Genomic DNA, 140,326 nt, shown 5'->3' with positions numbered 1-140,326 from the left:
AGGTTGGAAAAGACCTCCAAGATCATCTGGTCCAACCATCCCCCTACCACCAATGTCACCCACTAACCCGTGGCCCCAAGCAGCATGTGCAACATCTCCTTAAACACCCCCAAGGATGGTGACTCCACCACTTCCCTGGGCAACCCATCCCAACACCTGACTGCTCTTTCTGAGAAATGTCTCCTCACTTCCAACCTGAACCTCCCCTGGCACAGCTTGAGGCCATTCCCTCTGGTCCTATCACTGGTTACCTGTGAGAAGAGGCCGACCCCCAGCTCCCCACCCCTTCCCTTCAGGCAGTTGCAGAGAGCAATGAGGTCTCCCTTGAGCCTCCTCTTCTCCAGACCAAACACCCCCAGTTCCCTCAGTCGCTCCTCACAGGACTTACAGGACTTCTCTGGGCACATTTCAGGGCCTCGATGCCCTTCTTGTAGTAAGGGCCCCAAAGCTGAACACAGCACTTGAGGTGCCACATCACCAGAGCAGAGCACGGGGGGACGATCACCTCCCTGCTCCTGCTGGCTGCACTGCTCCTGACACAACCAGGAGGTTTTTGGCCTTCTCGGCCACCCGGGCACACTGCTGGCTCATGTTCAGGCGAGCATCAATACTCCCAGTACTCCTAGTCAATATTAAAAAACAAGAAAAAATGATTAAATGATGACAGAAATGTCTGTTTTCAAGACCTCTTGTTACTGAAGTAATTTTCAAAATGCAAAAAAAAAGTATCAGGCCTGAAAACTGGGAATGGCAGAGTAGAATTCTTCTACTTGTTGATCAGCTCCTGTGACCTTGCAGTTTGTGCTGACAGTGTGCCTCAGGGAGATGCTGCCTCCTGTGTCTGCCAGGCTGGTAAGTCCCATTTAATGCATTCCCTTTCTTACATTGACTCCCTGCAGCCAAGTAGGGGGCCATAAAGAAGGCAGAGAGGTGTTCTGAAACCAAATGGGGCTGAAATGAAGTACACAGCTCTGCGAAGATAGCTGAGCTACTCTGCAGAGGCAATGTGGCCTTGGTGGATTGCAGTTCTGTTTCATTTTTCATGAAAGCTGCTATAATATTGAATGTATAGAAGCGTTTGGATCCCAGGGGTTCAGCGATGCTGCTGCTCAACCTGATATCATCTGCGGCTTCCTCTGCCTGGTTCTCAGGCCGGAGGGGGAAGTGCAGCACAGGAGGTCCCCGCCACGTGAAGTACACGCATGGGGGGCAAAGCTCCTCTGCTGCTGCGGGCAGAACGCTCCCAGCGGGAGCTGGTCTCGGTTTTTGCACTGCTCTGGTGGTTGCTGTAGGTAGACTGTGCGTTTGTGATTCATTCCACACCAGGGAGAGTCACCAGGCCCATCCTTCCACGGTCCCCATCTCCCCTGCGTGGGCGCGTGAGCCCGTGGTGGCTGGCGTCCTGATGCGTGGGGTCCATTCGGTGTGCACCATCTGGTGGGATGGATGCCAGCCTTGGTCAGATTAGTTCCTGTTAATAACATGATTGGAAAATTTAAAAATTCCAGGGCCCCAAGGAGGTGCTGTTGTGTATCTTGGAGGCCACGTTCCTCAGTTTTACTACACTCACGTAAACAGAAAGATAGGACTTCCCCCAGGTTTTGTCAGCTCTTCGTCTTAGTCATTTAGGGACGAGCGAACGTGCTATCGCATTTCCCCTAAATATGCAAAGTCTTTTTTTTCTGCACTGGATATAGATTGGTCTCATTTCTATACAAAACCTTTTTTGTGTTTTTGAAGCTTACAGTCTCACTGTATCTTAATGCCCATCCACTCAGCGAGCCTCTTCCTTCTACTGCAACACTGAAAACCGAGGGTTTAAGAAGTAGGCCAAGTGACTAATAACTAAAATAGACAAACCACCATTAAATAACTGTCACATACAGAAATAAAAGCAGGAAGCAGTGTCTGACGCCATAAAACTGACCTTTCTTTGGCAATTTAAGCAACAACTGAAGTGAAACTGCTGCTTGGAGCAGTGCAGGGCTGGCTGTGGGAGCAGGGTGAGCACACCCTGCAGGGCTTCTGCACCGGGAGCCCCGAGCACCTTGTGCTCCTGTGCCAGGGCCTGAGCAGCCCCAGTCAGTCCTTGTGACCATGGTCGTGCTTTTGTGGTGTTCCAGCTCCTGTCACAGCTGCAACAACTCTGCGTGGCTGGGAGACAACGAAATCTTGTTCTGCCTCAGCGGGAAGTAGTGGGAAAGTCTGATACCTTGTACAGCATCCCCGTCAGCTGCAGGGCCTGCAAGCAGGACACAGCCCTGGGAATATGGACATCACCGTGCTACCCACGCACGTTCACCTGTCCCCAGTGACACTGTCCCCAAATTATGGGATTTCTAAAAAGCAGGTAGTGCACTCTGCGTGGTCTGCTCCAACACCCACCCATGTGTTACTTGAGCTGGTTATTATTTAAAAAAAAAAGGCATATAAAGGAGGGAAAAAAAGGAATGGAGCATGTGTAGAAGATATATTGATTTGAGTACTTAAATTTGCAGGGTGGGAGGAAAACTTTAAACACCAGTAAAGAACAAAAAGTGATGGGAAATAAAATGATACGTGCCAAGCCATCAAGAGAAGCACTATGGAATAAAATGAAATAGTTGCAGCTGAAAATTAACAGATTGTACTACTGGGGATAGTGAGAGCCTGTGTCTCGTGGCTCTGCTGCTTTGCTCCGGGTGTCTGTCTGGGGGTCTTGCCCCCTGCCCTGCAGCCTCCCAGCTGCCCTCCCCTCCTGAGGGCTGCCAGAGCCTGCAGCATGTTTCATCTGGGGTGTTTGGTGGTCCCCCACCGAAGACAAAGGAAATATGCAGAAGTTGAAATGTGGAAGTAATCTACTTGCCACATTTTTCCTTTCCCTGTAATAAATTGTGTCATTGGTCAAATGCATATCTAAAGACAAATGCCTTTTATGGAACTCGCCCTGCCTTGCACCACTCTTCCCCCATCCATTTCCTCTTTAAAAAAAAAAAAAAAAAAGGCAAACCCAGAGCACCAATTAACATGAATTTCTGTTTAAATGTTTATGGCTACACTCGGACACCGGAGTTCCCCAAACTCTCTTTTGGCACAGCACGGACTGCGTTTTGCTCTTTGGGTGAGCGGGAGCAGAGCAGCGGGGTTGTGCCCGCGCCCGGCGGGGTTCGGCTGCGCGCGTCCCCGCGGAGCCCCCGACCAGCAGATGCAGCGCAGATGGAGGGAGGGCAGGGCGTTTGCTGGCCCAAACTCAGCTATTTGTTGAAAGATTTATGAAATGACATCTACAGTAGCAGACAAAGAGACTTTGAAGTGTTTTTGGGAGCCCTTGTTTGTGCTACGCCATTGTGTTGCTCTCTCGCTGCAAAGGCTTCTGTGCGGCACGCGGGTGTTTATGCAGCCCGGTGAGGCATGTGTTGCAGACAGGAGCTTCAGCTATTTCACATTAGCCTGCTGGAGATTCATCACAATCTACCAAAAGCCGCCTGTTCAAGCCAGGACTGAGCAGAGAGCCATAAAAGGAAAGGAATATAATTTCCTTGTTGGCTCATAGTGCTGAAATTCTAAAACGGGAGTGAAACAGAATTTGTTTTTGCCGGAGCTGACAGAAGGGGTGTGAAACAAAATAGCAGTATACAAAAATGTGTAAGGCACTGTGACGAGGCACTTAGCTGGAACCAGCTCGTTACTGTCACCAGAGTTTTGAAACCTCTTCCTAAAAATTTTAAAAAACATCGCTCTCTTTACTTGGCTAAAAACAAGTAGGACACAAATTCATGTATGTTATGCTCATTATAATGTAATTATTTAAGTGCATGTGTAGGCTAATCTTCAGTAAATTTCCATGTTCACATCAAAGTACAATCTGACTTTCAAACATTATTTTTTTTCTCTCCCTCACTGGCAGGAGAGGAGCCGTGTGTCCCATCTCATCCTTCCTATCATATAGGATCGTGCAAGTACTCATAGCCGGACTGCACAAAATGCTGCGTATTGTTCTGTAGGCATTCTGCTACTCACAGTGTAAAAGTGATCCAAAAATATTAATAGGTATCTGTACTTGGGCAGTAAAAATCAGCTGACAGTGCTGCAGCGAGGTACTGTTTGTTGATCGGTTGATGCTTCTGTAACAAATGTTAGGAAAAAATGATGGCTAGCCCTTGGATTCGGAGCTGTGATTCTTTAAAAAACATCTCGGCTCCTGGAACTTCCTTTGTGAAGGAATAGTTGCTATGTACTTCCACTTGTGCAACTTGACAACTTTGCAACAAAATACTTTTAAAATGTGATTGCTTTGTATCACAGATGTATCCATAACCCTCTTGTGAAGCAAAGGAAATAATTTGATAAAATGCCAAAATGCCAGAGCTTTCAAACAGATTAGCACTTACTGCTTCTGTTAGCACAGCAGCATACGTACTTCTAGTTAAATATTAAAAGCAACTAGTAAGCAGTTGGCTACGGCATCTTTCCATGAAGTATTTGTTAGTTTCTAAACGTGGCTGTTCAAGTATTTAATGCCTCTGCTCTAGACGCAGTTCAAAATACCATTTACTTGCTGTGGCATACGGCAGTGTCTTGTTTATTTCGTAAACAGTGATGAGAGTTAGCAAAGGAAGTCAGAAAGTTATCCCTCAGAGGATTCTTGCTTTGCTCCTGGCAGCTGGTGCCAGGCTCTGGGCTGGGTGCAGGCAGGAGGGCAGCACGCAGCCCTCCCTGCGTGGCACGGCGCTGATCGCCCACTGCTGCCTCGCAGAACTCTCCGTGGCCAGGAGCTGAATTTCTGCAAGGTCTCTGCTTAATTCAGCCTCTTTCATTTCAAGCAAACAAGCTGGAGTAATTTAAAATGTAATACTTAAGACATGAGAAATGGAAGCTGTTTCATTATTATAATATTTTGGCATAAATGGTATTTTTCCTGGGGGGCGGGGGGAAGACAGGAAAATAACTGTTGCAGCAGGGGCAGCAAAGCACCTTCACCCTGTTCCAGCGGGATCCCCTGAGCAAAGAGAAGTTAGCAGAGCGTGAAGACAACCCCAGATTGTCCCGTCTGACTGTTGCGTTCATGAGGGGGTCTGGTGCAGGCTCTGGAGCGCAGTTAGTGCTGCGTGAGGAAGGCAAATCCCACTTCACCATGCCTGCTCTGCCACTTACTGATGGGAGAGCTTTGTTACCGGTACTAGTTCCTGATTTTATTTATTTATTTATTCGTTTATTTTAAATAAAGTGACTATAGGGCATGCTTTGTTGTTACAGTAAGTGCTGTTCCTAATATACGGACTGGGCACTTGTTGTCTTTGGAGGGAGAGAAAGAATGCTGGAAGGAATATTTCTGTGATAAAATACCATGGTTTTAGTTTAGGTTTAGGTGTGAAAGGCCTAACTTGGGCAAATCACGTAGGCCTTCAAGTGCAAAACAGCACGCGTGTTTAATACTTTGCATTTAGTTAAAGATGAAAAAGAGCACCAGGATTTGGCTGACAAGGGCCAATTTACATTGTCAGTGATATCTGGCACAAAGTAACAAAGGCTGGCTCGGGGCAAATAGACATTTGTGGTAGTTTGCTGGGCTTTTTCCTTTTTTAGCAGATGCGCAAAAGCTGCGCAGTGGCTGTAGAACATGTTTATATTAAGACTTGGGAACCTACATCTTGTCCGACCAAAAAATTGTTATAAAATATAAAGAGTTAGATTAATGGGCATCCCTATTAAAAAAATTGAGAATAAGACTTCTTTCTTTTTGAAGACATTTTTTTCTAAGATAGAGGTATCAGAGTAGTCTTTAGTTCTGGTTAGCTTCCGATATCAGATATTCCTAACTCCAGTCATCATTTAAAACCTTATGTATTTGAACTGCATGGTCTGTAAGGTCCCCTCCAACCCAAACCATTCTATGATCCTGTGGTTTTGGCATACTCTGATGTTGTGATTCTGTGAGTGCCTCTCATAAACACTGTAACTAGGGAGCTAAGACTTGTAGTAGTAGATCTAGTGTCTGAAGTTATGGTTATTCAAGCTCTGATCCATGAAGCGGCCTGTTGAGCACATTTAAGGGTCTGGCATTCCTCGGTAGAAAAGCTGCATCAGTGCTGACGTGGGGGCCATCACCCCAGAGCTCCCCAGGCCCCGCTCCCTTTGGAGTGGTTTCAGCAGGATGCAGAGGTCCAACGCACCTGAGCAGCACGGCAGCTCCTCGCTGCCACAGCTTCGACTGCTGCGACATGCTGCGGGGAGAGCTGCTAAAATCCCGGTCACTGTATCTACGGCACGGTAGGGCGGTTAGCGGAGAGAGGGCTCTCCGCTTGCTTCAGTCACAGGGTAGGGACTGCTGTGAGGTGCTGCTGGTGTCAGGCTGATGTAGCAGGCGTTGGCAAACAGGTCTGTAAGGAATTAAGAGAATAAGGAAAGCTCTTATACACAGAGCACATTGCTCACCCTCTGCTTTGGTCTTGTATGTAGTTGGAAAATCCATCCAGCGCACACAGACCTCCCAAAATAAGCTACCAGTACTGGACAAGCACGAGGGCATGATGCCTGTGAAACAAACATGCCGGAAAGGCTGGATGATGTGTATCTCAGTTTGTTAAGGATTAGTGACATTTGTAAATGCTATAGCAGTATTTTTGGTTGTTTTCAAAAGCCTCACTGAGGAATTTGTATACTTTTGCCTTGGATTAGGAAAAATATCTCCCTTTATAGTAAATTCAGTTCTAGTTCTCCTGCTAAAATAATGGAACAAATAATAGGAGAAATAAAAAATGAACCTTTTGATAGAAGTTATAACCAGTGAGGGTCTAAGATGAATTTAGTTTTATACACTGATACAGCACTTGATAGGGTGCCTTACAAACTGAATCGAAGACACAATTGCGTGTGGGTTTTTAGGAAGGGTGAAGGATTGTTAAAGGAGGTCAGTAATAGATATCTCATCATTATGATATCCAAGTAGTGAAGTCAAGTTAAATCTATTTTAGTGTAATTAAGGATGTGGAAAGGAAAGATAATTGCATTGTCAGATGACACCAGCTGGGCAGGGATCACAAAACACAATGCCATCCTTGTGTGTCGGGGAAGAACTGATAGGTGCAGGCCAGGAAGCAAGCGAAAAATCTGCTTAAAAAATCATTTGTGCCCATTCGCAATTAACTGTTAACGCAAGCAGTCCATGGAAAAGAGAAACCTGGAAAAAGTAATGTAAGGGTAAACAGCAGGTTAGATATTAATTTGTAATGCCACACAGCAGCCAAGGCAGCTAAGGTATCCTTGGCTGCGTACACGCATGTACACAGCTCACACATCCGGGGGCAAGAGCCTTCCTCTGCAAAGCTACTGGGTGGCACCGGGAACATGTCAGCATCATAAACACCATGATACTGGCAAATTGCAGAGCTTCGGAAGAGCCTTGTCCAAAAGATAAATGGGAGAGAGAAATGAGGAACACTTCCAGGAGTTAATATTTAATTTGGCTGGGTTGGCACAGGCAGGAATGTGATATTGCTCTAGAAGAATATGGAGGCTGTGAAAAGCAAGGAAGGCAAGGAGTTCTGTAGGCTGTTTGCCAGACAGTGGGACTGATAACAGGTAGAATTGGGAAAAAAATAAAAATAAAACAGCACAAAAGTACTAGACTTTAAAATCTGCAGAAAGCTTCCTTGCAGTGTACTGTGCTGCAGAAGGATTGCCTGGAGAGATGATAATGAAACCATCGTCAGAGGCATGCTAATGTACGGCTAAACGAAGCTCTAGAAAATGTACCAGAAAGCTATAGCTTCCCTTTAGCAAACAGAGAGGAACTTTTTTTTTTTCATTTCTAAAAGACTGCAGCTCTGTGCTGTATTAGGCATCTGCATTTCTGTGCCATGTGAGTGAGGCTTAAATTGCTAAATTGTCAAGAAGCCTGTCCTTCAAAAGTTCAGCAATAACAGAATTGTTGCAACAACAAAACCATGCTCTTCAGGGAATAACAAACTCTTACGTCTGGTGATGCACTTGAGTAAAGTCCTTGGGATTCAGGAGAAATGAAATCAGCTGTGAATCTTTGGAAGAAGTTGGCATTTTAAAGGGTATATTCAGACTCGAGATCTTCATTATTCCAGTGGCATGGAATGAAAAGGTGAAAGTAATGTCGAAGAGCATCATAGTGCCAATTGTCGCAGGTCTTGTACCAGAAAAGGGTTTTCAGGAAGCAGAAGGTCAGGGTGGGGGGATGAGCAGGTACCTCAGTGTTAATGGAGCACCTTATAACTGCTCCTGATAAAACTGAAAATATTTCTGGTTTCAGATTCACAAATCAAGTCAGCCAGAAGGTGACATAAAGGTGTTCTCCTGTGTTACTGAGCGAAATGCACAGGAGCCTGGCTGGCCTGCCTGTTTAAGTGCCATGCTTACACGGTCAGCTGTTCAAGGACTGAAGTGAAAGTGAACCAGTTCTGAGTATGAACGGGCTGGAATGATTAGCTGCTTGCAGGACTTTTCAGCCTGCTCTCCAAAACACTCCCCAGCTCAAAATTCATGTGCTCAAAAGATATTCTAGCCACCTCTGTGAAGTATTATGGTATGACTGCGTGCATTGATTAAGGGGAAAAAAATCCACCCTGAAGTGTTTTAATAGCTATCAGCATGGTTTAAGATTTAACTTGTGAAAGGCACAATGGGAAAATGCAGAAGCCAAGTAAGGATTAGTCATTTTTCCTCGTGTATTTTTCATCTGTATAGCTCCCATCTTACATATTCAGGAATTAGATATTTTACTTGTTCAAGCAAACCTCCTCCTTCAGCACATGGGGTTCACGTATATTCCCTTACTGCAGTTGTTGCCAGCCTATACCAAAACATCGGCAGCGTGTCCATAGCAAAACTCACAGCAAGCATGGGTATACACGTATGAAGATGTGCATTTAAGCTACACAATTTCTAATGAAATTAGAAATTTCTAATGAAATTGTGTAGCTTAACAGAAAAAAAAAAAAAAAAAAAAAAAAAAACAGAAAATTTTCCTAAACAACAAAAGGAGGTACAAAAGTCTTTTGCAGCCTACGTTTATTATTGTAAATCACTTTTTAAAATATAAATGTTTCTTTTTAATATAAATGTTTTATATTTTTTTAATATAAATATGTTTTATACTAGTTCCCGTATCAGGAAAGAGAACTTTGCTTCCAAGTCTGGATCTGTTAGGCATGATATACAGCAGGAAGACAAAGCTGTTATCTCCAAACACTGAGATGAAAATGAACAGAGAGGATACTTTATCTCCTAACTAGGGAGAAAAGAGATTGTCCATATGTTTCCCACATTTCCTTCGATTCAGATAACCATTTCCAAATTAATCAGTGTTCTTATTATTTTCAAACAAAACAAAATGCTCCTTGCCCCTGAAAACTTTTATAATCTCTATTTTTTTCTGAATAGAACCAAAGACCTAAATAAAACTTAGAAAAATAATGAAAAAGAATAAATGTCAGCTTTAATAAGAAAATATTAAAGCTATCAATATAGTCAGAACACAAAACATTCAACCCGGAAAGAGAAAATCGCATGGTAGAATCAGTTTTGCTCTGATGGAAGTGGGTTGGGTTTCTGCTTTTTTACTGGGAAAAAAGTCAAATTCAGGAAGTTCCAACTGTTTTCTTGGTTTTATATTTTACTAGATCAGCATATGAACTTGTAGCATCAGCTTAACATATTAACTTCCTTTCTCTCTCCCCCCCCCCTTTCCTCCGCCCCCCGTTGTCATTCATCATCATTCTTATCCCACAGACACAAAAATCAGATTGAGTTGTGAGGCTTTTGCCTGCAGCAGCGGGCCACGTACCCTCTTCTCCTTGTGCCCTGCCAGTCTATGTGCTTTCCAGATGGCTGCTTATCTAATCAGATGCAGCACTGGTGTCTCTTTGATCCGCAGTGGGGCTAGCAATTTGTTTTCCTTACTTGAAGCAAGTCTTTCACCAGCATCTGCGGGCCAAGGTGTTGGCTGGCCACGTGTGGTGCCCACCACAGCCCCTTGTGCCCTGTGTGGGGCTGCCCCAGGTGCCAGGGCTGCGGGCAGGGGGCTGCACCCCTCCAGCACCGCGCAGCCCTCTGGGGCTTGGGCACGGGAGAAAGGAAAATGTAAATTGCTCTGCTGCAGTAATGGTATAAACTGGGAAAGAGGCCTGCCTTCAAAGGTCACTAGCAAGAATATGGTTAGTATCGGGCGGTTAGGATCATGTACTGTATAAGCATTTTTGTACTGTGCTGTCATAATTCTTGTAACTATGGATGATAACGGTGATGGGAATACCATTTGGTAAGCTGCATGCTGGTGGAGCTGTGTACTGGAATTTAGTTCAGAGAGCTCTGTATTTTTTGTTTCTAATCAGACCCATACGTGCCATTGTTGAAGTAGCAGTGCAGTTTGTGCCTAGCTTGTTTATCAAAAAGCAACGCAGTTTTTGTAAAACTGGCCAACATCTTCAAAATTCCAGTGTAAGACAGCATTGATATTTTTAGGGGGGCTATATATAGCATAAAGGTCTGCATTCCTTTCTAGCTCTTTTTAGCCAAGCAGCTTTCAGATCTTATACTGAATTTGGAAGTTTTATAAATGAGCTTTGTGACAGAAGTGGCTAGTGCTACTTTGTGAGATCGTAGGAATGAACTGGGCACAGAGAAATACCATCGGATAAGGAGCCTATCCAGGTTTGCTGTGTATATGCAGCTTTCCACTTTTGGCACTTCTAATTATTTTTGATGCATTTTAGAAAGAAGTTTGCTATTTCAGTTGGCCTTCTGTGCAAACACACTTGGCATTCCAGTGAACTGGCTGAATCCCTATTGACTTTAGTGCACAGTTTCCTTAGATAATTATTTAGTTTAAGCTCTTCTACTTCTTGGATATTCCATTCTATTTCTGGTCCTGTTCTGTTGAATATTGAACATCCTAATTGGGAAATAAATATATTTTTTCCTGGTTTACAGAAGCATATATGCAAGTGATAGCCAGTTACAGTGTTTGTAACCTAGATGCACAGAATGGTTTGCATTCAAAGGGACCTTAAAGATCATCTAGTTATGAGATCATCACCCCCTTGTCATGAGCAGGGACACCTTCCACTGGACCATGTATGCTATGAAGTAAATAGATGTACGTTCTAGCATTTCTGTTACTTGCTCAAATGTCTTTTAAGAGCAAAAAGGTATTCGTGAGAGTTTTTTCCCCCCAAAAGCAGAAATTCCATCTAAAAAAATACTGACAGAAAACATGAAATCTTTCAGGTTTGTGGAAGATACTTGGTTTCAGGAGAACTCTTTGCTTCGTGAGTTTTTTATCTGTCCTGAAGCTACTATAAATGGCATAATAATGTAATTTTATTGATTCAAAAAATTAAGTACTGTAGGACTGTATATAAACTATGTGCAATTGTATACCTTGCTTTTGTATACCTTGCTAATCAAATATATTCTCAGTATTCAAAATGTAAATCTTCAAGTCATAGTTCTCTAATTCTCAAACACCCTGATTCATTTATGAAGTGGCATCCCAAGCAGAATAATTAAAGGTACAATGCTGATCTATGACAGTAAACAGTACCGGACCCCCTCTACGTGACACGTGTTCAGCCCTGTATTAGCAACGTCGAGTTTATTGATCTCCACAGCCCTCCGGAGCAAAGCAGTCCCCACCACAGAAGTACTCCCACCGGGCTGTCAGAGCTGCAGCTCGTGCATTCGCTGGCCGAGCAAAACCAAAACCTGCCTCACCACGTGCTCCTCTAACTCTGAGGCTTTCAAATGGCTGTTGTGCCATCCCAGTTGCTCTTTAAGGCTTTGTCGAATGAATTATGAATCGAACGTCTCAACATGTTTACATTTTCAAACTGGAAAAACCAAGTCACAGCAAATTCCTTGCCTGTGTGGCACCGGCGGCCGTGCCCGCGGCACAGAGCTCGCTGTGCGCCTGCAGCACGGCGCTGGCCACGTGTGCGCAGAGCCTGCCTGCTGCACAGCTGTGGCCACGGCCACAGGCACGGCCCTCCGCACGCGGCACTAGGAAGAGAAAGTCACGGTTCTCTCTGAAGATCTTCTCTCCACAGCGTTATTAATTCTTAATGACATTTTTGGAAAAAAAAAAAAAAAAAAAAAAAAAGGCATTTTGTTCAGCTTCTGCTTTTGCATATTGTTTTGCTCTCTGGAATCATATTGCTGTGTTGTGGTAGTTATCTCCACAGCAACAAGTCACAAACAGAGGACTATGACTTCAGCTGAGGAACATGTAGAAAGCATTGATGAGCTGCCAAGCAACAAAGATTTGGTTTCAGTGTGGATGCAAAAGCCAGATAGTGACATTTTTGCTTGGTTTTAGTCTGTCCTCCTTCCGGTGAATTCCCTCTGAAGATAATTTAGGCTTAAGAGAGAAGAAAGCCCTTCTACAGGAACTCGTTATTTTATTAACAGCTGAATAAGGCCTAAGGAGGTCTTCAGGCTTTGGACAACTCTTTGGAAGTAATAATAATAGAAAAGGAAAGAAGCTAGACAGAAAGTATTGTTGCCTGACCTATTACCATAAATCTCTTTAAGCAGTGTGGTGCTGGTGACACTTCATTTTGATACAAAAGCAACACAGCAAAGCAAACAACAATCTGAGTAAAAATGTGCCAACAAGTTCATCTTGAATTAGCAGTTAATGAATTGTTTCGCTCGTTCATCAGAGCATGAACACTTCCACAGCTGTGTATCTGGCACTGCAGGAGAAGCACACTGGCCCTATTCTCAATATTTTATAAACCCATATAATAATATCACACTAAAGTAAATTATCTGAAGAGATAAGAATGGGCGATATTTACTAGCATGTTATGCCAAGCTGTGCAAGGACTGTGTGATCAATGAGAAACACCTGTCATTTTTGTCTTGATTTTCTTTCTGACTAGAACATGTCTGCTTTCCTGGGGTGCCTTCATTCTGATCGAGGTCTCAAGGAAGTGCTGGGCCTCCTGCTGGCACACGTTAAACTGTGAATGTGGTGTACCCCTGTGTTGGAAATTTCTGGGTATCTTGCACCCTCATCAGAGGCTGTGCTCTGTCCAGGCTGGTGAACACCTGCAGAACCTATGCAGATGGGCAGAGTGCCTGCGTGGTATCTGAGAAAAGCTTTTCAATGGGAAAATGGAGATCTGTCACACACGGTATCCACATCTTTGCCAAAATGCCCCAGATTCCACATTCAGAATAGGTATTTCTTAGAAGACTGTTTCAAAAATCTTAGTGTTATTTTGCAATATTCAAACTTCTCCATTAAAATTATTCTCTTCCACTCTCCATGCTGCTAGATTAAGAAAGGCACGTTCTCTGAAGTGCTATTTGCATGTTCATCTTCAGCCACCAGTCCTTTGGCTAGTGAATGCAAGACCACAATTGCTTTTCTAGAGCTGTGTCTTATTGCTGCCTTACAGTAAGCCTTTACCATTTAAATGCTGTTTCTCAACGTTTAAAATCTGGTGTCCTTGTGGTTCTTCCGTCTCCCCATGGCCCTTTGAGCTCCCAGGTCCTCCTGGGCTGGGAGATCTAAGAGAGTCAGTCAGTGGCTGCAGGTATTTCCACTTACTCCTCCAGTCTTGAGGAATGACCCTTCAACAGCTTTGGGGGCTGCTTGAGTGTTTCCAGTAAAAGGCTTCCTGGTCCCGTTTGTACCCTGACCTGGCTGGGTGCTCCCCCATGGCCATGAAAGTTATCAGCTTGGGTGCTGAGCACTGGTCGTACCGTAGCTCTGGCTTCGTTATGTGGCTACCCATGGTAATAATTTTTCCCAGATCTCTTGCAAAAAAGAATAATGCTTTCATTGGAGCATCCTTAGCCAGTGTATCTGCCTCGTGAGGGATGGTTTTGCAGTCTTTTAAAATCACTCATGAAATAATTGAATTAAGCTTTCATGAAATAGGTCTTAATTTTATATTACAGATCTCACAGAACTGAAATTCTAAGATACTGATGAACTTTTACGTGGATGCATTTGCTTAGAAATTGGATTATAGTGAAGCTTTTCAATGCTTGTAGTGTAATCCTGCAGCGGTGTGGTTTTTGAATTAGAACCAACTGAAAGAGAAAATAAAAAGGGAAGGTAAAATGAAATTAACTCTGTCATAAACCCAAATAATAGCCAATCAAATCACCTTAATACTTAAATTCTGTGATTTGTACTGATTTTATTACTTATTAGCAATCGAATTTGAGACACAAGACTTGGAATGTTTGCAATGCTCTTTGCATTTGAACTCCCCATTTAGGAAGGATTGCTTAGTACCAAAGGAAGAGTAATACTTTTTGCTGGAGAAGGTAACTACGTTTTTCCTGATACTTTTCCTATGCTAATGACATAAGCAGTTTAAAAATAATAATGCAAACACTGGAACCGGAAGATTTTACTTTTAAAAAATGACAAAAATAAATTTACTGTATACCTCATAGAACATCTAATAACAAAGAATATACCTTTATTACATGAATCTGGTAGATTTGGGGTAACTGCAATACTTCCAAAAAGAGAAGAGATGCAAGATTTTTGATGGGATAGTTCTTTTTATTAAAAAGCCTCATGTTGGTGAAAAAATGCATAAAATTGTTCAGGCACACCAGGCCATTTTCAAATTTATAGTTTGTTTAACTAGTCCGGTGGCTCAAGCGAAGTTACTTAGTAATATTTGTCAGACTTTTATCTTGTGAGGACGACTTTTCTGCTAAAGGCATGTGCGGAGATGGCACACGCTGCTGTCTTGTGCTAGCATCAAGCATCATGGCATTCGTGGGTGTGTGCCCCAAGTGTGTCCGTACCCAGGCACACAGCATGTCCCCCTCCTCGTGCACACTTGCATGAAGGCGGGGAGAGAGGTGTGCTCTGCACAGCACCGTGAGTACCAGGTCGGGAGGTGTTCCATGAATTAAAAGCCCTTGCACTGTGGAGTGGTAATGTGAAGTAGGTAACAGTGTCTTGCTAAAAGCGGCGTGACAGCTGGCAGCACTCTGAAGGGCAAGAGACCAAGAGACGGGAACACTCCAAGTCACATCCTTTTAACACTGATTAGATGAGATTAGTGGGTCAGAATACAAGAGCTATTTACCTCCTGGGGCTGCAGGTTGTGGGCCAGACAGCATTTCTCTCACCTGCCTCCTCTAGTGGTGCCTCTTCCCCTCAGCACTGTTCCTGCAGTTGTGTTTAACGGCTTGCATTTTTACACCCATAATTTTTAAAGATAAGTTATAACCTATGCAGTGTACATTTCCATAACATTTTCAATCTGAAAACCTAGAAACGTGAAATTTGTGGGCCTGGCCTATGTCCTCCCAAACAAGTGAGCTGTATGAATACATCATCTAACAATTCGCAGCTTATTTTGCGCAATGTTGGGTATTAAGAGAAATTTCTTTACTGAAAGGGTTGTGCGGCATTGTGTAGGCTGCCCAGGAAAGAGGTTGAGTCACCACCCTTGGCGGTCTTCAGGAAAGGTGTGGATGGAGAGCTCAGCACCACGGTGTAGTGGTGGACGTGTCTGTACTAGTTTGAAGGTTGGGCTAGATCTTAGAGGTCTTCTCCAAACCTGTGATTGCATGATCCTATGATTCTATGTCTGTGGTAGGGATTTTCTTAAATAGTGGAAGTATTTTAATTTAATATATTAAAGAGCAATTAACACTTAAAGATTAAATTAAATTAAACTACACAGCAGTTGCTGCAGACTAAGAACATTTCCATGAACAGTTAGTGAACTGCTGCAGCTAACGGCATCTGCATCCCATTCGGTTCTGTACCTCAGCTTAAGTAATCTTAGCACAATTTAATAGCATCCACGCAAAGGTTTTGGCAACTTCATTAAATCACTTTCTAACAGAAGCAGAGCTTGTTGGCCGAGGGGAGTGCCTGATAACACTCGGTGTAGCACAAGAGGGTATGTTTCCTGAAACGTGCCATTAAACTACAGCTGCCCCACAAAATGCCTCCTTGCAAATCACTAAGAAAACATTTCCTAAGGTTGTCCACATGAAGGTATATTTAATTGACAGGTTTTGCTTGTGTTTCTAATGTGGAAATTAAATGTTTTTAAATGTAACGAAATGACGGTATTTTGTAAATCATCCCCGGATTTCCAGGTATGAAGGTGGAACATGTTTGTTATATACAGTGCTGAAGTACTGAACTTGGAACATCCTGCTCCCTAAAAAATGTTTTGGTTTTGTTTATTTTGTGCTTCATCGTGTAGGAATCGTGGTTAGGTCCCTCCACCTGTGAAATGGCTGCAACCACGGTCTGGTAAATGTATTGTGCTAAGCAGACTATTTATATCTGCTCTGAAAGCTGCACCTTACGTCCCGACAATGGGTGCCTGCGGGATGCCGGCCGTGATGCTCTCTTTGGCAGAGCCTTCCCCGCTGCCCCCAGCCATGCGGGCCGGAGCACGGCCATGGCGGGGCCGCAGCCGCCAGGGCAGGCAGCGTGGCGGGGCCAGGCGCTGCTCGCCATTCCCCACAAGCACGCAGCCCTCTTGGCCTGCATGCAGAAAATGGCTTAAAAAAGCAGAGCGGAAGCCACACAGCGTTTCCGCCACAGCCGTGCCCGCGCTGCTTCTCCTCAGACGCTGCCCCTGGCACCCCAGGCCCTGTCCCGGTGCCACCACGGTGCAGGCGGCCATTCCTAGCCCCGCGGCCCTGCCCGGCGCTGTGACAGGGGCAGGCACAGCTGCAGTCACGGGTAGCGTCTGCCTCGGGGCTGAGCAACGAGCGGGTGCTTCCAGCACGTTCTGTGGCCCTCGGCACGTTCTCCTTCCTCACCGGCTGCCGGCACAGCAGCCCGGGGCTGGGGCGCCCACCCCAAAAACAACCGGGGGTTCTCCAGCTGTGCTGCAGCAGAGCGGGCCGGTGCTGGTGGCGGCGTGGCTGCCGTTATCTGCGGCTCGCAGGGCCCGGCACAGGAAGGGAGCGCGGCTGCTGTGGCAGGGCCTCCGCCCGCAGCCCTCGCCCACCCCCGGGCTTCTGCCTTGTCGGTCGGCCAGTGCCTGTCCCCAGCACCAGGTGCCAGCGCCCGATTAGCTGGCCGGGCTGCGCCGCTTCCATTGGGGGTTTTGAAACACGCGGCCGTGCCCAGCAGCCAAGAGCCTTGCCCGTGGCGCGAGCCACACGCGCTGCAGCGGCCTCTGTCATCAGGGACGTGCCTGCAATGCAAAAGCACTTCCCCTAACATTCTTTTTTTATATTAGCTGACAGTAATTTTTGCTTCTTTAAGAAAATATATATGCAAACTGCAGCCCGTCACCATGGTTACTGCTGAATGCTACCGAGAATAGCTCATTTCACATTCTCAGACCCATAGGGTTCGGGAGCCGCAATTATTTTGGCCTTTCACCATTTCCCCTCCAGCTAGGCCACCGTCCCGCCGTTGCAAAGAGAGCATGTTGTAATTAGCCCAGCGCCGCCGGGCCCGGCGCGGAGGAGGCGGTGGCTGCGCCGTCGCAGCGCTGGAGCCGTGCTCAGACGAAAGCCGCGCAGGAGGCGAGGCAGGTAAGAGCTACGCTTTTTGTCCCGCTCTGTAGCCCTTGCAAACTCACGGTAGAATGATACACGGTGCTTTAGGAGGTTATGGTAAGTCATTTAGAAAGGTAAAGAGTTTTATTATGCCTACATCTTATTGCACATACTTTAAGAGTTAAGTTGGGGAAGATTTAGATAGTGTGCTAAAAAAACCACTAAACTTAAATTTTGCTCTGCAAAGTTTACGTAAAAAACTCTGCAGTACCTAGGATCCCTGAAGCAGCGGCAGTGCCTTAGGGTCAGACTCCCAAGCTGTTTGCCAAGCAGACCCTTCCTTGTGGGCTCTGCACGAGGTGGGACGTGTGGCGGGGATGCGAGCGGCACGCCTGGCCCCATGCACCCAGCCATGGTGCCGTGGGAGCCTCTCCGTCTTTTCTCACGTTCTGTTTGTTGATGTTTCATCAGTTTGTCTTGTCCAAGGTTTGTTTCTCTGGAAAAGCTGAGAGAAAGATTTTGGTGTGCTGTAGGGAGCCAGGTCAGTTTCTTCACAGCGGCTCATTCCGTACGGTTAGCAGAGCCGGGATGCGGTCAGGGGCTTGTGCCGGTAACACTGCTGCCTCAGCCATGTAGCATCAGCACCCGGCTGCTCCATGCAGGCCAGATGCTGGCCCCCGGCAGCCCCATCCTCCCTGGGCGGCCAGAACCAGGGACCTGCAGCTGCCGTGGCCTTGTTCGCAGCGGGTGGCTTGTGGAACCCGATCTAACTAACATGGCGCTAACCCCCCTCGTGGTACGACATGCGTTGCCGCCGGCGCGGGTCCCGCCAGTTCTCCCTGATAAAACGTTGTTGGATCCAGGCCAGAGCCCACCTGGGCCAAGGGCCTGCGCTTCTCATCTCAGAGGTCGCAGTAAGTGGGAGGGGGCCCCTGCCACTGGTTAAAAGGCGTTGAAGAAATTGTCTTCGTAGAGAACGCGGAGGGCAGAGCATATATCATAATTATTTGCTGTGAAATTAGCAGGGAGGAGTTTGCTCATTTATACACTTTCAGGCTTGTAGAGGTTTGTCTAAATATTTTATTACTTTTAATAAAATATGTTATTACTTTTAGTAAAATATTATCACTTAGTATTTGCACAAAGCTTGAAAATCAAAAGGACCGTGCAGTGGAAGTGCCAAGTGTGAAATCTGTACATTGTCTTTATGAAAATGTACAGGCAGTTAATACCCGTAAAACAGAACAAAAACCCTTCTCAGTACTGTAGTGTGAGATCGATTGCCTCCATGTTGCTGTACAGCAGAAGCGGAAGTTCTTTACCAAAGAATTTGCGCTCTGATAAAAGAGATGTAAGAATTACTTTCTTTACTGGCAACACTGAAATTTAATGTCAGACTCTTCTGGAGAATGTAAGTTTTATGAGTGCTGAACAAACAACATCAGGAACTGAATAGCTTCTTGAGAGCCACAATCGTTTCAATCTACATTTGAAGTAACTTGTGTATCTACCTCTTATAATGGCCAGCAAAAAAATGGAAAATTAGAGCCCGATGTTTATTTTGTAACTATTGTACTCAACCATTTGGTGCGATAAACTGAAACCACAAGGCATATTTCAAGCTTGATTGATTGGCACTGCAATTTTTGTTTCTGTAACAGAGAAGTGAGAGCACGCTGCAGTCCCACAGGTGCGAGCCTGGCAGTAGCTGAGCCGTGAGCAGCAACCTGGTGCTGCCTGGGTACTGCCTGGATCCTGAGGGAGGCTCCTAAGGGCGCTCGGGGTGTTTTAATTTATTTGTCCTTTCAGTGATACACTGTGATAAATACTAAGGAGAAAAGCCTCGCATTCAGCTGGACAGCAGGAAGTGTCTGTAAAGCTGAACAAAACTTTGTGCTCATGGCTCATCTATTGCTGGTGCTGGCCTTGGTAAATGGATGAGGAGACGAACGTGCCATTGCACATCTGCCTGAAATCCTGGGAGCTGTTCAGCTAGTTCTGAATCAAATCGTGCTCTTTTCTGCTGTTTTCTTTTTTTGTAACTTCTTTAGCAAGATTCCTGTTGCTTCCCAGTCCCTCTCCAACAGGAGTTAGGCTCGGCACTGTGTGCTGTGAGCCTGCTGGCCAGCTCCAGCACTCGGTGGCCGTGAGCTGCAGCTGGAGCGGGCCCGGACCCAGCTCTGGGCACCCCGGGGCCCTGCAGGGAGCCGCGGGCTAAAATGGCTGCGCTGGTGGTGCAGGGACCGAGGAGCTGCTGCCGCGCGGGTGCTTCAACAGGCGCGCTTCATGCATCGCTGGCGGCGTCTTCCTGCCCGTACAGGATGTCTTGAGAAACTGCTCTCTGCGGGGTGGCTAGAGATGGGCTGTAAGGCTTCCCTCATCTGAGTCACCATGTTCTACAGGTTTAAATAATCTCTCAGAGTAAGAAACTTGCAATTACAAAGAGAAAGTTTAAAGATATTTTCATCCTATGTCCCTAGTGACATGGCTGTTACAAGACAAACCATCGCTCAAAAGTTTTCCCTTGAAACTTTTCCCTTTGGGTCATTCTGAAATAGGTTCTGGAAGTGGGAAGTGCTTATGTTCTGCTGTAGGCATAGCTGCGAAGACGCCAATAACCATCCTCAGTTATAACACCCAGGAAATGTGGGTGTTGCAATGCTGGACTTGTAGAGCTTCTGCCGCTCTGAACTCAGTCCTGAGCACTGCAGCCTTTCTTGCTTGGACAGCAGCAGCGCGGTTTCCAGAGGGAAGGGCAGCAGCTGTTTCACAACGTTCAGAGGCCAGAATCTTACTTCAGTGCTGAGAGGCCTGTGTCAGCTCAGCCAGCGAGGGGTTCCTCTTTTTTGCTCCAGTTGTAGTAACACATAGTGACTCTACAGCATAAAATGTCTTCCAGAATATTTTCTGTGTACACAATATACTTCTTTTTTCCCTCATCTCCTAATTTATAGTTTTTTCTTTGAATGATATATGAAGCTGGAGCATACAATGAAATATTTCTTCATCTCTGCTGGGAAGATAATTAGTCCATTGTTCTGTGTGGTATCCCAGATGATAATCTGGGAGACCGCTGAATTGGAGATTTCCTTACGATTTCCTCTCCACCATGCCCTGCCTGGACAGCTGCTTACTGCAGAGCTGCACTTGATATCTCAAAGTAGTACTCTGCAGTTTAATCTGCTGGAACCTATGAAACCTGTATAAAATAGAATACCCGAGTTGTAGGATATAGCAAGAAACCACATCACATATGAATTAGGCACCAAACCAATGACGAAGCAAACTCGACCTGTATCTTGTTGAAGGAGCAGTGTTCCGAGGCCCAGCATGGGGATGCGTCCAGCAGTGGCAGGTCCCCAGCGGGGCAGGACTGGCTCGGGCGGCTGCAGGTCAGTGCGTGCTTACAGGAAAATGGGAAAATGACAGGAAAATGAAGTTAAGTAGATCTGAAGTGCCACTGCAACCGAGTAACAGCTTTGGAGCAAGGACCTTTAAAGCTGTGGGGAGGAGGGGGCATGGGGTAGGGAAAGTGGGGGCTGTGCAGCAGCCGTGCCAGCTGCCGGGGCTGCGAGCATCTCGGTGACCACACACTCGCTTTGCTGCTGGTCCTGTGCGAGGAGGCACGTCTTAGTCACTGGGTAAGTTTTAAAGCTAGCTCTGTGCATGAAAAAGATCATTTGTACAGATGCTGCTCTACTGCGGTTATTTGGGGGACAGCTGGGCAACAAAGAGTTTGTGCAGAAAACTTTGTGACCGGAACAACGGCTTTGTAAATGCCCAGTGTACTGATGTAAGCGTATGGAGAGGAAACAGACTCACGTATTCCTTTGTGGTAGAACAGAAACAGGAAGGGCAACAAATGATCCATTACAATATTCATTCCCAGACACTACCAAGGCGTGTGCAGCCGATGCCGCAGTTATCTGAGTGGTGCATCTGTGCCCTTGCTTTATGTATCGACAGGCAAAGTGATCCAAGTCAGGCAAATGTGAAAATAAGATGGGACACCAATTGTCACAACATTTTTACTGCTCTAGATTAAGCTTCTTTGAAACACACACGTGAGTTCATGGCACACTTTCCTAAAAGGAAAATGATATTTCTTTACATCCTTTCAGTTTTCAGTTTTTATAAGAAAAAGTAAAAGAAGGTAAATAACAGAAATACCAAGAAACTCTCCCTTCCGACAAAGGGCCTCTGCTTCCCTGTGCACTCAGTACTCCGGGATGCTTCCCCAGAGCTGCTCTGTCTGGGAGCTTCGAAGGAGGGACGTTCGAGTCATTTTTCACAGAGGGTTTAGCAGTGCTGCGTGGGCTGTTGTGGGGTGTGATTAGAGCACACAGAATGAAAAGTTAATTAATTAATACCAGAGTATACAACAGAACAAAAAGCTTTAAGAAGGAAACAACTGAGTTCAGATCTCTTGAGAAGTTACCGTCTCTCTCCCAAAGTGCAGGAATTATTCCCTGCAGCTGAAAAGCACACTACCAGCTCATTTCACAAAACATAACTTTGCTTGGTTCAGCCCTGAGTACCGATGGGGGAAAAGGCAGATTCAAGTTCCTGTCGTCCCCAAGCCTGATAAATTTCCAAGCAAATAGCCAAGTGATTTGGTTTATTCTGTTTAAGATTAAAGGATGGGAAAGATGTAATTCTGAGCAATCACTTGAAATTTCAGAAGCCAACAGAAACTCAGTATCAATAAATGACCAGAAGTAGCATTCAATTGCAATAGATGTTACTTTAGGTTTGTTTTTTTTTTTTTTTCCACATTCGTAAGGTAAAATTAAACATACTGGGACTACTGAGTATGGATAGCAAGTGACGCTCGGAATTACAAACGCAAAGTGCACAATTCAGGGGGAAAAGGACAAGGATGAGGGGCAGAACACAGAAACACAAAGCTCTAGCACACCTACAGACCCTGGTGTGTTTGGTAGGGAAAAAAAAAGTTGAACCAAGGTGTCTGTTGATGGAGATATTGGACAGGAGAAACCTCCATGCCCGATACCTGAGATAAACCCTTTGTCCTTTTCACTGTTTTCTCAGATGCTGATTTCCCTTGTAGTTTCCGTGTGGTTCGCTATTCATTTTGGCTGTGAACGAACACCAGTCTCAGAGCTTGTAAGAAAATAAGTTGGTTGGGAATCCCAGTCTGGGGAAACAAGAGCAGGCTGCAATTCAACCAGGTCTGAAACTGGGAGACTGTCTGGGGGGGGAGCGAGCACTTGGGCTTATTTTTTAGCAGCAGGCACCGCTGCAGCGTCGCGACTTGTGGCAGCACCCAGCCGCAGCGTGTTGCTCTGGCAACCGTTTGCTTCAAGGCAAAAGCATCCGGCATGGTGTAGTAACATTTAGTAGTAGAAGGGCTCAGGATTCAGGATAAAGTCACCTAGGAGCACCTGGCGTTCCCTGAAGCCGTTTTTTCCACGCCAAAAGAAGGCAGGCAGGAAGAGGTGTGCGAACACTTCAATCCCAGCCCGCATGTGCAGGGCGGTGTCAGCACAGCCCCGCCGGGAGGTGCCTGCCCCGCGATGGAGCAGTGACCTGAGGCGGTGGGGAGCCAGGAGCAGTTCCAGGCCAAACACAAAAACTTCGTGACATGAGGGCCTTGTGTAGCTTTTGTCTTTTGGGTCCTGTAGCACGTGGAACTGAGCTCCTCGTGTGGCCTGTGAACGTGGCCAACTCCATCGCTGAGCGTCTGCGGCGCCGCACGCCCCGTGAGCAAGGGACTGGTGTGCAGCAGGCGGGGAGGTAGGAAAGGTGTGTGCCTCCTCCTGGGCAGCGCCGTGCCTCTTGGCGTGGTGTGAGTCATGCTGGCGGCAGAACGGGACTCTTACCACAAATATCCATGCTCTGATCAATTACTTTTCAAAAGAGAAAGCTCCCTGGAAGCAGAGCAGTGACTGTTTGCAACGCTTCCTAAATCTAAAGGCAGCCCCCGCGGAAACCTCCTGCTGTAACTGGGGCTGTGCTCGCAGCAGCTACAGCACCAGGGGCTGTGAGGTACAGAAGCTGCTGCAGCACTCGCCATGAGGTGACACGGTCTGAATTCTTCCCCGTGGAGGAAACCAGAAACTGAAAGTTTGAGGGACGAAAGAATAACTGAAAGTGAGGTTTTTGAGAATGCATGCTTGGATCCATTCAAATACACTCGCTCTTATCAATGTTCCAGTGTTTCACAGAGCACAATATTTTAAAACACAAAGCTAAGCAAAGCGTCTGCAGGAATCAGTGCAAACATTCATAGGGTTTTGGCTTAAATTCGGCTCAGACATGATTGGTGCTTTGATATCAAAAGACAAAGAGAATTCTGCCATTGATTTTATTAATATAGCAAAATACAAAGTAGAGAACTTAAAAAAAAAAAAAAAAGTTTTTAAAAGACATGAGAATATTTAATGGAAACTTTTTCTTAAAAAAAAGAAAAAAGTGAATTAAGAACATAAAAGGTCAACTGTGATCCTTGGGGATGGAGCAGAGAAGGGGGGATCCAGATCTCAGTGAGGTTACAGGCAGAAAGGGCTGGGAGAGGGATCACCAATGGGCACTTAATCCACTCCCTTGCCCCAAGGCAGGAGGCAGGTACCTAAATCACTCATCCAGACGAGTGTCTAGCCTTGATTCAGTATCCTTGGCAGTCGTCTTTTTTATCCAGGTTCAGCCTGAATCTCTCTCACTGCAGTTTAAGCCCATCTTCTTGTCCTCCCCGCCGTAAATGCAGAGACAAGATCATTCCCTGCTCTTTATACTCTCTCTAAATCTTGGAAGATTGTTGCTGTGTTTCCCTTCAGTCCTGGCTTTGCCAGACCATTCCAGCTCTCCCTGCCCTCCTGCTCTCTGGGGCCGACCCCACGTGTCCCCTCAGCTCGGTGTGCCCGGCTGTCGCGGAGCTCCCTTCTGCACGGCCATCAGCGCCCTGGGACAGGTCACATTTAAGCTACATCTGACTAAATCCATCTTATTGCAGCTCACCTGTCTGTTAGATAGTGCTGCCAGGCCCCTGCTGCAGAAACACGAGGAACCTTTAGCGATGAGGCACAGCTGCTGTGTCCTCCATCAGGGCTCTGGCTGGGGGTGAGGCCGGTGGCCTGCAGGCCCTGGTGTGTCCGGCCGGGCTTGGTATCCGCACAGCGCTGCTGCAGCGGCTCCTGTCAGAGCTCAGCCCCGCTGCTGGCAGCGTCCCCCTGTCCCCCTGTCCCCATGTCCCCGGGCAGGACGGGCTCCTGCAGGGAAGGGGCTGCTGGGTGGGGGGGCTCAGCGCAGGATCAGGGCCCTGCGGGTGCCGGCCGCCTGCTCTCCGAGCAGCACCAGCCGGGCCGCCAGCTCCACGGCTGGGTGCCGGGGTTCCTCTAGTGAACGCTCTGCGCAATTTCAGGCAGTGCTTTAATTACTGCTGTAAATGAGCCCAGGGGGTCGCCTGCCCCTCGCTGGGCTGCAGCCCCTTGGGGGGGGGTGCTGGGTATAGGGCGCTGGGTATGGGGTGCTGGGTATAGGGTGCTGGGTATAGGGTGCTGGATATAGGGGTGCTGGTTGTAGGGTGTTGGATATAGGGTGTCAGCTGTAGGGTGCTGGATGTGGGGTGCTAGATATAGGGTGCAGGCTGTGGGGCGCGGAGGGGGCCGAGGGGAGGCGGCCCCGGGGGTGAATCCGGGGGGAGCCCCGCGAGGCCGCGCGGTGCCGGAGGAGCCCGGAGCAGCCCCGTGAGCAGCGGGCGGGCCCGAGGAGGCCTCGCGGCGGGGCCGTTTCCCGGCTCCCCCCCCCCCCCCCTCCCCGCTTCCTCCCCTCCCTCCCTGCCGAGCCCGGGGGCGGCGGCGCACGTGTGCTCGGCGGCTCCGCACCGTGACTCATGAGCCGCCGGGGCTGAGGGGGGGCTGAGGGAGGCCGCTCCCCGCGCACCGGGGGCCCAAAACGCCGCCACCGCCGCTCCCCGAGCCCGCGCCGCCGCCTCGCCCGCTCCCGGGGACCGCGGGCGGCTGAGGTGAGGGCACGGGGGGGGCACCGGGAGCTGGGGGGGGGGGGGGCGCCGGGACCCCGCGGGGCCAGGGCCGGGGCCGCGCTTCCGGGCGGGGGGGGGGCGGCGGCGGAAGCCGGGAGCTGGGGCCGGGGCCGGGGCGGCGCGGGGAGAGCGGGGCCGGGGCCGCCGCCACCAGCACCGGCACCACCGGCACCGGCACCGGGCTGCCGGCATGACAGAGGTGAGCGGGGACGGGACGGGGACGGGGACGGGAAGGGGACGGGGACGGGGACGGGAGCGGCGCGGCCGGGCCTGCCAGGGGCGGTGGCGGCGGCCCGGGGGGGAGCCGGGGCTGGGCCCGGGGGCAGCGGCCGCCCTTCCCCGCCGGCCGCCTTATTGGGATTGTCGTTATCGTTTTGGGGCGGAAAGCTCAGGAATCGGGACCTTCACCCGGCGCCCGGCCCGCTGCGGGGGGAGCAGGTGCCGGGAGGGCGGCGCTGCGGGGGGGGGGGGGGGGGCCGGGGGGAGCCCCAGCGGCACCGCTGCCCGCAGGCGGCCCCGGGGAGCGGGGGGCAGGGAGCGGGGCGCTGCCTCCACGGCTCCTGTGGGGTCAGGGCCAGGCGCCGTGAAACCGAGCGGGGCTCCCCGGGGGCTGGAGGAGCCGCAGCACGGCCTGGTTGGGCTGGGCGTGAGTAAAAGGTGTTAAATACAAAGCACAATGGGGAGTTCAAGCCTTATAGCCAGGTAGTCTCTAGGCTCAACGCGCTACCCAGCTGTGTTGTGTGTGTGCATTTATGGGAGTTGTGGAGTCCACCCGGTGAACCTGACAGCCGAGAGCACAGCTCTGTGCGGTTGTTATTTACGTGGGTACTGAGAGAAGATGCACAGGCAACAGATACAGAGCCTGATAGGAGAGAGAGAAAGGCTCAGGGCTAGTTTGTTGTCACACTCGCTTTGTTTTGATTGGCAGGAGAGGATCTGAGCCCAGGGATGCTTGGTTGTACTATGAGGCAGATGAATGAATGGGCAAAACTGAGGAGTTTGTCATTCACTCGAGTCACAAAGCAGTGCAGGAGCCGTCCTGCAAAAGCAGCCACCGAGGGTATCGTGCCCGTACACCCACCGCACAGTGTTCCCTGCGGTGGGAACAGCGGTGCTTTTAATTTCATTTATCCAGCAAATCCTCCTGTAAGTTCGCTTTCTTAGAAGTGTCGTGAAGCACAGCTGAGCCACGTGCTGGGTAGGCACAAGCTTTGTGTGTTTTGTTTTATTTCTGGTCTGAAATCTCTCTTGCAAACATGAGAAAAGGGGAGCTCAGGTGTGCCTGATGGCTCTGCACAGCCTGCTGGGCACACTGAGCACCCCGCCTCACGCTCGTGGCAGAAAGTGACTGATGGATCAGTCTGGCAAATCAGCAGAGGTAATAACAGAGAGCATCTCCCCTAAGGAGCATCAGCAGATCCCTTCGGTTGGTGGAAGCAGGGAATTTCACCTTGAAATTTCCCTGGCTGCAGAGCAGGCTGCGTGCCCCGCTCCTCCTACGGGCACACGTGGCCAAGGGCTGCCCTGCTCCTGAGTGATGGTGTGCGCTGCTGGGATGGGGGCCTGCCGGTCAGACGCAGATCACCAAACCCTCCTTCTGGGCACGGTGCTCGGATGGGAAGGCAGCAGGGTGCTGTGGCCGGGTGGTGGTGCCAGGGCACCTCTCCGGGCTGGCCCCGGGGCGAGGAGCAGCGCCGGGTCCCGCTGCCTCTCTGGGGCTGTGTGGGGGTGGCGTGGCCGTGCCTGCAGGTCTGGGATTCCACGGAAAAATCTCCGGGGGATTTGCTGACTTTCCTTAAACTGGAGCTGACGTTGATTCATCCTGCTTTGGAGAGTTTACAGGAGGTAGTCAAGATTAAGCAAGTGTGAAAGGAGCTGCTCCAACCTGAGCTGTAGGCTTTCGTTTTCAGTTCTGGAGGCAGGTCGGCTTCCCCTGCCTGGTTCCACCCCTCGGATTCTGGTCCTCGGTCGCTGCATGAAGCCAGAGATGCTGTTTATCATTTACTAGTAATGCCTGGTAATAACTACCGAGTTTAACTTCATTCTGCTTCCTGTGGTGAGCCAAGGACTGAATAAGCCGACGTTTTTTGGCCCCTCTGTGACAAATGTCCCACGTTGATGCACGTTTGAGAGCAGCCCGTACCCTCGGCGCTTTCTTTCACCAAGCTGCCCATGTTACCTCGCTGCACCCTCTCGATTTTTATTTCCTTCGAGGACTTGTTTTATTCTGCTTCCTCGGAGTGAGCGCAGGGGTGGCAGCAGCACAGGGATGCCTGTGATTAGGAGGATGAGCCTCAGCGCCTCCTGATGCCCAGAACAGCGGATGATCGCTGCTTGGGAACTGTGTGGATGAACTGGGGCCCTCGGTTCTCTGCCAGAGCCAACACCAAGGAAGTGGCACACGTTGGGTTATAACAGACACCATCAAGTAACAATTCATCACCTTCAAAGGCATAATAGGTGTTTTCCTTTGCATTATGCACATTCTAAATGCAAACGCCATGCAAAGGTAATTTTGCTGTTAACCAAGATCAGCTCATTAAGATAGAGCTGCATAAAGTTGTTCCCTTTTGCTGTCAGTTCTATTTTTTTACAGTATTGGCCCATGCTGAGGATGACTCCTGTAATTATGAGCATTTATCAACACAATCTTGCCACTGCTGTCAAGAAGAACTTTTACAGTGCTGTATTTTGTATGTTTTCGTGAGGGTTTTCCAGTGTGAGTGGAGGGACGCCCGTGTCGGCGGGCAGCTGGTGGCGGTGGTGTGGGTCTGGAGCACCCCATGGCACAGCAGCACCGCACGAGGGCCCAGATCCCTGCCCTGTGCGGGTCCAGGCTTCGATGAATGGATTTGTAGGGCCAGCAGCTGCAGGGGAGAGGGCTGGCAGGGATGCCTGCCCCAGGTTCGGTGGCTCCTCGCTGCACAGCGTCCCCCTGTCAGCTCCGTGGCTGCTCCCTGCCGGTGGACACAGCAGCCCCCCCTGCTTGTGCTTCTGGGGGCTTAGAGCAGTTGCCCCAGATTTTTTTATTAACAATTACATATTGTAAACTCAGTTTCCCAAGTAATGCAGCAAAGTAAGCAGCATTTCCTTCCTGTGAGCCCGTAATTATTTACCAGAAGGATAAACATGTGAGTGCTTTTTTGGTGCTGTCCTTGGTGACGTTTGGAGCCTGCCCTGCCGTGAGGGTGTGCGATTGCAGTTCCCATCGTGGCAGTGAAAGTTTGGAGCAGCTTACAGGGAAAGAGAAAAGGACCCTTAAAACTGCACCACGGTTGTGTGGAACTTGAGTGCATCCCAGGACAGCGAAATACACGTTCAGGGCAAAAAGTTGGAAGGTGAGGGGGGTGTGGTTCATGATGGGGCTTAGCTCCTGGCCTGGCATTGAAGTGAGCGGTGTTGCCCCATCCCATCCCATCCCATCCCATCCCATCCCATCCCATCCCATCCCATCCCCTCCTGTCCCATCCCACCTGTGCTGGCCTCTGTCCTGGCTCCCTCTGGAGAGCGCAGCCAGCGGCAGCTCCTGTTGCAGAGGAGTAACTGCTGGTACACGGTGCCGTGCCCCGCTCGGGGGCAGCAGCAACTCCTCTGCCTCGGGGGCTGGCCTGAAATCCTCCCTCAGCCTCCAGTGGCCACCCGAGCCGGTACAGGTCAGGGTGTGTGAGGTTGTCCGTGCCTGTTGGGCTGTTGGATGGCTTCACGGGGCTTGGTGTGTGCTGACCCCGGAGTGACGTCCAGCTCTGGATCAGGAGAATCGCTTTTCCTCTGCTATCAATTATTTTTGAAAATGTCTGCGTGCTGTCAGCGCTGCCCAGCGAGATAGCCCATGTTTCCAATGAGGGGTGGATGTTAGAAAAGTCTGTTATCTGCCAAAATACCTTTTTTGAGGTATCTGGGAGAGCTCCCTTCTCAGTGTACTCTAAAGGGAAAGCCTGCAGTAGATCTCATCCCTTAGCTCCTGCTAAGGCCTAAGCGTGTGCTCACTGAAGGCAGCTCAGTTTTCAATGGGCTAATTGCTGCTTGCTGTTAATTAGAGGCAGCAGCTTATAAGCTAAAGACACGCTTATGTCACTAGGATGCTGAGGAGTGCACTCAGAGGTAATTTGCGTTTGAATCTACAGATTGTGCAGAAAAACTGAGGAAGCCAGGACAGAGCAAACCAAGGCCATGTGAGCTCTCCTTTCGGCGAGCCTGGCGGACAGGGGCGCGAGGCACGGCACGGCGCCACGGCACAGACACCAAACGGAGGCGTTTTGGGGTGTGAATGTGCACGCTGTGCGCGTTGGTGGCTGCATCAGGGTGAGCTCCAGCACAGCAGAAGTGCCGGGCGGCTCACGGCCCGAGCGGCGTGCTGCTTGCCGTTTGGAGAAGCGAGGTGTCCCGCAGCCCGCCCAGCCGGGCTCGCCGCACGATATCGGTTCTTTGTCTGGGTCTGCAGGTGGCAGCTGAAACTTCAGAATACAGCCCGGGTGCTTCTGCTGGAAGCACACCTTGCTGCCTGCCTCCCAGAGAGGCTTTTGTTGTAAAAGGAAGGTTTTTTCACTTACATACTTGTCATAAAAGGAATTTTTTTTTCCACTCAACCACTTGTCAGTAAGGTTACATTCGGAGCTGGTTCTTGCAGGAGGTGCCTCTCTTGCTTGCAGTTGCATACAAAGAAGAGCAGCGCACACTGAACATCCCCCTTATCGCCCTGTACCACATTTTATGTATCTCGTAGTAAGATGTTTTGTTTCTACGGTTTCAGACTTGGTGTTTTAGAAGATTAATAGACTTAGCAGCCCTGTTTGTTAAGCTTAGTGATGATAACAACGTAATAAGTCATGAGACAGTCACGGATCATCCGGCAAAGCACAGTGGGCCTTGAGGTTGAACTTAGAGCAGGTATTTTTTGGAAAGAAGACTAAAACGTTGCAGACTCCGTACATAACACTTCCTGACTTGGGCGGGTGGCTCTTTGTGAGCTCACACTTACCTGGGGAGCGCGCTGGCACGTGTGTGTGCTCTGCAGCCACCGCACACCAAGACAGAGCAGCGCTGGAGCTGTGCGTGCCCGCTGCTGGGCACCACGGGCGTGAAGCACAGCACAGCACGGCACGGCACCGCTCCCTGCGCAGCCCCCGTGGGCTCGCCGGGCCGGCAGGGCCAGCGGCGGCAGCAGCAGCGGAGCCGGGGCCACTGGCTGGGGCTGTGCCGTGCCGTGCCGTGCCGTGCCGTGCTGTGCTGTGCTGTGCTGTGCTGTGCTGCCGCCAGGGCCGGCCTGGCTCGGGAGGCTGAGTAAGGGCTTGGGAACCCAGTCCGGCTTTGGGCTGCGGGCCCAGTCCTTCCAGAGAAGTTAATGGGAATCGTTCCTTCTAAAAAAGGCAGAGCGGCCGCGGCTCGTCCGTGCAGCCCAGCCCCGCGGGGTGGTGGGCCGGGGGCAGTGCCGGGAGCAGGGCTCCTCAGCGGGGTGGGCTTCCCCCGCTGGGGGCAGCTGCTGTCGGGGAGAGCAGAGCTCGCTGCACTAATAGGGTCGAGGCACATCCGAGGTCTCTAATCCCTCCTTACCCGTGCGGACCGAGGAGTCTGCCAGGCAGTGGCAGCTCGATGGAGCAGGCACATCTGTCAGGTTTTCCAAGCAGGTTGCCAAGCTGAAGGCAACCGTAATTAGGCCTGGATTCACTGGAGAAAAAGAAAACAACCCAAAAACAAATAAACCCAACCAAACAAGCAGCAGACGCACCACATGTCTGTGTGTGAGCGCACGTGCCCGAGCTCTGGGATGCAGGCGTGTGCCTGGGTTTGCCCGCACAGAGGTGGCCCGCTGGCCCCAGGGGTGCCCTTCCCCTGCGTGCCCTTCCTCTCCCTGGCTGCTGCGGCGGTGCCGTGCCCTCTGCTTCCCGTGGCAGGGAGGTGCTGCCAGCCCCGCGGGCTGAGAAACGCGGCCTGGCTTACTCAGGAGAAACAAACCGGTAGTTGTTGGTTTTTTTTGTTTTTTTTTTCTGTGACTCTCAGAAACTGGGGAAAAAAAAAATCCAAACACAAATCGCCTCTTGCCGTGTTTGGAAGCTTCGCTAGTGCCTGAACGGCGGCTTTGTCTCCGGGTGTGTGCCTTTGTTTTGAAGTGCAATCCTTTCTATATGTGGCTCTATGTGGGAACCCTTCGGTGCTCGGTACGTAGGCAGAACTTAAAATGACTTTGAGGCTTCTTCCCAGGCAGTGAAAAAGAAAAGGTAGTGAATCAGTGATATTAATAATGCAATTATGTGCTCCTCAGCCTCTGATGTGTAACAGTTAAAAATGTTCTTCTGGGGGTGCAGACACTTGCTTTTATGGCTTAGCTCTGCCAACTGCTTAGAAGAAAGCCCCCGGCAGCGTATCTTGCTGTTTATCAGCATTTTACTGAGCCCCTGGATTTATTTGTGCCAATCTATTCCATAAATTAACCTTTAGGATGTGATTTTTTGCGGAAAGTAGGCACAGCTCTGCTCCTTTCTTCTAATTAAATACAGCTAACGGTGGCATCTCGAGCGCAGTAGCTTGAACTTCTTTCACTCATTTTTCTGCATGACTGACAGAATTATTGCTTTGGGTTTTTTGTTTTGTTTTCTACAACTTGTAAGCACTCTGTCTTTTGTCACAGTAAGTGTAGAAATTACTTCATTTTCCTTAAATCTTTTCAGAAACTCTGTTCAAATATTCTGCTTTTTTTTAAGGCTAGGATTTTTAACTTTCGTGCTCACTATTTTTAAATGAGTTTGTAAAGGTACGAGCGAGAATTCAGGGGAAGCAGTGATCTTTGTGAGCTCTTTTCAAGGCTCCTCGCTGTGTGGTTCAACGTCGGTAGCTTGCGCAGGTGTTGCTGCAAGAGGAGGTAAGCTGAGATGCCGAGCAGAGGGCAGGGAGGAATCTTCCACGTGGGAAATACGAGGGGAAAGCTGATAAAAATAGCGGAGGCAGACAGTTCTGATGGATGTTTGGGGCATTATGCAAGCCTCTAAAATTGCCGCGCAGCATGAGGAACGTTAATTGGAACGTGGCCGGAGGGCTCGCGGGCTTCAGTGCGGGATCTCCGGGTGCTTTCTGCCCCGCAGGCTCGCTCGGTGCCGGCTGTGGGGCAGCGGGCCCTGTGCCACGCCGCCTGCCCCGGGATGGGCTGGGCTCTGGGGGCAGCGAGCGCTCGGCGTAGGGCTTGGCCATCTTAAATAGCATGGCCCCAGAGCCGCTGCACTTCTTGCCCAGAACAAAGCGCAGTCACACAGTCCTTATTACTCCTTTTTGCTGTTGTTGACTAATTTGGAGCTTTTACGTGGTACCTGGAGGCACACGGTTACCTAGCTTGCCTGAGACTGTCCACGTGTTGAACTGAATCACACCAAGTGTCCCTGTGCTCCTGGGCACTGTGTTTTCGCTGTGCTAGAATACGCCTGCTACAAATTAAACGTAAGGCCAGAATGTATTCAAAATAGGGGACTGTCTGCTTTCTGCGCAGGGTTTCGTTGGACAGGGACAGGCTGGAGCGCTGCCGGCGCTGCCTCTGAACTCACAGCAGGCGCGGGAGCAGCCCCGGCACTGCGGCCACCCCGCAACTCACACTGACACCGTGTGGGCTGCCCTGCCCTGGGCGCCTGGAGGGGCGAGGGGCATCCCTTTCTGTTTGCCCTCGAGCAGGATGCACAGCGAGGCCGGGCACAGTGCTGGGGCCGCTGGATGCTCACAGACGGCACGTGGCAGGCACTGTGCTGGCGGGACGCGGTGTGGGGAGCTCTCAGCCGTGCCTGTCCCCCACGGGGAGCAGCGGAGCCGTGCCATGCCCTGCAGCGGGGAGCGGTGGCACGAGGAGCATTCTCCATGCCTGGTAATTGAGCTAAGATTTGATCTCGCTAATTAATCTGGCATGTGCAAGGATCTGAGGGTTGCACCCAGGCTCCTGGTTCGTGGTTAATGCCATGACAAAGTGACCAGAAGGCACGAGGGAAGGGTGGGCAGGGGAGCGGAGCAGGCTGAAGGCCGGGCTCTTAGCGGTGAAACGGCCCCGTCAGCACCCAGCCTGGGGCTGTGTCCCTCGGGTGCTCCCCAGGCCGGCGGCTGCGCTGTGCCCGCTGCTGGCAGGCGGCCGTGCTGCCGTGGGAAGGGCGGTACCAGCGGTACGGGTTTGGTGCTGAACCCAGGAACCTTCCCGAGGTTACCTGCAGCTCTGGGGTAGGGCCTGGGCTGCAGCGAGCTGCCAGCGCGCTCTCCTTTGCGCTGAAGTAGCCGGAGAGGCCTCGAGGCCGGGTGCCTGCCGGGTGCCTGCCACATCTCGCGCAGCGACAACGCCTGCAGGTCACTTGTCCTCCCTGAAAGCACCAGCATCAGCTGAATCGGTGGCAGAGGCAGCGGTCGCTTCCCTTGCTGAGTCACGGGCAGGCTTTATTTCTGCAGGAGTCCCTGTGGATGTCAGTACCCACATCCCGGATTTATGTGTCTCGCGCCCAACACATGTGCATTCCCCTGTGCTGGTGCAGGTGGCTGCCCATGTGGAAGGCGTTGCGCACGGTGTCATTCCGTGCCATAATTCCACCGCTGTTACCAAAACCTCCTGGTTCTGAGCCTCAGCTGTGGGAGCTGTGTCCCGAGGCTCCTCACACGGCCGTGCTCTTGAGGAAAGCGCCCCAAAATGCTGCTTGCTGCATGCTCTTGTTAACATCGGCTGTGCAGCCAGCGGGCACCTCCGTCCCACTGAAGCAAGCAGGAGGAGTAACAGGTGATTAAAAAATCAGGCACTTGTGTGAGCTAGGGAGGAGAGAAGAAACCTTTATTACTTGAAACGGGGCAGCCGTACCCATCACGCTCCTGCCCCAGGCGTGCAGGAGCCCCCGCTGTGCCGTGGGGCATCCCGCTGGGCCCCGCAGCCCGTGGCGCGTGTCTGTTTGCAGCTCATCAAACAGGGCGGCCTCAGCGTGCAGGGGGCTGAGTAATGAGTAACCTCGGTACTTTTGGAGAGCGTGTCAGGTTCTGTGTTGTGGTAGCAGAAAGAGCTGTTGGTTCTTACAACTTCTGGGTGTTTCGTCTCTGGTTAATAAATGAGCTTTTCGTTATTTCAATTGAAAAATACTTCTCAGAGATTTAAGGCAAATCACTGGGTTACTCCTGATGTTAAAGATACAAGCTTCTTGTTAGACTCGCTTGGGAAATGGCCCTTATTCCGTGGTTTAATTTCCCCTGTAATTCCCAGGAAAATACGTGACTGCCCATTTGTACCATATATTATGTGAATGTTATGGTAAAAGAATTACCATATGGCTATGGTTTTACTACCAGGAACAGCAGCTGCAATTTTAATGCTGCGGACGGGTACGTGAATGCGTCGCAGCACATCAATCAATAGCAGAATGGATTAAAAGCAGCGTCGTCCTTCCTGCCATTTCGTGTCTCTGGCCTCCGAGCTGAGAGCAGGGCAGCAGCTAATGTGCACATCTTGCTGGGCTAGAGGCAGACACTGACCTTTGCCTATTCCCAGTTATTAATACCCATCCATTTAATGCTCTCAGGTAATGTGAAGTACTGCCAGCTTTGAGAAGGGTTTGAGACATGCAATAGATCAAAAAAAAAAAAAAAGGAAGAGGGAAAAAAATGTCAATCGGCGTGTTTCTTTAGTTTGAAGCCTTTCAGGTGCAGTAACAGTGGCTAATTCGTAACCTTGCTTTCTTTAAGGAAAAGGGAGTTTGCGGAATGTGCAGTATAACTTTCTGACTCGGAAATAGCATTACTCTAACCTACAGTAAGGACTGGGCTGTGGGGTTTGAACATCAGTGCTGGAGTGGCCTGGCTGCTGTCGGGAGTCGCTTCAGTTTGGTTTGGGACGTGAAGCTTGGAGAGCTGAGCTCAGGAAGGTGTCTTGTTGCTGCCCAAGGTGGTAGCGCACGTGCATTTAGGGCACACACTCCATGACATTGCCTCTTTCCTTGCTATTTATCCAAATTTTATGAACCGAGTGTGCTTGGATGCCTGAACTCCCAATGCAATGTCACACCGAGGTGTTTCTGCTAAGGCGGTTTCAGAAGCCGTGCAGTGTGCTCGAGACAAACACGGTGAGGAGCTGCCTGAGAAGCCCACTGAAGGCAGTGGGAGGTGGCACTGCCTTCCCCAGCTACTCCGTCAGAGCCGAAACAGCACAGAAATAGCCTTTAAACACTGCTGGTACTACTACTACCAAAACTACGTGTATCATGCAAAATATCTGGGTCGTGGAAGAAACGCTGGCAGATTTTTCCCAGCTCTGGTGCGGGGCTTGCTCTGTAGTTGAACACTAACGCGTGCCTGTGGGCTTGCTGGGCTCTGCCACGGGGTGCTGGGCAGGGGGGAGCCGTGAGGTCCCTGGGGGCAGCCCCGCAGCGGGGCACTGTGCTCCGTGGCCGCTCCGTGCCGCTGCCTCGCGCACTGCTTTGCCCGGCGGCGTTCGGAGTCCCGGGCCGAGAGGGGTCTCCCTGCGTCCCGCACGCGGTGCGGCCAGCGCAGCTCCTGCGGGTGAGAGTGCGAGACAGATTCGGGTTGCTCAGCAGCAGAGATTACGAGAGGCTATTTCTCTTTAACCTACCCCTCGCTGTTACCGGCCAAGCTGTTAATTAGCTCATTGTTTCGGCTTAATTTTGTGACAGCGCTATAATTACGTCTCTGGGTTCTGCCATGGAGTAATTGCTGTGCCCTTTCCAAATCTATGTTGAGATATGTTATTGGTAAACTTTACATTTGGCAGAGGTGTTTTGAAAATACTCTAAGGCAGTCGGTAATTTTTGTATTTCTTTATTTAAAAGACAGCTATTTGGCAATTTTGAGCTTTGAGATTGTCCTGTCAATGTAAATAGAATATTGATTTTATTCCATTTCCTATCTCATTAGAGTCATTGTCACGAGGATGGATTCATGTTGTGTAATTATCTGCTCTTGCTGACAGTTCCCATGTCATTGAGACTGGCTTTTGCAGCTTCCACTTTCTGTGAGCATAAAAATAGCATTCTTCAGTGCCGTGTTCTCCTTTATTGTTGTGCTCTCTGACTGTCCAGCTCTGTACGTCTTGCTCTGGGAGGCGTGTGTGAATTGAGATAGAGCAGGCAGGAACGTCCAGCAGACCCAGTTACAGGAAGAGTCAAAGCAATGGCTCCTCGGGAGCGATTTCCATTCCGCGCTCAGATGCCTCGCGTCTGTCAGGGGCTGTAGCGAGGAGGAGGAACGCGCCATGAGCCCGGCTGCACAGCGCTTCGTCATGGCGAGAGCGGGAAGTGATAAAAACCGAGCATATTGAACCAGAACTCGGACACCGAGATCAGGTGGCCCTTCTCGTGGTAGTTTCACTTTCTCGGGTGTTTTCAAGTAACGTTGTCATTAATCTGTGAAGCTGTTTCTTAATCATTTTCAGTGACCCTGCTGAGCAGGCAGCAAAGTCACCTCTGTTACTGTCTGAAGGAATGACTGCGTGGTGCTACTTCTCTCTGCATCTGCCTTGTGTTTTCTGAGAATCATCCTTAACTCACTTTCAACGTTTCCAACTTAGTTTTCCTCAGTTGTATCTGTTCCTGTGTCCGTTTGCATTCCCAGCAATCAGTGAATACAAAGTTACGCTGTGGCCACATCAGTGTTGCAGCAGTCCCAAGACAAGTAGGGAAAAAAACAAAAACCAAACCTTTATTATGGAATGGGCTGGTAGGTGGATTCTGGAACCTGCCAGCCCCCAACCAAACTGCAAATCAATTAAGAAACGAAGCACAAAGCGTTCAGCCCCTCAGGTGCAGCCCCCCCGCTCTGTAGCCGTGTGTCCCGGCTGCTCGGGGACACCCCCGGAGCGGCCCCGCAGTCGCTGCCGGCCCTGCGCAGCCCCGGCTGTGCTGGCGGCCTCTGGGGCTCGCCGGAGCCCCCCTCATGGGCTGGGGACGGGGTTTGTGGGACCAGAGGCGAGGGCTCTGTGACGGCCCGGCCCGGGGCGGGTGGGCTCCTGCAGGGGGGCCGCTTGTAGGGCCGGCAGGGCTGGGGCCGTGTCCAGGGCCGAATCCCAGCCCCGCTGCTCTCGGGCCCTGCTGGCAGCACCCCCCGGGGAGGCACCGCGGCAAATGGGGCGGGGTGCAGCCGTCCCGAGGCGCACTTCTCTCCTATTTTCACCCCTTTTCACCCATTTTCGCCCATTTTCGCCCCTTTTCGCCCCCGTTGGCTCGGTGCGAGCTGCGGCTTCTCCCCGTGCAGCTTCACAGCCGCCTGGGGCGGGACGGGGCGGGCGCGGGGCCGGGGCCGTGACGGGCAGCCCCAGGTGGCGGGGAGGGACCGGGGGGGGCCGGGGGGGGGCTGCGGGTCCCGGGGGGCTGCGGGGGGGGCGGCTCCGGTGGGGGCGGTGCCCGCGGGGCCGCCCCGGGCCGTGCCCCCCCCCCCCCCCTCCCCTCCCGGCCGGGCCGCCTGAGGCAGCGCCGAGCGGCGGCGAGCGTCTGACAGGCGCGACCTCGCATAAGACGGCGGCCGCCATTGGCTCGCCGCCCGGCGTCCCGCTGCAAGGCGGCCGGCGATTGGGCGCGGGGCGCGGCGCGGGGCGCTGTGTAACGTGTCTCTTCTCTCCGCAGGTCGGCACCGGGCTGCCCCCGACGGCCGCGCCGCTGCCGGGGCCCGCTGCTAGAGCGGCCGCCGCCGCCGCTTTTTGCCTTGCTTGCTGCCCGCCGCACCGCCACGACCGCCGCTAGCCCCGGCGCCCCCGGCCTCCTCGCAGCGCTCCCCCCCTCCCCGGCCGCGCAGAGCCGCCAGGTCTACCCGCGCCCGGCCCGCGGCCGCCCCCCCCGGCCCGGCCGCCCATGGGTGCCTGAGGGGGCCCCGCGCCGGCCCCGGCTCCCGGCGCCTCGCCCATGAGCGGCCCCGAGCCCTGAAGAGCCGGCGGATCGCGGCAGGGAGCGGGGGGCGCCTCCGCCCTGCCGGGCCCCTGGGCTCGGCCGCCGCTTCTCCCGGAGAGCTTTAACGCCCCGTAAGGCCCAAAGATGGCTGTGAGCGTCACGCCGATCCGGGACACAAAATGGCTCACGCTGGAGGTGTGTAGGGAGTTCCAGAGAGGGACTTGCTCACGGCCAGACACGGAATGTAAATTTGCACACCCATCGAAAAGCTGCCAAGTTGAGAACGGACGCGTAATCGCCTGCTTTGATTCATTGAAAGTGAGTAACTCTTCATTATTTCCAAGGACGTACGGTTACCGACAGCGGCGGCAGCCACAGAAAGCCCGGAGCCCGAAAGGGAGACGCTGCTGCCTGCCGGCCCTTCTGCTGCTCTGATTTGTGTCGATGCTCGCTGTTCTGCCCTGCTCTTTTCCTCGGGGGAAGGGGAAGGGGTAACGGGGGGAACGAGGGGAAGATGAGCCTCGCAGGGCTGGAACCGTCCGGCACGGCTGCGGCTCCTGGTCCTCTGGCTCCAAATGATTCCCTGCGTGTAGATAGAATAAAGGGCATTTCACGTAGAAACAGCTAAGTCACTGTGAGGATTCTTTGTTTTTAATAGCACAGACCACGTAAGCAATATGATGATTAGTTTCCACCCTGTAACTGCAAGTGGGTTGGTGGTGTCCCCGCACAGGGGGAGTGAACCTTGGAGAAGTGTTTTCCATCTCGCGTTGTTTGGGTGCCCCTGAACGCTGTGGTTGTGTTGCTGTGCTCGGGGCTCTGTGGTTGGCCTTTCCCTGCTGCAAACGCACGGCTTTCAGGGAGGGAGAGTGCCCCGCAGCAGGCAAGGTGCCTCCAGACAGGCTACAGGATGGGCACGGGGTGCCGGCGGCCTTGCTGTGCTTTTTGGGGCTGCCTCTGAGCTGGGCCCTCTCCATGTGGGGCTGTTGTTTCACTGTAGCTGCGGTTTCACCGATAGGTGCTGAACATGTGGGTTTCCAGCTTCTTCGTTTTTTACAATTTAAATTACACTAGCATTTAAAATACCTGTGCCACAAACAGTACCTCAATTCAGTAGGGTCACTGAAACCAAAAGCTGGGAAACAAGGGTGTCAGTGTCATCCTGCAGCACGATCTCTTCTTGGGATGAGTCCTGGGAAATGGAGCCAGCCACAGAGCGGGGGATTGCTGAGCGCGCTGAGGGGGAGCTGTGCACGGCAGCGAGCTCTGCAGGTCGCTGGTGCAGGCAGGAGGCTGTAGGGGTTTGTGGGGATCCTGCTGCGCTCTGCCTTCGGACACGCGTGTTGCTGAGCTCTGGGTGGAAGGCAGGCCAACCCTCAGGGCGTCCCCAGCCCCACCGCCCGGCCTGTGTCAGCGCACCGCATTGAGAAGCTTTCTTTAATGTACTTCTGATTTTTTTATTTTTAAAATGACAGCAATTACAATGCACAGGAGGAAATAAAAAACATTATAAAGCCTGGAGCTGCGGCGCTGGCGTGCACTGGGAGTTAGCGGAGGGCACGGCGCGGGGCAGAGCTGGCGGCATCGCACCGGCTGCTGGTGGTGCTGGGCACGGGCACAGCGTGGGGGGCACCAGGGCAGCCATGGCACGGGGCGTGCAGCCCGGCACTGCCGCTGCTGCTCTGCACAAGGCAGACTCGGCTGACCCCAGGGCACCAGCCTTACGGCCATGGGCATCCCGTCAGCAGCGGGACAGCGCCTGGCTTCGCTGTAAGGCAGCGTCCTGGAGCTACCGAGGCGTCAGAAACCAGCGCCTGGAGGAGCCCTTCCTATCAGCGGGGTTCTGTTTCCACCCTCTGAAGGAAGGAGGTAATTATCACCTCTGCAAGGAGCTGCGAGGCCTGTGGCTAACAGCTGTAGGGAATAGCCGGCGGTGTTGCAGGGCTTCAGAGCGCCCGTGGCAGGCTCCGGCACCACCTGAAGTCAGCGCAGGTAACGGGCTGGGGGCCGGGGCCGCCTCTAACATCACACACACAGCGCTCAGCGGGGGCCTGCGTTGGGCTGGGGGCTTCCTCCCCGTGCCGTGGGTCTCGGCGGGGGAGTGCAGCCTCCTTCCTGCCTGCTGCTGTCCTGTAGTGAAGGAGCCTGCCTGTCGGGTGAGTCCCTGTGATATAGGGCAGCGGGAGCGTGTCGGCGCAGGCTCCTGTCCCGGCCGGGCGGTCGCTGTTTTGTTTTTGTTTCAGGTTTTTGCGTGCGCTAAGCTAAACAAGTGGGGAAAGCATAACAAAGTAACGGCTGCTATCACAAACACTAGATGTTATGCAAAAACAACTTAGGAAAGTGTTGTACCGGATTTATCTCCGCTCTGAGAGGTCAATGAGTCGTTTACCAAGAGATAGGAGGCTTTCGATGCGGACACGTGGAGGCAGTTAGTGCTGTTCCCCGAGAGGCAAACCTTTACTAAGGATGCACCCAGAAGCTACCATCCCACTGAACTGGTTTCCTGGGGATGTGCCTGCTAGCAGTGTTGGCACTGACTGGCTGCTCTTGCAGGGTGCCCGGGCCACAGCCAGGTTTTAGTCGCTGCCATTTTCCTTCCGAGCCCTTGGCACCCCAGGGAACGGCCTGGTGCTCCCACGGAGCGGTCAGCCTGGGGACGCTGCCTTTGCTTGTCGTTTCGCAGGGAAGAAAGAAAAGAGGGAAATGAGCAAGGGTTGCAGGTGGCAGCCCAGGCCGTGAGCGAGGGGGCACCTCGTCCGGAGCCGCTAGGGCTGCGGTGTCCATGCGGGAGGGCCGCTGGGCTCTGCAGCACGGTGCCGGTGTGCGCTATGGTCCGAGCAGCCCCTGTCCTCCTGTGGGGAGTCTTCGCCTTGGGTCAGGTCTGGGGACACCGCGGGGCTACTCAGGGCGCTGTGCTGACCAGCGTCAGTGTGTGGGCCATAATCTCACCTGCGGGTAATTTTGGGGGGGGTTGAAGACACAAACAATGATGCAGTGTGTTCAAATTGTCAGCTAAAGCTGGGTCAGCCTTAGCTCTGGCTTGCATTATTTAAATTTATCTGATTTTCTTCCTAAATTTGGATGCCTAAAAGTCTGTCAAACTGTCTGCAGCAGAAGTAAGCTATCGAGTTCCTAAGTCAGGAAACTGGTTTGCAACAGAAATTGTTTTGAGCATAATATTAAAACATTGATTTTTTTTTTTTAATTTTTCTTGGTAGGATTTTTTTATTTTTCTAAGTAGGATTCATTTCTGAACCCCGTTAACTTCATCAGATGCTCCGATGGCTGAGTCACCTGCTGCTTCCTGGGCACCGCGAGGCAGATGCCCCGACGTGGGGGGATGGATGGAGGGATGGATGGCAGGGCTGGGGGGGCTGCGGGTGCACTGAGGACGCCCATGCGAGCAGGATGCTGTTCCTCTGCACACCGCGTCCTTCGGTTGCCTCGCTGCCTTTTGTACCCATATTTTTGAAATTGTAAACGCACCGAGGAAAGAGGAGGGAGCAGGAGGGGTGTGGGCTCAGGCTGCTTTCTGTCACTGCTGCTGGCAGGCGCTTCCCCAGCGCCCGCGGTGTGCTTCCTGCACGGGCTGCTCACAGGGCTCCACGAGCTCCCAGGGGCCGCGCTGAGCTCTGCAGTTCGGCCTGAGCCCCCCTCCTCTGCGCGGGGCTGGTGCGTGCTGTGCACACTGACACTTCGGGTGCCTTGTCATTCCCCTGGGCTTGTGCTGCCGCTGGGCTGCTCCTGCCCATTACTTGGGTGTCCCGCTGCAGTGCAGGAGCCCGATCCTCCTCTTCCTTCAGCACAGAAGCCCTGAACACCGCGTCTCGCTGCGTTTGTGAAACCCAGAAAAAGCCCCGAGCCCCAGGTTGAGGTCTGCCCACTGAGCGGGGCAGTGGGAAGCTCTGGTGCCTCCCAGCTGTCCCTGATACATGTAGGGTGTCAGTGCTCTACTGCCTGCTGCAGGAGGAGTTGCTTTTCGAAAAGGAAACTCCTGAACTCTCGTAGTGACACTTCACTTTTTATCGAGAAGCCTTAAAAATATATAAAGGTGTTATAATTACAGCTGAACCTGGGGAGTGCCTTATTGCTGACGCCTCAGGGATGTTGTTGTTAATTGTTTAAATCTCCTTTGTCACTGCTTCAGAAAACAGGAATAAGTTTTTCACCCGTCATTGACTGTTTTGTTATAGTTGCTTAAGGGAAAAGGACCCCACTTACTTCAATGCAAAGAAAAGAAAACCACTGAACGCATTTCTCTAATAATGTTAGAATCGATGGTAATGTTAGATCGTTGGCTCTACGTCACCTTTAATTAAGCAAGAAAAAAAATCCAGAAAATTGGTAAGAGAGCGTGCCGGCAGGGGACTCCAGCAACGTGTCCTGCCCGTGGCGTGGCGCAGCACCCAGCCTGCGGGGTGGGCCTGGGCACGGGGGGAACAGGGGAGGTTCCTGGGGAGCTGATAAAGCAGCAACCCCTGGAAAAGAGGAGGAAAAGCAGTGCAAAGCGTTCCGATTCCTCAGTCGGATCTGATTTGCCGTATCGGCTGTAGCTGCATAGGTTTTTCTCCTCCAGCCTGCCAGCGGGCTGAGCTCCAGCAGAGGAAGCGAAGGGGCACATGGGCTGGGGAGGTGGTGGGGCCGGGAGGCCGAGCGGCAAGCGGCCCTCTGGAAACAAGGAGTCGGAACCGTGTGTTCCTTTGCGGGCACAGAAATGGCATTTCGGAGTCTTATCGGATATCCAAACAAGAGCTGTGCCTCGCTAAGGTGTGCAGAGTTCAAATTACAGCTTAAGCTCTGCGCCTGCAGGAAGAAATCAAAAAAGAATTAAACCGAACTGACCGGATTGCATCGCAACACTCGCAGCTGTCAGAGCCCGCGCGCCCGGCGCCAGGGTGGGCGTCTGTTGGGTACGGCCGGGGCTGCTGCTGTGCGCACCACGAGGAGTTTCTGAACTGATTCGCAGGGAAAACTTGAAGTGGCATAAACTAAGAAAAGCTCACATCCCAAATATTCAGTCATTTGTCCTACGTCTTCAAACGAGTCATCGGAAGCCGCCTGCGAGGCCTCTGTCCTTTTTGGGATGACCCCAAGTCTCTGTTTCTCGGGTTTTCTGAATACAGCTGCCTGGTTGCCAAGGCTCGCTCCTAAACTTGCTGGAGGCAGCAGATTACATCCAGGACTGAATGATCACATCTGGTTTTTGACTTTGGAGAAGCTGCTGTTTATTCGCTGGGACTGCGTGGTGCTACTAGCCCAGCTGGCTGCCGTTTAGGAAACAGGACCCGCGTCTTTCTTAGAAATCTGCGCGGCGCTTCAGGGCTCGGAGCAGTGCCTGCAGCCCGAGCTGTCTGCCCGGCACGACGGGCCGGGACCAAGGCAGCTGCCTCGGCTTTCAGAGGGGATGCTGGGCACGCTCGTGCTGCTCCGTGGGGAGGTGCTGGCGATGGGAAGGAACCTGCTCCAGGGCTGCTGGGGGGGCTGAGGGAGGTGGGTGCTGCGTGAGGAAGGGGGCGGCTCTCAGGGGAGCGGGGCCGCTTGCCTCTCGGCATGATTGCAGCGAGGCGGAGGGGAGCGCTTCCAGGCTGACCCTGCGTACCCGTAAGGCGGCTGTGGCAATGGGGTGAGTGCTGGCAGGAGGCCCCGGTGCTCGCCTTCCCGGAGGAAATTTTAGAGGTTTCCCGGAGGAAATGTTTAAGGTTAAACAGGGAGGTTTGCATTGCAGGAGCCCAGCAGGTTTCTGGCCATGTGTAGTAACGGTGCTTGGGCTGGGGAGCCGAAGCACCCTCATCGTGCACAGCTGCCTGTGCGGCCCTACAGTGCCCTTAGTGCCCTCCCCTCCATCAGTGGGGTGGCTGCTGGGCAGGTTGGGGGCCTCGGGCTTTGCTGGGAGCTCCGTGCACAGCGGGAGCCTGCGGAGCCGAGGCGAAGGGGAGCGTGGTGGTGGCCAAGGGCTGCGTGCCTGCGTCTGCTGAGCTGGGTGTGCTGAGTGGGGGGGCGAGGGGCTTTAGGGCAGCTGCAGCGTGCTGGCCACAGGGGTGGTTCCACTGGCAGGAAAGTGGGTAGGAAGGTGCTTCCATCTCCGGCTGGAAAAAGGGCAAAGCAAGGGAGAGGAATTAAAGGGAGGCAAGGGAGACAGAGGAAAGGCAGAGCTCAGAGGAAACTGGTGCTGCTGCACAGCCTGACAGGCACTGGGGGAGAGGCGGCTGGGCATGGTGAGCGGGCAGGCGGGGAGGGAAAGGGAGAGTAAAGTGAGACCGAGAAGGGGATACTCAGGGAGCTCGAGACCCAGAAGGGGATATTCAGGGAGCTCGAGACCCAGAAGGGGATATTCAGGGAGCTCGCTGGGCCCAGCAGCACAGGAGGGCTCTCACACGGCCCGAGGACACGTGTTTGGTCTCAGCTCCTGGCAGCTCTTTGCAAGACCGTGTTTGTGGCTGGGGGCAAGCAGGGTTCTGCTGGGGCTGAGGCTGTTTGCTGTAAGGCTCGGAGCTGTGTTGTACCTGGCACTGCACATCCAGACGTGAGGAGCGCGCTGTGCGCTGTCCCTGTACCCACACCCCGTCCCTACAGGTGCACAGCACACGCCCTGTGTTTTGTAGGTGCCTGTGGAAGCAGTGCAGGATGGTGTTGGCTGCCACTGACATGAAGGGCTCCCGAAATGTGGGCAGGGCGATGCCGTCTGTTGTGAGGTGTGTTGGTGTGCGCTGCTGGCCGAGGGGGAAACACCCCTACGGGTACTTCATTGTTGACTTTGTGTGCTCCTCTCCCTTATTAAGTGCAGCGGTTTGAAAAGTGGCTGAGCTTGCCATTAATCTAACTTATTCCACGTGACAATTTTTAAAAATTAATCTCTGTGGTGTAATTATGCTGTCAGAACAACTTGCTCAATTTTCTGCTTTATCCACCACAGATTCCAGAAACTTTCTAGACCCGAAACGCTCCTTTCCCAGCAGTTTTTCCTGCCCGCGTGCAGATGCGTTGCAGTGAAGCCGTTGTCTGTGGTGCCTTCCCCCGGGTTGCTGTGTGTGCAGGTGTTGCCTGCCGAGCCTGGCCTCGCTGCAGATCCCAGCAGCTGCACCCCGCTGCCCGCGGCCGCTCAGGTCTTGTCAGCCCGCTGGGTGTCTGTCGTGCCCCTGGGTCTGTGTAAGAAGGAGCCTTCAGGGTCATTCCTGCGGCTGGAAAGGCCGTCTGCGAATTGAGAAAGTCTGCTTTGTGCTTATACAAATTGAGAACCCATCAGTTGCTAAAAATACCCCGCGTTTAATCTGGGAGCCTTGCTCGGCGCTGCCGGGCGTCCCCGGGCTCTGGGCACAGCTGAAGGGCAGGTGTCCAGCGCTGCGCTGCTGCTCATGGCTCAGGCCTTGCTCCGTTTAAATGACCGCTAATTAAACATTACCAGGTCACTACCGAAGGTTTGTTTGGGTCATCTGAGGAATTACTGTGTTCACCTTGCCCGTAACATCGCTGGAAAATGTTCTTGGCCCCCAGGAGCTGGGAAGTGCCGGGCAGAACGGGGCAGGCAGCAGCACAGGGCCTGGGGCAGGGCCGGGAGGTGTCTGGGGCCTGCTGCAGGGCCGGGGCTGCTGACAGCGCCCAGGGGCATGGCAGGGGCATGACAGGAGCAGGCAGGGTGCCTGCCTCACCGCCTCGCTCCCTGGTCTCGCTGTGTCCCTGGAAGGTTGGGGAGGAGGAGGAGGAGGAGGAGGCCGATGCTTTCACCTCCGTGACTGCTATGGCCTCGCTCGTGCTGCACTTTGGGGAAAATTGGCTTCTCGAGGGAGCCGATGCGCTGGCCTGCTGAATGTTGCTGGTTGTTTCTGTACTTCGGAAGGCTCCCACACATGGAAACATTTTAATTTCCCCACCAGCTACGCGGCTCTCGCTTCAATCGAGAGCAGCTCGAGTCTCCAGGCCGGAGACGTGTTTTTGTGCTCTGCAGATGTTATCTGCTCAGCCTGTTTGCTCTCTCGTGCATAAGGGAGAGGTAATGGAACTGCTGAAATGTCTTAATAACGAACTTAAACTGCCATTAGCCAATGCCACTTCCTCCGGAGACATTGCCAGCCTCAGTCGGGTGCAGCTGAGCCGCAGCAGCGTGGCGCTGGGGGCGGCACTGCCGGCACTGCCCGGTCCTTCACAGCGCCCTGCCGGGGGCTCGGGGCTGCACGGAGCCCCCCCAGCGGCACCCGAACCTCCTCGCACCGTGCCCGTGGGGCAGGCTGCTGCCTCTGCCACCGGCTCTGCCTCTTGGAGCTGTCTGCTCTCGCTGGGGAGCTCTGGGTGAGCGCTGCCGGCTGCTTGTTGCAGGGCGCAGAGCAAGGCTGTGTTTCCTTGCGGGTGTCCGGAACACCCCTCGGTCTGCAGCAGGGATTTTGAAGGGCAGCTGGGCTGGCTGCGCTCTTTGAAGCCGTGTCCCTCCTGTGCAGCCTCTGCCCCTCGCTCTGCCGGTCGCAGTGCACTGGGGGTGCCCGGGCTGGAGCCTCAGCCGTGCTGCTGCGGGCCCGGGACAGTTCTGCTGTCAGTGCCCGTGCTACAGTAAGCAGCTAGAGGGACTTCTGACCACACAGCACTATTTTGGCAGGTTTTGTGACTCTCTAACTTTAGAAAAATAAACCTCGCCGCCTGCATTTTCCACCAATCCATAGCCAGTGGCTGTCACTGGAGCAGTGAGGACGCAGCCAGCCTCAGGTCTGTTCTCGCAAAGCCCGGGCGTGCTGCAGGGCCTTACACACACCAAAAGCACCTTCTGCTGTTTACATCTCTCGTCTTCTCCTCTTACCCAATTGTTGTGTATTTCGTAAGCTTTTCTGAGCTCCCAGTGCCTTTTCCCCCCAGTACTTCCCCTGGAAGAGTTCTGTTTTAAAGCCTTCCCCTCCAGCCGTGGGGTGAGGCTGTTCCCACCTGCCCAGCGCCACCCCCGCTGCGTGGCTGTGCCACAGCCTGGCCCGCTGCAGGGGCTGGGGGGTCCCCGCCTGCTGGGAAGCCTTTGGACACGTTTGCTGGTTAAAATAATCCCGATGTGTCAGCCTGGGTTTGCCCACCACGCTGCTCGCTCGCTACCCGTGCTTGCACCAGGGGGTTCTTTTCTTAAGGACTCGTAACCCCCCGCTCCTCGCGGTGTCTAGGGCGCTGTCACTGCTCCTCCTGCTCTGCCCCGAAAGCTGAACCGTGTGCAGGCAGCTCGCTGCGGGAATTTCTAAACTCTGAACTTGGTTAAGTCTTTTCTTTTCTCTGCTGTTTAACCACGTGCTCGTTATGTCTTTTTCTTCCCTTATTTGCCTACGCCATATAAAACTATCCATCTAGCTTCTCTTCCTTCTGGCTTGCTCCAGTTGCTTTATCTGTTGTCTAATTATTTTAAACTTCCCTTCCCGCTGTGCGTGCAGGCCCCTCTAGATTCTGTAGTAAAATAACCAAATTTGTGTTTTTCTAGCACTGTCCCCTGCTACCGTCTGGTGCTGTTATCCCCTCGGCCGGCTCCCGTGGTCCCTGGGCGCAGGCTCGCTGGGGGTGCCCCGAAGTGAGCGAGCTTCCCGTTACCCCAGGCTGTCGCTGCTCCCCCACACCCGGCTCTCGCTGAGCAACCTTCACTCTCCAGCCGCTTCCTCGGCCGCTGCCCCACGGCTTGCCCCGTGCCCTTGCTGCTGGCAGCCTGTGCGTGGTTCCCCTGCGCTCTGCTGGGCTCAGAGCCTCCAAACCCTGCGCTGACAGAGAGCACCCAGCCCGGGAGAGCTCCCGCAGTTACCCCATGAGTGCGCTGGGAGGAAGCCGCCTCTCGGCCCGCGGCAGGGCAGGTCGGGCTGTCGCTGTGTTAGAGCCGTGCTGGGCCCGCCCGCAGCGTGTGCGGGTGTCATCGTCCCTGGGGACGGGTCCTGCCAGACCCAGTACGCTCGGGCACTGTGCACGCTCAGGGCGAGGTGCATTGGGGTGGGTGTGGGGCTGGGGCTGGGGGCTCGGCAGGGACCCGCCGCAAGCAGGGCAGCGGCACCAAGCCACTGCGGGCACCCAGCGCTGCCCGCGCGTAAAAATAACCCAGCAGAGCTGTAAACAAGCTATTTTTGCCTGGGGGGTGACCACATGTCGGTGACTCACGGCCTCGCCATGCTCGGACACTCGGGGCTTGCCCCGTGCCCCCGGTGCGCACAGTGATGGGGGCCTGGCGGGGCTGCAGGCCTCGGGTACGAGGTGTGGGGCTGGCTGCCTCCTGCTGTGGCCTGGCTGGCACACGGGGATGTGTCCTTTCCCATACAAGTCCCATAATTTATATGGCAGTGAGCAATGCCATAAATGAGGCACTCCTCGTTTTCTGTAGGCCTTTTCCCTACCCAATTCCAGAGATTCTCATTGACAAGAGAGGGCAAGGCTTCCAGGAGCCACAGCTGCCTGTCCCAGAGCTGCATTTTAGCTTACCTTCCCCCCACTCCACGTGCTCAGACAAACCACCTGCACTGCGCCTGGCTGGAGCAGAGCCCCTCTGTGCCGCGTCCATCGCCGAGCACTCGGGGTCGTGCGGCTGCACGCAGCTACCGCGGCTGGCGGGGCCCAGCGGGGGGCTGAGCAGCTGCGGGTTGGAGGGAAGCGCTGCTGCTTGCCGCGGGGGTGGCCGTGCCAGGCCCCTCGCCGCCCGCAGCCAGGCCAGGAGCTGCCCCGTGCTTTGGCTGGCGCTGGAGGAGCTGCCCCCCGCCTGCCCTGGCTTGTGCGGTTGCTGCGGCCCCCGTTGCAGCTCCCCGCGTGGCAAACGGGCGGACCCCAAGCGTGCCCATCTCCTGCACCTGAGCCAGAGCAAGAGGAAGGCGCCCGCGCTCTGCCGGAGGTAAGGACCGGGGCGGCGGGTGGGTGCTGGAGGTGAGGATGTGACGGGCGCTGCCCTGGGGCCGCTGGCAGGGCAGGTGGGGCAGCGGGAGCCCCGCGGAGCGCCCTGTGGGCAGCCAGCCCTGAGATTGAGGATGCGGGGAGCTGCGGGGCCGTGCTCGGCTGTGTGCTGCCTGCGGGGGGTCAGGGCATGGTGCCTTTGGTGGGGGCGAGCCGTGGGGCCCAGCTCCCTGCCGTGGGGGTGCCGGGCAGGGCGAGGGCGGAGGGAGGAGACCGGGCGGAGGCTCCCTGCTGCCTCTCGGGGATGTGGCGCTGGGGCAGGACAGGGCTGGCCCAGGGGGTGCTGCGGGGCTGTGGCCGTGGCAGGACACACGGGGTGATCCCGTTAACCACCACTGCCAGACAGGTCGCTGCCCACGTTGCAGGGCTGCAGGAGTGGAGCTGGTGGCCTCGGCACTGCGGGGGCAGAGCCTGAGCCCCGTGCACCCTCCTGTTCTCGCCTTCGCCTTCAAAGCCTTCTGTCTCCCTGGTGGGTCCCTCTCCTTTCCTCTCATCTGCGTTCCTCCTGGTGTGCTCCCCGCGGTGCTTTTCCTCCTTGCTCCCGTCTTACCTACCTAAACCAGCCGTTTCTCTTTCCTTTTCATTCCTTGCCCCCTTTCCATAACACCGCTGCTTTTGACCAGAGCTTTGCTGTGGGCTCGTGGTCGCTCTCCCCGTTCCTGTCGCGAGGGCACCTCTTGGGCACGTTCCCTGGGGCATTTTGTAGGGCTGGGCTCCAGGCCCCCCAGCAGCAGGACTTACCGCCTGTCCCTCGCAGCTCACATTTCAGGTGTGCTCTCTTTTTTCCAGCCAGCCCTCTGCTGTCCGAACGCCTCCCTTCCTTTCACACACAATAGCTCTGCCAGGGGAGCGAGCGAGAAGCCCGGCTGCTTTGGTGCTGCGGCCGGGCGGTGGCCCCATGTGCCAGCCCCCCCAGCACCGTGCAGGACGTTGCCCCCGCCGCCTGCAGCATCGCCCTGCGTTTGCTGTGTCCTGGGGCTGCCTTCCCCAGGGGCCTGCTGCTGGTGGCACAGGAGCTCGCAGCGCTGCAGCAGGGGGAGAGGCTCACGCAGGTACCTTCAAATGTCTGCTCCGTGAGGAGCAAGGGAAGGTGCCTGACTTTGCCTGCCTTACGCTGTGGTAGGTGCTAACCGCGTTTATTTTCAACCTGAGGAGCTCTGTGAGAGGTGTGTCTCACAGCCAGCCCCCCCTCGCTTTTTCTTGACGTGCCCTGACTGCTGCTTTACCTAAAACTCACTGCTGTGTGTGATTTGTGGTGCCCAGGGCAGCTCTGGCAGGATTGCACTGGGAGGTGGGGGCGAGGCGTGCTGAGGGGCTGCGGGTGCTGGCCGGCTCCGGGGCGCTGCAGCGAGCAGGGACTGCGGCACCGCGGGGCTGAAGGGCTGCGAGGATGCTCCTGGAGCTCTCGGAGGGATCGTGGCGGTGAGCCTGCCTGGGGAAGGCAGCGTCTCAGAGCACTGCTCAGTGGGACGCACTGAAAATAATTTCCCTGGGCTTTGGTATCGATTCGCAGAGAGCTCACATCTGAGTGACTGCCCTTGAGTTCAGGGGAACGTTTTAAGTACCTGAAGGTACTTTCCCTATCGATACCGAGGAGCTCAGGCCCTGGCCGGTGTCACACGCTGTCCTTCCCCAGCCCGGCTTCTCGCCCCCATCCAGCAGGGCGGAGGCAGCGTGCTGCTGCCTGCCTGGCAGGGCCCGAGCGGGGCAGGCTGTGGGGAGATCTGGTGGCTCTGCATTTTTGTCAGCGCTGAATTTAGCTGCCGCATGTTTTCCTCACGAGGCATTTCGTGATGCCGAGAAGTGCTGGCGCCGAAGGAGCTCGGCCACCACCAAACGGGCCGAGGCCAGGCTGCGGTCACCGTGCCCCTCGGCTCCTGCGCACAGGGAGAGCGGCTGCTCCTCCCTCGGCTGCCTCGGCAGTGGTGGGAGAGGGCCTCGGATCCTGAGCACAAGTTTCCAATATTTGACTGGAGCATCAGACAGTTCTTCATCGGAGCTGCCAGATGCCAAAATCAGCTGCAAGCTGCCTGTACCCAGCGGGATCCTTGCCAGACGAGGGAGTCCAGCAGGGTTGATGCAGATAAGTCTTGCCAAGCGCTGAGTATCTCCTCCAAGGCTCTGAAGGCCTGCATCTTCCCCAGGCCCCGGCTGGATCTGGGGCCGGCCGCACCCACAGAGCTCAGCTCTCCTTCGGTCGGTCCAAGGTCAGTGCTGTCCCTTGTCTGGAAGTGCCCAAATGCAGCAGGAGCTCAGGAGGTGCAGGTTGGGTCCAGCCTCCAGCTGACCCCTGGCACAGCCGCCCGCATCCACCTTGGACGGCTCGGGGCAGGGGCACACAGCAATGGGGCGGCCGGTGCCAATGCGGACACGGACCTGGCCAGGCACCTCTCACACCTGAATTTGCTTGAAAGAGATTTTGCTGGGAGCAGCAACTGAAGGCCCAGAGGCGCAGGAGCAGGGCAGAGACAGAGGTGGTGCTGGGGTCGGGGTGCTGGGCTGGCCGCGGGGCAGGCCGCAGGGGAAGGCTGCACCTGGGCTCCCCACTTCATGCACAAAACGCAGACCCGGGGAGTTTCATCTCACTTGTGCAGAGCTAACTGATATTTTGAAATTAGTAATTTTCCATTTTTCAATTGGCATTTGCCATTTACTTTTAGTTTAACAAAGTGCTATATTGACGGCTGTTTCCCTCCCCGATACGGTTGGGTAATTTGGGATATAATTTCAGAAAGGTTTCAGTCCATCCAAGCTCGTTATTTTTCAATCAGTAAACTATTTGCTTGACAAACTTATTCCATTTGTATTTAAAATAGTCTGGATGCTGTGCTGATAAGAGGAGGGAAAAGCACTACAAAGGGGACAGCAAGGTTTGAAATACTCAGTCTGCAAGGCAGAAGAGGAGAGGATCTCAGGCTTGTGGTGCAGGCCACGTCCCTGACGCCCTGTGGGTGCGGTGGCATCCTCGGGCCGTGCTCCCAGCTGCGTGGGGTGGGGGACGCGGCTGCAGGTCTCAGCCCGCGCTGGCACCGCTCTGCAGTAGGGACAGACAGAGCTCCTGTCCGTCCCTGACCTTCAGCTGTGGCGAGGGGCGGTGGGTGTGCAGTGTGAGCACGGGGCCCGATTTATTGCCGTGCCGTTGGTTTTGCTGTTACTCAGCAGTGACCGTACGGTGAGCGGCACAGGGGCCGTGCGGCGCTGCTGTGCTGAGCGGCCGCCAGGCAGAGAGGGCACTGCAGTCTGCGTCCTCGTCTCACCCGGCCCACGTCCCTGCAGCACGGCGGGGGCTCGGAGGCTGCCGGCTGCCCCCTGCATGCACCAGGCTCGCCCCAGCAGGGCCCAGTGCGTGCGGGAGAGCTGAAATGCTGCTCTGTGCATGGGAGAGCTCCCCTGGCTGCCCCTGTGCGCTCCTGAAATCACAAAAGCAAGGCTTTATTTTTAAACAATGGCAATTCTGCTTTAAATACAGCGTCCGTAATGGAGAGTGCTCCTGCATGTTTCCTCGGGGGTGAGGATGCAAATTGCCCAGTTCAGGTCTCCATCTACCACCTCCTGGCTTTTACCAGGCAGAGGAGCCTTTTAAAATATCAGGGCACTGCAAAAACAAATGGAAAAGGTTGCGTCTATTTGTTTAGTCCTACCTATTCATGTATTACTTCATTCCCTTAACAGCCAGGGTTGCTTTCTGGTATGGCACATGCCCACAAGTCCGAGGGAACATGAGGTGTGCAGGCAGCAGCAGCGATCCCGCTGGAGCTGGCGGGGCAGGACCTGCCCTGCACACCCGGGCAGTGAGCTGGGACAGAGTTGTCCATCACCTGCTGAGGGCTTCACACCCTGCTCTCCCAAGACAGAAGGCAATTTTTAAGTATACCGACTCTGCAAAGAGTGTGTGGTAACGTTCCTTGTGTCGCCCCTCTTGTGGCATTCCCTTTTCAAGTCCAGCTGAGATAACCCGAAGCGTTCCCGAAGCTGTGCTGAGCGAGGGCTGCGTGCTGCCCCTTTGGACGTGGGGCTTGACAACTCGCCCGCTTCCTGCCCTGTAACAGCGGCACAGCTGGGAAGCCTGGCGGGACTGCTCGGTGCTGCAGCACATCCCCGCGCCGTGCCAGGGCAACCCGCCGGGCCTGCCGCTTACCTGGGAACTGCCCGGCTCCTGCGGGGAGCAGCTGGGGGGCCGCGGGGCTGCTCCTGGGCTGAGGCACTGGCAGGGACACGAGGAGCTGTGAACAGGGATGTGGACGGACGGACTCCCGCGTGCCTGCAGCTGCGTGTCGTGCGCGGCCGCCTGGCGCTGCGTGGAGCCGCGGCGCTGAGCAGCTTGCTGCTCCTGGCAGAGAGTCACTCCTGTTACCCCTAGAGCGTCGGTTATTACATGCCTGAGTAAGGATCATGCGGATTACCAGATTGCTGTAAAAGGATTTGATGGCTTTAGGAGTTCAGGGAGAGGCTTTCTGGGAGCCTGCCCAGCAGCGTCCCGTGCCCCCCGTGCCCCTCGTGCTCGCTGTGTGGGGCCGTGCGCCTGGGGTGTGGTGAGGCCGGGGGATGTGGGGTCTGGGGCTGCCCCATGCTGTGTGGGGACACTGCAGGTGGCCCTGTCCCGGGGCTGGGGTGGGCTCGCTCCTCGGCTTCTTTAAGGCTGCTGAGTTTCAGGACAGTAAGACAGATCCTCGGCCTGGCTTCCTGTACAAACACGATCAGCACGGGTGATAAGTGAGGAGGATTTGAGATTCTTATCCATGAGGCGCACACTTGAGGCTGTCATCACGTGGCCACCTCAGTGTGTTTTATGGCTGTGCTGGATCTGAGAAGATGCGCAGAGGTGATTAAAAAATAGAGAACTGGTAGCTGAATCCATTAAATTCTTGTACCCGAGATTTCTTCCTGCCACAGCAAAGCGAGACAGGATGTCACCACACGGGCAGTGCCGTCAGCTGGGGCTCTTCCTGCGCCACCCGAGGGCAAAGCCAGCGTTTATGGGGCCGGGTGGCATCGCCTGAAGCACACCGCATGGGGACCCACGGGTTTGGGTTTGCTGCTGCAGGAGCTCAGCGGGGGCACTGCCGAGGGCCCTTCTGTGCTGGAGTCGCAGCGCACTGGGTGCCTTGTGGCGCCAGGCTCGGAGAGACTCGTGTTGTTGCTGGTCCTGCGGCGCTGATTTTGGCACGGACCTCCCAGCGTGACCCGGAGCAGCACAGCAAGGCCTCTTCCTCCTGCTTTTCCTTTCTGCAACAACAGCCATAAAGCCGCAGAAAGAAACAGGCGACAAAGCAATTGTTGGGAGGTGTTTGGCAATAGCCCCAGGCTCAGCCGAGCGCACCAGCCCAGCTCGCTGCGGTTCCCGTCCCGCAGCACGGCACCGTGCTCAGTGCAGGAACAGGGCCTGCTGTGCTGTGCTGGCTGCGTGTCGTGTCGTGTCGTGTTGTTGTTTGTTTGTTTGTTTGTCATGTTAGACATTGGAATCGCTTGCAGAAACAGAGCCGTGCAGCCGGGTTCCATCTCTGCCAGCAGGGCACGAGGCACTGACTGTCCCATCTCGGCACGTGCCGCCTGCTAAAGCTCCGGAGCTGCTCGGTGTCCCTGAGGTGTGCCCGTGCTAGCGAGGAGCAGACGGTAACGCCCCGTGGGGTGGCTCCAGGAGCAGCCGAGGGCAGTAATGCCCCTGGTGATCTGTGCGCAGTGAAAGCCCCGCTGTGCACAGGGCTGTGGAGCAGCAGGGCTGGGCACGGTCCTGTTTTGAGGTGCTGAGTCAGGCTGCGGGCTGCAGGTCCCCCATGTGCCATTCCACAGCATGCTCTGCTCGTGCTCTGACGGAGGGATCCTCGGGACGGTTCGTGCTGTGTGGAGCCAGAAGTGGCCATCGCCAGCACACCCTGGCTGTGCCCCGGAGCTGTGTGGGAGCAGCCCAGTCCGTGCCGTCTCCTCGTCGGGCAGGGGTGTGAATGGTTTGGAAGGCTCTGGCTGAGGTGTGGCCGTGGGTCGCTGTCTGGTTCGGGGTAAGCTCAGCCACTGACTCACTGGGGCTGGAATCTGTATCCGTCGGGTCGGGTCGGTGGAGCCCTCCCAGTAACTCTTTGCTTGATATTTCCGAAACTTCTCCGACCGTGTGCTCGCTGGGCCGGAGCACAGCTACTGCCACAAAGCAGGCACGAGCCGTGTGTTTTAAAAAGCAAAACCCAGCCGGTGTCTGAATGTGTTCCTGCGTGACTCGAGTGCATCCGCACAGGCACTTCCATCACTTACGGGCAGGGGCTGGGCTTTCCGTAACCACCGCCCTCCTGCTTGGGGTGTGGTGGCTGAGCTCTGCTGGCAGGAGGAACTGATGCTCCCTAAAAGAGAGCCGTGTTTGTGTCGTCACAAACCCTGAACCTGCGGCAGCTCTGCAGTGAGATTGCTGCTGCTTTGCTGTGTTCAGGCAATAACAGCCTGAGCAGCTCCGCAGGGCTCCCTGGGGTGCGGGGGCTCCTGGTGCCGGCACTGCCGCTGGCCATCGCGGCACCCCGCACGGTGCTGCCGCGGGGCCCTGCCGCTGAGCGACAGCTCTTAATTGGAGAATTAATTTGGCTCCAGGCCCTGGCTGAGCAGCAGCGCGTGGCACAAATCCTCCCGGCGGGAGCACGTGGAGGCCACGTGGAGCTCCCGGTGCGGGTGTCCCCGTGCCCGCAGCCCCGCCTGGCATCAGCACCGCCGGCAGGGTGGGAGCAGGAGCTCCTGCACGTCTGCAGGGGGCTTTGATGGTACGGGGCCAGCGGCCTTGTGAGCGCCATGCAGCCCCCCAGCCCGCTTTCTGTGAGCAGTAGTCCTTGTGTCAACAGCGGCAGAGCACGGCAGCGAGCGCTGTGTATCGCGGGCCGTGCTGCTCAGTTACAGAAGCAGCCCAAACAAACAGCCCCAGCGGCTGCCTCGCGCCCTGCTCAGAGCAGCTGCGTTTCTGGGGCTTGTCCGTGCCCATGTGGTGACCTCGGGTGTGCGGGGCTGTTGGTGTTACCCAGCTCTGGCAGAGCAGAGGGAAGCTCCTGCGGCATCGCAGAGCTCGGCGCGGCCCAGACAGGTGCTTGGGGCCACGCTGGGTGCGCAGGGCCGAGGGCTTGCTGCTTTCGCTCTCCCTGGGCTTCCTGCCCGAGGGCTGCTGAGCCCATAGCCAGAGACAAGCAGCGTGTGAGGGCAGCCGCGCTCCCTGCCCCAAGCTCGCCTTCCTGCTCCCCCTGCCCTGCTCCCCCTGCCCTTAGCGTGCTGTCGGCACGGGGCGGCACGGGGCGGCCTAAAGCCCACCACTAAGTAAGAGCTGAGTTCGGCTGCATTCCTGGGTCAGGCCGGGAACTGCTTCTCTGAGTCAGGCAACACGTGGTGTAGCTCCTTGTGGCGCACTTAGCAGTCATTAATCCCGATTTCTACGCTGTGCTAATGTAAGATAATCATCTTCCAGGCAACCAGTAAATTGTAATTTGGCCTCACGTTCGTTAGTGGTACCAATAATTAGTGCGGGTTTTCGTATCAGAGGAAGAGTTGACACGAACAGAGCAGCGCCGGGCTCTGCCTACACAGCGGTGCCACCAGGGCTGTGCCACCTGCGTGCCCAGCTGAAAATCCTGGCAGAGCTGTGTGTGCTGGTCTTTAGTCGGGGTTCTATCAGCCCGACATCAGCACGCTGCCCGGGGAAGTGAGCTCTGAGCAATGGGGCTGCCAGCAGGGAGGTGGGCAGCACGGAGCCGTCTGTGCTGGCCATCGGGGGCAGAAACGGGCGCACAGAGCAGGTTGCTGGACCTTGGGGCAAGAAGACATCTCAACTTTCTGAGCAAAGCTGCAGGAGAAGGTCAAACTGTATGGAATTAATTTGGTTCCCGATAAAGATGGTTCCTTGCTCAAAGTACAGCTGTCTTCTGCGTTGTCATTGCTCCTGGTTGGATTTATTTCAAAGGTGAATGAATAAAGGGGAAGGGTTGTAATTTAAGGGACCTGTTTTTTCCCCTCCTGGTGGGGGCACTTCGGGCTCTGGGGCCTCCTTGTTCCTTTAGGGCTGTATTGCAGAAATGTGTAGTTTGGAAATATGAAGCAAGGAGCTGGTACCAGAGCTGTGCAGCTGCTCCCATCGGTACGTGATCATTTCAGGAGGGAGCTGGAGCCTCACCCAGGCCCTGCAGAGCTTGCTGGGTTTGGTTGGGCCAGACAGAACAAAAAAGATTTGCCTTTAACTGCCTGAGCCAATTATGTTCATTCTCTTCCTCAGGGTCGATGTTCAAGGGAAAACTGCAAATACCTTCACCCACCACCACACTTAAAAACGCAGCTGGAGATAAATGGACGCAATAACCTGATTCAGCAGAAGAACATGGCCATGCTGGCCCAGCAGATGCAGCTTGCCAATGCCATGATGCCTGGAGCCCCCTTGCAGCCTGTGGTACGTGCGCTTTGGGGCTTGGGTTGGTGACCACGAGCTGGTGCAGGCTGAAGGGAGTTAGCGGGTGCGGGTGGCTGTAAGAGCCCACAAAAGTTGGTAACTGGTGGAGAAATCAAACAGTGAGAGGCTGGTCTGTCTGTGTACTGCTTCATTCTGCCTCGCCTCAATCAACGTTGCTTCATGTTTTGTTGAATTAATTCATCTGTAACGTCTCTCCTAATTTTGAGAAAGTGAGCGATCTGTGTGGCAGTTCAGTAAACAGACGTTTCCTTTGCAATTTCTTGTGCTCGAGGAAATTCCTGGGTTTGAGAAGATTCCCACTGGATGTTTTCCATTCATTCAGGGGAACCTTCTCAGAGTTACTTGCTGGACTGGACTTGGGTTTTTACAGCCCGTTGTAAGCAGAGAGCAAAGCTTGCCCCGCGCTGCGCGGCGTGTGCTGGGCCGCTGTGTGCCACCGGCAGATCGGGCTGGGCAGGGGGAGCAGCGCCTGCTGATAACCACACTGCCTAGAAGAGGCAAAGGAGGGGAAAAGGGCTATCAGCAACCTCTCATCTGGCCGCAGGGCAGTGTAATCACGTAGTGCACCACACGTGTTCCTCTCCGGTACGCGTGCGCAGTGCCGGGTTTGACGCCAGCGCAGGGATGGGGCTCGGTCTGCGGTGACCGTGGTGGGCGCCCGCCAGCCAGACACACTGCAGAGCAGAACGCCCTGCGCTCGTTCTCTGACACAGTCCAGAGAGGTCGCTGGAGCTAACCTGTGGGTAAAGGTGGCCCAGCAAGCTTTGGCCACACCCTTGTAGCTCAGACACTGTAGGGTACCGAATAACGCACCGGGGAGGCTGGCGCATTCTGTGTAAAAGGTCACACAGCGCTTCCCCTGCTGAAGCTCTGCCTTCTGACGGGTAAAACGGCAGCACGGGAAAAGGGAGCTGGGAAATACATTATATTGATATCTGCCTTAGCACTTCCCTGGCAGTTCCTTGGTTCCTTACTGGAGAAGTTAGGACTTGGCGAGTTGCATCTACCTGCAGACACCTTGCAGGAGGGAACGTGCTCCGTTAGGCGAGCTCTTCAGCACTGCTTCATTTGTGACAGGTTGTACTCAGAGTAAATGCTTAGGAAAAATGAGCAGAGCAGAAACGGCCCTTGTATTTGTGCTAAATTGTGACTTGGCCCCGTGTTTTGGGGGTCTACCAAATTGCAGTAAGTATCCTGTAGCCCATCTGATTTAGGTAATGCAGACTTACTCTTCCATAGGGCTTTAGGCCTCGTCTGGTTCAAGAAGTGGTGTATGTGGGGGAGAAAAGCAGAAATGTTGTGGAGGGATCTTCGCAGTGACTTGTTGGCATCAGTTACCAGCATGAGAAGAGAGGGTGTGTTGTTTTCTCCTTTTGGCCATCTTTTTGTTAAACAAAATTTCATGCAGCACCGAAGGAAGGAAGTGAGCTAAGGCGGCGTCAGCGCGTGAGCTGCGGGTGCGGTGGCACCGTGCTGCTGCCCCTGCTCGCTGCCTCCTGATCAGAAACCACGCGGGGTGTGTGTGCGGCCAGGCAGCTCAGACGCAGGCTGTACTTTACGTGCCTTAACTTCAGAGCAACCTCAAAGTGATTTTTCAATTTCTAAACAGACGTGTACACACGCCGCAATTTTATTTTATTTCCTGGTTTGAGGACAGCGATGCAGCACTGGTGCCAGCACACTCATACTGGGGCTATGACAAAGCTGAACAGTCAGAGTGCTGCAGACAGTAAAAGCCACTACTTCACGTGTCCTTCCCTGTTAACTTGTTCTTCTCCATTACCTTTTGGTCTGCTTGTTTCATAAATGATAACCCAGTGCATCTCCTGTGGTTTTATACAAAGCAGCGTGTAGATAGACAGCAATATTTAGGTAAACATGAAAAAATACTTAGTGCAGTGCTTCAGAGTAGCAGTCCTTTTTGCTATAAGGAGAGGCTAGCATCAGGGTAATGGTTAAACTGAGGTTCTGCTTCTGCGTGTGTGCAGCTGGCTGCAGGATAGCTGCGAGCTCCGGCAGAACACGAATGGCTGGGTAAGAACAGTGTTACCTTGTCGTGGCCAAAGGCTGTGGGGTATTTACACAAACGTCAAGTGATCTTGGTAGCAAATCAGCAGGATGGTCTTTTAGGTGCTGGACTTAGTGGGCTCACTGGGCTGAAGGCAAATGGAAATCAGGTCCCAGGTTACACACTGACAGTCTCCCAGTTTTATTTGAACGTTCATTATTGCACAGATGATAGCACAACAATGAAAAGTACGGTTAATTGATGGTGTAGTTAATAATACTACTTTATTTCCTGTAAAAATTCCCTTTTTTTGTTGTTCACATGGATGAAAAGGCAGACACGTTAAAGAAACTACTCCCATTTACACAAATTTCAGGCTTTTTTTTTCTCCTGTAACCTTTGCATGTGTTTTTGTCCAGTGTTTCCAATGGACTTGCTCCCTGCTTCCAAACAATTCGGTCATTTCCTCAGAAACACGAAAACATGTGGTGCTGTGTGCTGTCTGGCTGAACAAGATAGGAAACAGAGCAAAAGATCTGCATTAACTTCGTTGTTGTTTTTCACTCTAAAAATTACTTTGGAAGAAAAATCTAAATGCCTTGAGTAACTACTTTATTTATATACTGAAGATAAACACTCCGGCCGAAGTTTAATTTGGCAATTACACTGCTAGCACAGTGCCTCTGGATTCGGAGGGGCAGAAGCATGATTTAACCTTCGCTGCAGTGCACCAGCGCTGCACTGGGGCTTACAGCACCGCTCGGTCTTCTCCATCTAATTACCTTCACAACGTGTGACAGCCTGCAAGGGCAGCTGGTTCTTTTTTTAAAACAAGCAAACAAACAAACAAAAAAACCCCCACAGTATTTGCATGGCCTCTCTCTGGCTGAATGATTTAGTCTAAATAAAGCATCCCCCCGGTGCTTCTTTGTGATGTCTGCAGGGCCAGCCTGCTCGATTTTATACAAATAACGGGTTGTAACCTCCTGCTTGTTCCCGTGTGGAACCTCCGCAGCCTGTGAGCTGGGGCAGGTTGGGATCTGGGTGGGAAGTGCCCTTGTCCTTGGCGTGGAGGCGCGTGTGGCTTGGCGGTGTGCTGGGGCCCCCGTGCAGGCTGCTCTCGCACCGAGGAGCTGCCTGCGCGTTTCAGATGCGCTTTGCCATCTGAGGGTGATGGCCAAGGGGTTGTGCTGCTGGCAGCACGGTGGGTACGGGTGTTTAAATGTCTTTCTCCTTTTCTCCCATTGCAGCCGATGTTCTCAGTCGCGCCCAGCTTAGCCACCAACGCCTCGGCCGCCTTCAACCCCTACCTGGGGCCCGTGTCCCCGGGGCTGGTCCCAGCGGAGATCCTGCCCACCGCCCCCATGCTGGTGGCGGGCAACCCCGGCGTCCCGGTCCCTGCCGCCGCTGCCGCTGCCGCCCAGAAGCTCATGAGGACAGACAGGCTGGAGGTAGGAGCCGCCAGGCACGATTCACCCTCACGAGTTATCTCCTGTATTGTGTCTCCTGGACAGACGATCTGTTGCTTGTGAAAGAAAACAGCGCGAGCTTCCCTGGAGCCGATAGCGCCCTGTCTTGGCAATGCAGGGGGCGTGCCACCACGGCTCATGCTTGCAGCTCTGCTCCTGGCCCCGCATCTCAGAAGGCAGCGGGAGCACTGAGGGATGGCCGTGGTAGCTGCAGGGGCGCCCCGAGACTGCGTTTGTGTGTCCAGCAGCTGCTAACGAGCGGGCGCGGGTAACGAGCGCCGGGAGCTGGTGCGAGGGCCGTGCTGCAGCCGCCCGGGGGGGAGCTCGCTTGCAGCCTCTGGCATGTTTTTGCTCTGGCCACATGCTGCTGGCACTCCCCCCGCGGCCTCCCGCGCCTTGTTTATCATCCTTCGCTACAGCCCTGACAAGTGCTAGTCCTCGCTAGCTGTTACTCTCCCTTGCCCTGAATCTCTCTTATCGGGAAGGCCTGGCCGTGTTTTCGGCACCGTATCAGCGCTGCGGCAGCGAGGGCTTGCGGCCAGGCGGTGCCACACGCTCAGGAGCATGGCGAGCTGGGCGCTGGGCAGCCTGGTGCTGCTGTCCCTGCCCTGTGAGCGCCGTGCATCCTGGTGTGGGGTCAGGGCCCGGCCGATCTCAGGGACCTCGGGTCCGTGCGGGGACAGCAGCGGGGCCTGGGGGCGCGCTGTGGGGTCGGGCTTCTGGAGATGGGCCCTGAGCACGCGGGGAGCACGGTGGGAGGAGCGGCAGGGATCTGTCAAAATGCAGCCGGTCATAATGGTAGGGCTCTTCTCGCCTAGGCACTGCAGCAGGAGGGTCTGTGTGTGCCTACAAGGGACATTCATTCCTTTTTCTCGGTGGTTTCACCCCTGGCTGAGGAGCTGGGCAGCAGGCTGCAGGCAGGAGCGTGGGGCAGGGCCGGGCAGCGAGCCCTCCCAGCACTGCCACTATTCTCGGAGCTTACATCAGCGCAGGTTCCCCTTCCACGGGATCGCATCACTTCCCCTTTTAGAGTTGTTTTCTCCGAGGAAAGAGTTCCCTGAAGTGTGTTCAGGTTACAGGAGGCCCGGCCTCCCCGAGCAGGCAGCCTCAGGGCTGCTTGCTGCCCGTGGAGCCGAGGCTGTGCTGGCCACAGGCTGTGACTGGGATGTGCGGGGAGCTCCTGGATGCTGGGCTGCGGCAGGGGAACCTTCACGTGCGGGATTTGGTGCTCCAGGGGCTCTGTGCAGTCCCTGTGCAGCTGCTCGGGGAAATGCTCGACTGCGGAGCCAGGCTGCTCTGCACACAGGGGAGCTGTGAGCGGTGCTCTCACAGCACACCCAGAGGCACGGTCTGCAGTAAAAAGAGGTTTTAACAACCAGAAAAAGCCCCTCCTGAAGGAGGGCTGTCCCTGCCCGCTCTGCTTTCAGCCCTGCCTTTCTGACAGGGCCTTCCCCTGGCTCTGCCCGAGCTGTGCGGATCACTCTCAGACATGCAGCTTCGCCCCCCCTCCCAGCTGCTCAGCTTCGCTGTTTGTTTTGGCTGGGATCGGGAGCACATTGCAGTTTACCCAGCAGCTCTGCGATTCCACACAGAACCGCTCGTACAAAAATAGTGCCTGTTGTGGGCGGGGGGGGCTTCTCCTCCTCCTGTTTTCCCCCCAGCAAATGCAGGTTAAGCAGTTCGATACGCAGGTGAGAAGATAATTGGGCAGTGCTTTGCAGTGCCCGGTCATTTAATCAGAGGTCTCTAGATGTAGGGCATAGTTCTTATCTATCTTATCTAATAAGGCCATAGTTCTTATGAGCAACAAATCATTTGTAGAGTTTTTTGATTACAAAAGTGCAAAACTGATTTGCAGGATTTTACGTGGACTGCCCCTCACCTCTCCGAGGTGGCGTGCTCTGCCTGCCACGTAGCTACCTGCTCTTGAAGAGAGCTCGCTGCTGTTTGTTATTGCAGGACTGCAGAGCTTTATATGGCTTAGCTCTCCCTGCCTTGGAATGAACTGTCCCCTGAAAAAAAATAACTGCAGTGATGTTAGTGTCTAATCTTGGAAGATGATTTGTTCTGTTTAGAATTTTAAATGCTTATTTTCAAGAATAAAGTACCGGGTCCTTAATTAAATCAGCACGCGTGTTCTGGGCTACCGAAGCAGACCGCCACGCAGCGAACATCTCGCCATACATGTACCTGGGCTTTAAGGCAGGCAGCACAGACCTGCCAGGCGCTGAGCCTGCTGTCCCGAGCAGCTCTGAGTGCTGGCGGGACGGCTGCTCACTGCCCCGAGCAGCGGGATGCAGCTCACAAGTACCGGGACCATGCCGCTGCCTGGCTGTTCGGTGTGCTCAGACACTCCCCTACAGCACCTGGGTCTCAGGGTGGAAACGCTGAGGCTTCAGACTTTTCCTGCAGCTTTCTTCACATTCCTCCTCTGCCAGAAATACCGTGAACAAAAACATGGCTCTTCTCGTGAACTAGAGGGGAACCCGCAAGGGACGAGGAAGTGAGAGAGGAAGGCGTTGCCGGGTGGGTTGCTTTGGGAGCACGTTTCCCTTCGCACGCCGCCGTTTGCTGTTAGAAGTATTCGAGAGTCAAGACTGCTGCAATCGAGCTGCTGTTTCCTGCGTGATTCGTATTGCCATTTTGCTGCCAGCAGGCAGAATGTACTGGCTAACAGCGTACTTGTGCTGGATTCAGTGCAAAGGAGGCAAAAGGTGGAACTTGCTCGGGAAAGGCCAGGGATGTCGCCCTGTGTTCATGTGCCCTGGCCAAGCCTCGGCCAGCTCCGGGCGAGCAGCTCAGCCACGGCCGAGGTTTCGGGGCAGTTGTCTCTCCGCCAGGGTGGGCAGCTGGGATCCCAGCAGGGCAATCAAAATAAACCCGGCCCCAAATTAGAACAAGTGAAGTTCACGGTGATGCCTGGCTGATCCTGCAGGGCCGCTTCCATTCCCTAACTCAGCAGTTCGGCCCGGCATCATGCGGTCATTCCAGCTTCTTAGGTTCGGTTTGTGCTCCTTAGCTGCTGTTACGCTTCTTCACTTACCAAGTGGAAAATTGTGATACTAATTACAGGGCTACTAATAAACAAACAAACAAGCACTCTCCAGATCTGAAAGGCTAGACCACATATCATGGTGCCGTGCCTCTCTCTGCTCAAGCAGATGAATGATATATTGCTGCCTGCCTGTGGCAAGAACTAACACCATCTTCAGTGCTTGCTTGTAAGTAAACAAGAATTGCAAACACTCTTGGCTACCATCACAGCGCTTCAAAAGCCATCGCAGGTCATGCTGATTAAAAGGACTCGCGGTTTTATGGTTTGTGTCTGCTGTGAGCCATCACTCAGATCTGCTCAAGACCTCTGTGAGAGAGCCATTCATTGCTTTATCTCAGCCCGCACGACTGCCCTGTGAAAATGTGCTCTGTGTGGGCCAGAGTTTATCTGCCGAACTGGTTCAGTTCTCTGGGCAGTTTTCTTGGCTTTTAACTGGGATAAAATCGCCTTACCTCTGCATGCATTCTCTTTCTCCGCCTCTCTCTTTGTGTATCTATGCATACTAATTTACTTATATCATCTTTGGCTTATTAATCGAGGAGTTCTTGGGTAGAAGACAATGATTTATTGCCCAGGCAGGATTTGTAGCAATAAAAGAGATCGAGTCTTGGTGCGGGGCTGACCAAGCTCGCGTCTGGGGAAGCAGTGACCTGGCAGCTCCATTTGGTGCATGCCTGGGCATAACGAGGCAGGCAGACCGGGGGCCAGGAGTGCAGGGGTGATGCTAGCACGCAGCCGGTCTGAGGAGCAAACTTGTATGTGGTGATGGCTCAAAGAGATGCCATCTCCTGGCCCAGCCCCTGCCGGCGTTGTGGCAGAGCGGCGCGTGGCACTGCGCGGGGACTGGGCCAGGAACTGGTCCTCCTGAGAAGTTCCCAGCAAGAAAATGGTTATTTGGCCAGTCTGCCTCCCGTGTGCTACAAGAACAGCTCCACGAGCAGCAAGCCGTGAGCAGCAGGGCCGTGGGGATAAAAAGAGGAAGGGAGGTGCCTCAGCTGGCTTATTTGGCCAGTATGTTTGCTGCCAAATATACATCCAGCCTTTGTCACCGCATGGAAAAAGGCTATAAATAGGGTCGTGCTGGAAAGGCCACGAGGAAAGGGGTGCTCCCTGCGGGCAGGTTCACCAGTGGCATTGCTCTTGTCCTTCAGGGTGTCTGCCACAAGCCGTGGACAGCGGGCAGCTGGCACGTAGGGTGGCACAGGGGTTAAAAAGCAGCTGAAGTGCTAGCACAGAAACCAAATAACAACCCAGGTTGGTTTGGTGTAGGGATCGGAGCCAAGGCTCTTGAGGAAGTGCTGATGATCCAGGCTCATGGGCACCCACCTTTAGAAGGAATTTCCATCCGCTGCAGCGGCTGTATCTTTGTACAGACGTGCTTGGTGTGGGCCCTTTCTGTTTCCTATAGCCCTTTTTAACCAAAGTGACAAACACGTCTTGTTCGTGGTCTGTGCCGTGAAAAGAGCGTGCGTCAGTTTCTTAAACGGGGCTTTTCCAGGGCCTGCAGAGGGTCCTGGTGCTGTGCGGCGGTGGCGCCGCTGGTGGTGCGGGGCTGCCGGGCTGGAGCCCGCGCGGTGGCGGCGGCGATGCTGCAGTGTGCGCGGCTCTTTGTGCAGAGCTTCTGACGTCCCTCGGCACCAAAGCGCCCCGGCGGGCAGGCAGCCGGGCCGCAGAGCAGGCCAGGGCCCGCACTGAGCGGCTGTCTTCTCCCGGTGTTGCAGGTGTGTCGGGAGTACCAGCGTGGGAACTGCAACCGGGGGGAGAACGACTGCCGGTTCGCCCACCCCGCCGACAGCGCCATGATCGATACCAACGATAACACCGTTACGGTCTGCATGGATTACATCAAAGGGAGATGCTCACGGGAAAAGTGCAAATATTTCCACCCTCCGGCACATCTGCAAGCCAAGATCAAGGCTGCCCAGTACCAGGTTAACCAGGCTGCAGCTGCCCAGGCAGCAGCGACGGCAGCTGCCATGGTGAGTTTGGGAAACGCATCCGAGGGTACGAGTCCGTTGGCGAGGGAGTAAGCAGAGCGTTAGCTGGAGCCGCTGGCGCGTGTGCGGGGCCCAGAGGTGCCCGGCGCAGCGAGCTCTCCCAGCCTGTGGTGCCAGGTCCGCTCTGGGGTAGCCTCAGGCCGTGACGGTGTTCACTGATTCGCCTGTCGGTGTACGGAGTGCCCACATGTACATATCTGTGTGCATACGTGTGCGTGTGTGTGTGCGTGCACATGTGTATATCGTGTGTCGTGTGTTTGTGCGTGGGTAGGCGCGGGTCTATCTCGTCGCCCAGACAGACGAGCCCGTGTTTCCGCGAGCCCGTGTGCGTAGAGCCCTAGTTTGAGACCGACCTCGGCGTGTGCGCGGCAGCCGCCGGCCGCCCGCCTTGCACGTGCCCGCTGCCCGCAGCGCCGGCGGTGCTCGGGGCCGGTTGTGGCGAGCCCTTCAGGAGGTGCCGGCCGCGCTCCGTCCCGCGTGCGGCGAGGCCGCGAGGTGCGGGGAGTGCGGCCGGGAGCTGGGGCGCGGCACGGGGGGCGCGGGGCGTCCCCGAGGCCCCGGGGAGGCGCGGGGAGGGTGGCCCGGGGGGGGCCGCCCCGTCCCGCCTGCGTCCCGCCGCGGCCCCGCGCCGTACTGTGCATGCCTAGTCTTGTTACCGTTGTACACGGCATCCGGTGATTTGTTTTTATTTGTTTTTTCTCACCTACCCAAATGCACTGCTGCCCCCATGATGCACCTCTGCTTGCTGTTTATGTTAATGCGCTTGACCCCACTGGCCATTGCCATCATGTGCTCGCTGCCTGCTAATTAAGACTCAGTCGGCTGTCAAATCACTGAAGCGACCCCTCGAGGCAACCTTTGACCTGGTACTATGACCTTTCACCTTTTAGCTTGGCATGTAGCTGTATCGTAGAGTCGAGTTGGGGGTTAATGTGCAGACCTGGAACACTCCCGGTGTCCCTCCCTCCCTCCCTCCCTGCCCAGCGGGGGCAGCGGGGCCGGGCCACAGAGCAACCCCTGGTTGGCACAGGCCCCGCTGCCCCCTGCCCTGCCCTCCCATCCCCATCCCATTCCCATTCCCAATCCCAATCCCATCCCCATCCCATCCCGTCCCATCCCATCCCATCCACTCCCTCCCATCCCGTCCCATTCTGTCCCATCCTGTCCACTCCTTTCCCCTTTCCCCTGCTCCCATCCCTTTCCCCTTTCCCCTTTCCCTTCCCCACCCGTCCCCGGGAGCGGCGAGGGCCCCGTTGCGCACGGCGGGCGCAGGGCGCGTTGGCATGGCTTGGCGGCGCTGCGGCGCGGCGGCGGCCGGGGGAGCCGGCATGCGGCGCTCTGCATGCCCGGCAGGCGCTGGGGCTGGGGGAGCGGGTCGGGGCCGGCGGCGCCTCGCCCGCGCCGGACGGTGACTATTAACATCGCTTCTACGTGTTGATCCTCATGGAGCTAGCAGTGCTGCTTCCCCTCCCCGATAGCCTCGCTCCTTACCCGATCCCCCAAGCTTTACCGTAGCGTAACGGTTACGCCAGTTCCTATAGCGTGCGGCTCCGGCACGTCTACCTGTATCGCTGTACTGGTAGGCTAAAGTAGTGCTCCCTCGTAAAGCTTTGACCTCGCCTTTTATTTGGTAGTTAAGTCTGCTACGCTGCTTGCTTGCTCATGGTTAAACATGGTGCTGCCTGTATTTTTTTACCTTCTACTGATTTTTCTTTTCTCTTTTCTCTCTTTCCTTTTTGTCTCCCTCCCATCCTTTCCACACCCCACACCCCCACCCTTTTTTTTTTTTTTTTTTTTTTACTGGACTTTATTTTTATGCCCATCCACCATTCAGGGAATTCCTCAAGCTGTACTTCCCCCATTACCAAAGAGGCCTGCGCTTGAAAAAACCAATGGTGCCACCGCAGTGTTTAATACTGGTATTTTCCAATACCAGCAAGCCCTTGCCAACATGCAGCTGCAGCAGCATACAGCCTTTCTCCCACCAGGTAAGTGCTGCTTGTTCGCCTCTCGGGGCGGGAGGAGGGGTGTCCCAAACCAGCACGCAGGACAGCAGCCGCGTGTCCATCCCGGCCGCAGCCCCGTGCGTGGCGGAGGAGGCGCTGGTGCAGGGAGGCTGGCTTCTCTGTGCTTGTCTCGGAGGCTGGGCGGGCGTTCTCCACTCTAACATAAAAATCAGCATCGTGCTCTGTCATCCCAAATCAGAACTGGAAATCTCTTCTCTCCTCCCTCTTTGCCTCGATTAACTTCCCTCTGTTACACACCTCTGAAGCTCTGGTTTCTGTTTCTGTTTGCTGTAAGACCCCTCAGCCTTCGTGTGCTTAGAGGCAGTTGTGAGCCAGGTGTGAAGGCTTTGATGTCAGTCATGGTGCAGCGATCATAAAAGGCACAGACAGGCAGTCTCACGGGTAACTAACCATGAACCTACACAAGAAATCAAGATTCAGGCTTCTACCAGTAAGGCCCCAGAGCTGATTTCAGACTAAGAGGAACTGAGGTGTGCTTAGTTTTGTTCCAGAATGACCAAATTTACACTTGTCCTAATGTAGTTGCTGAAGAATTGATGCCTGCGCTGTGCACATAAGCAGAATTCCCTTTGCAGTAAGTGGGACTTAAAGTTTAAATCTATGCTCTGGTTCTGCAAAGAACACTTCCAGTGGAAGCATAGTTTAAATGGTAGATGAATTTATGCCTGCATTAACACTGGTGAGTTAGTTTTTTACATATGAACCCCACATTGATACAACACTATCGTTCTAGGAGGTAAATGATGAAAAGCAGAGGACGTATGCAGATCCGTACTCAAAGGATTTGAAGGAACCCATGAGGACAGCCCCTTGTAATGCAGACTAGCTGAGGGGAGGATAGAAAACTTCACCAATACAATTTAAATGTTTTACCCTAAACATTATTAGCATATGTGTTTGCAGGAAATTGGTGTAGGGCTTTTTACCAACCTGGTCTAGTGGAAGGTGTGCATGCCCATGGAAGGGGGGTGGAATTAGAGGGGCTTTAAGGCCCCTTCCAACCCAAACCAGTCGGTGAGTCTACGATTCTTTCTTAACGGTACAGTCCAGCATAGGATAAGTTAAATGGCACAAAAATCAGTTGCTTTGCTTGATGTAGTGGGCAGTAATAACTTTTTGGGTTCCAAAAATTCATTGCAGCCACTGAGGTATATCAGTCGAAGCTGTTTGCAAAGCTCCTTGGAGTCGATAGAAGGGCTGGGAGAGGAGGCTCCAGGTCAGGTCCGTATACCAGCCCCTACACCACAATACACGCTGAAATGCACATGTGATCAAGGTACCTTCTGTTGGTATCAAGCAGTTTCAGATTTGTTGGCAATGCTTAACCGATGTAGTTAGTAAAGTACAGAGTTTTCCAGCTTCCATTAAATCAACGAGGGTTGGATCATTTCTGGAAGTCATCGAACTGCTTTGAATCACGCCCTTCAACCTTAGAAGCTCGGGTGATAGTTGTGTACATCAGACCTCACCCGTACAGCCTGCCTCTGTTCTGACTCTAGCAAATCTGCTCTGAAAGCTACAGGAACTTGCTTCGTAGTTCTTGATGCCTGACTTCACCTTTCTTGGCCACTGAAGTGTAGTGTATGTGCAACGAGCAGGGTAAGGGGCAGAGCAGCGAGGAGCTGTCCGTGCCATTGCATCCCTGCAGGGGACCTGTTCTCCGGGTGCCAGGAGGTTTGCTCCCTGGGGCGGGCGGGCCTGTGTAGGACAGGCTAGCTGCAGCTGTGAAGGAAACGATGCTGTGGGGTGCTGCTTCACTCACATTCTTGGCTAAGGAGAAATGTGAAAAATGGAGCTGAGATTCTGTTCCCATCTCTGAACCCAGCAGGGCTCTTGAGGAAGGTTTAATTTGAGTGTTTTGATCAAAAAAGTAGTTTCAGGTTGGCCAAAACATGGTCAATTTACATCAGTCTTAAGTAGCTAGAACAAATAGCACTAAGTTTTATGTTGATGTAGATGAAGATGAGCATCCAATATTGTTCATTAAAAAATTGAATTGAATAAACACTTTTTGGGCCTTATGACCCTACATAATTCTGAAGATTTTGCCTAAAATCATTTGCTTTTTTTTTTTTTTTTTTTGTTCTTCTGGAACTACCAGTAAATAAAACAAAGCAGTAATTGGTTCTGTGCGTTGTGCTGCTGGCAGCCACGCAGGTGAACATTTGGCCCTGCAGCCTGCTGCTGTACGTGCTCTGTCCCGTGGTCACGGTGAGCTGGCCAGGGCATAGAGCTCACATGTGCAGCTGGAGGAAATCCTGCCCCAGTGCTCGTTCCCATCCCGTGCCACAGGCGGCCGTCTCCTCGGTTGTGCCGATGCAGCCGGTCCTGGCTTGGGCGAGCCACCGGGCGCCTGAAGGGCTGCGGAGAAGAGCAGCCCTCCCGCACAGGGGCACCTGCTGTACGGGGTGCTCGCAGGAGCCCTGGGCCCCGAGTGCACCCCAAAGATACTTCCCCAAAGAGATGTCTGCTCAGGCACTTCCCTCCCTGGGGCTTCGGGTGGGAGGCAGAAGCAGGGACCCCAGGATGCCGGGGAGGGAAGGACCGGGCATCGCCTCCGATTTTCTCCCAGCCAGGAGTGCTTGTGCTCTGCTGAGGTATTTTTCACTAGGGTTTTGTAGACTGGGCAGAACAGACTGAAAGAAACAGTATGAGAGGGAGAAGAGGAGAAACTGCTTAAAGCACCAGTTAACTTAGAATATTTATCAAACCAGCTTTATTGCACTGCTGAAATAGTCTGTAAGGGAGGCTATCAGGAGTTAACTGAGCGCATCCTTGCATTAAAATTCTCCCCTGTGCTGAAAAACTAGGGAATGTTTGAAACTGGGCATTTATTATTCATGCTTTCCTATTAGTCAGTCAAAGCTTTTGAAGTCAGGATGAATATTAAGGTCATAGCAAAAAGCTTGTTATGACTAGTAAGAGGGTCATACAGCAGAATGGCTTCGTATTTGCAAGTTCTAGCTAGGATCTTCATTTCTGGCTTCTGTTCATTTGTGCAGTTCAGTTCAGAACTTGGGGCTCTGGTTATAACGCTGGTGATGGTAACTCAGGCTACAGGTTTGAGCTGAAAAGCTTTATGGGGGTATTTCAAAGAATCGTTACAAAAATCTGACTTGTTTGTAGTGTGTAGACCTAATTATGCAGGGGATGACACAGTATTCCAGACACAATGAAGCTTGTGCTACCTATACATAGGGCGCTTCTGTGGAGAGGCAGAACTCCAAGGTTCTTCTGTACAACCTCGTTAACACCCTGAGTGTCACAAGCAGGACTGAATGTTGCTCAGAGTAATTCATAGCCAAATTTTGCTCCATTCTTTAATCTTCTAAGTAGTCAACTGACTTCAGCAATGGTTCACGTTTTGGGAAGTCAGGACAGCTACCCTCCTTTTAACCTTTCTTTGTGAACATCCCCAGTCTTCTCTATGGCACAGAAACAGAGCAGTAATTAGAAAACAGAATGATTCCCTTTTCATTGTAGCCTTACAGATACGGTGATGGCAGAATAACCTTGTCCCCAGCAGTAGTTCCACTGACTGACTTTTTCCCTGCGTAGTTAAATGCTCCTGAGGTTGCTGCTCGTGCCCCCACGGTACTCGGCTCCAGCTGAAGCAGCTCCCCGTGCCCCTGGGTATGTCCCGGAGCGGCGCCGCAGCAGCTCACGGGGAGCCTGCTGGGGTCTGCTCCCACGCCCAGTTCACTCTCTGCTCCAGATTTCAGGGCTTATTTTAGTTTCTGCTGCATCAGGCACAGTTAGTGTTGTTAATAAATGATATTTATTAAATAGAAAGTAAATCTTTTATTAAAAAGGGTTGTTCTGAAACGTCACTATTCAAACCAGAATAGAAACATCTGAGTTTGGCCTGGCAGAAGGCATTTTGCTATGTAACGTGAACAAACAACAGCTCATTGACAAACAGATACCTTCATGTCTCTAAAACACCTCACTTTGTTGGCTGTGCAGTTGAAGGGAAGGGTTCCGAAGATGCTGTCCCTTCAGCACTTTTGTATAGCCTAAGGAGGGCTGCAGGTTACGGGCACAAAACTCTGGCAGCTTGAAATCTGTCCCATAATGTAGAAAAAAAGCTGAGTGAGTCCTCCTGGGCACTGCCACGTGCTGCAGGGGCAATTTAGCTTTCCAGTCACTCCTCTGACGTGCAAACAGACAGGGAGACAGGCAGAATCATTCCTACTCCACCGACAGCTCACAGGGGTCACCCAGATAAGACAAACACACTGTATGCTGAAGTCACTTCTTTTTCTTTTCCTTTCCTTTTTTTCCCCTATCTGTTACCTAAACGTTGGGCTCCAGGCGGCAAGTAACAGATCAGTACAATCGTCTCACTGCGCGGGGGCAGAGCAGCTCCCCGGGCAGCGCTGTGGCTGTCCTCGGCAGCTCAGGGGACATGTCCCGGCCCCCTGGTCGCTCTGTGGCCACCAGCAGCCTCACGCTGCCTCTCGGGGCAGCTCTGGGCAGCGATGGCCAAAGCGATGCTCGGCCCCTGCTCCGGCTGCTCGGCGTCGGGGCCCTGCAGGCGGCTGCAGCTGTGAGCGTGCCGTGTCTGAGCGACCCCGTTAGAGCCCTTACAAAGCTTGTGTCAGAGGGCAGAGCAACAACACAGAGGGTTGTGCAGTTGAAGCTACAGGAGCTGTCCTGGCCACGCTCAGGGTTCAGTCCCAGAGGCAGCAGTGCAGCAGCACCCAGCTCGGCCGCCCTCCCTGCGCTGGACACTCGCTGTGCCGGATCACTGTGCTGTGTGTGGTTTGATTGTGCTGACGGTTACGTGCCACTGTTCCCATAATAACAATTTTTCTTCTTTGTTCAAATGAAGTTTTCTAATGACACGTGTGATGGGTTGTTTTAATTCTTTTCCCTTTCCAAATCCACCTTCCTGTTGCAATGCATGATGGGCAGGCTCAATATTGTGCATGACACCCGCTACAAGTGTTGGTAGGTGCCAGCTTTGTTTCTTGATTATCTTAAACCTGTGGTGCAGCTCACGGACCCTCAAAATCCACTGCTAGATTTAACTTCAGCTCTCGTGCCAATCCATCTCCCTTAGCCTCCTGCACTAACACCTGTCAATTAAATGCGATTGTTTTATTTAATTGACACGGAAACGTAGATGTCGTTAATTTTGTACAGCAGTTGTTTGAATTGCACATTGTTCCTTGGTGGATTTTGATTGGACTATGAGTTCCAGTGTTTAGAAACTATCGTGTTAAGTAAAGACTGTACCTTACTATAGCGACGTAGAAGTATACTGTCCTTCAACAAGATTAATTTTTGTTTGCAGTAAATATCTGGGTTGAATTTTGTAAAGACAAAGCACTGTAAATATAAGGGCATTTTAAAATTCTTCTGTTGATTTTGGTATTGAAATGATTAAGCTTGTTTGTGTCGATTTTCTTGATTTGATGGTAACAAGCATTTTCCCCTTTTTTTTCTCTTTCATATCCCTCCCCTCTTTCTCCCTGGAATGTTGTCCTGCTTTGCACTGTGGTTGCATGTCACGCGCTGGCAATGATGTCTCGGGCTTTTTGCTGTGATAAATACCATGCTCAATTATCCTACCACATGTCGCTCTGGTTCCCATACTGCTACACTCTTCTGTATGTTTGCTTATATGATTTTCCTTCCGAAAGTTCCCATGGTGCACGGTGCTACGCCAGCCACTGTGTCTGCAGCAACAACATCTGCCACAAGTGTTCCCTTCGCTGCAACAGCCACAGCCAACCAGGTTTGCTAATTTACAGCTTTGTTCCTTACAGACAACTTGAAATTGGTGCTTTTAATGAGCATGGGGGTTTTGATTTTACCTCTTGTTGGCCTACACATTCTCTCTAAGATCTGCAGCACAGCTTAATAAGCCTCTATCCATGCTCAAAAGGTGCTGCAGTTCCATTTCTGATGCTAAAAATAATTGATAATAGAGTTTCTGACTCAGTCTTAACATTTATGGGCTGTGCTGCTTATTTCTGCTCTCAGAGATGTAAAGAGAAAAGGGATAATACACGGAACCCATTATTTGTTTCTATTTCTGTCCGTGAGCCTGCGGTTCCTTTTCACGCAGAAGTCCAATCAAAACCAGTAAAACTTTAGTGCAGAGGGATGGCAGGATCAGAATTTTAACAGTCTGAATTTAGCAGTCTGAACATGTTCTGACTCTCCTCAGCTCTTCCAAAAGCAAAACAAAAACATTTGAGCGTGGGCCACACAAAAGCATGTTTTAAGCCTTTGTTTCCCCCTGTGATCCTACTAGGAGAGAGCTCGCTGCCTTTTGCAGGAGACAAACCACAGTTAACAAAATGCCCATTAAAATCTGGTTTTATTTCTAAATAGCTGCCCCAATTGTTTCCATGTTTGGATGTATTTTAGGGAAAGAAAAAAAAAATAGTGCTTTACTAAATAAGTAATCAGAAGTCCTCCCAGAGAAGCCACAAGCTCTGCTCTAAAGATAAGCACCGGGGCCGGAGCCTGCAGTTCCCACACGTGCCAGCTGAAGCTGCTCCTCAGAGCGGAGAGCAGCCCCATGATTTTAGCTAGCTGGGCTGTCAGAAGTGCAGATTCCTGTAGTACATCTGGCTAAAAGGGCAACAGCAAAAAGTTTTAAAAGACCATCATCTTCATTTTAGAAAAACAAATGATTTTGTGAGTTTTACTAGAAATTGAGAAGTGCCTTCTGTCACTGTGTCAGTTCTGGTCTGAGATGCAGGTTTTACTCCCAGCTCAGTGGGAACCCCACGTGCCTTTTAGAGGAGGGAACTAAACACTACCTCTAGCATTTTGCAAGCGTGGCTCAGTATTTGTAATTAATTCTGGCAATAAAGGTCCGATTTCAAGGTAGGCTTGCCTGAGGTAGCCACAGCTCCGACCGAAGCGGTGAGGGCTGCCCCCTCGAGCAGTTTTGAGCCTCTGTGCCCGGGGGTGCTCGCAGCCCCGAGAGGGATCCTCGTGCTCCCACTGGGCTGGCTCCAGAGCTGCTGAGTTCGAGCCTTTCCACCCTCAGCTGTTGAGCACGACCATTTTGTAGTAGCCCAGCTGTACGTCCTTGGTTAACCTGTCTGCTTACTGACCCCTCAGAAATATTACTCCAACCATCCCGTTGCTGCAGGGATACAGGGGTGCGCACATCCCAAAAGGGCCTGGGTACTTCACAGATCCCAGCACACCTCAGCCCACTGTGCTAACCACGTAGCGCTTTCTGCGTGTGGGGAATGTGTGCCGACTGGCCCCATCACTCCTGGATGTAAACCAGCCTGAGAATTACTTCGTATTTTGGAAAGGTAGCTTAGAGGTGTGACTACCTCTGCGTACACATCACCCTAGCAAACGAGCCCTTGTATCAAAGGATCCCAGTACTGTAATTTGCTGCCCTGCACACTCAATTCAAGTATTTCCCCTTACATTCTCCGTAAGTCCACAGAGTAGCAAGAACGAGCCAAGCCATGGAAAACCACCATTATTTTTTACAAATCTTCTTTGTCCAAATTCCCATGCACTTTCCCAAATAGATTAGAGGGAAACTTTCTGTAGTAGAATCAGATCATTTCACGCATACCCCTCCCAGAGCCTCATAACACACGGAGTGAAGTACTGCAGCCAAACCATATATACATATATAGCTCATATATGTATATGCCATGTGAGCGATGCTGAAGTGACTTAATGCCACACGACGCACTGTGCATGCATGCCGAAAGTCTTAAGATCTGGCCCTTCATCTTCATTGACCGGTGTTGAAGGTCCTTGGTATGTCTCGACAGCACTATCCCTGATGCTTCTACACAGTTGGGTGCACCAGCCTGTCCTGCAGCAGTAGACAAAAATGGTATGAGAAGCTTCATTCCCCTTGAAGCACGTTTCTGTACAAGTTGGCGATGTGGCAGGGGTGTGTGAAGCTGGCAGGGGAGGAGAGGGCACGAAGGGAGGAGGAAACAAGGGCAAGGCCTGCAGGTGGTGGAGCTGAGAGTGAGCCTCTTCACGCCTCTCCCTGTGCGGATTGAGAGATAACTGTAGTGCCCATTAGGAGAAAAAGGCTTTCCAAGTGCAGCAGCTGTCTGTGACGATACGAAGCAGTTTGTGTCATGTGCCCAGCCATGTCTGCTGTACATGAGCGCATCTACTCGCTCCCTCCAGCTGGACTTCCTTGTCCTGTTCGCATTGCAAGATCATACACAGCTCTCCTGGTGTTTGTGTGCATTGGTGTTTTCCCTCGTTAAGGGCCTGACCTGCAAGGTCTGCTTAGGCTCCCTCGCACTGACATTAGTCTGTGTGCCACACACCAGAGGGGTGCAAGACTGGGACCCAAAAATGAGGTGCAGAATATACGTTCTGTTACTTGTACTGCTTGTCATCTACTGTGATTTAAATTAAAAAAAAAAAAAAAAAAAAAAAAAAAAAGGGAAATGGGACACTTCCAGAGAGCCATGTAGTGAATTCTGTTTCTGCAGACTGAGATTTTGAGAAGTGTTCCCCTGCTTTGGGCACTCCTAGCCCCTCAGCTGCTGAGCCGCGGTGCCCCAGGTGCTGTGTGCAGCCCTTCCCTGCGGGGGGATCCCCGGCCGTGAGCATCCAGCTCAGGGCATCTTAGGTTTGGCACTCAAAAAACAAGACCAGGAAAGCAGTGAACACTTCACAAAATCAGACTGAAGCCAGGCTGTTGTAGGATTTATCATTCTAAATGCTACGCTGAAAGCACAGAATTTTGTGTAGGCCAACAAAAAGGGCTATTTTCAATTACTGCACTGCATGACTTTTATAGATTGTAACTTCTCTTATTTCCTGAACGACCAATAATATTTGTATTTGTCAGTAGTACTTAACACAATGTCTTCCAGTTTTAAGTTGCCATTGTAGCACTTCAGTTGACTTTTAACTTATAGTTACAATATAAAATCCACCAACTCACAGCTGAACCTCACTGTTCCAAACTGTTATGTTCTGTAGCAAACTGCTGTGTCTGGGTTGGCTCATTGCACGTGTTATTCATTGTTTAAATTTTTTACCTATAGATACCCATAATATCTGCCGAACATCTGACTAGCCACAAGTATGTTACACAGATGTAGACATTTTGTCATCAAACAGTAAGTTTCCGACACGTTGTTGCTTGCAGTTTTCATTCTTACTGTGTGTGCATAACTTGTCTTTCTCCAGGGAGAGCATGTTTTTATTTTCTTTCAAAGAAAGCTGCTGAGATACGGGTGGGGAAAGAGGCTGAGCTCCCCCTGGCACAAATTCCTCTGACAGGAGAGCCCGCAGGTAGCAGTGCCCACGTTAGCTGGCCTGTGGGGCCAGGTGCCGTGTTTGTATGTACAGAAAGGACATGTTACACGTACAGGCGTACTTCTGAGCACCGAGACTCTAATTAGAGCCTTACCTCTTGTTTACAAAGGGTGATGGCTCCAGCCACTAAAGTGAGCCAGGGCTGGCAGCTCTAGGTGAGAGGTGGTTAATGCTAAGCTAGAAAGAACTAATTTTAAATCTCCAGATTTGGAAAGCCAGCATCTGTGAAACTGCAGGGTTAGTCCGCAAGCTGAAGCCTGATTTCCTCTGAGCAGAGCGTCAGATACCGATGCGTTATGTGCAGTTTGTTTCTGGCGTAGGTTACATGGCAAAGGGAGCTCACAGCACGCTCAGGTCATGCTCGCACCGTGTTGGGCTGAGCTGTGGCTGCAGGCAGGGCACGTCAGCGTTCGTACTGCAGCCTTTCCTCCTGCAAAGCTTGAAGGTCAGCGTGCCTAAGCTTGAGAGATTTTTTTCCCTATCTTCCTGCGAGTAAATTGTAGTTTCCAAACTCTCACTAATTTGCATGTTGTAATTAAGACCATCAGCAACACATCACCTCCTCTGGGATACCCTGTGATTTGTATTATCCTTCTCTCTCCTGTGCTCCATTTCTGCTGTGTTTTTCATTGAATGGCTTGATGACCGTAATGGAATTATTACTTAAGGTGAATATTAGCCGATCTGCCACAGTGGGTTTATGACGACCATTATTCCTTTCAGCCAAGCAGAAACATTTTTTAACTGCTTAAGTGCTCAGGTGGGATGCCTCTCTGCAGGGTGTGCTTGTTACCAAAGTTCCCTCTGCAGACAGCTGGCAATAAAAGAGCTCCTGTTCCAGAGCCCATCCTGCAGTGCGGGAGGAATTCCTCCCTAGAGGTGTCTCCCAGAGAAATAGCCACCCGAGAGGGGCGGTTCGGTAAGGAGGGCCCAGACTTCCACAGAAGTGTAGGTGCCTCTCAAACAGAGGTTGAGCTCCCAGATTGTACACGGGCAGAGGCAACAGGACCTGGGGAGAGAGAGGAGCACCTGGCTGCTCGGGCAGTGCTCACGCAGCATTTTTGGGGGGGATCTCTGCTTTCTGGGATCTGGGCTTTGGTGTCTACAAAACTCCCCCCAGATTCTGATCCAGCGGCTGTAGGCTCAGGAACACCAGGAGGGCAGTTTATTGTGTGCTTTTATCACTGCAAATTTTGTGTGTAAAGTGAGCCTTTGCTGCAAGAGCATATTGAAGGCAAATCCGGAAGGTTTTGGGATGCACGCTTCCCCAGTATTCAGTGGCAGATTTCCCTTTCATTGCAAATACAAAGTTTGGGCTCATGTGGTGCTAAAAAAAAAATAATAATCTGAAAGTGTTGAAAATGATTTATCTTTTTTCCTTTCCAGATCATAACTAAGGAGAAAAGGACAGTGTGTTTGGGTTGAGAAAAGGACAAGTTCATTAGCCATAATGTATATACCGTCAAGCAACACTCGGAAACTCCCTCAGCAGTAAGACATCCACACATTGCATGTTAACGAGATGAAACAAGAACTTGGAAATCCACTGCACACTGTTGCCTATATACTTTGTACATTTAATTGATATTCGTGCTGAGGTGATCTTATTGTCTAAAAACTACAACATCGTCTATCTTTTCTAGCACAGAAGTATGCATATGTATTTGGATATGCATATGTAGTCTATTTCCTACATAATCATGTATGTCACCTTGAAAAGACAGACTATGGTGTAACCATAAATCTATTATGTATTGGTACGTCTGTAGACCAAGATATAATTTTTTAAAGTAAGTTTATTTCTTTCAAGGTTTACAAATAACAAAGGTGCACCTTGTATTTAAAATTGCCATTATAGATGAGAGCGTGCATGCACAGTAATTTTTGTTTAAGAGTAATATTTTTAATGTAATAGATTGTAAGAAGTGGTAAGAGAGGTATCTGACAGAGATGAATGTGCCAAGCAAAACCACAACTGTGTATATTTTAAAGCACATCAATGGCTTTAAGTACCATGTTGTTAAGGATTTTCATGAAGTGCCATAGACTGTACATCAGATTAGAGTATTATTTCTGCAGTGTTATTTTCAGAACCACATTTTCACTTACTTTACTAGTACTAATCAGTCAAAGGGCACCATTCTGTTTCAAAACCAAAGCTGTCTCAGAAATGGCCAATTACTCCTTACAGTAACGTTAGACAGCACAAGAGAGATATTCTAGCCGTACAAATTAACCCATACTGGACATATATATAAACTATTTTAAGGCATTATAGTGTAATATTTATGCGTATTTTACTGTATAACATGATATATGAAAGGGAAAAGCCATTTCTGAGACACAGTAACACATGTTTGAGGAACTTATTTTGCTTCTATTTATAGCCTCTGTCGAAAGTCAAAAGGACTATAAATGCTTTGCAGAGATGGGTTTCACTTTTACTTCATCAAAGTCACGCATTAAATAGTGACTCTAAACAAAGACGAAAGAAGCACTGACATCAGATGCATGACAAACCAAAATATGAAAAAATGGAGATGTTAATTAGCATAGAAATTGGGTGGGTTAAATACTCGGGTGAGTTTTATATGTGACTTTTTTTGTTCAGATTAACTGCTTATAGCCTTAGAAAGCCTTTACAAAATAAAAACAAAAAAATAGATGTGCATTCAAGTTCTAAGAATGGATTCATCCAAAGGAATTCCTTTTTGTGGTTTGGATGTTGCAGCTAGTAAAGGATATTTTTGCTCTGTTCAGCAAAGTGCTGAAGTGGGGGCCAGGTCACTGGTAGCATAGCGTGGAGTGGAAGAAGCGCGAGTTCGGTTGTAGAACTCGCCATACTTCCAAGTTTACTGCAAGTTTTTATGCTTGAGAGAGATGCTTTATAGTATAAGAATGATGTGTTGATTTTACTGATTGTACTGTACATCTATTAAAGCCTTAGATTATTACATTACGGGTTAAAACCCATACCAATGTAATTTCAATCGTGTTAAGAAAGTATAGGTGACTTCACATGTTATTGTAGTTACTTAACATTATAGAATATTACTTATTTTTTTCTTGTTAAAAGTGTAGTTTTTATTTCTTACATTTATTAGATTGTTTTCATTTTCTATTACCAGTTGAATACCATTTCAGTTTATAGAATTTTGTTTTATTAGAGTTTACTGATGAATTTTTCAAAATACAAAAAAAAAGTAGTGTTCTTCATAACATACTCAGTTTTGAATTTACATGTAGTGTCATATGAATATTCGTATTATTGTTGACTAAATGATTTATATTTTACTGATTTAATATTACAATGTAAGAATGTCAGTCATTGTTAGTTCTTGTCTAGTTTTCATTAAAAGAACAAAGATCTTTTATATGGATATCTTATAATTATATAATCATTGCTAAGTAAGAAGTTAAGTTGTTGCTATCGCAACAATCCTGGCAGACAATTGAGTAATATTTTGATGATTTATTTTGTTTGTAATTAGTTATTATGAGAAAATCTAGTTCCTAGATATTAGAATAAAATTTATTTTCTACTGTATCCATTTCAAATGTTAAAATATTGTTTAAATATTTTTTGAAATCCCTGAATATCAGGCCTTGTTATAAATAAGCTGCATAATCAATAGATCAAGGGACGTTTTGTTGATAATCCAAATACTCAAAGTTTACGTAACAAGAATTATAGTGTGTGTGTGCAAACTCTTGAGGGTTGATTATGCTGCAGTTTAGCATGTGGGAACGTATAGAGAGAAGGTTGACTTTTTGCACTTCTGTATATAGTCAAAAAAGAGAGAAACCTGTATAATAGTAAGATCTTATTTTGAATAAAAATGTCTATAATTACAAGGAGTTTTGTTAAGGCTAATAAAATGACAGGCTGAACAAAATTGCTTGCAAAAGTGGCACAGAGTTAGCACTCCATACCCCTTCAAAAAAGTTGCTTTGCTTTATGTGGACAGCTTGTAGTTTGCCAGGATTTTTTCAGCTGGAAAGATATGCCATCCTTCCAAGATCTCATGACTGACAAAAGCTCCACTGGTTCAAATCTGCCTGAAAATCATTAATAAAAAAAAAAAAGAAAAAAAAAAAAGAAAAAAAAAGGAAAAAAAAGCAGGTACTTCAAACCATCAAGGTGAAATCATGGATCAAATATTCCGTACATTATTCAAAAACTACTGCATGTTTAAAGTATCAAAAATATATTAAAGGTATATACTATTCAAACCAGTTTCTGACAATTTCAGTGGTTTATTGTTCACAAAAACGATTCTTCAAAACAAATACTGACTTTCACAAAAAAGTTGAATCATGAACAGGCAAACCAAACAGCACACCGTAGCTGTAGTTGTTATGTGATTATTTTTTATTGCTGTAGTGGTCCTGTTCTTTTAGCAGGTGAAAAACAAAAAAAAAAACAACAAAAAAAAAGAAATTTTACAGTTTTAATGGAAAGCATTCAAGACGCCTTGTCATTATTTATGCCAAAGCTGGAAAGAAAAAGCGATCGGGCCATTCCTTTATCTGATCTCTCCAGTACTCATACTGAATAACGAATAAGTTGCACTTATTTGCAACCCCGCAACTTTCATCTGCTGAAAGGACAGATGTGCTTGGTTTTACTATTATGTAATCACAGACTTACTTTTGCTTGTAGTTGCTCCAAATTATGTACTCTGTCCTGGGCTGCAATTTGTTTTTATGCTTATTTTATTATTACTGCTATAGTTGACCTTGCTGTATGGAAAAATAAAGTGAAATTGCCCTAATAAAAGTTCTCTTTCTTAATTATGTTTTTCTATATCACGTTAAAAACCACAGCACCTCCTTTTGTGTACATTTTCACCTTACTGTGTATTTGTGTGACTGCAGGGACGTTATTTGTGGGGAAAAAGGCCTAGATGCTGACACCCGGTGTTTCTCTTTTGCAACACATGCTGTGTTACATGTACAGACTGCGTGTTGGGAATGGTAAGTACAGAGGGCGTTATTACGTTAAACATAGAGGGTAAATGTAGAGAAAGGGGACAGCGTGGATCAGACCAGCCTCTGGGCTGCACGTCGCAGACGGGAGCAGCACCCGGTGCCCTGGGCATGCACCCAGCCCTGGCGCAGCGGAGCCGAGCAGCCGGGGCCGACGTTAGAGGGAGCCCCACCACACCGCCTGCCTGCGCTCGGCTCCTTATGATAAAAAACTCATCAGAGCTGTGTCTGAAAAAATCGCAAATTCAAAAAGCTAACCCGGAGTGCATGCCTTGACCTCTGGCACACAGAGCAGCTGATTCTCATGAAGGCTGCCCTGTGTTAGGTGTTAGCAAAGCCGGGAGCAGCTCACGGAAAAGGCATTTAGAGGTGTGCTGTGCATGCCTCTAGCCCAGGAAAAGGAAGTTGGTGCTTTCTACCTTCCTCTCAGTATCGCTGGCTTTTAAAAGCTTTATACTCCATGGGCTGTGCACCTCATTGTTAGTACTAAGAGCACGCAGCATCAGGGGGAGCTCCCGCTGCAACGAGCTGCCCTGTGCTGAGGGCTGGGTCCCAGCCGAGCCGGTTGGCTTGGTAAGGTCACAGATGGACCTGTGCCTGCCAGCTTGGTGCCCTCCCTGTGCAGAATGACAGGCACCAGGAGGAGATTCTCATCTGCACAGGGTGCCCCGGGGTCTGTGCGTGCCAGTGGCGGGAGGTCCCTGTGTGCCCCCCGGGGCCAGCAGCACCCTGGGGCCATGCAGCAGCGCCGAGAGGTGCTGGGACGGGCTGGAGCTGGGACGGGCTGGAGCTGTGCCTGCAGGCTTCCAGCTTGCTCCCGCCTTCCGTGGCTGCTGAACTCACCGCAGCCTAAGTGCGAGAAGTGCTGAACTCATTAAAGGAAGCATTTGGAGAGGCCTGGCTCAGCACCCAGCTCCCTCAGTCACTGCGCTCTCGTTAGCGGAGGATAAAAACCGGAGCCAGCCACTGAGAGCCGCTGCGCTCCCGAGCTGCAGGGCTGGCTGCGTGCGGCGCGATGCTGCGAGCCGGCACGGGCAGCACCGCACAGCCCTGTGCAGGCAATGGGGCCGAGCACTGGGGAACTGCCCGGGGTCTCTCCTGGGTTAGGAAAGCATCTCTCCCCCAGGGCTTCGCTTTGCTGCTGGGCCGGGGGCACCGGGCACTGCTGGAGCCCAGCCCAGTGTGTCTGGGGGTGGCCTCCTTGTGCCACACTGCTCCACTGCTGGTCCGGGGGAGGAGGGATGCAGGAGGTGCCCGTGAAGGTGACTGAGGGTATCCTGGGCCTGCCGGCACCCGCAGCGCTCATCCAAGGGGGAAAATGTATTCGGTGTCTCATTCCAGCCACTGACAGCCAGCTCTGGCTGCAGCTCTTCCTGCATTAGTAATCTGGAGTGCAAAAAGCAGAGTGATGTGAAAAGATTGTTGCTGCATGAAACCCGGCTCTGAACATCTGTGCTGGATTGAAACTTTCCTCCTAAAATAGAGCTGCAGATACAGAACAGAAAGGAGCACGGAGGGGAGCTTGAGGGAACTGATCTGAATCCACCCTGCCCGATAAAGCTGGCTATGGGAGCTGCTTTGCTTCTCTCAGCATCCCCTCCTCAGGTCACTTAGACAATTAATTGCTCCGTTAATTTCTCCTAAAACCAGGTACATTAATCTCTTCAGCTGTATCCATTCGATAAAACAATCTTGTGCTGTTTGGTGACCATGCATCATTGAAGCATGGGGCAAGCCCTGGGGCTGTGTTTCACTCCTACCTGTGTTGTCCTGGGCACCGAATCACTTTGCAGAGCGACTGCTGCAAGCTCCAAAGTCGGCAAGCTGGCGCCGTGGGCAGCGGCTGCCTGCGGTGAGAGCTGCGCGGCACCGACTGCCAGAGCCCGGCAGAGCGGTGAGCCGTGGCTCGCTCACCAGGTCCCGCTCAGACAAGCCCTGTGCAGCAGCTCTGAGGATGCTGCCTGGGCCATGGCTGGCTACAAGGAAATTACAGAGGCTGTAATGTGCCAGGATGGTGACGTGCCTGGCCAGAGCGCTCCTCTTCAGCTGGTGCTGGTCCTCTAGTAGCTGCTGCAGTGGAATTTCCATTTAGTCTTCAATGGGATTATTGCTAATCACCTTTTGGTTGCAGCTTGGAGCGGCCTGTTTCAAGAGCTCTGTGCTTTCCCTGCAGGCTGTGGCTTAATGACATTTTATAGGGCCAAATCAGAAGCTGCCTGTTTGGGTTTGGTCTCAAGACCGGACAATGAGCAAAGGACAAAGCACAAATGTGCTGGAGCAGCGGGTGGTAGGCGCTGCACATGGGTGCAATGGTAGCACAAAACTCGTGTGGTGACGAAGCTCATGCAGGTGCCAGCCCAGTGGTGCCAGAGGTGCCTGGGGCCACTGGGCAGCCTGCACCCGGGGGAGGACTCCTGAGCGGCGCTGTTTGGGGAGCAGAGGCAGGAGCTGCCAAACCGCGGCACTTGGGCAGCCCTCGCCGGGTGCCCGTGCCCCGCAGGCAGCCACGTGCCGGGGCTGGCAGCACTTGGCTCTTTGGCAGTGCTGTCCTGCGGCGCTTCCACCCCAAATCCTGCTTGTGCCAGAGGCTCCTTTGGCAGCCGTGCTTCCCACGAACCCACAGATTGCCCATGGGCAGAGAAGCAGCTGCGTGGGGAAGGTGACCCCCTCCCGGGGACGTGCAGCACCAGGACTGGGCAGCACACAGCCCGGGGGAGCTCTGTGCAGGCAGAGCGTGTCCTGCTGGGCTGCGATAGCTGCCGGGGGGCCTTTGAGGCTGCGGGGTGCCCCTGCCCCAGCAGTGCATGGAGGGGCAGCAGCACCTCGGGGCGGCACCGCGAGTGCAGGGACCCGGCAGCTGAGTGCCATGGGCTGGTGAGTCAGGCGGTGCTGCTGATGAGTCAGTCATTAACGAGCGGCGGGGCCTGAGCCAACTGCAGGCTCTCCGGTGGGTGTGCAGATGGAGAGGAACCAGCTGGAGGTGGGCAGCGCACCGGGACACTGCAGCGGCAGCAGTGATGCTCTCTGTCCTGACACTCTCACTTTGCTGACAAAATGTCTAGATGCAAGTGACAACAGAAATATTTACACATATTCCTTAACGAGCAGCCCTCTCCAGTGGCTGGAAGACCTCACTGAGGCTGCAAGGTGAGGAGTTCGTATGGGGATGCAATGCACCTGGTGATGCTGGTGCTCCTGGAGCCGTGCCTGCCCTGCCCGGGCACCAGGGGCTCTGCAGGGGCTGCCACCGTCCTGCCACCATCCTGCTGTCCTGCCGCCATCCCACTGCTGTGTTGTTGTTTTGTTGTTGTTTTGTTTTTGTTTTGTTTTTGTTTTGCTTTTTCAGTGCATATTATCCACATAGTCTGTAACGTAAGGCATTACCCTGTTCTCATTTTCCCTGCTGGAACTGGGAGGCGTGCTGCCACCGGGAGGCTCCTCAGCATTCCCACTCAGCCGACGCATGGAAAACCTCCTGGAGACGCAGCTCACACTCAGTGCGTGGTGTAGAGAACTGCCCTGGTCTTTACTATTTATAAAGAAAATTCTGGAGCTTGACTTCAACATGCCAGCTTAAACTGCTTGGAGAAAGGCCAGAATTAGGAATTTATCACTAAAGTAGATAGGCGAGAGTAAGTGCATACATTAGGGAATTTGCCAAAACCGATTGAGAAAATGTTTGTTGTCCTTTACCTATCATACTCTCGCTAAGGGCATGCACTGCCCAGGATTTCTGAACACAGGAAATCTAATACAGCCCCAGACTGAACAGCCTGTAATTGAACCCACAGCTCTGTCCTCGAGTTAAATAACTGAGCGGGGGACTTGCAGATCAAGCAGCTTCATCATTTATCTGAAGTAACCCAGGAACGGGGCACGGCTTCCCTGGCAGGGGCCGGAGCAGAAGGAGCGATGTGGCACAGCACATGGTGCTGCAAGGAGCTGGGGGGCTCTGGGCACCTCTGCGCCCCCTCCCCAGCACAGGGGTTATGCCTGTGCTGTGCCCGGCCCCGTCCTCACCCACAAGGTTGCTCACGGGGCCGGCAGGGCTCGGCCATCCCCTCCCTCCCCGGTGCAGCTTCCTGCGCTCCAGCCGGCGGAAGGCCCCCGTCTGCTTATCTGCAGGCACCCAGCAGCCTCCTGAGCACCCGCAGCCCACAGCCCGCAGCACCCTGCCTCTGGGCTGGCCCCAGCGCTGGTGGTGATGCTGAGAGACCTCCGGGCACTGCCTCCCCCATCCTGCTCCTCAGCACTGCCTCTTGGCCTCCACTTCTTCTTTCGGCCTCCAGCTGGTTTCTTCATCCCCCACTTTTTTCCAGTATCCTGCTCTTTTTCAACCTCCCAGTCTTTTTTGGCCTGGCTATTTTTTTTTTTCATCCTTCCCTTTTCTCAGTCTTCCCTTCTTTTGGCCTCCCCCTCCCACTCAGCCTCCTCCTCCCCTTCGTTACCCATCACCTTTCTGGCCTCCCCTTCCCCTGCTCCCCTCTGCCTTTCCACCTTCTCCCTCTCTTCTCTGGCCTCCCACACTTTATTGGCCTTTTTTCCAGAGAAGAAGCATGAAGCATTTTGAGCTGTAAATGCAAACCACTCCTTCCTGCCTTTATTATTATTATTGTTTTTATTTTCTGGAGCCTTCCTTTCTTTCCCTGTCTCTTTCCCTGGCTAGCACTGAGCACCCCGGTTTGGCTGCAGGTCCGTCCATGCCCCGTGTGCTGCAGCAGCTCCCATGCACGCTCCCCTTGCTGTCCTTTGCCGGCTTCTGCCCCTCTTCCACGCCCAACAGCCCCTGCCACCAGCCACCGGGCACCGGCAGGCTCCAGGAAATGGCTCTCAGCTGCCAAATGCCTTGGCAGTCAGAAACAAAAAAAAAGAAAAAAAAAAAATTATTTGCAGAGTGGGTGCAAGAAGTGCCGCTTTGTTTATCATGGGGAGAAACTGGGGCACAGGCCCTCCGTGCCAAGCCGCTGCTCGTTTCCCCGGGGGTTGGCACCGCCGGCGTGCAGCGGGGAAGCCACGGGGCAGAGCAGCCTCCTGCCGACCTGCCGGCCCTTCCCTCCGAGATCCTGTGCCAGGCACCTCCCGCGGGGCTGCCGAGGGGCTGTGCCGGGTGCTGGCTGCCGAGCACCTTCAGCACACCCAGACTCTGTGCGGGTGCTGCCTCGCAGCTGCCCGGGGCGCTGCAGCCCGTGCAGGCTCCGCGCCCTTGTGCTCAGAGCCACCTCGGCGCTGAACTTTAACGCCCAGCAGGCTCAGACTGACCCGGGCTGTTTTCCTTTGGAGGGGCCTCGGGTAGGTGAAAGGACTGGCTGTTGGCAAACATGGCCAGGTGGGTGAGGGAGCCTTCTGAGTGCCGACACGCGGCAATAAACGCTTAATGACATTAACGAAGTGGCCGCCGTGAGTCTCTGGTTGGTGAGTGTAAGTGCTGGAGCAGCCCGGGCAAACACAGCACCCATGCACCCGCTCACCTCCCTCGCTGTCACCCCGCCTGCCACTGCATCCCAGGGCCACTTTGCGGGGCCAGCAGCGCAGCTCGGCCAGCGAGGGGCCTGGTGTGCAAGGGTCATGGTGTGCGAGGGGCCCGGTGTGCGAGGGACCCAGCGTGTGAGTGGCTCGTTGTGCCTGCACCTGCTGGCAAAGCCAGGGCTCGGCTTTGTCCCGGTCACCACCCAGGCAGCAAACGGCCCCCCTTGCATGCAGCAGTCGAACAAAACCCTTGCTGCTGGCGAGCCCGGTGACTCACCGGTTGGTATATTGGGCAATCTCCTATTTCCCAACCTGTTTTCCTTCACAGGAATTCAGTCTTTGCTCTGCTTTCAGGGCAGCCAAACCTAACCCAGCTGCCAGTCCGCACACGCACACATCTCCCTGCCCTACAGATGCGGGCACCACTTGGTGACCGGCAGCCAACGGCTTGCCCCTGACAGACCGGCAGGAGCCCCGCTCCCCACAGCCCTTCGGCAGCTGGGGCGGCCTCGTGGCCCTCGCCAGCCCCCAGGGCTCAGGGTGAGCTCGGTGGGGGCAGCAGGGCGCTGCCGCGGGGCCAGCGCTGCCTCTTCCCCCGGCAGGCCGGGGCAGGATGGGGCTGGTGCCGTGCCTGGAGATGCCCCAACACGCGGGCCATGTCCCATGGGCAGCAGCGAACGTCAGCAAAGGACAGATCCTCACCCTGCTTTTCACATGCCTCTTATGCATAATTTCATATTCAGCGCTAGGATGCAGGCCTGGCCAGTTCCCGATTTATTTTCTGGCACTTTGCGTTCCGCCCCGTTTCAGCAGCTTCCTGAGCTGCCCCTCTGGGTGCCCTGCTCCTGGCACCAGCTCCCACCCCTATCACTGCCCGTGCCCCCTGCCCACAGACCCCGCTCCCTGCCCACCACCACGTCCCCCACCCACTCTCTCTTTTCTCCTCTTTTTTTTCCAGCCCCTGACAATGATGTGCGGTGCTGCAGTTTGAAGGTATCCACTGAGGATGGATGGTCGTGCTTGCTTGTTTTTCATTCGTAAGTTCATCCCCCGTAGCTTAGATACTAATAATGGCACAAATCGAGATGATACTTAAGCCTCTTGCTTCTCAAGTGGCATCAATTCAGGCCACTATAGGGCAGGAATCAGTGAAGAATTTGGCACCTTGTTTCAAGCATGCTGTGACAGTCCTCCCAGCAAAACAGAATATTTATTAATTTTCAGTCCCTGATGCCTTACCCTTCTGAGATGAGTACTCATTCTGGAAAGAAATCTGTTAAACAAGGCACATGATTTTCTAGCAGCACCACTTGCAGTTCGGTTTTGAATGGGAACAGGAAGAAATGTGTCAACAATTTCGTGTCTCTTCATGTCTGAAAAGCAGCGTACCTTGCCAAATTGGTAATGTATTTCTGCGAGGCGCAGCGCCTGCCAAGCACGTCTCCGCGCAGCACGCAGGAACATCTCGCGCCCTGTGCTCAGCGCACCCCACACCCGCTGCCCTCACCCATGGGACCGCAGGACCCCGAGAGCCCTCTGTGCCGTGTGTCCCTGCGCCGTGTCCCCCCTGCACCACGGTCAGCGTGGCGCTGCGGGCGCCTGGCCATGGGGCTGAGCCAAGCTCCTGCTCCCAGCGCCGAGGCGGGGCCCAGCCATCTCACCGCTGGGCACGGGGCATCTGCGCAGCCTCCACGCGTGACAGCGTCTCACTTTGTGATGAATCACATTGTTTCTGCGAGAACGGCACATACCAGGAGCATGCCCAGGGTCTCACAGGTCACTTGCTGGCAGTGCATATTTAGGATGGGTTTAATTAGGGCTGGAATGTGGCTACAGTCATGCCTCTCTCCAGAAGAAGAGCGGAGATGATCATTAAAACCATGCTGGATGTCCCACCGGTGGCCCCGCGCCCCCCATGCTGCTCAAACACCTCTCATTGGGAAGCTGCTGGTGTTGGTTGGCCACCTATAACCAGCAGCCGAGGAGCGTGGGGGTGGCCCCACTGCGGGCATGGAGCCGGCTCGGCTGTGGCGGTGCCGTGCAGGGTCCTGCAGGCACCACGGGCCCTGCAGCACCCGAGCCCCTGTGGACATCACCACTGTGTGCAGGTGCTTGATTGTCCTGGCAGGCTTGGTCTGGGAATGTGTCTGAAGGTTAGAAGGGATCTGTGGCAGCTACGGTGGGCTCCCGAGGTTCCTTGGCTGGTGGGGAACGGCCCCGGTATCGTACAATCCTTTATACACACCAGCCTGGGGGGCAATGCACCGTAATTAAACAAAAAGATTGTTTGCGAATCATGTGGGGATTTGCTTTAATTAATTGTTGCTTTGCCAGATGCGTGCCAGGTCACAGAGGCTGCGGGAGCTGAGTTTATGTTTTAATTAGCCCGTTGGCATCCCACGCTGGAGGAGGACGGGCAGCTCCTGCCGCCGGGCTGGCTGTGGGGTGCTGGGCCCGGGCAGAGCTGGGGTGGCACGGGGAGCAGGGCACACGAGGTTTGTTTGCTGTGGGTGTCGGGAAGGTACCGCACGGCACGAGCAGCCCCAGGCTGAGCACGGGGCAGCCCCCCCGAGGTGACGGCCGGGTCCCCAGCTCCGCTCAGCACCCTCCGGACCTGGGGGCAGGGGCGCCGTAGCTGCCGTCCTGCAGCAGCAGCGAGAACGTGGTTTGCTCTGCAGCGTTGTGCAGAACTGCACAGCAAACGCCAGATCTCAGTCAGAGCTCCACTCCTGTAGCATGTTGGATGTTAAATCCATGCAGAATCGCTGTGATAAAATACAAAATAAAAATAAAAATATGTGATGCATTTGTCAGGGAAGAAGAGACCCCCCTACTCGCGCCTCCCAAGAGGCTGGTGCTCTCCTAGCTGCTTGAAGGACATCGACACGGGAACGGCCAAACCGCCTGGGGCAGCTGTATTAAACCTGGCCTGGGAAGGAGCAGCTCTGATTATGTGTTTGTTTCTTTTTCCAGCTAGGCTGAATCCCAAGCCTGCCATCTCTTTTCAGGGACCACAGCTAGCCTGGGAGAAAACACCATTTGAGAGGAAAAATCCTTGTGGATCACTCTGCAAAACTATAACTTTTTTTTTTAAAAAAAAAAAAAAAAGAAAAAGTTGTGAAAATTTTCAGTCCTTTAAAAAGAGGGTTAAATAAGGAAAATTCCAAAGACTTACAGTGAAGAACGAAGTGGTGGTTGGGAGGGCTTTTATTTCCTGTTAGCTTTGCTGATGATCATAGGTTACTTTTATGGAGTAATATGGCATACTTTGTCTAGTCTTCCCTATTTACAGGAACATTTTGGAGTGAAATGTTGTCAACATCTTGAAACGCTGCCATGTTCTAGCATTTTTTGTTTTAACACCATTCAATGTGAAAAAATTAATATTTTGACTCAACGTACTGAATAGCAAATACGAATGCTAGAAATTCACAGCTCTTTTCAAAATATGTCACAATCTCCCATGGAACAGAAATACCGAGTTTTTGACCAGCTCTGATTTTAATCATCAGATGTAACAGGTCTCTGAGGCGGGGCTGCCACGGGCCTGCAGCAGGCTGCCGGGATTTTCCCCACGCCATCCTGCAGGTCCCCAGGGAACAGCAGCAGCGAGGGCAGGGCCAAAGGGCGCAGTGGCAGCGAGGGCAGGGCCGAAGGGAGCAGTGGCAGCGAGGGCAGGGCCAAAGGGCGCAGTGGCAGCGAGGGCAGGGCCGAAGGGAGCAGTGGCAGCGAGGGCAGGGCTGAAGGGAGCAGTGGCAGCGAGGGCAGGGCTGCAGCCCCACCTTGGCTGCACCTGAGCAAGGAGCAGCAGAGCCGCGAGGGCCCCGTCCACCCCTGGGTGGCCGCAGGGAAAGCACCAGGGAGCAGCACAGAGGAGAGCTTCCTGCTGGACCTCGCCCTCACACTCCCTCTGGTTTCCTTATCTATCAGCTCCAATTAAAATTCAGAGCACCGGCCGCTTTCCTGCCTTCAGCGCACGGGAGGAATCTGAGCAGCATTCCAGGAGGAGAAAGAGTCATCAATTACTGAGCAGACATGTGTCTGGGGTCAGGGAGATAACTTAGCCGAGCAGATATGGCACTGTTTGCAAAGCTATTTGTGCAGAGCATCTGTTTCTCCAGAGCGGCAAACTGTGGGGGAAAGAACATTTATAAATAAAAAGGTTATTAAACATAAACAAAGGCTCTGCTATGAATGGCCAAAAGTTCAAATAAAACAGGAACTTTTATGGACTCCTTTTCTCAGCCTCTGAGAACCAGCTTGGATTTTTTCTAGAGTAAAACTAGCTTTGTCTGCCCGTGAAACCTCAGGGGTCACCGTTCATGCACAGCTCAGCTCCGTGCTCCTGGTGCCTCCCACCCAGCGCCTGCAGCTCCCAGCCTGGGGCCCTGCCGAGCCCTCAGCAGAGCAAAAACCAAGGGGTCGTGGCAGGGAGGGAACTGACTCAGAAATGTGGTTTTGGATTGCGGGAACCACAAGTGTACAGCCCAAACGGCATTTCTTACATCACTGCCAGGATGGGCACCTGCAAGTGTGGTTGCCAGCCATGCGGAGAGCACAGCCTTTGGTTGTTGTTTAAGTAACAGAAAAGATCTGCTATAAAATAAGTAATAAAAAGCCCCATATGGATGTAAGCAAATTCCTTCACCTGGATTGCAGGGAGATCAAAGAGCAGCAGAGGACAAAGGCCCTCCGTCCTGCCGGGCTGCTTCACCTCGCTGCTCGGCTCGCCCCGTGGCTTCACCTTGCAGGAGGGAGTTGCCTCTCCTGCAGCGAGGTGGCTGTTTTTCCACCAGCTGTAATCACAGGTCAGACTGATTTCAGGCGCGTAGCACAAAGCAGTTTCTGGCATTAATAATGCATTGTCAGGAGGGGTAGGCGCAGCAGACGAACGCTGCAGGTCCTGGAGGTGCTGAGGGTGATGTGAGCAGGGATGCAGAAAGGCTCCCCAGACACACCAAATAATGCCTGTTTGCCTCGCCAGTTAAACACCGTGTTTGTCTCTGAAACTGACCCTCATTAATCAGGTTCAGAAACCCCGTGGTGCTGCCATCCTGACCAGGCTGGCTGTGCTGGATGTCAGCTCTTCCGTGTAAGCGAGGAGAAAATATCTGTAAGGCAGCTGTGGTCGGGCCGCAGCACTCACGGAGGCCTCCACACGCGGTGCAAAGCTGCTTCCTGCCCCTCACAGCCCGGCCTCGCGTGGCAGCTCGAGTGCTCCGGGTGCTGCAGGGAGGATGGGGTTTCTCTTGCTCTCCAAGAGGGAGACTCGTGGGAGAGCTGCACCGCAGCCCGTGCTGCCGGCCGGGCCCTCCAGCCCTCTCCAGAGCTGGCAGCGGAGGCACCTGATGGCCAAGCACGGTTTCCAGAGAAAAAAAATTCAAAGAATTTGGCTACATGTAGCTTGAAGGACAGCCAAGGATGATTTGAATGAGCTCTAACGCTGCTTGCGTGCCCTCAGAGTGGCCTTCCAAGTTCTCCTCCTCCTCCTCGAGTCGCTGCCCCGCTGAGGGGCTGGGAGCTGGGAGCGCTGCGCCCTGCTCGAGCCCCCGGCGCTTGGTGCTGCGGCTTTCCTCGGTGCAGCCCCCACCAGTGACCCCATCTGGGTTCACAGCACTTCTCTTGTGCAACAGAGCAAATATTGAATGTTGAAGTGGCCCTCTACAAGAGGTTTACCTCTCTCACAGCCCTTCTCATTTCTACATCTCTGTGTTGTGCAAGGACAGATGATTCTGCTTGTCCCCATTTTCCAAAGGGACAAGGGGCAAGTGACATCCCTTGTGCCATGTCAAAGCAGGTCACAGCTGGAGGAGAGCGCCGGTCTGCCCTTCAGCTTCCTTCTACCCTCCCTCCAGCTACCCTGCCTCCACGTTTCTATCAGAAAAGCCCTGCATGGCCAACCACACTGGAATTAGTTCTCCTTTAGAAGGAACCATTCTAAAAAATTCATGAATCAAGATTGGAAGGCTTATTTTTCAGAAGAAGCCTTCCCTGCAGGAGGCGCAGACCCTGATGAAATAAACCTCGATCCTCTCAGCATCCTGCAGCTGGCAAACTGCACAAATAACAAATAACAAATAACAAAAACCCACCCAGGCCCCGGGTGAGCAGCCCCAGCACCGTGCCGGCCCGCAGTGCAGCGCTCCCCATGCTCAGCACGAAAAGGACTGGCAGGCTTTTACCCCACAATCAATAGCTGACTCACAACTGTAATGCATGCACAAAAGTCTATCAAGTTTCTTCCTTTATGTAATGCTCAGCATTTTCTCCGCACCTTGGTATCTGGAAAAACTATTAGATACCTAATGCACCTCGCTACAGCAAACAGCAATGCACCGGGGAATTCACGGAGGAACTCTGACATCATTATCTTGGTAATCGCTGCCGTGCTTCTTTGCTGTTCTGCAAAAACTAGGGCAGATAAGAGGCAGCCTTTCTAAGTTTTGGCTGGCTTTTCTGAGGTTATAGCCCTTTTACAACACGCTGCCAATGGAGAATGTTTGACTTAAACACAACTTTTCCAGATTGCCCTAGAAAATATCATAGGCTCCTAATCTTGTTTCTCTTTTGTTTTGAGTCTTAAAATGCTTTTTTTTTTTCTGATAAAGGATGCTATCATAAGAAGAAAAAAAATAAATCCTCCAGAAATCATCTTGCCTAAGGGGTGAAGAAAAGCATGTAGTGGTTTGTTTTCTTAGGAAAATCAGTCTTTGTTCAGAGAATGAATCAAACATGCAGAGACTTTGGCTTGGATGAGTTAATGGCGCATTTAGCAATAGTTTTATAACATGTGCATGGTTTCTAATGAGCTACATTGCAAGAGGTGTCCAAAACTGTGATTTGCAAAAGTAGAACTGTACTTGGCGAGGAAGGTCTGCTTCGATACTGGTGCTGCCTACAGCCAGACACTCGCTCACTGGTCACCAGAGCTTGCACATGACTTCAAATCGTGTATGCAGTACGTAGCATTGGCTGCTCTGGAAAAACGCCTGCATTTCCCTCAGAGGTGCTTCCCCCCTGTTTGCCAGTTGCTGTACGGGCTGACATGGAGGGGCTCGGGTGGCTCCGTGAGGCCTCGTGAGCTGTATGCCCAACTGGAAAACATCCCTTCTGCCCTCCTCTGCTGAAAACAGTCCTACTGTGAATGTAATGCTTTTTCCACAGCTCTAGTAAATACAATAATAGGTTGCACATCCAAACCAGCTGCTCATTTATTTTTTTCAACTGCCTCTGAAAAATGCTTGTAATTAGGAAAAATCTATAACAAGAAGCACAAACAAATCGAAGTCTGTCATTAGCCAGAATGAGTCTGCTCTCTGCCTTAGCTATGGTTTTATTAAATTAGAATAATGAAGCAGAAGCTATACAAAGAAAAGCAAGCACTTTGGAACAGTCTGAAAATATCTAGCCATCAGTTTGGAAAACACACTTTCAACATTAAACCTGAAGTTGCAAGCGTTTTAGCTCGTGCTGTTCTAAAACCTCCTTCCATCAGGCCACGGCAACCATGAAGCCCATACGAAGAAACACCACGTGAAAGGCAAACAGAAGCACGTCTTTTGGCACAGTCTGGGCTTAAACCGGGGATGTCGAAGCTGCAGGGGAGGAAGGTGAGAGAGGCCTCCCGAACAGCCAGCCCCGGACAGAGAGGGGCGAGCAGCCCCTGGAGCCTCAGTGCGTGAGGGGCGCCGTGCCCCGCTTCCCTGCCGTGGTTTCTGTGTTTTTTGCTGTTCCAACGATCGCTTTCTCACATCCGTTTCTTTTAATAACTCCCAGATGGCATTTTCTCACTTTCAAAACCAAAACAAAAATGACCTTGCTGTTATGAGCTCCCCGAGCTGGCTGTGCCCCCAGCCCACTCCTTTCCCTGTCCTGCCACGTTTAGCTGCCGGTTTTCGCGCCCTGCATTTTGGCTGGGGCAGCCTCGCTCCTGGCCGTGGGGCCGGGGCTCTGCAGAGAAATCCTGGGCTGGATGAATGCGCTGAAAAATGTCCCTGCTGGAAAACCACGTTTGGTACAGGAGCACCTGGCAGCCAGTGCCCGGGACAGCCATGCTCGCGGGAGGAAGCTCCCACAAGGAGCGGCTGCTTGTTGCTGCAGCCCCAGCCACAAGAAAAACCCCAAACCAGGATAATTGAATATTCATCTTCTATGAACTCTATTAATTCGAGGCCTCATGTTCTGAAGAGCAAAATAGCTGCCATAATTTCATCTCAAAATCTAAAGTAAATAACCACGAGACTGTCATTTTTTCTGTGCTCTATTTTCACTGAAAGGAAGTTCGTCTGCCTGCCTGGTTTCATTACGAAATGATCGGTGCAACCGCTAGAAGAACTTTTATTTATTTTTACATTTCTGACAAAAGCCTATTAACCCTAAGTGCCACAGCGAACACTGCCAGCGACTTCTTTGTCCCAATTTTAAACATCCTTTTAAAACCCAGCATTAATTTAAACAAGATAATATAAATTAAATTGCGTGCTTTGGTGCACTTTAGTATTTGCCTCTTCAAAGGCTCTGCCATTTTTTAAACAATCCCCAAGGATTTGCACTTTAATATTAATCACTGCTTTAAAAAAAAAAAAAAAATCATTAAAAAAATCATTTTTTATGCACTGAAGGAGAGCACACCAGTGAAACTAAATCCAAACAGGTACATTTGGGAAGTGGCACACAGGATGCCCGCAGTAGTGGGGCAGATTGGCAGGGGCTCAAGAAAACAAGGGGGGCACCGAGGGCTGAGGTCCTGGCAGCGGCTGTGGGGGCCCCACCTCGGCAGCCCCGCAGTGCTCGGGTGCTGGGGCGGCCGCTGGAGCCAGGCAGTCTGGGCATCCAGCTTCTTTCTCCCCACCTTCTCAGCAATGTTTACTCTAGCAAATATTGAAGAAAACTCATCAGAGAAAAGTGGCCAGGTTTGAAATCCTTTTGGGGGCTTTCTGGGGATCTGCGTCACCTGAACACGAATCCCTTCGGCTTCAGCCCTGAAGATGCTGCTCGTGCAAGACCCAGAGGGATGCAGGGAACACAGCTGCCCATTTTCTGCTGTGGTGCGAGGACTGGAGGCCTGCAGCTGGAGGGGCTGTGAGTGCTGCCGTGCCCAACCCCACCCGTGTGCAGTCCTGCAGCCCCGGGATGCCCCCAGGCCCGCAGCACCCTGCTTACCAGTCACCGGTTACCACATCAGGCCTTTGCACCTCGTATTTGGCCAAGGACTGAGGTTTAACCTGTCTCAGCCTCCAGGAGCACCAGCGTCTTCGTGCTGTGCTGTGATTTTCTTGCTGCTGAGCACAGTGCAGCAGGTGCTGTGGCACTGACCTCCCACCGGGTATCCCACCACACGCAGACCGTGTCCGATGGCCGTCCTCACACAGGCGCTGCAAGATCAGCTTCTGCCACAGCGCAGCGTAAATTTCCCTGACAAATCCTTCAATGTGCTAGCAAGCAGGAGCTGCTGCGTTACTGAGCAAATACATTTGCAGCTCTGATTCCCGGCTCCATCCAGCCCAGCCACGCTGACAGCTGAGCTGTGCAGGGGGAACCCATTAAATGCTGGTCCTGAAAGAGCTGACCCAGATAACTCGCGCAGCAAGCTAGCCACCCCAACACAGGGTGTCACCTCGCCTTTTGAGAGGCTGCAGATCAATGGGTTTCCTCCCACCCTGCCCTTCGGGTTGCCTCCCGAGGTCTGCCTGCAGAGCAGAGCAGCAGGCCCATGGGGGAACGCTCCTGACCCCGTCCTGCTGCGTGGCGTCTTGGTGGCAGGGAACAGTGACACTGGCAAGCGTTTTGGGCTGCCAACCCCAGTCTCTGTGCTCATGATCTGGGGCAGAATAACATCGCTGGGGAGGTCCTGCTCACGCGGTGCCAGGCTGTGCTCCTGGTGAGGGGACGGGCGCACGGCACTCACCGCCGGTCCAGCCTGGGGAGGGCAGGGGGGCACGGCGATTGCTGGGACAGGCTGCCAGCCACATGTTCGCAGGCTTTTCTAGAGCTGTGGCCAGTAATTAGACCAGTCAGTTTACATAGAATTAGTCCTGTTCAGTTAACCACAAAATTATGACTTCAGAGATTCAATCTCATTATTTGGCCAGTCAGCTTGGCAAGATGATCGCTATTCTCTCATTACACTACAGAAGCACTAAGCCTTTGCCCTGGCTGCTATTTTCTCTGCTGCAACCAGGAGCAGGGGGACTTGGCACGGATCCTGCAGCAGGTTCTTTAGCCAAACACACGAAGCCTCATTAGCACCTGTAGCAGGCAGGTATTTGTTTCCATTAGGGCAGCTGGGGGTGCCTTCCTGCCAGGAACAGCACAAGCACCCTGGGAGACGGCGTCCTGCTCGGCTGCCCAGAGAGCTCCTCTTGTCGCCTGGCATCTACTTGACTCTGTCTGCTGAAAGCACCGAGTGAGGCCAACCCGGTGTATTGGGACAGGGCTGGGACAGGGCTGCCGTGGAAGGGGCAGAAGGCCTCCCCGGTGCTGGAAGGGGCTGCAGAAGGCCTGCTGTTCAGTGCCCTGACCCTGAGCCCCAGCACAGCTGGGCTGTAGGAAATGGCATCAGTTTTCCTCCCCCATGTACCGGTGAAAGGGCTCAGGTGTGGGGCAGCGCCGTGTGCTGAAGCCACGCTGCCCCCCTACATGCCCCAAACCCCACTGAGCCGAACTCAGTTTATTTTTGCTAAATAGGAACGGGCTCAGTGCCTGTACCACGGGCCCAGCCTCAGTGTCCTGCCTGCGGGCGGGCTGCCAGGGTGGAGGATGCAGCCCATCAGGCACGGGGTGTGATGGGGGCACAGGGTGTGCTGGTGGGGGCAGAGCCTCACCCGGCTGCACTGGGGCAGGGGCACGCCTGCAATGTGAGCACCAAGTGGTGTCAGCCTGTGCACCGGGACCGTGCCAACCTACTGCCTGTGTGGTTGTTTCATGTAGACCTCTCTCTGCCTCCCACTGCCGTTTTTTCTTCCTTTTCAGTGAATCAGGCTGCAGGAATTGTTTTCCCCCCTTTGTCTCCGTGACTCTCCTCGCTTGGAGATAAGGGGAGAAGCAGCCGGCAGCAACGCCCAGGCTGTCTCAGCGAAGGAGCGATCACCAGGAATAGTTTCTCTGTTCTTCCCTTGTCCAGACACCAGCGATTCAGCCCATCACCGAACGCCTGCGGCAGCACGGCGGTGGCAGGGCTGCACACCACAGTGCCCTGCAAGGCTGAAGCAGTTTGCATTCACTGCTCGCTCCTGTAAAACCACACAGCTGTGGGGAGCAGACCTCTCATTTTCTTAATGTTTACCACTGTGTCACACCAAGATTGGCAAAAATTATGATGATGTGTGCTGATACAGTTTCTTAAGGGTCACAGGTACAGGAAGAAAGAGGCGAGCAGGTGGGTGCAGTCTGGGGGCACAATCCAAGTCCCCCCGGCTCCAGAAGCAGCCAAGCCCTCGCTGTCCTGTCCCTAGCGCCCTGGGAGCAGCAGGACAGGGACAGGGTATGCTGGGGGCAGCCCAGGGCCCTGCAGGCTGGGGGTGCTGCTGCTGCTGGCCCCCAGCCCTCTCCCGAGCCCCCTGCAGCACACGGCGCCGTGAGCCTGCCCCGCTGCGGCACAGACCCCGCCGTGGCTCTGGGAGGGGGGGCTGTCTGCCCGCACCCACCCATCTTTGTTCTTGGCTTTATCGTGTTGGGAATCAAAGTGGCAGATAGAAACACTCAGAGTTTTTTGCCTTTCTACATAGGCTCATTATGTTTTTAAGTCAGGGCTGATCTTCCCCCCATTAAATACAAGACATTAAAATCAATCATTAATAACTCTAAAAGGTCTGAGCAACAACAAACATACTTGTGTTTGAACATTAACAGAGGTATTTTTCCTTGATGACAGATTCTTTAGATAAATTCTAGAGATTATAAAACAGATTCTGTATTTCCAATTATTTTTCTCCGGTATATTTTTAGAGTAGGCTCCTGAAATAAGCTTCTGAAGCTCCAATTTTGAAAGCCAAAGGTTAATCCCTTAAGAGCTCAATAAATGCTCATTACGGGGATGGAAAGCATTAGCGGGTGCAGGCAGAAAGGAGGGGATGAGCTGGCACTGCTGGCCATCGGCAGGCTGCAGCACGGCCGGGGTGAGCTGACCTGCTCTTCGGGGGGAGAAAAGAGCCCCAGAGTCACCAGCGGGGACGGGAAGTCTGCTTGGTTTGCCTGAACCGTCTCAGGGGAGCACCTCATGGTTTGGATGCTCCTGGCCTCATTTATCTCCATCTCCTGGGGGTCTCCATGGCCAACACCAGTTTCCTCTCCCCGGGCATCTCCTGAGCAAAAGGCCAGCTCCTGCAATAAGGGGACAGCAGGAAGGGCGAGCGCGGAGCAAGATGCTGCAGCTCCCATCAGGTGGAAGCCAGGTGAGTCTGTCTGTAGGCAGGATTTAAACAAGGGAGCTGGGGACTTGGTGACAGAAAAGTCCCTGCAGCACTGCCACTTCCTACCATAAGTACAGTGCTCCGGCTTTTGTAGCTTAATATGAAGCTGTGGAGCTGTGACTGTACGTTAAATTAGAAATGGCCTTAGTAATGATTGCCAGGGTATTCGTTATCAGCATGCCTCAGTTGGCATTTCTTTTTCCTTTTTGTTATGCTCTTTTTTTTTTTTTTCTTCCCCCCATTTCCCCCCTCTCCCCCCTTCCAGGTACTGATATCTCTCTTTTTGATTCCTTAGCATCACCTCATTCCTAATTGTCAGTGGGAATTGCCTGATTTTACCTCGAGTTGTCAGAGGTGTGTTGGAGCTGTGTAGGACTGCTGGGCCCACGGCCGTCAGGGTGCTCGGGGACACAGCTGCGAGGTCTCCCTTCCCGGCCATTAGAGGTGCCTGCGACCCACACAGCCAGGGAATAAGGAGCCGGGTGGCCGTGTCTGAGCAGCAGCGCTCGGAGAAGGAGCCTGGAGTGGCTGTGAGAGGTGGAGATGGCAGGATAATGAGAATGGCAACAATAGCTGCAGGAGGCATGAAAGAGGGCTTGCCAGCCCAGGCATCGGAGCAGACTTACTGCTCAGGGTGCTCCTGTCCTGATCTGCTTCAAACCTGTCACGAGAGAGTCCAAAAAGAGAGACTTCCAACACTTAGCTTGAACTCCTGACACTTCTTTGTCATTACTATGTTTTCACATATTCCCAAAATAAAATTAAATAGAATAATGACATCAAGAAAGCTAAAAATGCCTGGATTTCATAATGCAGCAGCACTAAGCTGAATAACTTAGTTTCCATTTCCATGAGTGCTATTTTTGAGGCCCTTCCTTTCCTGGGTTAGGCCCTTTGGACAACAGTGTGGGAAGGAGCCTGTGGGGGGGCCTGCTCCCAGGGGCCCTGCTTCTGTCACCATCAACTAATTTAGAACTTATCAGGAAAGAAAATGTGGGCACAAAACAAAGCAAAGCTGGTGGATAAAAGCTCAGAAGGGCTTTGTTGTGTAATTTTTGCTACCAGCAACAAGAGTTCACCTGCTCCTTTTAAACTGCTGTGGTTGCTCCCTCCAATCCATAGACAATACACTAGATTTTTGCCTATCATATTATTATTATTCTCTGATTTTTTAACCTTAGCTTTTACAATTTTGTTTCAGATCGGTTTTAAAATCTTCTTTCTGGTGTTTCATTCACAGTAAGAAAGTTTGGCATCTGAAAATGTCTTCTGGTTTTAGAACTCCTATAATTTTAATGTTGATAAGATTTATTTTAACCACATAAATGACCTGATCCAAATACCATATAAAAATGTCAAGAAACAATTTTGCCTACACTTAAGCGGGTTTATAAAGAAATACCAAAAGGGAAACTTGACTGAAAATCCAATATTATCATATTTTCTGACATCTGCTAAACATTAGCAGATGATGTTTACCATTGCCATGATTTGCCAGCGATGCAATTACAGGTATTTGCTAAATAACGTTTGCCTCCCTCTGTTCCAGAGCGGCTACCGGTGCCTGTCGTACCCCTCAGACACGGGCACCCCCAGCAGGCAGAGCAGAGCTGAAACTTGCCCTGGGGTAAGAGGTGAGGACCTGTGCCAAAGCTGCCTCCAGCGTAAACCAGAGCCAGTTCTCGCAGCAGAGCCAGGGTGGGAGGCGCAGGGGCTCGGCTGCATGGAGAAATTCGGTCCCAATGCAGCAGCAGCATGGATGTAGGGGTGCACAGGGCTCTGGGGGAGCCAGTGGAGCTGAGCAGGGCTGGAAGGAGGCAGTAGGTGCCCAAAGGGACCCTGATCCCCCCCCGGGCTGCCCCTGCAGCGGGGACACCTGCCTTGTGCACTTCACTGCAGCACCTCAGAGTGAGCGCCACGTTCATTCCCCTCGGCACATGAGGTAGCAAGTACTTAATTGAAATACTTAATTTTGCGATCTTCACTGTTTCCTGCCTGTTTGTCTTATGGCCATTTGAGGAAACTGCGTAATGCGAGCGTTAACGCACTATTAAACCTCAGTAGAATTGTCTCTCTTGGCTGGTAGCTGAACAAAAGACCTTTTCTTTTGAGAACAGTGATTTCAATTTAAAATGGCAATACAGAAAGCAGGCAAGATGCTCCCTGCTGTAATTAGAACAAGTTCCCCAGCATACTGTTATCTTTAGACTCCGGAAGTGTAGCCGTTCAACTAGGACTTGTAAGTCACTTCCATTAACTCTATTTATTGCCGGGCTGTATCGCACGGCTATCGCAGCGGCAGGGCTGATCGGAAACTGTTTGCATTTTCTGAAACACAGAAGGCATTCCGGCACGGCAGTTCAGTGCTTTTTTTTGGTTCATAATTTTAAGAAGGTTTAGTTGGTTTATAATGTTACTAAAGGCAAAGAGGGAGAAGAAAAGCCATATAATTCATCTGTGTGGGAACATATGAGAGTCGTACTGGGTGTCTGTTGGGCCTTACAGATAAAGCACTCTGATTACAGATAAAGCACTCTGATTTCTCTTGCTTTCCTTTCATGACATACCCTTTATTGATTATAAAATTATAACCTATCTATAATCCAACCATAAATATGAAATTATAATCCTTCGTGCTCAACACTGTGTCGTTCTGTCTTCCAAAGTTCACCCACTGTTGGGACTCTGCAGCTCCTTGGGGCTTACGTTCTGCTGTGTGCATCTCTCGCTAATTAGCCCGTGAACAGCTTTTGTTTTCAAGACAGCAAAATGTCAGTTCAGATATTAAAAATGCACACAGGCGCACTCTCCTCTCACTGGGGCGGGGGAGAGGAGCTTCTGAGCCTGAGCAGCACGCGCTGGGGTGCGTCTCCTCCAGGACCCTGCGACCGCAGGATTTTGTCACCCCCCGGTAGGGGACCGAGCCTCCACGAGCAGCAGTAAGGACAGTGACTTCTTATCCACCGGGACAGCGAGCATGGAGGGCAGTGCAGCAGAGAAGCAGAGATGTTGGCAAAAGCACCAGCTGAGCTTCGGGAATGGCTTCTGCTGGCAGTTTCTGTGAGCGGGGCGGCAGCTCAGCTAAGGCTCGCTTTCAGCCAGCAGTGCATGTCATATCTGCAACAGACATGCCTGAAAATCCTTATCAGCTCTTCAACTGCCATTTCCCAGGTTTCCTTTCCAAGGCAGGGCACACAAAGGCAGCTCAGGCTTGCAGGGCTGAGCAGGGCCCGTGGCTGTGCCAGGGCTCGGTTGGGGATGCAGCAGTGTGGGGTCGGGGTCTGTGCCACCCGCTGCCCCTGCCCCAGCTTCTCGGGGCACCTGGCTCGTGTGCTGCATCCAGCTGGCTGCTGCCCTGCTCTGCTCAGGCGAGCTGGGGCTGGAACTGCAACAGAGCACAGAAACCCACCGTGACAGCCCGTCGGGGTGGGAAAGGGAGTGCTAGGCACCTCTTGTGGGATATTTTACAAGCCTCTGCGAAGTGAACCTGCAAAATCCGTCACTCCAAAACTGATTAGGGTTTGAAGTGGTTCAGAGATGCACACACACAGGGTTTTCAGACAGGCGCCTGGCCCACGTTGCCCAGTGTGAAGGAGTGTGATGTGGTGGGCCAGGAGAGGCGCCGGGCTGCCCACAACACACAGGTCTTGCTGGCGGTGCTGTGCCAGGGCACGGAGGGACAGCCACCACCCGCAGCGGGCACCGTGCTGCAGCCCCGCTGCTCCTGCTGCACCGTGCTCACCCCGCGCTCACTGCACCCACTGTGCGCGGGCAGGGCTCCACTCCAGTGCCTGCTACCACGGTCAGAACTGCTTTTGTCTTCAGTGCTATGGGTATTTCTGTCCTGTACACCACTTCCTTGCCAGCCTCCAGCCTTCTGCCTCAGTTGCTAGTGGCCACAAGTTCCTGTAGGAGGGTAGCAGGAATTGCTCACACTCAGCACAAAAGCAACTTTCCCTGTACCTATCTGCTCACCCCCAAATGTTCCAAATATGTTCACTCACAAGTTCAGGCCATACCTGGGCATTTTCAGCATGCGAAGCTAGAGCTGGCAGGAAACGAGATGGTGTAAATAGCCATTGCTAACAGTCTGTTTTCTATGTATTTTAAAGTATTTTTAGACAGACAAGGATGAGCTTCCTTTTTTTTGTACGAAGATGCATTTGCCCGAATCCTTCAAGCCAAAATTTCCCAAGCTCTCAGCTGTGTGCAGGCGGCTGCTCAGAAGTACAGCAGGTAAGGGGAGACATTAACACGGAGACAAAAAATAACGCCTGGCAAGAACATCACGCACCCGGGCGGTATGGGGGGCTAGGGACTAGGGGCAGCTCAGCCTTCGGGCAGCGCCTGCCGTGGCTGCAGGGCACACACAGTGTGTGGGGCAGCCCGGGCACCGCTTGGCCCCTGCCGAGGCAGCAAGAGGGGGCTGAATTTTGGGGATCTGGATCTCGGGGATGGTGGGGGCTTCCTCTCCAGCCAGGGCAAGCAGGTGCTGGCAGCCCCCCGGTGCCTGTCCCCCCCCGCCCCACACAGGGGTTGTACCTGTGTGTGTGTCCGCACGCACATTCACCTCCACCGCAAGCAGGCGTTGCAGTGATCTATGGATCTGAGCCCGAGGCTGGTTCGGGTCCATTTTTCTTCCTGGCACACTGAAATACTGAAATCTGTGCCTAAGTTTTGCTAACCAAAACCAACAGGTAGCAACAGCTGGATTTATGTCCAGCCCGTTCCCTTCGCACACCCACACACTGCTATAGTTCAGCATTAATTGGGCTGACTGGGAATTTCCATTTGCTCGCTAGCGTGCTTTCTTCTCTCGTTAGGGATACATCATCCCTTTGAGTTAAATCAGCTGTTAAAAGAACAAAACATTCAGTTTAATGGAAATCAGTGGTATAAAATCCTAGATTTTGCAGAAAGTGCGTTAAGAGGCAAAGCTGGAAGGAATTCAGCTTCAGCTATACCAGCTAGAAACCTATTCAGCTACAAAAGCATATGCTGGAGTTATGGAGGAAAAGGTGCTAATGTAACATGTTTTATGGTTGTGCTCCAAAATAAGAACAGATTAGTGATACAAGCAGGAAGACGCTAATTTGCTGGCTGCAGATGAAGTCATGTAACAGTATGGCTGCTAAAAAATATGCCTTTTTCTTTACTCACTTAAGAGCTTGGACCTTTAACTGTTGAAGCACTGCAGTCAGGATGTGCACACTTAGCAGTACATGAGATTTCCGCTCCCAGCACTGCCAGGCTCTGAAGGGAGGTGCCGAGACATGGGCTGGGGATGAAGCAGGAGGGACAGTGGCTGCTCATGGACCTCTGGTGGCACAGGGCAGTGGCAGTGTCCTCGGCAGGTCCGTGGTGCCGAAGAGCAGCGGAGGAGGGAGCCTCATGGCCCTGTGCTTGCCTCCCTCTGCCCCCCATCAGGAGTGGGACTGGCCCCCGGCTGGCAGAAGAGGGGCAAAGTAACGAAGGCAGAGCTACCAGGTGGGGTGGGCAACGCTCAGCAAAGAGCCGGATACCGAGCAGCTGCATTAACTGGGGTGCATAAAGGGAAAAGGGAAGCCTGGATGAAGCAGGAGCAATAAAGGAGACAAGAATGCCAGGGATTTAAAAAATGTGCAGAGAAGGGAAACGTCTCTTCCCACTGTTCTGAGCAAGGACAAGTGTTCTGGAAAGATGCTGCTGGTGGTGGCATGTGGCAGCACCTGGCCAGCTGCTGGCACAGGTTCCCAACCAGGAGAAGCCGGAGCCATGCGTGGGCACCCTGAGGGTGCTGCCAGAAGCTGCAGGGCAGGCGGCAGCCCGATGCACGTGAGCAGCACCCTTGCAACGCTGTAGCTCCCGCCCTGAAAAATGAGGGGGCACTCAAGAAAAAGTTAGAGGGATGAGGCCGGTCTCTTGGAAAATCCTGCCCTGGCATAGAAAAGACACTGCAGATTCTCAGACCAGATTGTAAATGTGAGCTTGGAGTCTTCAGTAATGGATGAACTGAGCTGTAGCCGAGTGATGTGAAGCATCATGACTGGTGGAGATTCCCTTTGACCTTCAGGTTATTCATATCCTTCCTTAACATGCCTACCAGCCCTACAGGAACATCACACCAGCAGAGGTGCCACTTCCACACAGCCGTGACTTTGTGCTGGAGCTGGATACCTGGCGTCGGTGGCACCACTGCCCTGGGTGCCTGGGCAGACCAGGACACATGAGCACACGCTGCTGAGCACCCCCACGCTGGTGACTTCGTGCTTCTCAGGGTCTCGTGAAAATGACCCACAGCCCCTTTCACAGCTCTGCTCACAAGCCTAATCCAAGAGAAGGCAGAAAGGCCCCATGAGAACAAATGCCAGGCTCCTTGGGGCACACCAGCACAGGCACAGGGTCCGGCAGCGCAGCGGGCAGGCACCAGCAGCTGCCCCTGCCCAGGTTCGCATCGGGCAGCGCTCGGGCACTGACCTCTGGGCTCCGCCGCTTGGCTTTCCGGCGCTGCTCAGCTCACAGCAGCAAGCAGGCTGCAGATCGTGGTGCGTGTTTACTGATGCTATCAGTGCTGCTTCAGCATGACTCAAAATGTTCTCAAGACAGAATTCGAGAGCTGCCAAAAGAAGTGAGGCATTAGCAATGGGCCTGACAAAATCGCTAATGAAATAACAATTGCAAAGCGAAAGATAAACTGAAGGACCTCTTGTGTGCTAATAACATTGCTTTGTTTGTTCCATTTTAATTTTTAACACGATAATCCAAGTCCTTTATTCAAATAAACTCTGGTTTTGGCCATGCAGCTGATTCTCCGGGGAGCAAGATGATGTTTTTATAAATGAGCACTGTGGGCTTGACCCTGTTATAGTGTGCTCCTCGCATGTCTGCTCTGTGGGCTGGGCGCTTTCTCTTGTGGCAATGCTGTGGCTGAGGAGTAATTTTTGTTAGCACTTTAAAATCCTAGAGGGCACCACTGAACAGTTTAGCAATTTTTTATTTTTTTATTTTTTACAATCCATTCTTTACAGGTGCTGCTGTGCTTGTCTCGGTCCCTCCCTAGCCTTCCTTTCTCTCCATATTCAATTGTATTAAAACTAAAGTAATTCTTCACGGTAAATGTGCAGCCGGTGGATGAGTACCAAAAGAAAAAAAAATGAATGTATAAGAAGAAAAGGTCTTATTATTACAAAATCTAAGAAGTTGCTTCAAAGCTGTAGTCTGCGTAACTTGGCCCTGAGTAAATGCCAACTTGGCGACTCCATCTGCAGCCCCTTGCATATTCCTACAGGGGCACAATGCGCAGCTGATTTCCCAATTAAGCTCTCTCGACAAAGTAGTTTTATCATTCAGGCAGCCTCAAAAGTTTGAGAGAGGAATACATATTCATGAGGCACCAGCAGCCCTCCGTCTCAGGCGCAGCTTTCAGCTGGGAGCAGCCCGGGGCTCGGTGCGCCGGAGCCAGCAGGTTGCCACCGGCCGGGCCCCCCCGGGGGGCTCCAGGGAGCCGCTGCCACCCGCAGCACCGAGCACCGGGGGCTCGCCGGGGCCGGGCCCACCCGCGATCGTGTCCCGCGTGGGCGGGCGGCGGGAGGGGTGCCGGGGGGAGGTCTGTCTGTCCCGGGGGGGCGTCTGTCTGTCCCGGGGGGGGGTCCGTCTGCCCGGGGGGAGGGTCCCCGGGCGGCCCCGGCCCCGGCAGGGCGAGGGCGGGGAGCGGCCCCGAGCGCCGCCCGGCTGCGGGCGAGGGCGGTGCGGGGGGCGGGCGGCGCGCCCCTGGGCAGAGCCGGCGCCGGGAGCCGGCCCCCCCCGGCCCCCGCCCGCCCCCGCCCGCGGCCGGCGCGGAGCCTGCCGCGGCACCGGGGCTGCGGCCGCGCTCCCCGCGGCGGAGCCAGGCAGGGGCCGTCCCGCGGTTCCCGGCCGCCCACCCGCCAGCAGCCCCGGCCCTGACACGGGACCGGCCCGGCCATGGCAGCCGCGGGCGGGACGCCGCGCCCCGGCCGAGAGCGGAGCCGAGCGGGAGGCAGGTGGGGGCGCCGGGGGGCCGCGGGGGGCGGCGGGGGGCGAGGGCGGCGGCGGCTGCTCGGGGGCTGCGGGGGGCAGCGGAGCGGAGCGGGGCGGAGGGGCGCGGGCGGAGCGGCGGTGCCCCCGTCCCCGGTGCCCCCGGTGCCCCCCAGCCGCGGCACCGCCGCCCGGAGCTGCGCCGCGTCCCGGGGCGGCCGCCGCCGCGCTCTCGGTGCGCGCTCCGAGCCTCCCGTCCCGTCCCGTCCCGTCCCGTCCCGTCCCGTCCCGTCCCGTCCAGCCTCGCCGTGTCGAGCCGAGCCGAGCCGTGCCGTGCTGAGCCGTGCCGTGGCCGCGGCGGGCAGGGGGCGCCCCCCGGGAGGGGTTTGGAGCCCAGCGCCGAGCCCAGCGCCCAGCCGCACGCGTGGGCTCCCCCGCCGGGAGCGCTCGGAAGGCGGCCCGGCAGCCCGTGCATCCCGCCAGGCTCCCTTTGCGCTTGTGTCGCTGTCTTTCAGATGCGCCGCTGGCCCTGTAGAGACTTTGCTGCTTCACCTCAGGCTTATGTGACCCTGCTGGAAAGATCATGACCGAAGCCCTCATCTCTGCTGCTTTGAATGGAACTGAACCCAACCTGTTGTCCGGCAGCGGCTGGTCGGCGGGAAATGCCACCACCAAGTGCTCCCTGACCAAAACCGGCTTCCAGTTCTACTACCTGCCCACCGTCTACATTCTAGTCTTTATCACTGGATTTTTGGGAAACAGCGTGGCGATCTGGATGTTTGTCTTCCACATGAGGCCTTGGAGCGGCATCTCGGTTTACATGTTCAACCTGGCGTTGGCCGACTTCTTGTACGTCTTGACGCTGCCCGCCCTCATCTTTTACTACTTCAATAAAACCGACTGGATCTTCGGGGATATCATGTGCAAACTGCAGAGGTTCATTTTCCACGTGAACCTCTACGGCAGTATTTTGTTTCTAACATGCATCAGCGTGCACAGGTACACGGGCGTCGTGCACCCCCTGAAGTCGCTGGGGAGGCTGAAGAAGAAGAACGCCGTTTACATCAGCACCCTGGTCTGGGTCATCGTGGTGGCTGTGATTTCGCCGATACTCTTCTACTCGGGAACGGGGATAAGGAGAAATAAAACCATTACGTGCTACGACACCACGACCGATGATTACCTGAGAAGTTACTTCATTTACAGCATGTGCACCACGGTGTTCATGTTCTGCATCCCGTTCATAGTGATTCTTGGCTGTTACGGACTAATTGTGAAAGCTTTGATTTACAAAGATTTGGACAACTCTCCTCTCAGGAGAAAGTCGATTTACCTGGTTATTATTGTGTTGACAGTCTTTGCTGTGTCGTATCTTCCCTTCCACGTGATGAAGACCTTAAATCTAAGAGCCAGGGTGGATTTTCAGACTCCACAAATGTGTGCCTTCAATGATAAGGTTTATGCCACTTACCAAGTGACGAGGGGTCTGGCCAGCCTCAACAGCTGTGTAGACCCCATTCTTTATTTCCTGGCAGGTGACACCTTTCGAAGGCGGCTTTCCAGGGCAACCAGGAAATCATCCCGAAGAAGTGAACACAATGTGCAGTCCAAAAGTGAGGAAATGACTCTCAATATTTTATCAGAGTATAAGCAGAATGGAGATACAAGTTTGTGAATTAATGCGAAAGATTTGGGAACGGTTTGCAAAAATCCTCCACTTTGACAGAGTAGGACGCGATAGTGCTACAAGTGTGTGAGGAAAATTTATCAGTCTCTCAAACTCATTTTAGATAAAGCCTCTTTTTCTGATCTTAGAAAAAAAATTAACAAAGTAAGTGGAAGAACTTTAATCTTAATGGAGAATAACATGTCAAAATTCAGCTTTCCTTCTCCTTACAATGTTCTCGTTTCTTTCTGACTTGTGTCAGATAAAGTAAAATGAAGTAAATCCCCTAAAGGAAGAAAGCAATCAAAGTGCTTCTGTTTCAGTGACTTAGTCTCCCACACTCAAAGCGATCTTCATTAGCCTCCCTTTAAAAATAGGAAATAAAAGTAAGAAAGAGCAGCATCTTCTCTTCTGATGCTCAGTCCACATACTGAGCCTCGGTGCTGTCCTTTCACTCGCTTGCCATTGTAAACAAGTGTGTAAATCAAGGTCCTGGTGCGGCTGGCACACCTTTACGGTTTCATTATTTCTTCATCTACTTCTAGTGTTGATAATTATTTGGTAGTTTGGTAACGTTTATGATTCAGTCTTCGAATGCCAGCGTGTTACAAAAGATAGGCTTACCGACGTGTGTGCATGATTATGCTTTCAGTTCACGGCGGCTGCTCGTGGCAGACGCGGAACCCGCAGCAGACCGCCGCGCGGGCGGGTGGGTGGCTCCGGGAGCCGGTGCAGGCACCTGCCTCGCACCCGCGGGCAGCGGTGCGCTTCGTGAGCTGCTGCTGGTGCACGGTGTGTGCAGAGGGGCCGGCGGCCTGATCCTGCCTGGGCACTGCGTGCTGCAGCCCCTGCCCTTGGCCGCTCGTGGTTGCGGTCATCCTGCAGGTCTTTACGGGTAGAGCGCCAGAAACGTGTCTGCTGAGACTGGCCGTGCCTTGTAGAGGAGTGGAACTACATTACCTGAGTTACCTGCGGTTTCTTTTGGTGCGAGAATATTTCTGTTCCTGGCAATCTTTACAGAGAACATGAAAGTTGTTTCCCAAGAATATACCTATAAAAAACAATATATATATGGTTTATATTATATATATGTATAAATAATTGGGAGGGAATTAATTTTTTGGTATTGTGACAAATTACTGTATTAACAAGATGTTGCAATATACTACAGACTAAATCTACCCGTTTATTGTATATCTTCTCCAAATGTGGAATAGGTCATCTAAAATTAGTCAAGCTGAAATGTTGTGTAATACAAGAGCTAGTGATCAGAGCACAGATGAAACCTTACATGGGCAGTCATTCATTTCTCATATTTTTAAGAAATGTGTTTGAAAATATTGTGTGTTAAAAGTAGTATGAAGGCATGCTTTAAATGATAAATTTAGTGTACAAAATTAAGTTCTGTGTAATCCTAGGGGTGATTTAAGCAGATCCTCATTCCTCCAGTCTTCATAGTAAGAGTAAAATATTTATATTTTGCTTTCTGATTTTCAGTGGTTGGTAACAAACAGGAGTAGCCCTCGTTACTTTTTGACATCGTTGTAAAGCAGCTTCTGTTCAGACATACAGCTTCTTAATCTGCAAAGTCCCTATTTATTGAACTTATTTATTAGAAAACTAAATGTAAAGTATGTAAAGTGTGGTTCTCCGTGTTCATATTCAGAATTGGGCATTAATGGAAAATTTAACAGCATGTTTAAATCATTGTACTACTGTGTCTTCTAACAGAACATCTTTATAATAAACTCAATTCCACCCTGACTATTCACTCTTGATATATAACCTAGAGATAAATTAAACTACTAATATATAGCCTAGAGATAAATTAAACTACTGCTTAGGAAGCATAGCTTCTTGAAGCAATGTTAAGATCCCATTTAGCACTGTAAGATGAAAAATGGAGGGAGTGAAAAAATCCCAACCAAGGGTCAATTGCTAATTAATCCCTACTGACAAAACACTGTAGAATAGCACAGCCTATTTATATCACCAGAGAATGAGACTGGTTCAGAATAAATGACTTCTATTATGTGATTATTTGAGACTTCATTCAGCCGAGGCACATCTTGTTTAGAATGGCAGATGAATTAAGCAGAGGGAGCACATTAAACTATGATATGCTCTGGATCTGCTTCTCTAGGTTTAAAATTGTATTCATGTCCCAGAGTTTTGTAGTCTCTTTTTTCTTTCAGTTAGGAAATAAAATGTTCCACCAAGTCATGTCCAAAAAAAGGTCCTAAATGCAGAGATGCAGCAGACCAAAAGCCTTGCACCCAGGCTGGTCCTTCTGTAGCTGCTCAAAGTCTTTTTGCAGTGTGCCTCTCTAATATGACAAAGTTGGCTGGCTCTTACGCTGCGTATAATTCAAGAGCAACCAAATTGTACAAGCCCAGGTACCCCAGGTTTGGCATGCTGCAGGAGAAACCCACCTGTCTGCACAGAGAGCCTGCTGGGGAAAATCCCCCCCGAGATGCAAACGGCAGCACCTTCCCCACAAACCTGGGTCTTGAGCTCCTGGAGTGGATTTTGTGCACTCATCCTGAAGCAGCTGTAAGATCTCTCTGCTTCATCTTGCCTCACTGAAGAGAACTCTGCAATTTGACCGGTGTGGTCACCCGGTTCGTTGCTGAGGTCTGTGCTGATATTTTATTTAACAGAGACCCTTTTTACTGCTGAGCAGCAAGGGCAGGCAGCTTCCTGCAGCATCTTCACCCCACAGAGGTGTACAGGAGCCTCCCGCTGACCCCGAGAAGTATCATTAAACACAGTTTACACACACAGTTTGTTTTCCTTCTTTTAGCTCCTGTGACCTGGAGAGCTAACCCCTCAAACCACATCCTACTCCCATGCGGTTCCCAGATGCGCACACACCAAGGTGCCACAGGCAGCACTGAGACCTGCTGGAACTTGAGGCTGATCCTCACAATCTTATGTAGTTCCTGCTTTTTTTTTTTTTTTTTTTTTTTTTAAAGTGCTGTTGTTTTTGCAGTAGGTTAGTCAGAGGCACTGCACAATCACACCCAATTTGTATCTCCTCCCACCTGGCTGCTCGTTACCTGCAGCATCACAGAATCGCATGTGTTGGGCTGTCCCAGCAGCGGGGAGGCTGCTCGGGCACGGGGGACACTGCTGGGATGAAGACCAAGGCAGTGTGCTGGCTGCAGCCATGGGCTCCGGGGGAGCTTGGCAAGTCTGTTGTTAAATATTTCCCTTTTGGTACTTACCCTTACTACAGTAGTGAAAAACAGTCAGTCCATGGACATCCGTTTGGTTATTTGTAATGGGTATCATTGAAGAAGCCTTTCCCTAAGCCGCTTTACTGAAGTTCCTTTCTGACCTATCTGATATGCAAAGACTATGCAATCTCAATTACAGCCTGTGGGCTTTGGCTGGCATTGTTAATTAATTAGCAATGATGACAACGGGCTGTGTTAGTGGGAGCCAGATTCAGCTCATCAACTAACTACAAGACCACCTAAAAGCTCCATCTTCCCTCGTGCTGCATTAGCCTTTGACTAGCAAATGAAATCAAACATTTCATGATTATGCCTTTAATCTATTTTTCCTCTGTGTCAATATAGAAATCTTTTAATAAATATAAACCATTCACTGAAGATGCCAAAAGAAGTTTGAGGTAAATAGTTATTTATGAGCTTTAGACTTACAAAAGCATTCTACCATCATCCATGCAGAAACAAATTGTTATTCATTGATTATATTTTGCTTCCTACAGTTCATGGGGTTAATTTTTTTTCTCATTTCTGCCCATTAACGCCCACATATTGTAATCTTTAATACAAAATGAAATCAGTATGAAACCTACACATGATCTGCTGTCAGTTCAGAGATTTTCATAACATCTAGGATTTGAAGGTCCCTTACAACCGAACTATTCTATTCTACTCTATTTTTGTTTGTTTGTTTTGAATCCACTTCATATGATACAAAGCAGATGAAATCACGATCAAGAGTATCTTAACTGCCCCTGCTTTGCACAGCCAGCACTAAATGGCCTGCCAAGCTGCCTCCCAGCCCAGCCTGTCCCGTGGTGCTGAGGCACGGAGCGATGAGAATCTGCGGGACAACTGCTGCTGCTTAAGGAGGGGATTCCACAGGCAGCAGACCGCAGGCTTCCTGTTTATGTCCAAGGACAGAAATGAAGATTTGTTTTCATAGTGTCAGCCCACAGAATAAACCCTCGGTCACGCTGCGTGAGCCCAGCAGAAGGGGTCATGCTGGGCTTTCCTCTGCCTGGCATCCCGCTCCCCTCCTTCCCACAGGGACAGGGCAGGGGGCTGTGAGGCCGAGGGTCGCCTCGCAGAGGTCTGCCTGCCAGAGCAGCCTGCTCCTTGCATGCCCTGCAGTTGCAGGGCTGAGTCTGGAGCAGGCTGAGCACAACTCGCTTGTCTTGCGAGCTCTAATCCCTCCAAAACCTGGGAAGAATGCATCATGCAAAGCGTCTGCTCTTTCCCACTGTTGGAGCAAAGCCCTACCTGACCAGCAAGGTCTGTAACAGTTAAACAGGCTGGCCCCAGGGGGGACAGGAGACAGCAAACCTTGCTAATCACCTCGCCGGGATGTTTTTTCCCCTGTTACTATTTTTTGTCTCCAGATCAGGCCAGAACAAAGATTAATAGAGTGATACGTCCTAAAACGGATATTGCTTATTCCTGTGAAAAGCTCATTTTTCCAAGTCTATGCACTTGTACTTGCTATCTGCACTGGTTAACCTTGTGAAGATTTTGCAGGAAGCTTCAGGCTGAAGTTCTTTCTATTTGAATATGAAAAAGGTTTTCAGAGTTCCTGAGCAGCCGCCTGTCTACCTCCAGTAGCAGCGACGGGAAGCGCAGCACCGATGGGTGCCCACTGCTCACCAACAGTGCACGTACTGAGCTCGCTGTCACAGCGCTTGTGCCCCTCCTGGGCACAGCCACCTTTGTACAGGAGGGACTCATGGAAACACAGCAAATTGCCCAGACTGACCCAATTAACCAGCAGCTGAGGCAGAACAAGGGCCATGGGAGAGGCTGCTGCGGTCCTCCCGGCATAGGCTGGGTCTTGTGGGCGCTGGGGCTGCAGAGGTGAAGCTGCGGGAGGCAATTCTGGGCCTGGGGCGGCTGGCAGAGAGCTGCACTGGAAGCCCTTAGCTTCAAAAAGGTAGAGCTACTTAAACAGCGCCGTGTCACCCCACGTAAACTTGTGTTACTTCTAACTTCAAGTCCTCGGAACATAATCAGAATCTACTACTGAATATTACATCTGGAGTCTAATTGTATTGGCACGATGATTTTGAGTACTTTGGAGACATACAACTTGTGAATTAAGGCCACTACGTATTTTCTGACTAAATTATAGGGTGTTTCAAGGATATATGTGAAAATGTTTATTTTTCTCTCGTACTGTGATTTCTATATTGTTAAGTTCAATTTTTGTGTAAATATTAGTGAAAATTGACTTTGCAATATCTGCAGAGACAGTGTTACTTGGTATTTCAGCTTCTCAGGTTATGTAACTGCTTTAATTAAATAGTAATAAAAAAAAACCCCTTATTTGTATGTAATTTTAATGAATAAGAAGGTTTGGGTTTTTAATCAAGCACAGGTTTGTTTGCACGTACATTTGGTGTTAGGCATGGCTTTTGAAGTTGTAACTATTTTTAGTGACAGCAGAGCTGCAGCCGCAGAGTTACTGGCACTGTACCTAGCAACCTTCATTGGAACAGGCACCAATAAAATTCTGAAACTTTTTTCCTGCCTTTTGTGTTATTGCGGTTAATTCACATTTCTAGGTGATTCTTCAGACAGCGATACGTGGTTAAAAATAGGTAACAAAGGGCTTACAAAATGCGTGTGTTTCAAGTGGCCCAGCCAGGTGAGGAGGCCTCGGGCAGGCCGCGTGGTGCTGAGCTCCGTGGGCGCCCTCCCTCACGGTGGTACGGGGGCACCGAGCACGGCTCTGCCCGAGACCTGCGGCTGCTTCCCACCCACACCAGGCCCTGCCGTCATTTCCAGTCTGGCCGGGGAGAAACCAGTTCCAGCTCCCTGTCCCTGCCCTCCTGTTCCTGGCTCTACCTGCCCCTGCTCTCCCTGCCCGCTCCCTCTCGGCCTCGGGTATTTGTTGCTACGGGACTGTCCATGGCTGCAGCCTTCCCTGGCAGGCGGTAGCACATCACCTACCCCGCACAGATAAGGAGCTGCATCTGTCTTTGCAGAGACTTTTCTTTCTCTTTGGCACTGGCTGCAGCGTGCTGATTCTGTTACAGGAACGAAGGAAGGACTGCTCCTTTCCAAATGGCTTAACATTTCAAAAAATGATTAAAATGTTTAACCTCCGTTTTTATCCGTACCTAGTCTGATAGTACAGGGTCAGAGGTGGGGGCCCCTGGTGCCAGCCCTGCTGGGGGCAGGGGCACTGCACCCGCTGCTGGGGCCGTGCTGCAGGGATGGGGATCCACGGCTTCCGTGGGGTGCTGATGTTGGACCACCCTCACTGTAAAAAAAAAAAAAAAACATTTTCTGCCCGTGTCTGTGCTGTACCGGGATCCCAGCGCTCAGGGTACCTGGGGGACCCCCCGCTGGGACCCCCGTCCAGCCCCGGTCCTGCACCACACTCCCAGCCCCAGCTCCCCAGCATAGCTGTGGGTCTGAGCGTGAACGACACGGCGTGGCCCAGCACTGGCAAGGCTGAAGCTAGGCTGCTGGCAGGGATATAAATCCCCGAGGCTTTGCAGGATGCTGTGGCAGCTGAGTGTGGGTGTTGCAAATGCCAGCAGTGCCTCGACATAAGGCACCGGGAGGACAGCAGGGCGCTGGGGGTGTTTGTAGGCACGGGGTGGGGTCACACGTCCACACAGGGCTCCTGCAGCAGTCACACAGCTCAAGCACTGACAGGTTCACACCTCTTTTTGTGAGGCACCATTACGGCCTTCCTGGTTCCCCAGTAAACATTTTGAATCAGTCCTGCCCCCCTGCCTCCCCTTCAGGCAGGTCAGCTGGTGGTCCTGCAGAGCGGAACCTGAGCAGCAGCAAAAGAAACCGCAGGGAGAGGCCTGGTGCACAGGGAAGTTAGCTGAAAATCAGAATTTCTGTTGCCTGTAAAAAAGTCAACATTATGAAAACAACTTTATGCTGTATTTAAACTTCCCAGCCCTGCAGCCGCGGGTGGAACCTCGCTCACGTGGTCTCTCCTTCTGGCCGCCAGCTGGGAGAAGCTTCGGGGTTATACGCAGCTTGGTACCAAGTATTATGCTGGTATTATTTTTAATTTCATAATTAAAGAGCACTTTTAAGAAACCATGCAAAGTTAACTCTTTGCAGGCAACTTGCATGGTAGTATTTTATTATCCTAGGTGTAAGCTCCAGAGAAGCATGGTTATACAAGGAAAATAGGTTAACATAGCATTGTAGAGGAGAGATGATTTATGTCTGATGTCACTGGCCATTTATTATGGGAGATTCATTGAACGACACCGCCATTACAAGAGGCTGCTGATACTCTTTAAAGCCTCCAAATTGCCATCCCATGAAAGCCCGGTGTCAGCACTGCTGTGGTGGCCAGAAATAACCCGGTGCTGGGCCAGCCCCTCCTGCACCAACAGTGAGTGGGCCGCAGATGTGTCCCTGTGCAGCTCTGGGGCACTGCTGGAGCTGGTGGGGTGGGAGCCAGGGAGCCCAGGCTTCATTTCTGCCCTGTACGGGCACACCAGTACATCCCACGGAACCAGCAACGGCGCTAAGTGGTGTGACTTTGCTCCTGCTCCAGAAGAGGTGCAGGCAAGTGACCCTGCCGTAGTGCCGCAGCACGGCATGGGAAGCATGCACAGCTTTGGCAGAAAACGTGACACCGGCACTGGCAAAGCCTGGCAAAGCCCAGCAAAAATAATAAGCCACTTTGCTATAGGGAGGAAACACACGTCAGTTTACAAAGCTGAAAAGGAATGACAAACCACCAAACCCTTGGGGCACTGCTTGTACGAGCTCCCCAGACGCCAGTGCCTGGAGGTGCTGCAGGAGGCGGCGGGGCCGGTTGGAGCCCGCTGCAAGGGCCTGGGCTGTGCCGGCAAGAGGCAGGGCAGTCAGGTAATTATTTCCTCCCAGCAACCCCTCGCTGCCTTATTTCTATTATATTTATCCCGTCACTGGAACGCACACCTCCACAGAGCTGCTTGGGGCAGCAGCATGAGCTGTTAAAGGGCACGACTGTCCCCATTCCCAGCCCTGTCCTTGTTCCCATCCCCAGCTCCTTTCCCACTCCATCCCACGCCGAGTGCCAGCCCTGTGCAGGGCAGAGAGCAGTGCCTGGGACGCAGGGCAGGATGGGCTTTGCCTCCTCCTGTCCCACTCCCCAGCACGTCCAGGGCAGGGGCTGCACCATGCCCGGGCAAGGAAGCGCTGCGGGTGTGCAAATAAAACACAAAGAACGGACTGGAAAGGTTTCTGTAGCAATTACCTTTGTGGCAACAACAGCCAGGCCAGATAGAAGCAGCGTGGCCAGGCTCTGCCTGCACTTCCTTCTGTGCTGCAGCTTTCATCCGCCCCAGAGATGTGTCGGGACACGTTTGGCACAAGCGGAGAAGTAAGTTGTTGTTCAACATTCTGCGTGTCACTGAGCTGTGGCACTGATGCTTCCTGCAAAAAATATCTGCAAGCGCGGCAAAGCTGTTTGATATTACAGGCCTTATTTAAACCAGCACTTAGATAGTAAAAACAGTCTCATTTCCCTCCATCCACACATACTGGCTACCCATTAACATTCCTTCTCATGCTCTTGCACGAAGACTAATTTTGGCAAGAGACGCTCTTGCCCTAGATTTTTCAAAGACTGCTTGTTTTAAAACAAAGTCGCCCGGGGAAGGGTGAGAGCTGGGGAGGGACTGTGCCCCCACCCTGCCCGCCTCAGCCCCCCCATGGCCCCAGCACCGTGACCCCCACGGGCACGGCGAGAGCCTGGGGCCTCAGCCCGGGGAGGGAGCTGGGGCCAGGCTGGAGTTTCTGCTTGGAGCAGTGGGAAAAAGAAGGATTCAAAGGCTGCCGTTGACATTTACATGCTAAAAATAAAGCTCCCAGTGTTGAACGCTTTCAAAAAAAAAATTATGCCAATATTCATATATTACTTAAGGGACTCGATTCAGAGTAGAAGCTCCAGTTTCATAAGCCTGCTCTTGCTGCTGTCAGAAAATCACCAAAATGATCTTTTACTCCTCAGGTTGCTTCCTTGAGGCACTGGGCAAAATGTCACCGACAGCGAGAACTGAGCACAGGGAAAATCCGAGGAAGAGCAGCCTGCGGGTGACCAGTGCAGCAGCATGGGAAGAGGTGCAACGAGACCAGGGAGGCACATCACCAGCTAAACCCTCACTTCAAGCAGATGGGAAAGACTGACTTGAGTGTTTGGATGGGATTCAATGAAAATGTTCTCTAGCCTTCCCTTTCTGCATGGGGAATAAATCTGCAAAGAAAAACATTTCTCTCTGCTGTTTGCTGGCAGGACTGGCATTATACCCGTGATATCTAGCACTGCTGCGGCCAGCTTCCTGTGTGTTTGGTGAGAAGTACCCTGAAAAGTTTCTCCGACGGGCTGTAGGCACATCAGCCGGCTTCTTGAAGCTCACAGACGTGGATGCCATTTAACTGCTGCTCCCCAGGTAGCTGCTGGGTCATCAGCTGCCTTCAGGGCACACACACAGGGGAGCAGACCGGCATTTTCGGGTGGCAGATCCCAGGTGACAGGGCCCTGTACAGGATGGCTCCACGAGCGACACTCGCCTCCCAAGCCCTTGGTTGTCCTCTCCATGTGCTGAAGGGCAGCTGGCGGAGCTTCGCTGCACGCCCAGCCCCAGCCCCGCACCTCCCCAGCCAGGCTGGCCGGGGGCTCTGCTGGTTTAGGCTCTCCTGCAGCTGATCCTGGAGGGATGACTCAGCCCTAAGTATAGTTATCTGCACCCGAAATAGAGCCGAGCCGTGGCGCAGATCCCCAGCTGGTGCTGTGCGTGTCAGCCCTGCGACTGCTCGGAAAGCAGCGAGCTGGAGGTGCAGAGCGGGGCCGGGCACCGGCGGGCACAGGTGGCCACGCGCCGTGGGGCTGGGTCTGCCAAAACCACCGGTGGGGTCTGGAAGCCAAACTGCACGATGCACGGCTTCCCTGCCAGGGTGCCACGGCTACCTTATGCTTTTACAGAAACAAAAGCTCTCGGTTGTGGCTCTTCTTAATCAGTTAATACTAACCAGAGAGCTTATGAGTAGGATCAGTTTACACTGGGCCTAAAAATATCCCCCCAACTACATTCAGGCACACACACATATATCTGTGTGTATAAATATGTGCGTATACACAAGTTCTGAGAGCCAGTGGTGATTTATGCTCTTTTTCCACTTTGACTGACCCATTAGAAATTGCTTATTGCAATATGAGCTTCACAGGGTGAGAAGTTTTACTCCTCTCACCTCAGTTCATCACAGCGCCGTGTGAAAGGTGCTGCAGGCATGCACTGACACCGCTTGTGTGGACACAGTGTGGGTGCCCGGGCTGAGGGGACCCCGAGCCCAGCCCCAGCATCCCGGAGGGACAGGACGGGGCAGCCCGTGCTCCTCGGCTGAGCCCCATCGCAGGCACCGTGGCAGCGAGGGGCTGTGCTCTGAGGGCTCTGATTTGCCTCCCAGGCTGAGTTGTTTAAAACATCAAGCAATATTTTGCCTCTAAGAACAAGATAAACCAATTAATTTTTGACAGGGTTTACCCTAGCAAACACCAGAAATCAATTTGCACGTCATGCAATGCTCCTGAAACCTTTCAGGGGAGCAAAGCTCCCGGGGTGTGTGGAGAGGAGCTGGATGCGCTCTTGTGCTCTCCTCCTGTGTGGCTTTGTTATGCCTCATGACAGAGACTGAATGAAAACCTGAGGCTTAATTACTGTGCAGTGACTAACCTGGCTGTCATCGCTACCTGTAATCAAGTGCCAGATGTAAGGCCGGGAGTCTCGGCAGCTCCTAGGACACGCAGCTGGGCGGCGAGGCAGGAGCGGAGCGGTGGCCCCGTGCCGCAGGGATGGGTCCGGCACCACCTCCACCAGCGGCAGATCTGGAGGGAGTGGGTGGAACGGGACGACCCAGCGGGGTGCAGCCCCCAGCATCGAGGTGCACACAGCGCCCACGGGAAAATCACCTAAGAGGTGGCAGCTGGATGGCTGTATCCAAAAATAAGACAGCAAATTAATTTCACCTTGGCAAAGTGCAGTGAATTTCAAATTTTCTGCAGTTTTTCTCTGTTTTCTGCAATATGATCCCACTTGATGCTGCCAAAGCAACCACTCCTCGCTTTTCTCACCCAAGGCTTCTTGAGCCAGGCATGTTGCACCTGAGCATCCCGGGGTATGGGGCTGGGGCTCTCAGAAGCCCACCTGGGACCTGGTATGGGGCCAGCGCTCCTCGAGGGGCCTTCGCTCTCCCTTCCCAGGAAGCTTTCAGGGGTATAAATATGCACATGAGATCACTCAAAGTGAGTGAGTCACATTTCAGTGTCATCTAATTATTAGTTTTATTATATGATATTTGCCAGCTCATATTGTAAACAGAGCTACTTTATATAACATATGGAGAAGCGTGTCAGGCTGCCAGTGGTTTTCAAAATCTCTGCTTTGAAAGTGATTTGAGTGTGATGCCTGTTTTCATAGACTCCAAACCTGCAAAGTTGTTAACATGTCTTATCCCACGAACTTGAGTGGCAATGCAAATGCAGTAGTCACAAAACCTTCTGAACTACCAGCCAGTGTGCGAAGGAAATAATTTCCCAGGTGCCTAATTCCTTTGCCAGCATCGATGCCATGGCAGTGACTTAAAGAAATGTTGGCAGCAGCAAAAGAAAAATGCAAAGGGTCCCTGTGCCACTACTCACTGTTAGATAGTAAGAACACGTCAGGGCTGGCGCCGCTTCCCTTCCCATTATTTGCTTTGGATCTGTCAGATTGCAAGCTGCAGGCTGGTCCTCGGGTCTGCTGCTCTCCTTACAGGCTACAGTTTGTCCCTTACGGAATTCAGTGTAAGACAGCAGCTGCAACCTCGAAACACGCGGTTCTAGGTACAGAGCCAGGGAGGGTCACAGCTGCAGCACCGGGTGGTGGAGCAAAGCCATCTAGGATGGGGCACTGGGAACAGAGGCCCCCACCTTGCCCCACGCATGCTGACACAGACACGGGAAGCAGCCCGGGTTTCTGGGCAGGCAGAGCAGTGGCACTGTGGGTCTGCTTGGAGGAAGGACGTCAGCCTCGGGGCTGGCAGGTGAAAAAAGCAGCCCAGCAGCCGGGCACTGTGGAGCTCCCAGTGCTGAGGGACCTGTCTGCCATCAATCGGTGCCATAGGGCACAGAGCACAGCCACCCCCGTGGGGCTTGGTGGTGGTGGCACCCCGGGGACATGCTCGTTTAATGAAAGCAGGCGGCCTGGCCGGAGAAGCTGGGGCACCGGCACCGCCGGGCTTGCAGCCCTCACAGGCAACTGCGCTTGCCAAGTGCTGCCAGTCAGCGCTGCTTTATCCGTACCCCCAGAGAATAAAGCAGCCTTGTCCCAGGGCAGCACTGTGCGTGGGAAGCAGCTTGGGCCCCTTTCGCACCCGTGCCAGCAGAGGCTGGCCAGCCGGGGCTGTCTTTCCTCTGGGCTCAGGACGCACAGATGGCACCCCCAGTGCAGCGGGGCCAGCCCGCAGCTGTGACAGCACCGGCAGCAGCACGGCGCGCTGCTCGCCCCCGTGTCTTGGCACCAGGCACAAGAGTTGGGCCCATGGCAAGGCATGGGGCTGCAGAGCCTTCAGCCCTGTCCCTTCCCAGGAGTGCCCCTCTGCCAGATCCCAGGGCCAGGGGCATGAGTGGTGGTGGCCCCCTCGCTGCAGAGATCTGGAGTGTGTGGCTGCAGAGTGTCCCTGCTGCCTCAGCTGCACACGTGGCCCTAGCATAGCACCCACAGCGTGCACAGCATGCACAGCACTCACAGTGTGCAGCACCCACAGCATGCACAGCGTGCACAGCACACCCAGCATCAGCTTCGCAGCATCACAGCTTTGATTTCCCCTCAGGCTCCTGGGCTATTTTGAAATAAAAGCGGTTCTGCTTCAGCCCAGTGAAAGTCAGTGCTGGAATTAATTAACCACCAGACAAGTTTGGAGGATGGAGACAAGTGGCACGCGCTCCGAACGAGCTGCTCTCGAGCTTTTCCCAGTCACTTGGTGTCTCGTGGCTTGCAGAGATGAGCGCTATTGCTTCAGTTTTGTTTTGACTGATTGTGAGAGGGAAGAGAGCTCTGGAGGCTGCTGAGGTTTGGTTGATGTTGCTTTAGGAGAACTCAGTGCTCTCCTTTGTAACCGAGAAGTGGTGCTTCATTAACCGTCTCCAGCAGAACAAGAGGTGGGTGGCCTGACCCCGGCACAGCCGTGGCTCCAGCGCTGCCATCCCGCAGGGCCCTGCGCTGGCTGCTCCCTGCTTGCCCTGAGACACCCGGGGTGCTCCCCCAGTTCGCAGGCAGCTTCTGGAGATGAAGCAGGGAGAGGTGCCGAGGGGCCCCCTCGCTGCCCCCGTGGCAGAGGTGACCCTCCTGCAGCACCTGCAGCGGGGACACAGGGGGACGCGGAGACGCAGGCGTGTGCTGGCTGCAGGACGCCCGCCAGCCCCGTGGGCAGCCCGGGGATGGGGCACGGCCCTGGGGCCACAGAGCACACCCCTAGAGAGTCGTCATGCTGGCACGGCCACAGCTGGGCAGTAATTCATTAAATGCTTCCAGCAGTTAGTGCTAACCCGGCACTCAGTGAGCATCAGGCAGGTGCAGCGAGGCACAGGAATGGGGTTCCCCCTCAGCAGCAGGGCACGGGCACCCCGCAGCCACGGTCAGTGACGGTGGGCACGGCAGGCACACCGTGGGGCCGGGCAGAGGCCTCCTGCACACCCCCCACCTGCAGCCACCCCGAAGGCTGTGGCCGAAAAACAATTAAAAACAAAACTAAAGGCGGTTCTTTAGCAAGGACGTAAATGAAGCAGAGGTGATTAAGTGCAATGCACTGCATTTCCAACTACTTAATTAGAAACAGCGCGCTGTAGGAAATTATCATGCCACATTATTTCAGTAAAAAGCTTTTCAATAAAAAGATTAAACAAGTCTGTAGTGCATGAAGATATGAGCAGGTTATAATTACTATTGACCTCACCTCATCAGCAGTATTTAATTGATGTCAGGGTCTTTGTCTGCTTGTTCAAATTAATCAGCATCTCCCGTCCTCCAAAGACCACGTTTGCAAACCTCCTAAGGAAGCAGATATCTTTGTTGTTTTTTTTTTTCTCTCTCTTTTCTTCAACACTCTTATCTGAAATGTTGGCATCTCCGGTGGAACCAGGGGCATACACTGTCTGCGTTTTTAAAATGAGGCATTAAAATAGCTACTCAGAGCCACCTCCTGCCACTTGTGTTTCCCAGTCTCTTGAAGCACGTTAGCTTTTTTTCTGGAAATATAATTTTACACTTTCAGCAGGGAGCTGATCCCAAGTGGGCTGCAGATGTCACTTGGTTTCCTTCCAAAACAGCCTCCAGCCCTGCCGCAGCCCCTGGTGGGGTCACACACGCCCCGGGTGCCGGCAGCAGGCTGGGTGCCTCGGGGTGCTCTGCAGGCACACGGGCTGATGCACGGGGCTTTTCCGCAGCACCAGATTAGTTTTTACCCTGCTGTCTGTGAGCATCTGAATGCCCTGTATGATGGAGTTTAAAAGAAAATCTCCACGCAGTTGTTTAAGCGAGAGGTGCTACAGCTGAAAAGGCAAGGATTGATGCTGTGCTTAAGTGTGGTGAAATTTGAGGTGTATGAAGCCAATAAAAGGTGGTGGGCAGACGCCAGACAGCATGAACAAGGGGCAAACTATTTTAAGTTAAGCAGATAATCTGGTTATACCTGAACCAAACAGAACCAGAATCAGAAAACTTCTCATTTGTCACTACTGCAATTTTACCATGAAATTTATTATAAAAAAAAAGAAAAAAATACACCAGTGAAAGTTTTCCACTAGGCCTTGGGCACCAGCCCAACCCCAATTAAACTCCCAGGAGGGGACGATCCCTGTGAGGCATCGGGCACTGCCCTGGGCTCCCCACATCCCACCTGGCCAGCCAGAACTTGTCCTGCAGACACAGGGCAGGAGACACGTCCCATCCCATCCCACCTGTCCCTTCACGTCCTGTCACATCCCACCATGCCCTCTCACATCCCATCGCATCCTACCACGTCTCCTCCCTCCCCATTTTACCCTGCAAATGCACAGGAAGCAGATTTGAGGAAGGGATTTCCTTATGCAACCCATGAGCATATCCACAACGCTCTTAAACTCAACAAGTCCTTTACATTTTGCACGTGTCGTGGCATTAGCTACCAAAGCCCAAGGAGATGGCTGGGCCTGCTCACCCATCTCTGTGTGAAAACCAGAAGGATTGGCAGTGTGTGCTCAGGGCAGAGAGCACCGGGGGCAGGAACCACATCAGCCTCGAGGAGTGACCTCTCATCACCAGGAGGCCACCACTGATGGGGACATATGCTCTTGGTGGCATGTCAGATGGGAATGGTGTGAGAGGGGGTCTGTGCACCTGGCCTATTTCGGGGTGATGGCAGTGCCCAGCCTGGCTCCTTCTGCACCGCTCCTTTGCTCGCCTCGCTGCCAGCACGGCCCCGGGTCCCCCACCAGAGGAGTCCGGCCGTCGGTGGGCACAAAGCGTGCCGGCACTGCTGCCTGCGCCCACAGCGGGCAGAGCAACACACCCTGCGGCAGACGAGCCATGGGAACCCCAAGCCATTCCTCAACGAGTTCAGGATTTCAAGATTTTCTAAAATTACAAAGCGACTTCTGCACGGCGCCTTTCATTGTGCTAAGCTGATTATTACCATTTAGGGGAAAAAAAAAAAAAAAGTAGCTTAATTCTATATTTTAGCAAAGCTTCTTTACTAAATGCATTCAGGAGAAAAATACCTCTTTTCAGAGGACCAGAAACTATTAGAAGAGATTTGCTGCGGGAGTCCTTCCTCTGCCCAGCTTCTTACGGCTTTTTGTGTCCTGGGTTTTGTTTAGATTTTAATTTGCTAAATACCCAGGAAAAATATCTCCTGGCAGTAATGGGCTGAAGCAGGAAAATGTCAGACAGTGTCACCTCCACGACACGCAGCACGACGCCACCTGCACCATGCGGCAGCACAGCCACTGTGGCCGTGGCCCCGTCCGGCAGCTTCCAAGCACCCCAGGTCCATCCCAGAGCACTGCCGCAGCCTGCTCCGGCAATTTATTGCAGCTTCTGTCATTTCCTAGAGGTAATCACCTGATTACAGCACACCACTGTAATTATCACGGCACGCAGCGGGACTCGCCGAGACCACGGCGGGCAGTGAGCTGCCGAGCAGGCAGCGCCCAGGCAGGCAGCGTGCCCGCTGTTGGTGAGCTGTGGTGCACGCACGGCACCGTACCGACAGCAGGAAAGAAAGCCCTGCTGCGGGACCCTACTGCCCTGTTGCTGCATGTGCCCAAGCTGTGCTTTCAGCTCATGGCTTCAAAACCTAAACACGCTCCTGGGGAGAGGTGCCCGAGCAGTGGTGCTGCTGGTGGGGCTGTGGCTGTGGCAGGGGAGGTGGCTGGGCCCAATGCAATCTCCAGCACCAGCTGCCCCTCGCAGCGCAGGTTGTCAGCACCCGTCAGACCCCGGGGGTCAGCCGCAGCCCCCAGGTGATGGGCAGCTGTTGCCAGCATGGCCGATCCCTTTGAAGCAGCCTTTCATCACAGCTCCCCACAGCCTCCTCTTTGAGCGCTGCAAACAACTCCAGCTCCCCCGGCGCTTCTGCCCAGGTCAGCTTCTCCTTGCTCATCGCCTTCCCTCTGCCTCGGCCGCTCCGCGGTGGCTTTGCATCTCTCCCCAAGCTCGGCACCCACGGCTGCACTCCAAGCTCAGACTGCACTTTGGATAACATTTATTATTGCACAGCAGACAGGAAAAAAATGTTATACAAAGGATACCATGCACCCACGTTTGCTTTTTCTTGCAATAACATAGCATTTCTGGCTCCCGTTCAGCCCACGCGCTGCTGCAGCCTCAGCTCTGTCCTCCCCACTAGCGCCTGCAGAAGGAGCAAGTGGAGGAAACAAAATTTTAACTGCTTTTGGGAGGGGGAAGCAAAACTTAAACTGCTTTTGTGCTTCTGTTTGGCTGATGTGCCTGAAGCTGGGCTGCCCGCAGCCTCTGCAGCACTGAGCATGGCCACGGGGACACAGGTGTGCACACCGTGACATCGCGAGGAGCAGAACGTCCCCCGAGCCCCGGCAGTGCCTGGCACAGCTCCTGAGCACACCTCAGCCCGGTGTCCCGGTGCAGGGCAGCACCACGCTGGTGGCAGCACACCGCGGGGTTTGGCCGTGCTGTGGGCAGGGGAGGCGTTTGCATTTCATACCTGGTTGGCAGCGGGCTGAGCAATTCAGAAATCAGCAGGCTTCCAAAAGTAAATGAGGGGAAAAACTGCTGCTGATTTAGGAAGTTATTGTGTGCTTGGAGCCAGAAGGTGGCTGTTTTCTGCCCGTTGCGCTTTCATCACAAGCCTGCCATTTATTTTAGCACTCTGCGACTTGAGGTGCGTCCAAGAGCCAGGTGTGTCACCGTGCCCCTGACAGGTCCCGCAGAGCCACGCCGGGCACCGACCGTTCCCCTCTGCAGCTGGAGGCACAGCCACGGGAGCTGCAGCTGCAGCGAGGCTGAGTGGCCGGCGTGCCTGTGGGCACCCCATAAAGCTCCCCACTCGTGGTCAAGTCCTTGGTGAAAATCACAGCAGTTGTGTGACCAGGGAAAACCGGGGTCGAGGCTGGAGCAGCCTCCAGCACCAGCAGCACCCAGGGGCCAGGCTGAGGGCCCCCTCCCAGCAGCCTGGCTCAGTGAGCGCAGTGGCCCTGGCCCATGCTGCGCCCAGGGTTTCAGGAAGAGGGAAAAGGGTTTCTCTGCTGTTCCAAAATTAGAACAATTTCCACCAGGCCTACGGGAATGGACGGAGGCGTTTTCTCTCATTTGGGAAGCAGTCTCTGCTGTGTACCCATTTTAATCACAGCATCGCAGTGCCAGATCTCCAAGGTGCCATGCTCCTCCTGCAGGGCGACCTTGCAAAATGACCTTGCACGGCTCGGCACAGGCAAGTAGCAGCAGGGCTTTCTGCAGGCTGAGGGCAGGCGGAGAACAGCTTCCAGCTAGCGGAGCAGGAAGCAAAAGAGCGCCGGGTGTGCAGGCGACCGAAGGGGCAGGGACAGGAGAGGTGTGTCTGAGCGACGGAGGGGAGCACAAAATGGCAAGCGCTGCTGTGCTCCTCGCACAGCGAGACCACAACCCTGCCGTCACGGAGACGCGCTGAACAGAGCAACTCGGCACTGGAGCAAAACAAGGTGGGTGTGAAGAGGCTAGGAAAGGAGTCGTGATGTTTTGGTAAAATGTAAATTAGCGTTCAGCAGCGTGCTCGACACACAGTGATCCAGATATGAAAGTAAGTATGTTATGATGGAAACAAGGTAAATGAAGTCTAATAACCCCAGCAGTTTAAAGGAGGGGTGCTCCAGCATTACGATTGGTTCAGATGTGTCAGTAACAAGAAGATGCATTAAAATCATGAAGTGTTTTATTTTTGGAAAGATGATGTATTTCTCTTGAGCTTAATAGTGTCCTAATCCCACTAAAAGAAAGACTAAGTTATAATGTGAGCTCCTAAATAATGTATCGCAGGTCAATTTTGAAACACACCAGAAAGCACCATTTAGCACTGAAGGTTTTTTATTCCCTTTAGGTATGGTAATGCATTAGTTGGATCCCAACTTCTTCGGCACTGCAAGCGTCTCGGTGGCTCTTCCCATCACACACGCGCTACTTGGCAGGAATTGGCTTTGCAGCTTTATAATGGGCCTCCTGTCTTGCAAAGCTTTGGGATCGCTCCTTTCAATGTGGATTTATGGCCACTTGTACTCTCGCTTTTCACTAAAACATCAGGAATATGTTAGGTAAAACGTTGGGCAGTTTAAATAAGCACCAACCCTTGCTTTGCCAAGGGATTGACGGGACACCAGCAGTGGCAGTGCTGGAGCCAGCTCTGGGCTTGCAGCTCCCAGCTGCTGGAGAGCCTTAGCATGGGACTGACCCTGTCCTCTGCTGCTGTACGGAGCTGGTCTCATACTGACACAGATTTTACATAGGCAAAACATATACTTCTTTATTCTGGAAGGAGAACAAACTTATTCTGTAAACTGTAGTTAGCCATCATATGTTTAGATATCATGGTACTGGACAGCTGGGTACCATCCCCGAGAAAGGCTGCCCAATTAAAGAGCCTTCAGATGGAGGCAGTGCAGGCAGGGATGCTAAAAGCCTGTAATAAAACTCTTCCCCGGGCTGACAGAGGTAATTGCTGTGAAAGCCATTTCCATACACGCTCCCCATCACGAAGCCAAAGCACGTGCCGTGAGCACGGCCTGGCTCCTTCTCCACCCGAGGTGCCTCCAGGCCCCTGCCTGCCCAGCACCAGCACCGGCCTGCCCATGCGTGAAAAACAAGAAGGGGATGGTGGGAAATGCTAATTTGCTTTTCTGAAGAACAGCCTTTCTCTTCCTCTGCAAACCCTCCGAGCCAGGACCCGCAGCCGCAGGCATCGCCATGGTTACTGCTCGGCGCACGCGCGCTGCCTGCTCCGGCGGCACCGGCCGGGCTGCGGGAGCAAGGCAGGAGCCAGAGGAGGATGCAGAGGGATGTGATCGCACTTGGGGGCACGCTGCCACGAGGCTGGGCCCTTCGGGTCGGCCCTGGGCAGAGATCTGCTCATGGTGCTGTGAAGGCTCGGTGCAAGCCGGGATGTGTGAGCGCAGGCACTGCTCTGGTTGTGGGGACAGGGAGCACACCCAATATTGCCCTGCCCCATGGCCATGCCCCCGTGGTGCCCCGGTGCTGTTGGCTACAGCTGCGGTTCAGTTATGTCTGTTTTATTTGGTGGAATTGTCTCTGCACTGGCTAAACACCTAAGTGCTCACAAAACACAGCAAGCAACATTTGGCAAAGAGCCACAGCAAAGCAGCGTTGGCCGGGCCTTCTCGAGGCCATTGACATGGTGCACTAGGGTGGAAGGAGGTGAGATGGAAAGCACCAAACATCGCGGGGTCGCTGGTCACACCCTGGCAAGAAACAGGACAGCGCTCGTGGGCGAGCCTAACAGAAAGGTGGAGAGGAGGAAACACTGCGGTGCTGCTCCTGGCCTCCAGCAGAAGTCTGAAGAGCAACGTGTTAGAGTTGCACCTTGTGAGTGCACATGGATGCATCAGCTGCATGCGGGATTGATTAAGATACTTTAAAAAAAAAACACCTTTTTGAAAGCATTTAGGAAATAGGTGAAGGCAGAGCTAAAGTCCCCCTTGAAAACACATGAGCAGATATGGGCTGATGTTATATCACTGCAAGTCACTAGAAATCACACTGAGAGCGCCCGGGTTGTGCTTGGTGGTTGGTTTCCCTTTACATCAAAGCCATTTGATTTCCGGAGCCTTCACCCTGAGCCCCCCCCGGGTGACACCAGCCTAACACAGCTGCGGGCAGGGGCAGGAGGCGCTGCCCCCCATCCCGGCTGGGCTCGGCCCCGCTGCCCGCAGGGGGCGCCCGCGGCGCGGCACGGCCCGGAGCGGAGCGGATCGGCGGGGAGCGGGGTGCGGAAAGAGGGGAACGGGGAAAGGAAGGAAAGGGGAGAAAAAGGGGAGAAGACAAAGGAGAAGCAAATAAAGAGAGGACAGGGAGAGGAGAGGAGAAAAAGTGAGCAGAGAGGAGAAAGAAGAGAGAAAAGCAGAGCAGAGAAGAGAAAACAGAAGGAGAAGAGGAAAAAAGAGAAAGAGAAGAGAAAGAAGAGAAGAGAAAAGAGAAGAGAAAGAAGAGAAGAGAAAAGAGAAGAGAAGAGAAGAGAAGAGAAGAGAAGAGAAGAGAAGAGAAGAGAAGAGAAGAGAAGAGAAGAGAAGAGAAGAGAAGAGAAGAGAAGAGAAGAGAAGAGAAGAGAAGAGAAGAGAAGAGAAGAGAAGAGAAGAGAAGAGAAGAAGAAAAAAAGAAAAAAGAAAGAAAAAGAAAAGAAAAAGAAAAGAAAAGAAAAGAAAAGAAAAGAAAAGAAAAGAAAAGAAAAGAAAAGAAAAGAAAAGAAAAGAAAAGAAAAGAAAAGAAAAGAAAAGAAAAGAAAAGAAAAGAAAAGAAAAGAAAAGAGGAGCCGTTTGCAGTGTTTGTCCACCCCTACAGCCAACACCTTTTTCCCAGCGTGCAGTCCGATCCTCTCCTGCAGGCTCTCCCTTTCCCTTGCCCCAGCAGGAGGTGCCCAGCCCTCCCAAGTGCTCTGTGTTGTGCTGGGAGCGTTCCCTCCCCGAGCTGTGTGGCAGGAGCAGGCAGCACCGGGATCCCTCGCAGGGTGCCCTGTGGCCCAGCTGTAGCCGCTCGGGCTCAGAGCTTGCCGATGCTCGCCCCGTGCCCGGGGCAGGTGGTGCAGGAGATGTGGGATTCAGTCACCAGCAGCGGGAGCTGCAGGAGAGCTGCTGCAGCATCGCCGTGCCTGCTGCCCCGCTGCGTGGCTGCGCGGCCCTCCTGCCTCCTGCCCCGGGCTGCAAACAGCCCTGCTCCTGCTCCTGCACCCAGTGCCGTGGGGACTCGCTGCCCCTCAAGGGTGAAGGTAAAACAAGGGTGAGGTCTCTGCAGTGAGGGTAAAACCCTTCCTGTTCAAGAACATGATTTATCGCATCTCTGACAAAACGGAGCAGTGTTGATCTGAGCCACCTGCCTCCATGCAGGATGTGAGATGTTGAAGGCTTCATCTCCACAATAGCAGCCCACACAGTGCTCTGTAATTCTCAATAACTACCTCGTTTGCTTTCCCTGGGATGTCTCAGGTACACTGCTCTGTATTTCACTGGCTCTGCTTGCCGTAGATTTGCAATCTGCATTCAAAGACTGTGAAGCCAGAAGAGATCGCTGTGATTTTCCAGTATGACCTCCTTCATAATACAAACTGCAGCACTCCCCCAGCCACATTCCTGCCTGGCTGCAGCATCTTGTGTAGGAAAAAATTATCTCGTCTTAAAAAAGCCACTGGGGTAGGAGGCTCATGCTGGCTCTCAGGGAAGCGCTCCAGTGCGTGGTTGTCCTGGCTCTTCACTTTTGCCCCCACTCTGGCATCACAGAGCTTCAATGTGCAAGAACTGGATCTTAAACACACTTTTGTCTGCCAGACCAGAGAGACCTAAAGGCAGTGAATTTTTGTTCTCTTTAGGTGTTCATAAGCTGTAATCAAATTACTGTAATTATCTGTCTGACAAACTAGCCAGGGTAAGCTCTCTAGTGCAGAGTGCTGAATATGTTTTGAAACCGGACCTTAAGTTCTAATCCACCACCTTCCAGATCTGAAGGAGAAGCAGCAGCTATTTTTGTGGAGTTTTCTTGTCTTCATTTTTAAATCTAAGTGAATGTAAAAGCAATTCCACAGCCAACCAAAATGTGATAAAGGGGCAAATGTATAAAACAAATCCAAGTGCGCCCATAGCACTGCAGTGCTGAAAATATTCAGCAGTCTAGATGCGGGCTGTTGGTGGCCGAGCAGAGAGCATCCTGCCAGCTACTGAAATCCCGGTAGCATCAACTCAACCACTATTGCTGAACATTGCACAGCCTCTCGAGCTACGCATGTTGCCTTGGAGACATTTTTCATGCAGCAGCGTGGACAAGGTTTCCTTGTGCAGTTCATGTCGCGTTTGACTTGTATCACGACACTTGCATCCCTCCTGCCCTGGTGCCATCCAACGCCGCAACGTGCTCATCCCTGCACTGCTGCAGAAACAACTCCCAAAACCTAGCCAAAACTGCGGGGACCTGTATGGTTTGGAGTTTCCATTTTCCAGGTCTGCTTGCAGGGTACACGGGAACCCTAGCCAAACACCTGATTCACCCCTCTTTAAGGTACAGCAACTCCAGAAGCTAGGTTTAAGAGCAATTAGTGGAGCAGTCTGGTTTGAAAAGCAGGAAGGGAGCGTCAGAGCTGCAGGGCAGTGCTTCAAGCCCCGGCTGCTCCAGGAGGAGCAGGGATGGGGAGGGATTTCTCTCCCTTCACTTCCAGCCTGGACTGGAGGCCCTGCAGTGCTGAGCTGACCTCTGAGGGCCAGCAGCGCACGCGGGTCCCCGCTGGGTCGCTGCAGCCGGTCATGGTCACGGTCACGGTCACGGTGCTCCCCACGCCCCGAGCACAGCCGCGGGCAGCCAGGCTGGGCACTGGACTTGAATGCTGGCCATGCGATCAGCACAGGCTTTGTGCTCGCAGTTATAAAAGTATTTGGGCCTCCGGGTCTGCAAGCTGAGCAGCGCAGTGCTCTGCCTCTTTGCTCTCATACCAGCTGAAGTCTTCTTTCCGTACACATGTAAATCCTCCAGCTAATGCCCCAGGTAGAAGGCCCGCTGTTTATTCATGTGCGTGGTGGTTGCGACCAGCAGCTAGACCTGTTAGGAGAGAGGTTCCAGTTCACGAGGGGTTAGGAGACAGAGCTGTAGGCTTGCCCAGTGTGGGCTTTGGGAAAGAAGGAGAGCTGCTTTACAAGCCAGCAGCTGCTCACTTTGGAAGGCATTTTGGTCCTGCTCTGCAGCTGAGACCAAATGCTTCTCTGTCAGTGGGTTAAAAACAAAGCAGCAACAGACATATCAGTAAGGTGGCAGCAGGCCATAATCCTCGGTGGTTAAAACTCTCCAGGATTCAGTATTTGTACTTTGGGGTAGCTCAGTGGAAGTCAGTGGAATTGCAGCAGCTTCCACCAGCCGCTGATGAAGTCTTTGCATTCTTACTTCATCCTCATTGAGGGGATATTGCTGGACCTGGGCCAAATGACCGATTCCTGTTAAACTCACTGGTTTGGATCGCGCAGACCAAGGCATGCACGGAAAGCTGCTGCAGTGCTCACGTGAACGTGACGGAGCTGGCAGCCGTGCCACGTCCTTACACGAGGATTTGCTCGCGCTGCAGGAGAGCAGTGCTGGCGGGGCACACCAGCTGCCCCAAAGGCAGCCCTCGGCACGTGTCCTGCGGCTCTGAATGCTCCCAGCCTTGATCTTGCCGTAGTGGCTGGAAGGTTTCGTGTAAGTGCCTACAAATGCGCCGCTTGTTAAGGTGAACAGGTATCAGCTCACCTCTCTGGGTGTTCTCCAAGCGTCCCACATCCCTTTTATGTTTGGCTCGCACACCTACCAGGAGACTAATCCTGTTTGTTAATCTGATTCTTTTTGTCACCTTGTTTGGCTGAGGGAACTGATTTTAAAATAGACAAGATTGTAAACAAGAGCAGCAAATGGTGCTTGAAAGCTCCTGAGAGCCCCAGTGCTCCCATTGTTCCAGCGAGGAAGTGAGCCGCCTGAATTACATCTGCATGTGTCAGACCGAGCTGGGCCTCCAGCTTCAAGCCCTCCGGTCTGGTGGAGCCTTTTGTCTGCGGATGTAAAACCCCAGACAGCATTTGGCCACCGCTCCCTCTGCAGATAACCCTGCTTGGGGCAATTTGCTTAACTTTGTTCTGAGGCTGTCAGCGGCGGCCACGGAGGGACCCTCAGTGGATTCCATGTAGTGTTCACACAGAGGCTCTGTAACAAGCCTTCAAACACATACCCATACGGAGTTAGTTTAATAACAAACTGCTAAAATGACAATATATTTGAATAAAACGTTTACAAGATTTGTAATATTCACATACTATTACTGCCCCGTGTGAGCGGGTCTCCAGTACACCATGACACGGACAGATGTGAAGAAACGAGCCAAAAGGCTCCTGAGGGATGGATGCCCCTGGCTGGCCGTACAGCAAACAAAAGCAGCTCTTAACTCCACTCGGAAACTGTGCCCATTCCCAGGTCCGTGTCAGCTTGCATCCAGAGGAAAAAGGCTGAGAAAACAGGGGAAACCACTATAAATTCTCACTACTGTCTGACGGGTGCACAGGATTACTTAAGAGTTCAAGGAGCTTTGTCACTTTATTAAGAATATGCAAGGAATTTTAAATTGTCTTCTGGACAGGCTTGCAAATGCTCTTTCTAGAGACTGAGTTGATTTTGGCTACAATCTCTAGATGAAGTTGTACATGGACTTGCTGTGCAACCCATTAAGTATTTGTGACTGAATAGGGGCTGATCAGCACAGAATTTGCCCCAGTGCAAGAAAATGAAAATAAATCTAGGCTGGATTTGTAAACCATTCACTGAAGCTAATGAGACTCTTTTTCCAGTAAAATAAAATTTAGCTCCACATGATTGAGCAATCCCAGAAATGCAAAGACAAGACAGCACAAAAGCAAACACTTCTCAAGGGCAGATTGCTAACGTGCTGATTGTGGGGATAAAGCAAGAAATATGAAATTAAATATAGTCTGTGACCTTATCTGTACTTCTGGCTTACTCCCATGCCCAAATCAAGGGCTGAAATTTATTGTTACCCGGCCTTTTGCAGGCTGAGGTTGAAGTGACCCTGGTGATCCCAGTTTGTGCAGCTCATATGAATCAGGCATTTGTCACCAAGCAAAGTCCCCTGTCCCTTGGATATGTGAAAGGTGTAAGTTTGTTTTCCAAAAACATTCCTCCATCTTCCCTCTTCTCTGGAGGTAGGTATCCGAGGTGGAAGGTTTCCAAACAATTAAAACAATTGCTTTTCTAATTACCTTCTCCATGGGAGCTGAGGGATACTGGTGAGGGACAGCACGCCGGTGTCACCACAGGGCTGTTGGTGGAAGGGGATGGGGACAACCTTCCCCTCTCCTTGCCCCGTCCTGAGCACAGGTACCAACTGCTGCCTGCAGGGCAACGGGACGCCAGCCTGAGTTTTGTGGTGGGATGAGCAGGCATAGAAACCGATCAGGTTAACAGACAGCTTGTGGGTCTGGCTTCTGTTACAAAACATTAGCTATAGGCTTTGCTTCAGCATGAAGCTTGGCACACAGACACCGCGATGGCACAGAAAAAAAAAAAAAAAAAAAAAAAAAAGGAAAAAGGCAGCTTGGTGGGGCCCAGAGTGCTTCAAATGGTGTCTTCTCCCCCTTGGACGCAGAGCAGCTCGGTACCTGTGCTGCCCTGCTGTGCCACCCCGCCAGCCCCCCGTGGAGCTGCGTTGTGTCCTCACGTCTGCGTGGGCAGCAGGGGCACGTCTCACACCTCCCGTCCCCTGCAGAGCTGAGCCAGGGGAGAGAAGGGGGCACCAAAACAGACTGTGAAAGAGCAACTGGGCACAGGGAGGAGAAGGAGGGGAAGGCAAGGGTGCAGAGGGCAGAAGGTACTGGTGGGGGCTGCACTTCAGGGTGTCCTGGTCATCCCCAGGCACCTCGGCCGTGACCGTGACCCCGTGGCACCTCTGCTCCTGCCACCATCCCCAGGACACGGCTCTGCTCTCCCGGCTGGGCCGTGCAGCTGGCTTTTGTACGTGGGATCTGCACTGTCCTGGAGCCCAGGCCTCACAGAGCCTAGATTTTTCCCCTTAATCAGATCTCAGGCTTTTAACAAGCTCATTAGAACTGCAGAGAAACACATTTTTAAAGCAAATTAAATATAGATGGAATACAAATAGCAAGCCACAAATGAACTTCCGTGCAGAATGAGTCAGGGGAAGTGCTGAGAAAGGCAAGACCCACATTGCTGCACCTGAGGTGAAAGGCCAGAGCTTTTATCCACTCAGTTATCTGCCCCTGGTTTCTAGCACAAGTATAAAACCTGCCTGCTCAGCAGGCAGTATGTACGAGTTGAATCAATTAGTGCCATATTATGCGACTTTGCAACCTCCATGCATCTGCATTTATTACTTGCTTAAGAAAATAATATTACCTCTAGCATATTTTCCTAATACTATTTTTTTTTCAATTTGCTTCTGTAATCATTAATCAGACAACCGCCTTCCTAATGGAGCACAAAAACATCCCACCCATTTATCTGTCCTATAGCAGCAAATTGCCATTTGCTGTCTTAAACAGGAAATGAGCAATTATAAGGCACCGGGAGGTTATTTTTTATTTCTCATTCTCCCCTGGAATAAGAAATGTATCAGAGCGTATGTGCTGTATATGTTGATTATTTGGACAATTGGCTGTGAGGTAAATAGTCCTTAAACACGATGGTAATAGATGTGTCCATTACAATTTGAAAAATTGCATTAGCTTTTGAAAATAACTAGGTTTATTGTGTTTTCCAGATAGCACAGGGTAAGCAAAAACCTTTTAAACTAATCAATAGGTAAAATAAATTAATTTTCCCAGATTGCTTCAACATGAAAAGATGCAACAGCACAAACACATGACAATTGATCATTTTGCTAAGCCAAAATTAATACTCAGTTGTTATTAATACACAGCATTCATCGCATTAATTCTAACCTATCCAAAATTCCTGCCAAAAACACCCACTAACAGGAAAAGACTCTGCTCCCCGCGGCCGCAGAGGCTCAACTGGACAGGGGGCGCTGGGCAGAGCGGGCAGAGGGCAGCGGGTGGAGGCCTGCCTTCATTTGCTAGCTGTGCATCTTAGGCCAGCCTTTTAGGCACTTTGGGAAAGAATAAAATTTAATCAGAGGAGATGGCATATGCCATCGGAAAGCATTAACAGAAGAACTGATGGAAAAAAAAATATTCACAACCTTTAGTAGATCAATGTTAAGAACTGTGCGACGAAAATTACGATTTTGCACAGAGCAAGTGCTTTTATCTGCATTTATTCTAATTGCTGTGCCTTTAACATAAACAGTTAAAAGGCGTGCACAGTCTGTTTTACCAGCAGTGAAACAACATCAAATGTCAGTCCAAAATTAATGAATAGATGTTCATGGTATGTAACAAACCAAGCTACTTTTTGGCTAGCACTTGTATACCAGGGCTGTTGTTTCTGCCTGGTACAGTATCAGCGAATCTCTCCCATTTGTGTCCCTAGCCTGTACAATTAGTCAGCTCTTTGCTCAGCCCAAACCACAGCCATGCTCAATGACAAGGAGGGAGGGGAAAAAAGCCTGTCAAACAGGATTATTCGAGAAAAAAATAGCTAAGTGGATTTAAAATTGCAACCTGTCACTGCCTGCTGCAAGTCATTTAGGAAGAGCTGGAAACTGTAATAACAATTTTATCAGAAACATAAAACCTAAGAAAGAAGAAGGGGACTTCTGGGAGAACACAGGCTGACCTGGCTTTCAGCAGAAATGCTGGGTTCAGGGCACAGACAGTCCTGGTGAAGGGGGATTGAGGATGACACCCACAGTTCTCAGAAACAGTATAGAAAAGACATATGGATTACAGAATTATATATATATATACAATTTTATATATTTATATTTAAATATGGAATGTATATACTCTGTTACATATAGAATTATGTATATGATATTTTTATATTACATATAAATATATATTCCACATAAATGTATGCTTAATAAATATTAGGTATACAAGCATCTGTTTAATCTACTTGATACTTTGACATGCGATATGCAGATATTTATATATTTTATATATTTATATGCAGACATTTAAACTCGATTGCCCGTAGGAGTTTTCTCAAAGTCGGGATGATGTGTTAATGCTCATGCCACTACAAGCACCAGGGCCTCCAGCACTGGAGCTGACAGACCTCACTCCGGCCATATGAAGGTGAATATGCCATCAGCAGGCTTCCGCGCCCCGCTCCCTCTCCTGTCCTCTCCCAGCCAGGCTTTTCCTTCTCTCACTGAGCGAGGGACACCCCCACTGCTCAGCCTGCTGTGACAGCAGAAAAACGATGCTTCCTCTTTGCCTGCTTCCTCCCCCCCAAAGCTGACTTGCAGGCAACTTTAGGAGATTTGGAGATCTCATGAATTAACTAACCGAGACAGAAGACAATTTAATTCTGCAGCTCCTTCCATAGCCTCTTAAAAATAAATAAATTAATAATAACTCTTGTAGTTGGCCTAGGAAGAGAGGGGTTCAGGAGCTGGTGCCTTAACTGAGGAAATTTTGCCCACATTCAAGAATGGGTCCAGAAGAACTATGGTGAATGCTGCCCCTCTCCCACACTGGGGAGATGGCATTCTGTAATTACCTTGGGTCCTATCCACTAAACTCAAAATAAGCTAGAATATTTTTTAAACCCTTAGGATGTCTTAAAATACACACGATGGGGAAAAAAACAATACCAGATGTGAGAAGAATACGGACATGGTGGTGGTTACACAGGACAGGAAAATAAAGTGAAGATTCCTGCTGTTTCCAAAGATGATAAGAAAGTGGCGACAAGTTGTGACATCTGACATTCTCCTCCCATAAACTCTTCAGAAGAGAGGAATGGTGACCACAATGATGCTCTTTAAAAATACAATTAGAATATTTTTATTCTGGCCAACGCAGATGTGAACTTTGATCTTCTAAAACTGAGGTGCTTCAGGCAATTTGAAAGCTTTCCTTCTTAACCATAGCAAGGCTTTCTTGCACAAAATGAGAAGATGCCATCCTCCCACATCAGAAGTAATAAAAATCCTAATACATAATGAGAGAGAATGACTATACCTACCATTCAGAGATAGGAGACATGACAAGATCTTAACTTGTAGCAGATATTCCTAGGTCAGAATTAAAGAACGGTATGGACAAGCTCTAGAAAATCACAGTTCAAGCATGAAACAGATCTCACACCTAGATTGTGGATGGATAAAACTTGCAAGTCTTTAATCACAGGTAGCAGGTGATGGCCTAAAGTTCTATAAGAGGGGTGATATTAATCAATGTTCATTAATCAAGGAATGGGGCTTATTAAAAGCTCTGCCTGCTTCTATTGGCATGGCTACTGTTGTTAATTATTCTTTGGCTGAAAAGTTGAATGTCAAATTCCGGGTCATTCAAAACAAATTGTGGCTGACATGGTAGCTAGCCCCATCTCAACATTGCCTCTTGAGATTTACAAAGCAGACAGTTGGAGCTTATTACAAATTATTTTTAACAACCAAGTTAAATGCTTTATATTTGTCTTTTCTGTTCTGATCCAGTCATTGTCCCTATAGTCTTTCTTGGGAGACATCCATGTCATGAATGTTTCCAATTTAATATTGTTTCTAAACTTATCTAAATTGTAAAAATAACATTAAAATATTAAAGTGGTTGAGCGCATTCCTCCTAACTCAGAGTTGCTTCTGCAGTTTCATGTGGTGCTGGTACTTTTTCTCATCCTAAACGATTACGTAGCTTTTGTTGTTCACAAACACAGATGTGTCCCCACCTCCCTGCTCCCCAAGGATTCTCCATTTCTAACGAGAAGAATTCGGCAGCTCCAGACAAGGCTGACCCTAGCAGGAATCCCCGTGGGACTCCCTGTGCAGATCCTGCT

At 52.3% G+C, this 140,326-nt stretch overlaps 2 protein-coding genes across 8 annotated transcripts; both read left to right on the top strand.

Annotated features, from left to right (window-relative positions):
• The first annotated feature begins 25,391 nt into the window (after positions 1 to 25,391).
• Positions 25,392 to 81,851, top strand: MBNL1 (muscleblind like splicing regulator 1). Of its 6 annotated transcripts, XM_032193784.1 has the most exons (10): positions 38,256 to 38,616; positions 57,401 to 57,571; positions 60,851 to 61,051; positions 65,846 to 66,103; positions 66,934 to 66,987; positions 67,956 to 68,109; positions 73,066 to 73,101; positions 73,797 to 73,891; positions 77,166 to 77,240; positions 78,826 to 81,851. In XM_032193784.1, exons 1-9 carry the CDS (start codon positions 38,443 to 38,445, stop codon positions 77,220 to 77,222), a joined length of 1,200 nt encoding a protein of 399 aa, XP_032049675.1. In that variant the 5' UTR covers positions 38,256 to 38,442; the 3' UTR covers positions 77,223 to 77,240; positions 78,826 to 81,851. The 6 variants fall into 6 exon arrangements, with proteins under 6 accessions (XP_032049674.1, XP_032049675.1, XP_032049672.1 ...); XM_032193783.1 differs by lacking the exons at positions 38,256 to 38,616; positions 66,934 to 66,987 and adding an exon at positions 25,392 to 25,453; XM_032193779.1 differs by lacking the exon at positions 66,934 to 66,987 and having other exon boundaries at positions 38,258 to 38,616.
• Positions 81,852 to 100,072: 18,221 nt separating this feature from the next.
• Positions 100,073 to 111,713, top strand: P2RY1 (purinergic receptor P2Y1). Of its 2 annotated transcripts, XM_032193118.1 has the most exons (3): positions 100,073 to 100,286; positions 104,417 to 104,540; positions 108,794 to 111,713. In XM_032193118.1, the coding sequence occupies exon 3, from the start codon at positions 108,862 to 108,864 to the stop codon at positions 109,951 to 109,953; it is 1,092 nt and encodes a 363-aa protein (XP_032049009.1). In that variant the 5' UTR covers positions 100,073 to 100,286; positions 104,417 to 104,540; positions 108,794 to 108,861; the 3' UTR covers positions 109,954 to 111,713. The 2 variants fall into 2 exon arrangements, with proteins under 2 accessions (XP_032049009.1, XP_032049008.1); XM_032193117.1 differs by lacking the exons at positions 100,073 to 100,286; positions 104,417 to 104,540 and adding an exon at positions 108,147 to 108,304.
• The last annotated feature ends 28,613 nt before the right edge of the window (positions 111,714 to 140,326 follow it).

Source organism: Aythya fuligula, chromosome 9 (genome assembly GCF_009819795.1).
Source record: "Aythya fuligula isolate bAytFul2 chromosome 9, bAytFul2.pri, whole genome shotgun sequence".
In the NCBI taxonomy this organism is placed as follows: Eukaryota; Metazoa; Chordata; class Aves; order Anseriformes; family Anatidae; genus Aythya; species Aythya fuligula.
Note: the sequence above shows the minus strand (reverse complement) of the source record. Positions and strands in the feature narration are given on the sequence as shown.

Excerpts from the sequence above, each read along its gene's own strand:
- MBNL1 (XM_032193784.1), top strand. The coding sequence starts at position 38,443 with ATGGCTGTGAGCGTCACGCCGATCCGGGACACAAAATGGCTCACGCTG. Across the intron at positions 38,617-57,400 it reads CCTGCTTTGATTCATTGAAA|GGTCGATGTTCAAGGGAAAA; the intron begins GTGAGTAACTCT and ends TCTCTTCCTCAG. Across the intron at positions 61,052-65,845 it reads TGAGGACAGACAGGCTGGAG|GTGTGTCGGGAGTACCAGCG; the intron begins GTAGGAGCCGCC and ends CCGGTGTTGCAG.
- P2RY1 (XM_032193118.1), top strand. The coding sequence starts at position 108,862 with ATGACCGAAGCCCTCATCTCTGCTGCTTTGAATGGAACTGAACCCAAC.